This window comes from Carcharodon carcharias, chromosome 4 (genome assembly GCF_017639515.1).
Source record: "Carcharodon carcharias isolate sCarCar2 chromosome 4, sCarCar2.pri, whole genome shotgun sequence".
NCBI lineage: Eukaryota > Metazoa > Chordata > Chondrichthyes > Lamniformes > Lamnidae > Carcharodon > Carcharodon carcharias.
Window position 1 is genome coordinate 204,868,191 of NC_054470.1, and position 142,680 is coordinate 205,010,870.

The following is a 142,680-nucleotide window of genomic DNA, read 5'->3' on the forward strand; positions in this document are numbered from 1 at the left end:
CTCAACTACTGATGAAATGTTCGTGATCAATCTTCATTATCCGATGAAGCAGCTGAGTTTACATTCTGAATGAGTGATTGTCATACAGTGCCAGTGCGGCCTTCCCACGACAAGAAGTTTCTTACTCTGAGGTTTAGTAGAGTCAAAATCCCACCAGCTGTCAAGGACTGTCTAAAACAACGATAACTGGACTGTACAGTGGCTTAACTGTACGCAGAGACCAACAGAACACTAATATTGCTTGGATTGTACAATATTGGCTGAAATGACGGACTTTACCCCCAAAATGATTGCGAGAGAGAGAGGGGGGGCAGGATGTGAATTAAGTCAACAATCCCTCAGACAGCAATATAATGAACCAGGGCCCCGTATTAGAAAGGGACAAGAAATGTACACATTTACAATCAAGCATGAAATACAGGCAGAGCAGGTCACATTGCCCAATCCTCGCTTCTCACTCCGGGCTCCACAGCGACGTTTTGGGGGCTCTGTGGACTCAACCCTCTCGGTCACACGTTACACATGAAACATGCTGAAGTCAGAAGGTTTTGAACAGGAGAGTATTTCAATAGCAACAAATGAAATGTTATTAACCTCCCCGCTACCCCCTGAAATCACCAACCACAATAAAGAACCCATCGATTGCTGGAAAGCTGCAGACAGGAACAGAGATTCACTGTTTATTGAAACAAAAACAAGAACTGCTGGAAAATCTCAGCAGGTCTGACAGTGTCTGTGGAGAGGAAGACAGAGTTAACGTTTCGAATCTGTATGACTCTTCTTCAGAACTTCTTGATACGGACTCGAAACGTTAACTGTCTTTCTCTCCACAGAGGCTGTCAGACCTGCTGAGATTTTCCAGCATTTTTTGTTTTTGTTTCAGATTTCCAGCATCTGCAGTATTTTGCTTTTATTTCACCGTTTGTTGGTTTTTTTAAGGCATCAATCACATGAAATGCTAACATTGGGTTTCCAGAGAAAAACAGATGGTCAACTGGGAAGCCTTGTATAGTTTGCAGAGTTCCTGCCTCTTGGCCAGAAGCTGCAGGTACAGGTCCTGCTCTTAGTGGCTGAAGAAGGTGTGTTCATAATGTAGCCAGTCAGGTGGAGTACCAGCTATGGCAGGTGGTAAGAACCGTGTGCTAGCTACAGCACAACAGCCTGGCCACATTAAAAAAAACTCCAGGCAGCACAGGCTGTGGAAAGCATTCTCCTCACTGTGAGGAATCACTGCTGCTGCTGCGGAGGAAGGGGAGATAGAATCACACTTTATAAACAGGCTTGGTTCTCAACAACTCTGGGCCATCTATCTATAATCAATTTGTAGATATTGTACCATACAAACTCACATGCATGTAGATATAAATCACCAATATACGGAAAAGAAATCATCCCACCCCTATTTCTGATTGGTGTGATGGCAATGGTTGGAGAGTGTTGATTGAATGATTTTTAACAACTATGAGACCTAAAATGTCAGTATCAAATTTCCCCTCCTTCGGCAGTCCCTCTGGATTGAGGATGACTTGCTTCTACTCTGGCGTGATGGGTTGTGAGATGGCTGAGTCCAATGTGTGATCTGCAGGCTCTGCCGCATGTGGGGCAGGTGGTGCTTGAAGCATTGTTTAGATGGGTTGTTTGGGGGATTGCACGCTCCTTCCAATGCCTCAACTTTGTCTTTGCACATTCCCAAGGAGGGGTCTCAATTTGCTCAGCGCCTTCCTGAATGAGCCTTCTCCATTTTGATTGACCACAAGACAGGGCCTCCCATGAGTCGGCGGGTATGTTTGACCTTTTCCGGAATACTTCGAGGACAACCCGCAGTTGTTTTCACTATCCTCCAGGGAGTCTTCTGACCAAGTTCAAAGTCAAACAATAAAAGCACAGATGGATTCTACAATGAGAAGCAAATCCACCATCTCACTGAGACCTGGACTCAAATACCTTCTGAAAACATTATTGAAACACCCTTTTCATGTTGCACTTTAATAATTCTGAGTGTGAAAGGGTTTTATAATTTAGATAGGGGAGCCTGTGATTACTTATCCATTTGAAAAGGGCTCCTTCAACCAAAAAGGTTTTGAGAACCACTGCTATTGGAGGGTGGATTTATACTAAATTGGCAGGGGGATAGGATCCTGAAAAGTAGTTCAGAGGGGGGAAAAGCTGAGATGGAATTAGAAGCTAAAAGGCAGAGGAAACATTGGTTAGATAAGGAAGAAGTGAGTTTAACAAGGCTAAATGGAATATATTTAATGCAAGGAGCCTGAGGAATAAGACATGAGCTGAGGGCACAGATAGGCACGTGGGAGTATGATATCACAGCTATGACCGAGACTTGGGTAAAAGAAGGGCAGGATTGGCAGCTCAACATTCCTGGTTCTAGGGTATTCAGACAGGATAGAGAAGGGGATAGAAGAGGGGGGGGGGTCACAATATTGATCAAGGAATCAATTATAGCAGTGAGGAGGGATGTTATCTTGGAAGGATCATCAGATGAGGCCATAAGGGTAGAAGTAAAAAACAAAAGGGGTAAACACGCTGTTGGGTGTGTGGTATAGGCCCCCAAACAGTCAGGGAGAGACAGAGGATCAATTTTTAGAGAAGTGAATGCAGTAATAGGGGATTTTAACTACCCAAATATTAACTGGGATAGTTTTAATGTGCAAGGTAGGGAGGGAGCAAAATTCTTGAGTTGTATCCAGGAGAACTTTTTTTAGCCAGTACATCGAAAGTCGGACAAGGGAGGGGAAAGTTCTGGGCCTAATATTGGGAAATGAGCCCAGGCAGGTGGAAGGCATTGTTATGACCAATGCAGTTGGTGAAGTGGAGTTATTTAAAAAATCTCAGAGGGAAACTTTAAACAACTGTCATAACCAATAATTTTAAGTGTTATGTTTGAGATGCAACTCTAAATTCAGGAATCAGACCATCAGTCCCTGAGGTTTTACATTAAACTAATTGAAACTTTTTATTAATTTACACAGGTTAAATTATATACGCATGGCTTCAAATTACTACTATCATAACTTTTAACAAATTCCCAAACTAATCTCCATTAAGGCAACAGCAACCCATAGACTTAACCAAACACCAGACAAAGCATTTTCACCTCACAGATTCAAAATGAGATTCTTTTCACTGTGGAGCCAGTTGGAGGCTTACAGCTGCCTTTTGATCTCACATTACCTCTGCCCTGCACACCCGAAAACTACTGAAGTTATACCTACCACCCCCATTGAATGTTAATTCTCATTGTATCAACAACCACTGAACTTCACCTTTTAACAATGAAACCCCTTTCATAGTACAATTTTATAGTAATATAAACATATTGCTCGGTAACTGCTAGATAGGTGTCAATTTTCACCCCACTTCTTGTTTGCTCTATTCAAAAAATGCAAATGCACACTATCTCTCTTACATATCAAAACTAGTACATATCAAAGCACCCAGACTAGCTGGCTTTAATCCAATTAAGACATACCTGCAGACTACACCTCTATTTTAATTTAAAAGAAAAATATTTTCCAAAATATTATATACATTAATAGCTTCATGACAGGCTTATCAGTAGGGGAGCATTTTGGAGATAGTGACCATAACTCAATCAGATTTAGGATAGTTATGGAAAAGGATAAGGTTGGGCTGGAAATAAAAGTTCTAAACTGGGGAAAGGTTAATTTTACAAACATGAGATACGATTTGGCCCATGTGCACTGGGAGCATCTACTTGCAGATAAAACTGTGGGAGGCATTCAAGGACAAAATAGTGAGAGTACAGGGCAAATATGTTCCCGTAAAGACAAGGGGGTGGGGTGGGGGGGTGGCGGGGGGTGGGGGGGGGGGGGGGGGGGGGGGCGGTGGGTAACCAAATCCGGGGAACCCTGGATGTCAAGGGATATAGGGACCATAGAGGTAATCTGTATGTGGACCTGGAAGACGTGGGTACAGTCCTCAATAAATACTTTGCATCGGTCTTCACAATGGAAAAGGACAATGCAAGTATAGACATCAGGGTGGAGGACTGAGAAATATTAGAGGAAATTAACATAGAGAGAGAGGAGGTACTAGCGGGTTTAGCGGCCTTAAAAGTGGATAAATCCGCAGGCTCAGGTGAGATGTATCCCAGGCTGTTGAGGGAGGCAAGGGAAGAGATATCAGGGGCCCTGGTAGTAATTTTCACATCCTCTCTGGCCACAGGTGAGGTGCCAGAGGACTGGAGAACTGCTAACGTTGTCCCATTATTAAAAAAGGAAGGGACAGACCAGGAAATTACAGGCCAGTCAGTCTAACCTCGGTGGCAGGGAAATTACTAGAAAGAATTCAGAGGGACTGAATATAGCCGCAATTGGAGAGACACAGATTAATCAGGGACAGTCAGCATGGATTTGTTAAGGGAAGGTCGTGTTTGACAAATTTGATTTAATTTTTTGAGGAGGTAACCAGTAGTGTTGATGAGGATAATACATTTGATGTGGTCTACATGGACTTTAGTAAGGATTTAGATAAGATCCCTCATGGCAGACTGGTCAAGAAAGTAAGAGCCCATGGGGTCCAAGGCAAAGTGGCACTTTGGATCCAAAATTGGCTGAGAGACAGGAAACAGATGGTAGGATCCTGGAAAGTACTGAAGATCAGAGGGACCTTGATGTGCATATCCTCAGATCCCTGAAGGTAGCGGGACGGGTAGATAAGGTGGTTAAAAAGGCACATGGGATACTTGCCTTTATTAGCCGAGGCATAGAATACAAGAGCAGGGAGGCTATTCTGGAACTGTATAAAATGCTGGTGAGGCCACAGCTGGAGTACTGCATGCAGTTCTGGTCACCACATTATAGGAAGGATGTGATTACATTGGAGAGGGTGCAGAGGAGATTCACCAGGATGCTGTCTGGGCTGGAGGGTCTGAGTTATGTGAAAAGATTGGATAGGCTGGCCCTGGAGAGGGTCCAGAGGAGGTTCACGAGAACGATCCCAGGAATGAAAGGCTTAACATATGAAGAACGTTTGAGGACTCTAGGTCTATACTCGATGGAGTTTAGAAGGATGAGGGGGGATCTGATTGAAACTTACAGAATACTGAAAGGCCTGGATAGAGTGGACGTGGGGAAGATGTTTCCATTAGTAGGAGAGACTAGGACCCGAGGGCACAGCCTCAGAGTAAAGGGAAGACCTTTTAGAACAGAGATGAGGAGAAACTTCTTTAGCCAGAGAGTGGTGAATCTATGGAATTCATTACCACAGAAGGCTGTGGAGGCCAGGTCATTGAGTGTATTTAAGACCGAGATAGATAGGTTCTTGATTGGTAAGGGGGTCAAAGGTTAAGGGGAGAAGGCGGGAGAATGGGGTTGAGAAACTTATCAGCATTGTTTGAATGGCGGAGCAGACTCGATGGGCCGAATGGATAAGACGAGAGTTGAGGAGAGGTTTTTTCATCCAGAGGGTGTTGGGAGTCTGGAACTCACTGCCTGAAAGGGTGGTTGAGTCAGAAACTCCCTTAATATTTAAGAAGTATTTAGATATTCACTTATGTTGCCATAACCTCCAGGGCTATGGGCCAAGCGCTGAAAAATGGGATTAGTGTGGTCAGATCTTTGTTGACATGATGGGCCAAATGGCCTCCTTCTGTGCTGTAAATGCCTATGAGTCAATTGATAGCCTGGCTGAGGGATTCAGAAAATCCTTCCAATCTCATTGTAGCAGATTTTTCTGTGAAACGGCTCCTTTAAGAAATAACTGGAGCCTGGCTTACTCTCTAAAACTGATATTCCCTCTCGAGATTCCACAGAACTGTCCAATCATACGCTCGTCTTCTGCAACTGCCTTAAATGGTTAAGATTTTGTTTTAGCCAAGTCCATGCTCCAAGCTCTAGATGTGTGTTTGGAATAGAGGTTGTCAGAACAGAGCAGTGAGGGTGTCCTGCAAAGCAGGAGGATGGACAGTGGGGTTTCATATCAGGAAGTCTGTGAAACATTTACTGAACTATCTCCCACCTTTCATACCACTGATGGATGTGCTAAAACTATTTCTAAAAGGAGTCTCAACTCTGGCACCCAGCTCACAACACAAGATTGTTCAAGAACAATACATGCCCAGAACCACAAGCTAACCCTTAACATGTCCAGGCAGAGCCATAGAGTCATAGAGTTATCCAGCACAGAAACAGGCCCTTTGGCCCATCATGTCCGTGCTGGCCATCAAACCCCTATCTATTCTAACCCTATTTTTCAGTACTTGGCCCGTAGCCCTGTATGCTACGGCGCTTCAAGTGCTCATCTAAATGCTTCTTAAATGTTGTGAGGGTTTCTGCCTCTACCACCCCCTCGGACAGAGAATTCCAGATTCCAACCACCCTCTGGGTGGAAACATTTATCCTCAAATCCCCTCTAAACCTCCTGCTCCTTACCTTAAATCTCTGCCTCCTGGTTATTGACACCTCCGCTAAGAGGAAAAGTTTCTTCCTATCTACCCTATCCATGCCCCTCATAGTTTACCTCAATCAGGTCCCCCCTCAGCCTTCTCTGCTCTAAGTCAGTGCCTGTTAAAGTAAACTTATAGCTTTCTTTCTCTTTTTGTACTTTCCACCCCACTCCTGAGGGGAGTGAGCACTGACAGTCCACTGACAGTCCACTGACAGTCCACTGACAGTCCACTAACTGACAGTCCACTAACAGTCCACTGACAGTCCACTGACAGTCCACTAACTGACAGTCCACTAACAGTCCACTGACAGTCCACTGACAGTCCACTGACAGTCCACTAACTGACAGTCCACTGACAGTCCGCTGACAGTCCACTAACTGACAGTCCACTGACAGTCACTGACAGTCCACTAACTGACAGTCCACTAACAGTCCACTGACAGTCCACTGACAGTCCACTGACAGTCCACTAACTGACAGTCCACTGACAGTCCACTAACTGACAGTCCACTAACAGTCCACTGACAGTCCACTGACAGTCCACTGACAGTCCACTAACTGACAGTCCACTGACAGTCCACTGACAGTCCATTAACAGTCAACTGACAGTCCACTAACTGACAGTCCACTAACTGACAGTCCACTAACAGTCCGTTAACAGTCCACTGACAGTCCACTAACAGTCTACTGACAGTCCACTGACTGACAGTCCACTAACAGTCCACTGACAGTCCACTAACAGTCCACTAACTGACAGTCCACTAACAGTCCACTAACAGTCCACTGACAGTCCACTAACAGTCCACTAACTGACAGTCCACCAACACTTCTCTCAAGCAGTTCTCACTCGGATGTGCTAATAAATCTTGATGGGCTCAAAAGCAGAAAATGCTGGAAAACCTCAGCAGGTCTGACAGTGTCTGTGGAGAGAGAAAACAGAGTTAACATTTCGAGTCTGTATGACTGTTCAGAACTAAAGAGTTATAAGGACTCGAAACATTAGCTTTTTTTCTCTCTCCACAGACACTGTCAGACCCGCTGAGTTTTCCCAGCACTTTCTGTTTTTGTTTCAGATTTCCAGCATCTGCAGTATTTTGCTTAAACCTTGATGTATCTTGATTTGGTTTGACTGCAGTAGGGAGCACAAGTGGATCAAATTCTGACCTTAATGCACCGACCTGTAAAAAAATATGATCCTGGCAAAGCAGGAGAAGAATCAATGCCCAGAGAGTCACCTTTAAATGTCCCACAGGCATTCTGTTTGCACATCATGATGTACCTCAAGTTACATAACCTGCCATTGCTGCATCTGCCTCAAAATCATTACTTTTTTTATTCATTTATGGGATGTGGGTTTCACTGGCTGGACCAGCATTTATTGCCCATCCCTAGTTGCCCTTGAGAAGGTGGTGATGAGCTGCCTTCTTGAACCGCTGCAGTCCCTGTGGTGTGGGTATAATTTAGCTCATGTCAGTCATTCATCCTCTCAGGTAGATTCCATCAATCTCTTCACCTTTACAAAAACTTTGTGATCTCTGCTCATTAACCGAGGGAGGTTCTCCTGCTCAACAGAGGAAGAACTGGAGAGAAGGAGCATCTCCCAACTTTGATGGGGCACCCAGGAAAACATGACAGACAGTCCATTCCTTGGCAGAAACACAAAACAGCCCATAAGGAAGACATAGCAGGACATCTAGAAAAGCTTAACTCAATCAAACAGGGTCAGCATGGTTTTGTGAAAGGGAAATCATGTTTGACAAATTTGCTAGAGTTCTTTGAGGATATAACAAGCAGAGTTGATAAAGGGGAACCGGTCGATGTAGTGTATTTGGATTTTCAGAAGGCATTCAATAAGGTGCCACATAAAAGGTTATTGCACAAGATAGGAGCTCATGGTATTGGGGGTAATGTATTAGCATGGATAGAGGATTGGTTAACACACAGAAGAGCCGGGATTAATGTGCCTTTTTCAGGTTGGAGAGACGTAACTAGTGGAATTACACAAGGATCAGTCCTGGGGCCTCAATTATTTACTATCTAAATTAATGACTTGGAGGAGGGAGCAGAGTGTAATCGTCAGCAAATTTGGATACAAAAATAGGCGGGAGGGCATGTTGTGATGAGGACATAAGGAATCTGCAAGGGGATGTAGACAGGTTGAGTGAGAGGGCAAAAACCTGGCAGATGGAGTTTAATGTAGGAAAGTGTGAGGTCACGCACTTTGGTAGGAAGAATCAAAAGGCAGACTATTATTTAACTTGAGAGAGATTCCAAAGAAGTGCAGCACAGAGGGATCTGGGTGTTCTTGTGCATGAAACACAAAACATTAGCATGCAGGTGCAGCAAGTAATTAAGAAGGTAAATGGAATTTTGGCCTGTATTGCTAGGGGATTGGAGTTTAAAAATAGGGAAGTCTTGTTACAACTGTACAGGGTGTAGGTGAGGCTGCACCTGGAGTACTGTGTACAGTTTTAGTCCCCGTATTTAAGAAAGGATATACTGACATTGGAGACAGTTCAAAAGACATTCACTAGGCTGATTCCTGGGATGAAAGGGTTCACTTATCAAGAACGGCTAAACAGGATAGACCTTTATTCATTAGAGTTTAGAAGAATGAGGGGTGATTTTATTGAAATGTACAAGATTCTGAGGGTGCTTGACAGGGTAGATGTTGAGAAGGTGTTTCCACTAGTGGAGGAATCTCAAACTAGGGGACATAGTTACAAAGTAAGGGAACACTCATTTAAAACTGAGATGCAAAGGAATTTCTTCTCTCAAAGGTGGTGAATGTCTGGAATTCTCTATCCCAGAGAGTTGTGGAGGCTAGATCACTGAAAGTATTTAAAGAGGGGGTAGATAGATTTTTGAAATATCTGGGAGTTGAGGGTGATGAGGAGCTGGCATGAAAGAGGAGTTGAGGCCTGGGGCAGATCAGCCATGATCTTATTGAATGGTGGGGCAGGCTTGAGGGGCTGAATGGCCTACCCCTAGTCCTATTTCTTATGCTCTTTTGAAACACAAAGCAGTTCATCCAGAAAACACACAGACTGTACAGTCCATGGCGGAAACAAGCTATTTGGCTCAACAAGTCTCTGCCAGAGTTTCTCCCCAAACAACCCTCATCCCACCGACTTCATCCGAATGTATCAATGGGCTGAATTTTCTCAGAATTGCATTAAGTGTGGTAGAGGGCAAGTAAAATGGAGTCCTAACTGCCGATGAAAATGTCAGGTTTTCAAGCCGTATCTTCCCGAGCCTGCCTCATATATTCACTCCCGCGAAACAAGCCGTTTCCATGGTAGACGGGCTCTCATTCGCCTGCCATCACCCCACTGTTGCATCACGCCAGCCGCCATCTTTAAAAGAGGACTGCCAGCAAAGCGCTCATCACCACCAGCTCACCACTGCTGCCTGGGAGACATGGCCTGCAAAGGAAAAAAGACTTCAGCCCCCCGCTTCAATGGCGGAAACCTCGAGTGACTGCTGGATGCTGTGGAGGCCTCCCCAGGGTGTGCTCGCCCCTGTTCTGGCCATAGGATGGATAGCAATGTCACCAACCTGGCTTGGGAGGCAGCAGTGGTCAACGCGAACGCCCTGCAGAGGAGGTTAGCCACCCAGTGCCACAAAAGGATGAATGGTCTCCTCTGTTCCGCCAGGGTAAGTCACTCTATTCATCACTCCCAACTCACACACTCACAAACCCATCACACACCCACAGGGCCCTCACTCACTGCCAGTGCAAGGGACATCACCATTCACTCTCTCACACACCCCATCATTGTCCTCATCCCATCCATGGGACCACTCACCACCTACACAGGCCAAGCATACTTATCATCTGGCCCGGCAGGAATCCCGATACACTCTCCCCACCTCCATCCATGCAGGACAAACTGGCTCACAACAGGAGGGAAAGGTCGTAACAAGTGGAGGGATGCCAGAATTCAAAGTTCTCACAGAATTTGAAAACAGAGCCATCCAGCTGGCCGGCGATGACCAGGACCAGTCCTGTGCTGATGGTGAGGTCGACGCTTTTCTACCAAGTGAGGATGCAGCAGTGCAACATCCATCAAACAACCATGCCGTGAGTGCTGTGTCCTCTTTCACAGGCCACTGCCATGCACCAATTACCTCCCGTTGCTTTCGCAGGCACATCTGGGAAGCAGCTGAGGGAGTCCATGACCCAGGACCTCCAAGCAAGCTCTGAAAAAACCTCTGAAGAGGAATCTGAAGGCACCTTCCCTGAAGTCCCATCACAGCGCCCACTCAAACCCTCCACCTGCGGAGAGACATGCACCTCGGTGGGACCCAGCTTTACAGTAACCTCGGGATCACAGTCTAGTGAGCACATCACACTTTCTGATCCACAGCAAGCAGAAGTGGGGAGTTCCCACGTCCCCGCACTCGGAGAACTGCTGGAGGCCAGAACATTGCTGAGTCCAAGTCAGATGATGAGCCTCTGGACTCAGTCATGTCACAGTTGCTGGAGCTGCAAAGGAACAACTAGGGAACAACAGGAAAGGATGTCTGCTGCACTCCTCAGATTGCAAGGCACGATGGAGGAGTCCGTCCGTCTTCAGGCTGAGGTGATAGCACTGGTATTGCAACATACCAAGGTCAACACTGGCAGGATGGCAGCTGCCATGGAGACCTTGGTCCAGGACATCACTCCTGCACTGCTGCGCAGGCTTAACTCCATTGCTGATGCCATAGTTGGCCTCCAACAATGTGTACGCAAGATGGGTGCTGGGCAGCTCGATCTCATTCCAGCTACCCCTTCCGCTCACGGAGTCAGCCAGGGGATCTCAGGTACCCATAGGGAGGAGGATCAGCAGGTGCACAGTCCGAGGTCATCCACCAGGTGACTCTGGGAGTGACCGGCCCAGCTGAACCCCCTCTGCCTGTGACCTCCAGATCCAGCTTCACAGGTCAAGGAGGGTGCCACTGCCACACAGCAGGATCCCAAAAGCAGGCCAGGGCCCTCCAAATCTCGGCCCTCCAGAGTACGCCTGCCAAAGTAATCACAGACAGGGCGTCACAGTCAGCAGGCTGCCTCCACCTCCACTGTGGATGTCCAGGGAGCAACAAGACACAGCGGCAGGGTTAGGAAAGTTAAGCAGAATTAGTTGCACAACCTGGGCACAAGTATTAATCACTTGTACATAATGTTCACTATTGTCAATAAGCTCCTAAGAATGTCTCCCTGCCTATGACTCCTTGTTCTGATGAGCAGTGTTCTTGTTACTCAGATGTGAAACCTTTCTGCACAAGGTAAAAGACAGGTGCCTCAGTCCAGTGCCTCTTCCCTGTGCTCTGTGCGGCCTTCAGACCACAGTGATGGTCTAGCCTCACACTCCCTGGAAACATTACTGATGCCTGCACCTCGACAGTGCTGGTCATTGCTGCCAAAATGTAGTGGGCAGGTGCTACAGAGTTCCCTCATACTCTCTGTGTGCTCTCAGCACCTTAAAGGTGGGGCTGGGCCCCATCACACCAGCATCTGTGACCAGTGATGCTGTGCACCAGCTTCTGAAGGGCTGAGGTGCTGAAGGTGGACACAGCATCAGATGTGTCTAAAATTTCATGGCTGCGTCTCTGAGATGGCCCTGATCATGGAGCGTAAGGGAGCTACCCTCGGCCAGACAGGAGTCAGACATTCTCAGAGGCTATGTGAAGATCTATGAAGTGTCCTCACTGCATGTCATCATCATCTTCCTGTGATCAGACAACTATTAGGGCCTCCACTGCATCTCCATGACAGGAGCATTCTCGCAGAGGGTGTTGGCGCTGCGATAAGTCAGACTGGAGTCAAACGTTCATAACTGCGATGTGAGGATCTACGAGGACACTTCACTGCATGTCGTCATCGTCCTCCACAATTCTGGCAGCTATGAGGGCCTCCCGAGTGCACCTTCCTTATCTAACCAGTGCTAACCTCATCTAACCTTATCCCCATCGTCATCACCACCGAGGACCCCCTCACCCTCATCCCCGTCAGTGTCCTCCTCCTCATCAGAGGAGACCTCCAGCTCCTCCATCTCCTCCTCAGCCAGCTCCTCTCTCTGTTGCAGCACCAGGTTGTAAAGGGTGCAGCAGACGACGATGATGTGTGATACTCTCTGCGGACTGTTTTGCAGGGCTCCACCAGATCGGTCCAGGCACCAGAACGGCATCTTCAGCATCCTGATGGCCTGCTCCACCAAGTTGCGAGCTGCTGCTTGAGCCTCATTATAGCGTCACTCTGCTGCAGTCTAAGGCCGCCACATGGGTGTCATCAGCCACGGCCTCTGTGGGTAGCCCTTGTCCCCAAGGAGCCAACCCTGCTGCCTCTGTGGACCCTGGAAGACTGCAGGACTCTGCGAGTGACTCAGGATGTAGGCGTCGTGCACACTCCCTGGAAGCCGCGCACATACCTGTAGGATGCGTTTCTGGTAGTCGCATACAAGCTGCATGTTCAGTGAGTGGAAGCCCTTGCGTTTGATGAAGTCCACTGAGTGTAGCGATGGATACCTGAGTGCCACATGAGTGCAGTCTGTCATACCCTGCATCTGTGGGAATCCCGAGCTCAAATCCAATGGCCCTTGCATTGGAGAAGGTGGCATCCGTGACCTCATGGATGCATTTGTGGGTGGCGGATTGTGAAACCTCACAGAGGTCACCTAAACAGAGCCACTGGCATAGAAATTGAGTGCCACGGTCACTTTCACAACCACTGCCAGTGGATGCCCTCCATGTCCCCTTGGGGCCAAGCCCTGCTGTAAGCGGCAGATGTGAGTCACCAGGTCCCTCGACGTGTGCAGTCGTTGTCGACACTGGTTCTCAGTCATCTGCAGGGTTGGCAGGTGGCGTCTATGGACCCTGGGTGTCATTAGGCGCCGACCAGCCACGATGTGCTGTCGCTCCTGAGCAGCATGTGCGGGAGCCCCTGCTGCCCCTTCTTCATGAGGTTGCTGCTCCTGCCTTTGTGCACCAGGTGCCTCAATCACTTTCTCCTCCGTCTCCTATGGTCTCTGTAGGCCATCAGACCTACAGTTAGATCACCAGGATCCATAATCCTGACGTGGTCCTCCTGCAGCATGAAAGAGAAAGAGACGTGGTTGTCATAGCTGTACTTATCACCTTTCCTGGCCCTGTGTGACCACCTCTTAATGCTTCCCGGAGAGTTCTGGTCACCTCTCGGATGGCCAGAACTGAGTGCGCTGCAAGGCTGCCCTGTCATCCTGTGACATGGGGGGACACTGGTCCAAACCAGGATGCTGAGATCACAAAGGGCTGTGAGCACCTCCAGCAGTGACTGCTACATGGCCAGGGTTGGCAAGGAGATTGTACAACGTGTGCAGTCCAACTGCTCCACAGTCCAATCAAATGATGGCGGACTTGAAGTCTGTGCTTGGCGAGGCGGGCAAGATGGGGGTAAGTTATGGAGTGCTTGGTGGCCCTTTGATGCCTCCATGTTGCTTGCATGGGTGGGCAGACCATGAGCCTGACCCTAATCATATCACTTGGCTATACCTGATCTGTCTCAGTTGCAGAGGTTTATACAGGTATCCCAAATGTGTGGCTACTTCCCTCGCTTACCCTGTTTCCTGCCCACCTGTGCGTGGGATGCAGCACCAGTGCAGCACTTGACTGCACCACCCATCAGCTGTCGCCTCCAAGGTTGGTCTGCACTTGCCCCTGGACAGCCCCCACCCCTCAGCAGTCACCAGCAGGGCCAGGCGTCAGTTTCCCCTGCTCCCCGATGCCCCTGAGGCCTGTAAACAACAGGTAAGCCATGGAGAATGCTGCTGCTCGCTCACTGCAGTTCCCCCAAAGTGAAGGCTGCCAAGTGCACGTCGCCTGCGTGCTGTTGTGAAACACGTCAACGTGCTTTCCCGCCGATGTGGACAGATGATACGGCGGGGTTCCAAGAACCTAGTGGGATGGTCTTTTAATTAAATGCTAATGTATTACAATTAGCTCCACGCTGACTGATGGCGAGAAACGTGGCCCGCCATTGGCGGGCTGAGTGGAAGATTGCGACCTGCCTTCATGCCATCGTGAAATGGGTCCTGCCATATTTTCTACGCATGCCACCTATCATGCCTGCCACCAGCGGGCTCGGAAAATTCTGCCCAACAGGTCTTTCTATTCCTTACGCCCTGATCTAATTACTCACTGTAATAATTGTAACTTTATGGAATGTAGTGAGTATAGCTTTAAGGCTTGTTGTGTTGTATAATATCACGTGACAGCATGAACGAATCAGCTCTTAGCATGGGGAGCATTACATTGGGAGTCCTTCTTCTAGTTTTGGAGCTTGATGGAAGCCTGTAACTGCTGCTGCAGCTTGTAAATAAAGCTCGATGTTTCTACTGAAAACCTGTCTGGATACTCAAGTCCATAACAAACTGGTGATGAGGAAAAATTGGATCTGGTGTTGTCCCTCACCCAGTGACTGTGAGTATCTTCTTTAAACAGAAGAAAAGGAAGATATACTCACCAGACATGTCACATTTTGGCAACATTGACCCCTTGGAACCATCCACATATCACTGGTGTCAATTTGTAGAATGCCTTGGGTTCCATTTCCAGGCAAACAAAATAGCAGGGCAGGAAAAGAGGAGAGTAATTCTCCTAAGCATTTACGGGAGTAAAACCTATAGTTTAATCCGAAGTTTGACGGCCCTGAACACCCCCGATTCGATGACCTACGGTGAATTGGTAGACATCATTAAGGGACACTTTCAAGCCAAACCCTCAGTCACCATGCAGAGCTTTAAATATAATTCAATGGTTAGATCCCCAAAAGAGATCATTGCTATATATGTGGCGAAATTAAAACAACTGATTTTTTTTTTTAATCATTCGTTTACGGGACATGGGCTTCGCTGGCTGGGCCAGCATTTATGGCCCATCCCTAATTGCCCTTGAGAAGGTGGTGGTGAGCTGCCTTCTTGAACCGCTGCAGTCCATGTGGTGTATGTACATCCACAGTGCTGTTAGGCAGGGAGTTCCAGGATTTTGACCCAGCAACAGTGAAGGAACAGTGATATATTTCCAAGTCAGGATGGTGAGTGACTTGGAGGGGTACTTCCAGGTGTTGGTGTTCTCATCTGTCTGCTTCCTTTGTCCTTCATGGTAGTGGCCATGGGTTTGGAAGGTGCTGTCAAAGGAGCCTTGGTGAATTCCTGCAGTGCATCTTGTAGATAGTATACACTGCTGCTACTGTGGGTTGGTGGTCGAGGGAGTGAATGTTTGTGGATGTGGTGCCAATCAAGTGGCTGCTTTGTCCTGGATGGTGTCAAGCTTCTTGAGTGTTGTGGGAGCTGCACTCATCCAGGCAAGTGGGGAGTATTCCATCACACTCCTGACTTGTGCCTTGTAGATGGTGGACAGGCTTTGGGGAGTCAGGAGGTGAGTTACTCATTGCACGATTCCTAGCCTCTGACCTGCTTTTGTAGCCACAGTATTTATATGGCTAGTCCAGTTCAGTTTCTGGTCAATAGTATCTCCCAGGATGTTGATAGTGGGGGATTCAGTGATGGTAATGCCATTGAACACTAAGGGGTGATGGTTGGATTCTCTCTTGTTGGAGATGGTCATTGCCTGACATGTGTGTGGTGTGAATGTTACTTGCCACTTGTCAGCCCAATCCTGGATATTGTCCAGGTCTTGCTGCATTTGGCCATGGACTGCTTCAGTATCAGCGAATGGTGCTGAACATTGTGCAATCATCAGTGAACATTCCCACTTCTGACCTTATGAAGGAAGGAAGGTCATTGATGAAGCAGCTGAAGATGGTTGGGCCCAGGACACTACCCTGAGGAACTCCTGTAGTGATGTCCTGGGGCTGAGATGACTGACCTCCAAAAACCATAACCATCTTCCTTTGTGCTGGGTATGACTCCAACCAGCAGAGAGTTTTCCCCCTGATTCCCATTGACTTCAGTTTTGCTAGGGCTCCTTGATACCACACTCAGTCAAATGCTGCCTTGATGTCAAGGGCAGTCACTCTCAACTCATCTTGGGAGTTCAGCTCTTTTGTCCATGTTTGAACCAAGGCTGTAATGAGGTCAGGAGCTGAGTGGCCCTGGCAGAACCCAAACTGGGCGTCAGTGAGCAGGTTATTGCCAAGTAAGTGCCGCTTGATAGCACTGTTGATGACCCCTTCCATTACTTAACTGATGTTCGAGAGTAGACTGATGGGGTGGTAATTGGCCAGGTTGGATTTGTCCTGCTTTTTGTGTACAGGACATACCTGGGCAATTCTCCGCATAGTCGGGTAGATGCCAGTGTTGTAGCTGTACTGGAACAGCTTGGATAGAGGCACAGCAAGTTCTGGAGCAGAAGCCTTCAGTACTATTGCCGGAATATTGTCAGGGCCCATAGCCTTTGCGGTGTCCAGTGCCTTCAGCCGTTTCTTGATATCGCATGGAGTGAATCGAATTGGCTGAAGACTGGCATCTGTGATGCAGGGGACCTCCAGAGGTCTCCTGAAACTTGCCATTTTAAAGAGGTGGAGTGCTATCTTTGCTATGAATGAAAGCATTGATGCATTGTAAAGGAAGATTCAGATAGACTCCCAGGCAGCAAACTAAACTGATCAAAGTGCATAATGCGGAAGAAATAGAAATCACCAATTCTGATGTTTACTCCCTATTTAATGTAGAGATTGGGAAGACAGAGCCAATCACTGTTACTCTGCAGTCCTTGGACTCTACACGCTCTTTCAGAAGTACCTTGCCTTGTCCCTTTTCCAACTCAAACTCTTCCTGCTTCCTTTTCAAAGCTCACCGGCCAATCAAGGTTAATTTCCCTCAACCAATCACGACCTAGAAGGCTTGGAGGTAAATGGAAAATCTTTAATGATGGAAGTGGCCACTGGTACCACTGTAGTGAGAGGGCACACCTTCCAATATTTAAACAATTGTACTCAACAATTGAATTTGGAGCAGACTCCAGCCAAATTGAAAATTTATATTGGCGAAGCTGTCCACTGTAGCCTTTTATGATAGGTACCAAACACCACAGCTCCCAGTGATGATGGTAGAAGTGGAAGGACCCAGCCTTCTGGGGAGTCCAAGGACTGTAACTGGATGAAAAAGGAGTGTGTAGTCATTCAGCCACCTAAAGAAATGAAGATAAAAACAAAAAAACTGCGGATGCTGGAAATCCAAAACAAAAACAAAAACAGAATTACCTGGAAAAACTCAGCAGGTCTGGCAGCATCGGCGGAGAAGAAAAGAGTTGACGTTTTGAGTCCTCATGACCCTTCGACAGAACTTGAGTTCGAGTCCAAGAAAGAGTTGAAATATAAGCTGGTTTAAGGTGTGTGTGAGGTGGGGGGGGGGGGTGGAGAGAGAAGAGAAGTGGAGTGGGGGTGTGGTTGTAGGGACAAACAAGCAGTGATAGAAGCAGATCATCAAAAGATGTCAACAACAATAGAACAAAAGAACACATAGGTGTTAAAGTTGGTGATATTATCTAAACGAATGTGCTAATTAAGGATGGATGGTAGGGCACTCAAGGTATAGCTCTAGTGGGGGTGTTTTTTTTTATTTTTTTTTTAAAAATAATGGAAATAGGTGGGAAAAGGAAAATCTTTATAATTTATTGGAAAAAAAAGGAAGGGGGAAACAGAAAGGGGGTGGGGATGGGGGAGGGAGCTCACGACCTAAAGTTGTTGAATTCTATATTCAGTCCGGAAGGCTGTAAAGTGCCTAGTCGGAAGATGAGGTGTTGTTCCTCCAGTTTGCGTTGGGCTTCACTGGAACAATGCAGCAAGCCAAGGACAGACATGTGGGCAAGAGACCAGGGTGGAGTTAAAATGGCAAGCGACAGGGAGGTTTGGGTCATTCTTGCGGACAGACCGCAGGTGTTCTGCAAAGCGGTCGCCCAGTTTACGTTTGGTCTCTCCAATGTAGAGGAGACCACATTGGGAGCAACGAATGCAGTAGACTAAGTTGGGGGAAATGCAAGTGAAATGCTGCTTCACTTGAAAGGAATGTTTGGGTCCTTGGACGGTGAGGAGAGAGGAAGTGAAGGGGCAGGTGTTGCATCTTTTGCGTGGGCATGGCGTGGTGCCATAGGAGGGGGTTGAGGAGTAGGGGGTGATGGAGGAGTGGACCAGGGTGTCCCGGAGGGAGCGATCCCTAAGGAATGCCGATAAGGGGGGTGAAGGGAAGATGTGTTTGGTGGTGGCATCATGCTGGAGTTGGCGGAAATGGAGGAGGATGATCCTTTGAATGCGGAGGCTGGTGGGGTGATAAGTGAGGACAAGGGGGACCCTATCATGTTTCTGGGAGGGAGGAGAAGGCGTGAGGGCGGATGCGCGGGAGATGGGCCGGACACGGTTGAGGGCCCTGTCAATGACCGTGGGTGGAAAACCTCGGTTAAGGAAGAAGGAGGACATGTCAGAGGAACTGCTTTTGAATGTAGCATCTTCGGAACAGATGCGACGGAGGCGAAGGAACTGAGAGAATGGGATGGAATCCTTACAGGAAGTGGGGCATGAGGAGCTGTAGTCGAGATAGCTGTGGGAGTCGGTGGGTTTGTAATGGATATTGGTGGACAGTCTATCACCAGAGATTGAGACAGAGAGGTCAAGGAAGGGAAGGGAAGTGTCAGAGATGGACCACGTGAAAATGATGGAGGGGTGGAGATTGGAAGCAAAATTAATAAATTTTTCCAAGTCCCGACGAGAGCATGAAGCAGCACCGAAATAATCATCGATTTACTGGAGAAAGAGTTGTGGAAGGGGGCCGGAGTAGGACTGGAACAGGGAATGTTCCACATACCCCATAAAGAGACAGGCATAGCTGGGGCCGATGCGGGTACCCATAGCCACACCTTTTATTTGGAGGAAGTGAGAGGAGTTGAAGGAGAAATTGTTCAGCGTGAGAACAAGTTCAGCCAGACGGAGGAGATTAGTGGTGGATGGGGATTGACTCTGTCTTAAACAATGACATGGAAGAACAGAAGAAACTCAAGGAGACTCTGCTGAATCACAGAATTTAATGTGAATTCTGAGGCAGTGGTATTGTCACTGGGCTTGTAATCCAGAGACCCAGGGGAATGCTCCGGGAACCTGGGTTCAAATCCTGCCCTGGCCAATGGTGAAATTTAAATTCAATAAAAATCTGGAATTTGAAACCATTGTCGATTGTTGTAAAAACCCATCTGGTTCATTAATGTCCTTTAGGGAAGGAAATCTCCAGTCCTTACCTGGTCTGGCCTACATGTGACTCCAGACCCACAGCAATGTGGTTGACTCTTAAATGCCCCCTGAACAAGGTCATATTAGGGATGGGCCTAAGATGCCCACAGCCCATGAATATTTAAAAACAAATGGAGTGAGTGAGCTTTGTGAAGGAAAAGGAAACCTGTTGAAAGACCTTCACACACAATAAGGATCCCTCAGGTCAAATTTGTGCCTCTGGAAAATTACAAAGAGAAGCAGAATGAATTTAATATCTCTCGGAACAAACTGAAGAACCAGTTGGCAGAGAAGATGCAGCAGTGTTCAAGCCTCCAGGAGGAAGCCAAAAGATACAAGACAGAGACAGAAGAGCTGAAGAATCAACTGAGTGAAACAAAAGAGGTTTCAGAAGGAAAAGTCCTGGAACTTTCCAAAATGCAAGTGGGTGATGAAGTCATGGGAGCTCAACCCCTGAACAGAACCAAGTTGTGATTTCGCCTGAGAGAAGACCATGAAGTCAAAATGAAGGACGAGACTAAACTCTGTGGTGGACAGAAGAAGACCAGATGGAAGATGGTTAAGAAAAGACAATAAACGAAGGTCCCATTCTACTGCAGGTTTAACACCTTCAGGGTTACTTCTGAAGCAACTCATTTGAATGAGATTAACCCTGATACTTCCCAATTTGGAGGCAAAGGTGGAGAAAAGTCAAGGGAACTAAAAAGCAACTCCTGATTTGCATGATCACGGGAGAGGATTTAGTGTCAGTGAAGCAGTGTACATGCGAAACTCCAGTGGTGGATTGAGTTGGTTACCTGGTGTAAACGTTCTGTGACTGAGCCTTGCTGGACCACGGGGAAATGGGGGGCTGGATCACCCACTAACACGTTGATCAGTTCAGAAGACGGGAGATCCCCCAACAAAATGATATTCCACCTGTAACCATTGTGGGACCCGTGGTCCCTGTTGAAATTGTTCAACCAAGGATAGACATGCCAGATGTCTCTGACAGATGGATAACACTGAACTTTCTGTGCCTGAAGTGGTGCATGATGTTGCTGCAGTCCCAGGTAACGTGGATCCTGTAAGAGATTCGAAAGTTGTGGAGCCATAACGTTCCACCTGGATTAGGAAACCACCTGAGAGACTGAAATTATAATTCTATATCCTGTGTATGGATTTGTAATGTCATGAAGGTAGATGTTCTCATAAATACAAACAGCACATAAAATTAAAAGGGGGAGGAATGTAGTGACTGTGGCTTTAAGACTTATTTTGCTGTATAATATCACATGACAGTGTGAACAAATCAGCTCTAAGCATGGGGAACCTTAGAGTGGGAGTTCTTCTAGTTCTGGAGTTTGATGGAAGCCTGTAACTGCTGCTACAGCCTATAAATAAAATTCCATGTTTGTAATGAGAAATCTGTCTGGAAAATCAAGTCCATTACACTCAGTTTCCCCTCAAAGGCACCTCTGTTATTCATCACAGTCACTCAAAGGCACCTCTGCTATTCATCTCAGTCATTACAGCTTGCTCCACATTCTCACCACTCCCTTCAGAAAGAAGTTTCTCCTGAATTCCTTATGGGATTTATTAGTGATTCCTAGGTTTACAGACTCCGCCATATCAATGTTGAACCCATTCAGAATTTTACATCAGATCATCTCTAAGTCTACTCTTTTCAAGAGAAAAGATTTCCAGACTTTTAAGTCTTCCCAGTACCTTCTCAGTTCTGCTACCATTGTTGGAAGTCTTTTCCCTCAAATAAAAGGTGTGGCTATGGGTACCCGCATGGGCCCCAGCTATGCCTGTCTCTTTATGGGGCATGTGGAACATTCCTTGTTCCAGTCCTACTTCGGCCCCCTTCCACAACTCTTTCTCCGGTACATCGATGATTTTGCTTCCAATTTCCACCCCTCCATCATTTTCACGTGGTCCATCTCTGACACTTCCCTTCCCTTCCTTGATCTCTCTGTCTCAATTTCTGGTGATAGACTGTCCACCAATATCCATTACAAACCTACCGACTCGCACAGCTACCTCGACTACAGCTCCTCACACCCCGCTTCCTGGAAGGATTCCATCCCATTCTCTCAGTTCCTTCGCCTCCGTCGCATCTGTTCCGATGATGCCACTTTCAAAAACAGTTCCTCTGACATGTCTTCCTTCTTCCTTAACCAAGGTTTTCCACCCATGGTCGTTGACAGGGCCCTCAACTGTGTCCGGCCCATCTCCCGCGCATCCACCCTCACACTTTCCTCTCCTTCCCAGAAACATGATAGGGTCCCCCTTGTCCTCACTTTTCACCCAACCAGCCTCCGCATTCAAAGGATTATCCTCCGCCATTTCCGCCAACTCCAGCATGATGCCACCATCAAACACATCTTCCCTTCACCCCCCCTATCGGCATTCTGTAGGGATCATTCCCTCCGGGACACCCTGGTCCACTCCTCCATCACCCCCTACACCTCAACCCCCTCCCACGGCACCTTCCCATGCAACCGCAGAAGGTGCAACACCTGCCCCTTTACTTCCCCCCTCCTCACTGTCCAAGGGCCCAAACACTCCTTTCAAGTGAAGCAGCATTTCACTTGCACTTCCCTCAATTTAGTCTACTGCATTCACTGCTCCCAATGTGGGGCCTCCTCTACATTGGAGAGACCAAACGCATGCTGGGTAATCGCTTTGCAGAACACCTGTGGACTGTCCGCAAGAATGACCCAAACCTCCCTGTCGCTTGCCATTTTAACACTCCACCCTGCTCTCTTGCCCACATGTCCGTCCTTGGCCTACTGCATTGTTCCAGTGAAGCTCAATGCAAGCTGGAGGAACAGCACCTCATCTTCCGACTAGGCACTTTACAGCCTTCTGGACTGAATATTGAATTCAACAATTTTAGATCATGAACTCTTTCCTCCATCCCCACCCCCTTTCAGATCCCCCCCTCCAACCCCACCCCCTTTTTATTCCCTTTAAAAATATTTATTTCATTTTTAAAATTTGAATTTTTTATCCACATTTTTAGTTTTATTTATTTTAATTTTTATTCATTGTTTTATCTCCACCTTTTATCCTATTTTCGATCTTCTTTCCCACTGCCGTCCCCTCCCCCACCCCACCCCCACTAGGGGGTCCGTCACTGGTTCATGTTGTTCTTTCCACAGTGCTTACCCTTGTCCTGCTATTATTACATTCTGCTTTCTGATCTTAATGCCACCATCAGCACCCCCTTTAGGCAGTACCGCAATCATTAACACCCTTTTGACCATGACATCTCTGGCAATCTCTCCTTTGCCTCCACCTATCACTGGCCTTCTATTCAGCTTCACCTGCTCCACCTCCCTTAAAGCAGTATAAATTTCATTACATTTCCACTTCTCTTTAGCTCTGAAGAGTCATGAGGACGCAAAATGTTGACTTTTTTTTCTCTCCACAGATGCTGTTAGACCTGAGTTTTTCCAGAATTTTCTGATTTTGTTGCAAGTCTTTTCTTGCTCTTGCTCCTTCACCTCTTATAAATGTTTGTAATTTGGGGACTGGGACTGTGAACATGATGCCAGATGTGCTCTAACTCTGCAACTCTCTTCAAAGCTTCAGTTCAAAACAGGAGGAAACCTCCCTGATTGTCTCAACATTGCAGGAACCTTTAGTTGCAGCCTTTCTGGTCTTGACCAAGAGAATGAATGGGTCTAAAAGCTTCAGAGTTTCTATTGTTCCTGTTCTGGAGCAGTTGCAGGCTCTATTCATTTCTGCTTCAAGGAGTAATATCATCACATGATTCAGTAACCCACAGACCCAGGGTGATGCCGTGTGGGCCTGGGTTTGAATCCCGTCAGGCAGTGAGTTCCAGACCCCCACAACCCTCTGGGTGAAAAACATTTTTCTCATCTCCCCTCTAATCCTTTTACCAATCACTGTAAAACACTGCTTCTTAGTCACTGACCTCTCTCTAAAGTAAATCGGCCCTTCCCATCCACTCTATCCACACAATTTTGTACATCTCAGTCAGATCTCCCCTCAGCCTCCTCTGTTCCAAGGAGAACAACCCCAGCCTTTCCAAAACAAAAACAGAATTACCTGGAAAAACTCAGCAGGTCTGGCAGCATCGGCGGAGAAGAAAAGAGTTGACGTTTCGAGTCCTCATGACCCTTCGACAGAACTTGAGTTCGAGTCCAAGAAAGAGTTGAAATATAAGCTGGTTTAAGGTGTGTGTGTGGGGGGGCGGAGAGATAGAGAGAGAGAGAGAGGTGGGGGGGGGTGGGGGTGTGTGGTTGTAGGGACAAACAAGCAGTGATAGAAGCAGATCATCAAAAGATGTCAACGACAATAGTACAATAGAACACATAGGTGTTAAAGTTAAAGTTGGTGATATTATCTAAACGAATGTGCTAATTAAGAATGGATGGTAGGGCACTCAAGGTATAGCTCTAGTGGGGGGTTTTTTCTTATATAATGGAAATAGGTGGGAAAAGGAAAATCTTTATAATTTATTGGAAAAAAAAGGAAGGGGGAAACAGAAAGGGGGTGGGGATGGAGGAGGGAGCTCACGACCTAAAGTTGTTGAATTCAATATTCAGTCCGGAAGGCTGTAAAGTCCCTAGTCAGAAGATGAGGTGTTGTTCCTCCAGTTTGCGTTGGGCTTCACTGGAACAATGCAGCAAGCCAAGGACAGACATGTGGGCAAGACCGCAGGGTGGAGTGTTAAAATGGCAAGCGACAGGGAGGTTTGGGTCATTCTTGCGGACAGACCGCAGGTGTTCTGCAAAGCGGTCGCCCAGTTTACGTTTGGTCTCTCCAATGTAGTGGAGACCACATTGGGAGCAACGAATGCAGTGGACTAAGTTGGGGGAAATGCAAGTGAAATGCTGCTTCACTTGAAAGGAGTGTTTGGGTCCTTGGACGGTGAGGAGAGAGGAAGTGAAGGGGCAGGTGTTGCATCTTTTGCGTGGGCATGGCATGGTGCCATAGGAGGGGTTTGAGGAGTAGGGGTTGATGGAGGAGTGGACCAGGGTGTCCCAGAGGGAGCGATCCCTACGGAATGCCGATAAGGGGGGTGAAGGGAAGATGTGTTTGGTGCTGGCAACATGCTGGAGTTGGCAGAAATGGCGGAGGATGATCCTTTGAATGCGGAGGCTGGTGGGGTGATAAGTGAGGACAAGGGGGACCCTATCATGTTTCTGGGAGGGAGGAGAAGGCGTGAGGGCGGATGCGCGGGAGATGGGCCGGACACGGTTGAGGGCCCTGTCAACAACCGTGGGTGGAAAACCTCAGTTAAGGAAGAAGGAGGACATGTCAGAGGAACTGTTTTTGAAGGTAGCATCATCGGAACAGATGCGACGGAGGCGAAGGAACTGAGAGAATGGGATGGAGACCTTACAGGAAGCGGGGCGTGAGGAGCTGTAGTCGAGATAGCTGTGGGAGTCGGTAGGTTTGTAATGGATATTGGTGGACAGTCTATCACCAGAGATTGAGACAGAGAGGTCAAGGAAGGGAAGGGAAGTGTCAGAGATGGACCACGTGAAAATGATGGAGGGGTGGAGATTGGAAGCAAAATTAATAAATTTTTCCAAGTCCCGACGAGAGCATGAAGCAGCACCGAAGTAATCATCGATGTACCGGAGAAAGAGTTGTGGAAGGGGGCCAGAGTAGGACTGGAACAAGGAATGTTCCACATACCCCATAAAGAGACAGCCATAGCTGGGGCCCATGCGGGTAACCATAGCCACACCTTTTATTTGGAGGAAGTGAGAGGAGTTGAAGGAGAAATTGTTCAGTGTGAGAACAAGTTCAGCCAGACGGAGGAGATTAGTGGTGGATGGGGATTGTTCAGGCCTCTGTTTGAGGAAGAAGCTAAGGGCCCTCAGACCATCCTGGTGGGGGATGGAGGTGTAGAGGGATTGGACATCCATGGTGAAGAGGAAGCGGTTGGGGCCAGGGAACTGGAAATTGTTGATGTGATGTAAGGTGTCAGAGGAATCACGGATGTAGGTGGGAAAGGACTGGACAAGGGGAGAGAGAACGGAGTCAAGATAACGAGAAATGAGTTCTGTGGGGCAGGAGCAAGCTGAGATGATCGGTCTACCGGGGCAGTTCTGTTTGTGGATTTTGGGTAGGAGGTAGAAGCGGGCCGTCCGGGGTTGGGCGACTATCAGGTTGGAAGCTGTGGGAGGGAGATCCCCAGAGGAGATGAGGTCAGTGACAGTCCTGGAAACAATGGCTTGATGTTCAGTGGTGGAGTCATGGTCCAGTGAGAGGTAGGAGGAAGTGTCTGCGAGTTAACGCTCAGCCTCCGCGAGGTAGAGGTCAGTGCGCCCGACAACAACAGCACCACCCTTGTCAGCAGGTTTGATGACAATGTTAGGGTTGGACCTGAGAGAATGGAGTGCAGTAAGTTCAGAGAGAGACAGGTTAGAATGGGTGAGAGGAGCAGAGAAATTGAGACGACTAATGTCGCGCCGACAGTTCTCAATGAAAAGATCGAGAGAAGGTAAGAATTCAGAGGGAGGGGTCCAGGTGGAGGGAGAATATTGGAGATGGGTAAAAGGATACATTGAACTGGGAGAGGACTCCTGCTCAAAGAAGTGAGCCCGGAGACGAAGACGGCGGAAGAAGAGTTCAGTATCATGCCGAGCCCGAAATTCATTGAGGTGAGGGCGTAAGGGTATGAAACTAAGTCATAAAAACAAAAAAACTGCGGATGCTGGAAATCAAAAACAAAAACAGAATTACCTGGAAAAACTCAGCAGGTCTGGCAGCATCGGCGGAGAAGAAAGGAGTTGACGTTTCGAGTCCTCATGACCCTTCGACAGAACTTGAGTTCGAGTCCCAACTCGAACTCAAGTTCTGTCGAAGGGTCATGAGGACTCGAAACGTCAACTCTTTTCTTCTCCGCCGATGCTGCCAGACCTGCTGAGTTTTTCCAGGTAAGTCTGTTTATGAAACTAAGTCCTTTGCTGAGCACTGAACGTTCAGCATCGGAGAGGGGAAGGTCAGGGGGTATAGTGAATACACGGCTGGGGCTGGGATTGGAAGATGGGGTGGGGACGGAGGGACAGGCAGGGGTGGAGGGTCCTAGATGGGTGTTGGTGTCGATGAGTTGTTGGATCTTGCATTCCTTAGCACTTGAGAGAAAGAGAAAAAGTTTCTTGTTGAGGCATCGGATGAGAAGAAGAATAAAATGAAACTGGGGGCACGCGCAGCTTTGAAAAAGGGTACGGCGGTGCTGCTGGAGGGAGAGGTCGAGTGTGTTCATATGGCAGCGCATGGCACTGAGTGTGGATTTCAGAATGTGACGGGAATAGCAGTCCGAGAAACGTTTTATGTCCCGGAGATACCTGTAATCCTGGATGGGTTCGAAACAAGAGGGATGGACTTTCAGTTGAAATCCACGTGGGGTAAGTCGGAGATGGAGACAGTCACTGAGAAAGGAGATATGGCTGCGAAAGCGGGTTTTAGTAAACACCTTGTCAAACGCTAGGAGGGAAATGGAAAGCAAGGAAGGTGAGCAAGACAACAGAGAGATACGGAAATCTTGTCGCAGAGAGGAACAGAACTTCTTCAAGGAGGTAGGCATTTCTTGAAGAGCAGTGGCAGTCAATTAAACACAGAGATAAAAACAAAAAAACTGCGGATGCTGGAAATCCAAAACAAAAACAGAATTACCAGGAAAAACTCAGCAGGTCTGGCAGCATCGGCGGAGAAGAAAAGAGTTGACGTTTCGAGTCCTCATGACCCTTCGACAGAACTTGAGTTCGAGTCCAGGAAAGAGTTGAAATATAAGCTGGTTTAAGGTGTGTGTGTGGGGGGCGGAGAGATAGAGAGACAGAGAGGTGGAGGGGGGGGGGGTGTGGTTGTAGGGACAAACAAGCAGTGATAGAAGCAGATCATCAAAAGATGTCAACGACAATAGTACAATAGAACACATAGGTGTTAAAATTAAAGTTGGTGATATTATCTAAACGAATGTGCTAATTAAGAATGGATGGTAGGGCACTCAATGTACAGCTCTAGTGGGGGTGTTTTTTTTATATAATGGAAATAGGTGGGAAAAGGAAAATCTTTATAATTTATTGGAAAAAAAAAAGGAAGGGGGAAACAGAAAGGGGGTGGGGATGGGGGAGGGAGCTCACGACCTAAAGTTGTTGAATTCAATATTCAGTCCGGAAGGCTGTAAAGTCCCTAGTCAGAAGATGAGGTGTTGTTCCTCCAGTTTGCGTTGGGCTTCACTGGAACAATGCTGCAAGCCAAGGACAGACATGTGGGCAAGACCGCAGGGTGGAGTGTTAAAATGGCAAGCGACAGGGAGGTTTGGGTCATTCTTGCGGACAGACCGCAGGTGTTCTGCAAAGCGGTCGCCCAGTTTACGTTTGGTCTCTCCAATGTAGAGGAGACCACATTGGGAGCAATGAATGCAGTAGACTAAGTTGGGGGAAATGCAAGTGAAATGCTGCTTCACTTGAAAGGAGTGTTTGGGTCCTTGGACGGTGAGGAGAGAGGAAGTGAAGGGGCATGTGTTGCATCTTTTGCGTGGGCATGGGGTGGTGCCATAGGAGGGGTTTGAGGAGTAGGGGGTGATGGAGGAGTGGACCAGGGTGTCCCGGAGGGAGCGATCCCTAAGGAATGCCAATAAGGGGGGTGAAGGGAAGATGTGTTTGGTGGTGGCATCATGCTGGAGTTGGCGGAAATGGAGGAGGATGATCCTTTGAATGCGGAGGCTGGTGGGGTGATAAGTGAGGACAAGGGGGACCCTATCATGTTTCTGGGAGGGAGGAGAAGGCGTGAGGGCGGATGCGCGGGAGATGGGCTGGACACGGTTGAGGGCCCTGTCAATGACCGTGGGTGGAAAACCTCGGTTAAGGAAGAAGGAGGACATGTCAGAGGAACTGTTTTTGAATGTAGCATCATCGGAACAGATGCGACGGAGGCGAAGGAACTGAGAGAATGGGATGGAATCCTTACAGGAAGCGGGGCATGAGGAGCTGTAGTCGAGATAGCTGTGGGAGTCGGTGGGTTTGTAATGGATATTGGTGGACAGTCTATCACCAGAGATTGAGACAGAGAGGTCAAGGAAGGGAAGGGAAGTGTCAGAGATGGACCACGTGAAAATGATGGAGGGGTGGAGATTGGAAGCAAAATTAATACATTTTTCCAAGTCCCGACGAGAGCATGAAGCGGCACCGAAGTAATCATCGATGTACCGGAGAAAGAGTTGTGGAAGGGAGCCAGAGTAGGACTGGAGCAAGGAATGTTCCACATAGCCCATAAAGAGACAGGTATAGCTGGGGCCCATGTGGGTACCCATAGCCACACCTTTTATTGGGAGCCTTTCCAATCTTTCGTCATAGCTGCAATTTTCCAGTCCTGGCAACATCCTTGTAAATCTCCTCTGTATCCTCTCAAATATTGCCAGGGTTAGAAAAGTGTAGCTATGAGGAGAGATTGGATAGGTTGGGGTTATTTTCCTTAGAACAAAGAAGGCTGAGAGGTGACTTGATTGAGGTGTACAAAATTGAGGGGAATAGATAGAGTGGACAGAATAAAATTGTTTCCCTTGGTGGAGAATTCTAGAACCAGGGGACATAGATCAAGATAAGTGGCAGAAGATGTAAGGGGAACATGAAGAACAACTTTTTTACGCAGAGGGTAGTGGGTGTCTGGAATTCGCTGCCCAAGTTGGTGGTAGAGGCAGAAACTCTAAACTCTTTTAAAAAGACCTGGATCTGCACCTAAAGTGCTGTAAGCTGCAGGGCTATGGGCCGGGTGCAGGAAGGTGGGATTAGAAAGGGCACCTGGGTGTCCTCGGGCTGGCATGGACAAGATAGGCTGAATGGCCTCCTCCTGTGCTGTAACTTTTCTCTGGTTCTATGGAATGCAATCACATCCTTTCTGTAATGTGGTGACTAGGACTGCACACAGTACTCTAGTTGTGGCCTAACTAATGTTTTATACATTTCCAGCACAACCTCCCTGCTCTTATATTCTCTACCTTAACTAATAAATGAAAGGAATCCATGCAGAAATCCACTAGAAACAGCCTTCCAGTCACAAATACACCTGTCAACAATTACCCTTTGTTTTCTGCCACTGAACCAATACATTCCCCTGGATCCCATGGGCTTTTAATAAATAAGATGGAGCACCTCTTTCCCCCTGTGCACTGAGTCTCATGTCCAAGCGCCCCTTTCTCTCTCTCCATATTCTCTGTAACCCAAGGTAAACTCCAATTTCTCAGGACGAAAATAAGGTTTTTCACATCTTAAAATCTGATTGAACAATGAGGTGGCTTGGATTTCTAGAACACCTTTCATGATCTCAGGACATCTGAAATGTGCTTTCAAGCCAATGAAATCCTTTTGAGTTGGAGTTGTTGTCATTTTGGAAATGGAGCAGCCAATTTATGCACAGAAGCTGCCGTAAGCAGTAAAGCAATAGCGAGCAGATAATCTGTTTTTACCTGTTGAGTGATAGATAAAAATCAACCAAAACATGGTTAAAGTTCTTTTACGTGTTTTTGAATTTCTTTATTCACATTTTTATGGCGATCGAAGCCTCTTGCAAAAAGCCTACACCTTGTTACTCTTTTCCTGAGCCATCAGCTTTTTGCGCTGAAGATTAACTGGATCCAGGCTTCCAACTTCAGAATCTGTTGTAAGTCCAGGGACCGGCAGTAATCTCGGACTTGTGAATGGCAGGATGGAGTCCTCCCTTCAGATCTGGACAGCTTACATATTGAACTCATTGTCTGCTGGAGCAGGAACAACTTCTGTCTTTCTCTATGCAGAGATAAAGGGAAGTTCCAGTCAGACAAACCTCACTGATAACAGTGAGCAAGGACAACAATGAGGGTGAACCTGCTACCAGCAGCTCCTAACCCAATGACATTGTGGGACATAGTACATTGATTACCAATGAGATGCTCATATAACAGGCTTGTTTGCTCTCATGCCTTTGGTTGTCTCTTGTGCTTCTTATTTTAATTTGTAAAAGTAAATATCCTTTATGATTTCCAGTTTGTGCAACCTCAGAGACAGGAGGCAAAGAGATTCCAATTGCAGCCTCTCCCTTGAAGCTCCATGAGAGCCTGAATGAACAGGTAATGACCGTGTCTGTCTGACCAACTTTTGGTCTGCTTTGTTTTGTATTCCTTCCCCATGAATTGCTGGGTTTGTTTACTTTCTCCACTATTCTCTCTCAAAAGGCAACCATTTTCTAGAGATCACAGCCCCAGCCTTCTAAACACTCACACTCTTTCCATTCAGTGCTTCTCTCTAGAAAACTATTCAACAGCCCACATCCCTCAACTATTCACTGGCCCACATCTTCCTTCAGTTCAATAGACAGATATTTGAATGGAAGTAGCGGCCAACTGATTTGACCATTCACTGTTGGATGTGGCTGGATTATATAAAGCACGATTGGGTCTTGCTCACTAATCCAGCATCATTGTATTGCACCCATCATCTAAAGTTCCTCTCCCCTATCTCCTCCACTCTCACCTCTAAGTAAGAGGGGCTCATTGATTTCTTTATTATCAATTTTGAGATCAGCCAATCATCCCCGAGCCAATCAGCTGAACTTCCTCTAAGCTTTTCTGAGTTGGATCTTTCTCCAGGTTGTCTCCTATCTGCCCTCATGTCCTCTCAAAGCACATCCTGGCCAACAGAGCCTCCTCCTACTCTCTCAACCTTATTCTAACTACAATGTTGACCATCCAACTTCCCTCCCTCCATGTGTTGTCCTCTTTCCTTCAAATCTGCCATTACCACCTCAAAAAAAACTATTGTCACACGTCCAACCTCCCTTTCCTCTCTAAAGTCCTCAAATATGTTATCATCTCCCAAATCTGTGCACATCTTTCCCGGAACTCCATGTTTGAATCCCTCCAATCAGGTTCTTATCTAAAACACAATGACTGTTCCAAAGGTGTAAACCTTGTCCTTCCTGACCTGCTTGCAGCCTTTGACATGGTTCACATCATCCACTCTTGTCCAGCTGAGTGGGACTGCTCTCACCTGAATCCATTCTTACCTAATCATAGCCAGAAAATCACTTGCAATTCCTTCTCTTCCTGCTCCTGTATCCTTACCTCTGGCATCCTCCAAGGGTCAACCCAGGCCCCTCCTATTTCTCATCTACACGCTGCCCCTCAGCAACATCATCTGAAAATGCAGTGTTAGTTTTCACATGTGCTGACACCCAGCTCTACCTCACCACCACCTCTCCCCACTCACAAGAACATAGGATCAGGAGCGGAACATACAATTTGTCGAGGCTGCTCTGCTTTGATTAGAGTCACCAATTCAGGCTGGATATATTCCAGGAGAGGTCAGCAGGAGTGACGGTTCAGGAAGCCAGCAACGAGCCAGTGAAACAAGTTCCTCTGTTGGGGGAAGTCAAGGAGGAGACATTATTCTTCCATGGGATTTGTTGCCCATCCCTAATTGCCCTGAACTGAATGGCTTGCTCGGCCTTTTCAAGGGGCAATTAAGTCAACCACATTGCTGGGGGTCTGGAGTCGGAGATGTAATGGCAGACATTTAAAGGGATATTTCAGAATACACAGAACGGGTGGCAGGTCAGAAGATTGGAAAGAATGTAAAGGACAGCAAAGGGTGACAAAAAGATTAATATGGAAGTAAAAGTTAGAGTATGAGAGAAAGCCAGCTAGAAATATAAAGACAGAGAGTAAGTGTTTCCCTAGATATTTAAATAAGAATTAAAGTGAGCGTTCGTCCTGTAGAAAGTGCGTCTGGGAATTAATAAAGGAAAATAGCGAGATGGCAGACAAATTAAACAGGTATTTTGCATTGGTCTTCAACATAGAGGATACAAGTAACATCCCAGTGTCAGGAAGAGATATTAATGTATATCATGTTATCACAAAATCACAAAGTGCTGAAGAGGCCCTTCAGCCCATCGAGTCTGCACCAACACGCGAGAAACACCTGACCTACCTACCTAATCCCATTTACTAGCGCTTGGCCCATAGCCATGAATGTTATGAGGTGCCAAGTGCTCATCCAGGTACTTTTTAAAGGATGTGAGGCAACCCGCCTCCACCACCCTCCCAGGCAGCGCATTCCAGACCGTCACCACCTTCTGGGTAAAAAAGCTTTTCCTCATGTCCCCCCTTAACCTTCTGCCCCTCACCTTGAACTTATGCCCCCTTGTGACTGACCCTTCAACTAAGGGGAACAGCTGCTCCCTATCCACCTTGTCCATGTCCTTCATAATCTTGTACACCTCAATCAGGTCGCCCCTCAGTCTTCTCTGTTCCAACAAAAACGACCCAAGTCTATCCAACCTCTCTTCAAAACCTAAATGTTTCATCCCAGGCAACATCCTGGTGAATCTCCTCTGCACCCCCTCCAGTGCAATCACATCCTTCCTAAAATGTGGTGACCAGAACTCCACACAGTATTCCAGCTGTGGCCTCACCAAGGTTTTATACAACTCCAACATAACCTCCCTACTTTTGTAATCTATGCCTTGATTGATAAAGGCAAGTGTCCCATATGCCTTTTACACCACCCCACTAACATGCCCCTCTGCCTTCAGAGATCTATGGACCCACACGCCAAGGTCCCTTTGTTCCTCAGAACTTCCTAGTGTCATGCCATTCATTGAATAAATCCTTGTCAAATTACTCCTTCCAAGTGTATCACCTCACACTTTTCAGGATTAAATTCCATCTGCCACTTATCTGCCCATTTGACCATCCCATTTATATCTTCCTGTAGCCCAAGACATTAAACCTCACTGTTAACCACCCAGCCAATCTTTGTGTCGTCTGCAAACTTACTAATCCTACCCCCCACATAGTCATCTATGTTGTACTGGAGTTTTCTTTTTGAATAGAGATTTAGTCTGTGTGAGTGTTTATTGAATTAAAGCCAGCTAGTCTGGGTGCTTTGATATATAGTGGTCTTGAGATGTAAACAGAGGTAGAGGGTACATTTGTATCTTGTTAAATGGAGCATTCAAGAGTGGGAGTGAAATCTTGCACCTAGCTAGGAGACACCAAGCAATCTTTATATTACTAATTAAGCTGGCACTATGAAAGGGGCTCAAAGGGCGTGGTGATACAATGAAAATTTACATTCAAAGGGGAGGCTGGGTATAACCTGAGAGGCTTTTGTGTATGGAAGTCAGAGATGTGTAAGAACTAAGCCTGTAAACCTACAACTGTCTGCAAAGGAACACATTGAAAGGAACCTAAGTTTGAATTCATAAGGTGAAAATGCTTTGCCTGGTGTCTGGTTAAGTCTATTGGTTATTGTTGCCTTAGTGGAGATTAATTTGGGAATTTGTTAAAAAGAGTTATGATTATAGTAAATTGTAGCCCATGTGTGTCTGTTTGATTTACTGTAAATTAATAAATGTTTCATTTAGTTTGATATAAAAATCTCTTGAGAACTGGTGGTCTTATTCCTGAATTTAGAGCTGCAATTCAGAACATACCAATTGAAAATATAGGTTATGACAGTTGTTTAAAGTTTCTCTCTTGGATTTTAAATAACTCAGCTTTTACCAAACTGCTGGATCATAACAACTGGGGGCTTGTGCAGGATAATATTTCTAATTCATGATTGGTTTGGAATTGGTGAATCTTAAGGTTATGAGTACAAGAAGCACTTCAAATTCAGGAGTTGGTGAGGTATTTTAGAAGTGGTGAGACTGCAAGAGGCTTTGGCAATCGCTAAGCCTTGTCTGGGAGTAGAAGATATAACTCTGTTTGGGTTGGAGAACATAACCAACAGTAAGTTAGTGGATAAGTTGGTGGATAAGTTAAAATTGGGGTTACTTGTGGAAGCTAGGAAATCAGATATAGTTAAAAGTATAGCACAGTATCTACAGTTAGAAGTGAAACCTGACACTAGTGAGTCACAGCTGGAGGTTGTGAGACTTCAGTTACAAATGAAAAAGCTTGAATTAGAAGCAAAGAACAGGGAAATGGCTTTTAAAAGGGAATTAGAAATTGTGAAGATGGAGATGAAGGAAAGAGAGAGAGAGAATTCCAACTGAAAACGTTGGTAGTTAGAAAAGAGATGTCAGTATGTGAGGAAGGATTTATCTCTAGAGTAGAGCCCAGTGGGAAGATGTTTAAATTTGTACAAACTCTTCCAAAGTTTGAGGAAAAAGATATTGAAGCATTCTTTATTCATTTGAGAAGTTAGCTAAACAGATGAAATGGCCACAGGAAAACTGGATATTATTATTACAGTCTAAGTTATTGGGTAGAATACATGAGGTATGTGCTTCTCTATCAGAAGAAATGTTGGTGAATTATGATGTGGTGAAAAAGGCTATTTTGAGTGCATATGAGTTGGTTCCTGAAGCATACAGGCAGAGATTTAGGAATATGAGAAAACAGCCTGGGCACACTCATATTGAGTTTGAAAGAGGAAAACAAAGTAATTTTGACCAGTGGATATGGGCGTTAAAAATACAGACAACCTATGCAGCTCTTAGGGAAGTAATTCTTTTGGGAGAATTTAAAGATTCAAACACTTTGGTAGTGAGAACTCATGTGGAGGAACAGAGGGTTGATTCTGTGAGACGAGCAGCAGAGACAGCTGATGATTATGAGTTGGTTCATAGAGCTAAACCTTTTTTCCATCACCCTCTCAAATTGGAAAAGGATAAAAAGTGGGAAGGTGAAGGAAGTCAGGTAATCAGGGAAGAGGAGTAGCTGGATGTTCTCAGGAAGCTTTTTCTCAAAACAAAAAGGAAGGTGCTGAAGGTGGAAGTGATGTTCAAAAATTGGGGTGTTTTCATTGTAATAAAGTGGGGCACATGAGGTCAGTATGTTGGAAATTGCAGGAAGAACCTGTTGGAATTAGTGGGGTACAGAAAAGCTCTGGAAGTATAAGTAGTATGGGTTCTGAGATTCAGGCACAGGAGAAACCAATAGTTTTGTAAAGGTGAAACAGGGAGAATCAGTGATAGGTAAAGAAGTGGGAATGTGTTCACAGTTTACCCAAGAGAACTCTACGGAGCAGGCTGCAGAACTGTATAAACATTTTGTGTGTGAAGGGAAAGACTTTCCATGTGTACAGGGTGGAGCAGGTAAAGATGTTAAAATTTTAAGAGACACAGGGGCTAGTCAATCCTTGATGTTGTGGGATAGTCATATTTGTTGATCAAAGGGAGTATTACAGGAGCACATAGATAATAAGTGGGGTTCATGGAGATGCTAAATCTATTCCATTGTGGAAGGTAAATTTAAAGAGCAAATGGAAGAATGGTGAAGTTATCTTTGGAGTGGTGGAAAAATTGCCCATTGCAGGGGTTCACTTTATTCTGGGTAATGATATAGCTGGATTGCAAATGTAGGTGATGCCTATGGTAGTTCAGCAGCCTGTCGACGTGTTTTCAACTGAAGTGCTACAGAAGGAACATCTTGAATTGTTTCCTGACTGTGTTGTAACAAGAACAAAGGCCCATAGGGAAGAACAAAATAAACAAGATAAGCAGGCAGCTCAAAGGCAAGAAGGTGTTGAAATCCAATTCGCTGGCATTGTATTTGATAACATTCTTCAGGAGGAAAGACTACAGGACAGTTGAAGTGTTTAATTGAAGGGGGTTAGTGGAGTTACGGAGCAATAATTTGCAATTAAAGCAGTTATATCAGAAAATTTATTTAGAAACTGAAACAAAATGTATTCCAGTATGTTATTATCTTCAGAGAGATATTTTAACGAGAAATTGGAGGTTGGATCATATCTCAGCAAATGCAAACTGGACGGAGGTGCTTCAGATTGTTATCCCAGTTGGGTATAGAAATAATTTTCTGAGGATTGCTCATGAAATTCTAAAAGGAGGACAATGAGGAATTAGGAAAACACAGGAAAAGATAGAGGTTTTTTTTGGCCAGGATTGCATAGGGATGTAGGCAAATTTTGTAGAACCTGTCATCCATGTCAAATAACAGGAAAACCACAAGCAGTGATTAAGCTGATACCTTTAATCCTAATACCAGCATTTGAAGAACCTTTTTACCAATGTCATCATTAATTAGTCTGTAAGGCTCAAAGTGGAAATCAGTATTTATTAACAATAATAGATGTGTCTACCAGGTTTCCTGATGTGATACCTTTAAGAAACATTACAGCTAAGAAGATTGTGGAGGAGTTAATTCCATTTTTTTTACAAGATATGGTTTACCTAAAGAAATAAAATCAGATCAGGGGTCAAACTTCATGTTGCAGCTGTTTAAGGAAATAATGAACAGTTTGGGGATAAAACAGTTTAAGTCAACAGCTTATCATCTGGAGTCACAGGGAGCTTTGGAGAGATGGCATCAAACTTTCAAACTATGATGAGAGCATGCTGTCAGAATTATCCACAGGATTGGGATACAGGAGTTCCATGTTTGTTATTTGTTATTACAGACGCTCCTAATTCATCGACTGGGTTTAGCACTTTTGAACTAGTTTATGGTCATGAGGTAAGGGGACCACTGAAATTGATTTATGAGAAATTGGTGGGTCAAAATTCAGGAACTATTCTCCTGGATTACATATCAAATTTCAGGGAAAAGTTGAACAGAACATGTGAGTTGGTTAGGGAACATTTAAAGATCTCACAGCAAGTGACGAGAGTGAAAGCAGATAAGAAGGCTAAAACTCACACTTTTGTTCCTAGAGAGAAAGTGCTAGTTTTGTTACCAGTACTAGGTGATTCATTAAATGCAAGATTTAGTGGGCCTTACAGGGTTGAAAGGAAATTGAATGAAGTAAATTATTTAATAAATACTCCAGATGGAAGAAAGAAGCAGAGGGTGTGTCATGTAAATATGCTTGAAATACTTTGACAGGGAAGAGGAACAAGAAGAGATATTAGTGAAGGTAGATGATGAGAAAGAGATAGAAGTGCCGGACTCTGAAATTGATTTTCCTCTAAACAAATTGGATAATGAGGGGGTGCTTGAAAATTTAAATGAAATATTGAGTTACCTTCCAAGCAAGTGTCAAAGTGGTTTGGAAAAGCTATTGCAGTCACACAAACCTATTTGTGGAAATGAGTGTTCACTAGATTGATTCCAGAGATGTGGGGCTTGTCTTATGAGGAGAGATTGAGCAGTTTAGACCTATACTCGCTAGAGTTTAGAAGGATGAGAGGAGATCTAATTGAGGATATAAGATGCTAAAGGGGATAGACAAAGTAGACGAGGAGCAGATGTTTCCCCTTGTGGGACATTCTAGAACGAGAGGCCATAGTTTTAGGCTAAGGGGTGGTAGATTTAAATCAGAGATGAGGAGGAATTACTTTTCTCAAAGAGTCATGAATCTGTGGAATTCACTACCTCAGAGTGCAGTGGATGCTGGGACGCTGAATAAATTTAAGGAGGAGATAGACAGATTTTTAATTAGTAACGGGTTGAAAGGTTATGGGGAGAGGGCAGGAAATTGTAGTTGGCTCGAAGGGCTGAATTGCCTACTCCTGCTCCTAGTTCTTATGTCCTTATAAGTTGGGAAAGACACATTTAGCTATACATGATGTCTCAGTACAAATTTTATCTTCAATAAGGCAACATCCTTATAGATTAAATCCAGCAAAGTTATCACGAGTACAAAAAGAAATTGATCTCATGCTTCAAAATTATATTGAGTCTAGTTGCAGTAACTAGAGTTTGCCTATTGTACTGGTACCGAAACCAGATGGAACACAAAGACTGTGTGTGCACTATTGAAAAGTGAATGCGGTGACAAAAGTGGATTCATATCCCATACCACGGTTGGAGGATTGCATTGAGAAAGTGGGACAATTGAAATTTATCACAAAGATTGACTTGCCAAAAAGGTATTGACAGGTACCATTGTCGGAGAGAGCAAAGGAGATATCAGCTTTTGTAACGCCAAGTGGACTCTATCAGTTTAAAGTCATGCTGTTTGGTATGAAGAATGCACCTGCAACATTTCAAAGACTGACAAACAAAGTAATTGTGGGTCTAAGCAAATGTGCTGTTTATATTGATGATCCAATTGTTTTCAGTCAGACATGAGAGAAGCATTTTACAGCATCTGGAAGAATTATTTACTTGACTACAAGAAGCTAATTTGGTGATGAACTTGGCTAAATTTGCAAAAGCGCAAGTCACGTTTTTAGGCCATACCATTGGACATGGTAAGGTGGCTCAGAGAGATGTGAAAGTTGAGGCTATCGTGGATTTCCCAGTGTCTACAACAAAATGAGAGGTTTTGAGATTTCTGGGCATGAGTGAGTTTTACCGGAAATTTGTACCAAATTTTAACCAAGCGGTTGCTCCACTGACTGAACTATTACAATAACAGGAAGTTTCAATGGACACTGGGGTGTCAGAAATGATTTGATAGTTTGAAAACTGTATTAACTACAACACCAGTTTTGGCAGTACCTAATTATGCCAAGCAATTCAAGTTGGCTGTTGACGTAAGTGATATAGAATTAGGGCTGTACTGTTACAAGAAGATGACACTGGAATTGAAAAACTGATCGGGTATTTTTCAAGGAAGCTGAATGTACAACAGAGAAGATATTCAACAATCAAAAAAGAGACAAAAGCAAAATACTGCAGATGCTGGAAATCTGAAACAAAAACAGAAAATGCTGGAAAAACTCAGCTGGTCTAACGGCATCTGTGGAGAGAAAAACAGACTTAACGTTTCGAGTCCGTATGACTCTTCTGAAGAGCTAAAGAGATGTAAAAATGTGATGAAATTGATAGTCTTTTAAGGGAGGCGGAGCAGGTGAAGCTGAATAGAAGGCCAGTGATAGGTGGAGGCAAAGGAGAGATTGCCAGAGATGTCATGGTCAAAAGGGTGTTAATGATTGCGGTACTGCCTAAAGGGGGTGCTGATGGTGGCATTAAGATCAGAAAGCAGAATGTAATAATAGCAGGACAAGGGTAAGCACTGTGGAAAGAACAACATGAACCAGTGACAGACCCTCTAGTGGGGGTGGGGTGGGGGAGGGGACGGCAGTGGGAAAGAAGATCGAAAATAGGATAAAAGGTGGGGATAAAACAATGAATACAAATTAAAATAAATAAAAATGAGTGGATAAAAAATAAATATGAAAATGAATATTAGAAAAAAGGGATAAAAAAGGGGGTGGGGATGGAGGAAAGAGTTCATGGCCTGAAATTGTGGAACTCAATGTTAAGTCCAGAAGGCTGTGTTTGGGCCCTTGGACGGTGAGGAGGGGGGAAGTAAAGGGACAGGTGTTGCACCTTCTGCGGTTGCATGGGAAGGTGCTGTGGGAGGGGGTTGAGGTGTAGGGGGTGATGGAGGAGTGGACCAGGATGTGCTGGAGGGAATGACCCATGCAGAATGCTGCTGGTGGGGGGGAGGTGAAGGGAAGATGTGTTTGGTGGTGGCATCATGCTGGAGTTGGAAATGGTGGAGGATGATCCTTTGAATGCGGAGGCTGGTGGGGTGATAAGTGAGGACAAGGGGGACCCTATCATGTTTCTGGGAGGGAGGAGAAGGCGTGAGGGTGGATGCGCGGGAGATGGGTCGGACACGGTTGAGGGCCCTGTCAATGACCATGGGTGGAAAACCTCAGTTAAGGAAGAAGGAGGACATGTCAGAGGAACTGTTTTTGAAAGTGGCATCATCAGAACAGATGCGACGGAGGCGAAGGAACTGAGAGAATGGGATGCAGTCCTTACAGGAAGCGGGGTGTGAGGAGCTGTAGTCGAGGTAGCTGTGGGAGTCAATGGGCTTGTAATGAATATTGGTGGACAGTCTATTAGCAGAAATGGAGACAGAGAGGTCAAGGAAGGGAAGGGAAGTGTCAGAGATAGACCATGTGAAAATGATGGAGGGGTGGAAATTGGAAGCAAAATTGATAATCTTCCTGGTCCTGACGTGAGTGAGAAGACCAAAACAGTCATCAATGTACCGGAGAAAGAGTTGTGGGAGGGGGCCGGAGTAGGACTGGAACAAGGAATGTTCCACATACCCCATAAAGAGACAGGCATAGCTGGGGTCCATGCCCATAGCAACACCTTTTATTTGGAGGAAGTGAGAGGAGTTGAAGGAGAAATTGTTCAGTGTGAGAACAAGTTCAGCCAGACGGAGGAGAGTAGTGGTGGATGGGGATTATTCAGGCCTCTGTTTGAGGAAGAAGCAGAGAGCCATCAGACCATCCTGGTGGGGGATGGAGGTGTAGAGGGATTGGATGTCCATGGTGAAGAGGAGGTGGTTGGGGCCAGGGAATTGGAAATTGTTGATATGACATAGGGCATCAGAGGAATCGCGGATGTAGTTGGGGAGAGACTGGACAAAGGGAGAGAGAAGGGAGTCTAGATAGGAAGAAATGAGTTCCGTGGGGCAGGAAGAGGCTGACATGATCGGTCTGCTGGAACAGTCCTATTTGTGGATTTTGGGTAGGAGGTAGAAGCGGGCCGTCCTGATCAAAAAAGAGACTTTGAGTTTGGTGTTAGCATTGCAGCATTTTGAAATTCATGTTGCAAACAATTCATCAGAAACAATTGTTTATACAGGCCAAAATCCTCTGGGACACATTGAGATAAAAGTGCAAGGCTTTTTAGGTGGAGTTTATTATTACAACCCTTTAATACATGGATTATACATATTGCTGGAAAAGAAAATCTGTTCACGGATGTGTTATCAAGAGTTTGAAGCCTAAAGGGGCATTGGACATTTTTTTAAAAACCTGGACACTGAACTGGAGTGATTTCAGTTGTTACAAGGACTTGTGTATATATATTGTTATGTCTTGCATGCATCTGGTAATGTAATAGGGTAATAAATATAGGAGATAGTGTGAGATGGATTATTAAAAATGAAGCCAGCTTTTAGAATTATGATGGTTCATTTTACGATAGGAAGGGACATGTCAGGAATACATATTAATGTATATAATGTTATCAGAAATTATTTTTTAAAATAGAGATTTAGTCTGTGTGTGTTAACAGGATTAAAGTCAGTTAGTCTGGGTACTTTGATATATAGTGGTCTTGAGATGTAAACAGAGGTAGAGGGCACATTAGCATTTTGTTGAATGGAACATTCAAGAGAGGGAGTGAAATTTTGCGCCTAGCTAGGAGACACCAAGCAATATGTTTATATTACTAATAAAATTGGTGTTATGAAAGGGGCTCAAAGGGCCTGGTGACACAATGAGAATTTATATTCAAAAAGAAAGGCTGGGTATAACAGAGAACAATTGTGTATGTGCAGGTAAGAGGTATGTAAGATCTAAGCAGCTGTAAGCCTACAACTGTCTGCAAAGGAACCAAATTGAAAGCAACCTCATTTTGAATTCGTAAGGTGAAAATACTTTGCCTGGTGTCTGGGTAAGTCTGTTGGTTATTGGAGATTAATTTGGGAATTTGTTAAAGAGTTATGATAGTAACAATTTGTAGCCATGTGTGTGTGTTTAATGTGTCACAAATTAATAAATGTCTCATTTAGTTTAATAAACAAACCTCTCGAGAACTGGTGGTCTTATTCCTGAATTTAGAGCCGCAACTCAAAACATTCCAGTTGAAAATATAGGTTATGACAATTGTTTAAAGTTTCCCTCTGGGATTTTAAGTAACAGCCTTTAAAAACTGCTGCATCATAACACCAGAAATAGCTGTAAATCAGAAGTGGAAGGGAGGGAGGAACTCAGAAAAATTACAATCACCAGAGAAGTGTACTGAGCAAACTGTTGGAGCTGCAGTTTGACAAGTCCCTGGGTCCTGATGGACTTCATCCTAAAATCTTGAAAGCAGCAGCTAGTGAGATAGCTGATGCATTGGTTGTAATTCTCCAAAGTTTGCTAGATTCTGGGAAGTTTCCATTAGATCAGAAAAATCGCAAATCAACTGCTTTATTCAAAAAGGGAGACAGAAAGCAGGAAACTACAGGCCAGTTAGCTTAACATCTGTCAGTGGGAAAATGTTAGAAGCTGTTATTAATGTTATAGCAGGGCAGTCAGACAGAATCAACATGCTTTTGTAAAAGGGAAATCATATTTAACCAATTTATTGGAATTCTTTGAAGAACATGTGCCGTGGATAAAGGGGAACTGGTGGATGTACTATACTTAGATTTCCAGAAGGCATTTGATAAGATGACACATCAAAGGTTACTGTGGAAAATAAAAGCTCATGGTGTAGGGGGTAACATATTGACATGGATAGATGATTGACTATATAACAGAAAACAGAGAGTAGGTGTAAATGGGTCTTTTTCTGGTTGGCAGGATGTAATGAGTGGAGTGTCACAGGGATTAGTGCTGGGACCTCAACCTTTTACAATTTATACAAATGGCTTGGATGAAAGGACCAAAGACTAAATTTGCTGATGACACAAAGATAGGTAGGAAAGTAAGTTGGGAATAGGTCATAAGGAGGCTATAAAGGGAAATAAATAGGTTAAGTGGGCAAAGATCTGGCAAATGGAGTATAATGTGGGCAAATATGAAATTGTCCATTTTGGCAGGAAGAATAAAAAAGCTTATTATCTAAATGGTGAGAGATGCAGAGCTCTGAGACGCAGAGGGATCTGGGTGTCCCAGTGCATGAATCACAAAAGGTCAGTATTCAGGTACAGTAGATAATTACGAAAGCTAATAGAATGTTATAACTTATTGCGAGGGGAATTGAATAGAAAAGTAGGGAGGTTATGCTTCAGTTATACAGGACATTGTTGAGACCACATCTGGAGTATTGTGTACAGTACTGGTCTCCTTATTCTAAGAAAGATGTAAATGCGTTGGAAGCGTTTCAGAGGTTTCCCAGACTAATACCAGGAATGGGCAGGTGGTCTTATGAGGAAAGATTGGACAGACTAGGCTTGTATCCACTGGATTTTAGAGGTGAATGGAGACTTGATCCTGAGGAATCTTGACAGGGTGGATGTGGAGAGAATGTTTCCTCTTGTGGAAGAATCTAGAATTAGGGGTCACTGTTGAAAAATAAGGGGTCGCCCATTTGAAACAGAGTTGAGGAGAAATTTTTTCACTCAGAGGGTTGAGAGTGTTTAGAAATTGCTTCCTGAAAAAGGTGGTGGAAGCAGAGTCTTTGAATATTTTTAAGGTAGAGAGAGATGGACTCTCCATAAATGACATGGGGGGGGGGGGGGGCGGTGGTGGGTGGTTAGCGGTGAAAGGGTATCAGGGGTGGGTTGGAGTTACAATCAGATCAGCTATCTGAATGACTGGAACAGGTCCAAGCCACCCAGAAGCCCTACTCTTGCTCCTAATTTGTATATCTGTATGAGTCGTCACCCAGACTGGGTAAGGGTCCCCTAAAGGACATGTGGACTAGATGGGTACTTACAACAATTGATGGTAGTTACATGGTTACCATTATTGAGACTAGCTTTATATTCCAGATTTATTGTCGCTGGACTATGTAATCGAGAGGCCCAGACTAACGCTCGGGGGACACAGGTTCAAACCCCACCACGCCAACTGGTGGAATTTAAATTCAATTAATGATTCTGGAGTTAAAAGCTCATCTCAGTAATAGTGACCATGAAACTGTTCATTGTTGTAAAAACCCATCTGCTTCACTAATGTCCTTTAGGGAAGGAAAAACATTTTCACCGAGAGATTGGTGGGTGCCTGGTATTCACGGAGAGATTGGTGGGTGTCTGGTATTCACGGAGAGATTGGTGGGTGTCTGGTATTCACGGAGAGATTGGTGGGTGTCTGGTATTCACGGAGAGATTGGTGGGTGTCTGGAATTCACCGAGAGGTTGGTGGGTGCCTGGTATTCACCGAGAGATTGGTGGGTGCCTGGTAATCACTGCTCGAATCGGTGATTGAAGCTGAAACATTTAACTCATTGAAAAGGTACCTGGATCTGCATCTGAAGTGCTGGAACCTGCAAGGCTCCAGACCAGGGGCTTGAAAGTAGGATTAGAATTAGTGGCCGTAACTTTTTGTTGGTTCTGTGGAAGGAAATCTGCTGTCCTTACCTGGTCTGGCCTAAACGTGGCTCCAGTCCCACAGCAATGTGGTTGACTCTGAAATGGCCGAGCAAGTCACTCAGTTCAAGGGCTTTTAGGGATGGGCAACAAATGCTGGCCTTGTCAGTGACACCCACATCCAGTGAAAGAATAAAGAAAAAGCATCAGTTGAATCTCACTAGCTCCCATGATGGGATTTGAGCCCCAAGGAGCCTGAATTAGCAGGTCTAGTGACATTACCACGACACCCTTGAATAATCTTAAAGTCAGAGCTATATCCACCAAACAGGTACTACACCACAATCTGCTTGTTTGAGATGATCACCTTTTACACTGAGCTGGGTGACAAGGCAGTCTGTATCCATATGCAGCAAGTCCTGGACAACATTCAGGCTTCAGATGGCAAGTGGCAAGATGACCATCTTTCCTTGAGCTTCAATGGCATTGATATTGCTGAATCCCTGACTCTCGACATCCTGGGAATTACCATTGACCAGAAACTGAACTGGACTAGTCTTATAAATAGTGTGGCTACAAAAGCAGGTCAGAGGCTAGGAATCACACGACGAGTAACTCACCTCCTGACTCCCCAAAGCCTGTCCACCATCTACAATGCACAGGTCAGGAGTGTGATGGAATACTCCTCACTTACCTGGATGAGTGCAGCCCCCACAATACTCAAGAAGCTTGACATCATCCAGGACAAAACAGCCCGCTTGATTGGCACCCCTTCCACATTCATTCCCTCCACCACTGACGCACAGTAGCAGCAGTGTGTACCATCTGCAAGATGCACTGCAGGAGTTCACCAAGGCTCCTTAGACAGCACCTTCCAAACTCATGACCACTACCATCTAGAAGGACAAGGGCAGCAGATACATGGGAACATCACCACCTGGAAGTTCCCCTCCAAATTACTCACCATCCTGACTTGGAAATATATCACCGTTCCTTCACTGTCGCTGGGTCGAAATCCTGGAACTCCCTCCCTAACTGCACTGTGGGTGTACCTACACCACATGGACTGCAGCGGTTCAAGAAGGCAGCTCACCATCACCTTCTCAAGGGCAACTAGGGATGGACAATAAATGCTGGCCCAGCCAGCAAAGCCCTCATCCCATGAATGAATAAAAAAAGGTAATAGTTTCACGTGCTTGTTAGTCTTCTTTTCTGTAAACTATGTATCTCAAAAACAAATGGAGAGATTGGAATGAAACTTGATCCAGATAGGGTAGGGGCCAAGGACAAAAAGTTTGGTGAGATGCAGATCCTAGAATTTTTTTCTTAAAAAAAGGATCTGGTAACATTGGGAGATAGGGCAAAATGACTTTCTTTTAATGTATTGTTTTATTTAGAATGTTATCTCAGTAGCTCTGATGCAATTTGCCACAATTGTCAAAATGTGAACAGAGTTTTCATAGCAGGTTGTTGAATGTGAATTGGCCTGAAGCCTATGTCAGATGGAAGCTGTTAACAGATTTTTTTTTTCAGCCTTGTTGTTACAGAACCACCACCAGGCAGGGAAAAGCCTTCAGTAAGAGCTGCTTAGTTGTAATAATGTTGAGTTAACACAATGTGGTGGAGGAATGCACTCTTGAGAGTGCCCTCTTCACTTGCCTCTATTTGTTCTACTAGTTCATCTATCATATTCTGAATGCGAGAAGTATCTGGAACAGAGCCTTTTATCTTCAGTTCCCGCTACAAATGCCTTTCCTTTCTACCAACGCCATCCATCTCCCTAGTGACTGTGTGGGGCTGTACCAGACTGTGACACAGTACAGGATGACAGCCTGGTAAAATGGGCAGATACAGAGATTTAATGCAGTCATGTATGAAGTGATACTTTTTGAGGAGAGGTAATATAAGGTACAATTCTAAAGGGGGTGCAGGAACAGAGAGACCTGTGAGTATCAGGTGCAGGGTAGGTGAAGAAAGCACACAGAATCTATGGCTCTATTAAGACAGGAATAGAGCACAAAAGCAAGCAAGTTAAGTCAAACTTTTATAAAAATACTGCTCAGGCCTGAGCGGGAGGAGTGTGTCTGATTGTGGTGGTAGAGAGGGTTTATTGGAATGGGACCAGGGATGAGGGATTACAGTTTATGTGCAGAAGTTGGAGCAGCTGGTGGTGTTCTCATTAGAACACAGAAAGTTAGGAAGAAATCTGAAGAGCAAATCAAGAGAAATGGTTTCCAACAGCTGGATAGGGTCAGTAACAAAAGGACAGGTTTACAGTGATTGGCAGCAGAACAAGAGGTGACATGAGAAAACAATTTTTTAAAACTTTTTGAAGATTGTTGAGGCCTGAAATGTGCTGCCTGAACGGGCGGTGGAAACAGATTCAACAGGAACTTTCAAATGGGACTTGGTAAATAATTGAAGGAAAAAAATTTGCAGAGCTACAGGGAAAAGAGGAGAGAGTGGGATTAATTAATTGGATAGCTCTACTAAAGAGCTGGCACTGGTACAATGGGCCAAATCACCACCCCGTGCTGTATCTTTCTGTGATTTCAGCAGCTGAACAAGTGCTTATCCTATACTCAACTGCAGAAGCACTGGAGGTTGTTTAAAAGTTTATTACTGGTTTTGATTTGGCTTCACATTTGATTGAATTGACACAGCACTCACACACTCACACACGACATCCCATCACTCACCTCAGCGTGACACTCTTAGCTTCTCCCTCAATGTCGACTGGATCTCCTCACAGGAGAGGCCAGGGTTAAAGCCCAAGCCAATCAAGCCCTCTGTCCACCCACCAATACACAAAGTGTAGATTCGAGCCCCATTAAACTGGGAGCTGACACAGCCAGCAAGCCTCAGTGCCACCCTCCGAGTGGAAGGGTCAGGATCCAGGTGGATCACGTGGCACCTTGTTGCCCACACAGTGGCGTGTAGAGCAGGGTTACCCCATGAGAGGTGGGGGCGCTGGTGAGAGGGAGAGGCAGGCTGCAGGGATGGAACTCACCAGGGCCATGTCAGCCTGTGATTGGATGCATACCCTCCGACAGCTGAGAGGGCAGGGATCTGACTAAAGGACAACCTGGCTGTTGGGCTCTAATCCACTGCAACTGTGACAAAAACTTCCAGGTAAAACCCTCTGGTACGTCAACCCCTCCCTCCCATCACCACCCAACCCCAGATAAACCCAGCCCAAAATCCATAAGGATCAAATTGAGTGTAGCTCAAAACCTCAGACATTTCTGCCACTCACACAGGAAAGGCAGTGAACACAACTGCACACAGCCCACTGTCATCCACTCAGTAGTATGGCACAGTCCATAGGGAGGAAACCTCAATCCTCCAAGACAACTGTGCACAAGGCATCTTCCTCATCCACAGTCAGCGTGGCGATCGCACCATCATTGAACTCAAAGGAGGTCCCGCCATCCACCACCATACAGGCATCCCAGCACCTCGACCGGACACACATCCTACAGAGGAGCGAGAGACAGAGAGAAGAGTGAGAGGGAGATTAGGTACCCACACTGGAGCTCAGCTCAATTACAAAGCTGCATGACCCATCAGAACTTCCCATCCCAATGCTACTCATCAGACAGCCTGAGCCCCCCTCAGAGTCTCCCCGTGCTCTCTGTGAAACCCTTTTGAAGCTGACTTCCTGTTTTGAAGTCCAATATGTTCCACCTAGTTCCACTGTCTATGAACACAGGTGGGAGGCCATTCTAAACCACCTGACTGTGTTCCAGAGTGAAAATGGGTCAACGATGAGAACAGGTTGCATAGACCAGGTATGCCCTCTCCAGTATAGGAGATAAAGGTGTGATCTAATTCTGTTGTTTAATGAGCTGATTGTACGAATAGAAAGAAACTGTTTCTCCTCAGAAAGGAATCCAGGATTAGGAGGCAAAACCTTAAAAGTAGAGATAGACTGATCAGGGGCGATGTCAAGAAGTATTTCCTTACGTAAAGTGTTGTGGAAATTTGGAACTTTCCTCAAATGTCTGTGGATAATTGGGGGATGAGCGGCAATCAGACTTCAGGTAAGTCATGGCCATCAAATGCTATCGCGCAAAGGCAGATAAATGGAGTTGGGACCTAGACCAGTGAATGATAAAACAGGGTTCAGGAGCTGAAGAACCTTCTCCTGTTCCTCAAGCTTTACCTTTCAATGAGATCATGATTGCTCTGCACATCAGCTCAATTTACTCATCTTCATTCCATATCCCTCGATAGGGACACTAACTATCAGGTTGAATCTATAACTTACTGAAAGTCATGTCAGTACACACTTCCTGTTCTCCCTCTCTCTTTAAATTAATCCTTTCCCATTATCAGCTCTCCTGTGCACATTTAGAATGGGATTTTCCTATGTAAACTCATCACACTGTAACTGCAGAGGTTGACTACCGGATGGTGCTGTTTGCGCTTTCTTCAAATCACAAAATTCTGTCAAAATTCACAATCACCTGGCGGGGAGATTCCTACTGTGGTTGGGGAGGGTTTAAACTAAATTGGCAGGGTGATGGGAATCAGCATATAGAAATAGAAAAGAGAAACAAGGTGCTTACAGTGAGAGTGTTGGATAGGGATAGAGAAGGATTTGGTTCCATATTAGATAGGACAGGACTAAGAAGGACAATGAGGAACATAAAGACAGCATTAGAATGTATGTATGGAAACGCACAAAGTGTGGTAAATAAAGCTGGTGACCTACAAGGGCAAATAGTCATGTGGGAATATGATGTAGCGACAATAACTGTCCATGCGTGTGAGAGTGTCCGTGCTTGTGAGTGTCCGTGCTTGTGAGTGTCCGTGTGTGTGTCCTTGCATGTGAGAGTGTCCTTGCGTGTGAGAGTGTCCGTGCGTGTGAGAGTGTCCGTGCGTGTGAGAGTGTCCGTGCGTGTGAGAGTGTCCGTGCGTGTGAGAGTGTCCGTGCGTGTGAGAGTGTCCGTGCGTGTGAGAGTGTCCGTGCGTGTGAGAGTGTCCGTGCGTGTGAGAGTGTCCGTGCGTGTGAGAGTGTCCGTGCGTGTGAGAGTGTCCGTGCGTGTGTGAGAATGTCATAAAGTATTCAGGAAAGATAGAGAAGGAAAAGAGGGAGGTGGAACGGCATTGCTGGTTAGAGACAACATTGCAGTGTTAGAAAGAGGGGGTGTCCTGGAGGAGGCAAAGACAGAATCCATTTGGTTAGAGTTGAAAAGTAAAACAGGTCTGACCATGTCATTATGGGTGTTCCATAGGCCTCCAAATAGTGAAAGGGAGGTAGGGGGACAAATCTGCAGGGACATCACAGATATGCAGAACTATAGAGTAGTGATACAGGGGCATGTGAAATTATGCAAATATTGATAGGGTTAATTTTAGAGTAAGGGTAAGGAAGAGGAGGAACTCCTGAAAAGTGTTCAGGATTTCCTCAATTGGTGTGTTCTCAGCTCAACTAGAAAGGAGGCATTGCTGGATCTGGTGCTTGGAAATGAGGTGGGTCTCATGGGGGCTGAAGCGTTGGTGAGGGAACACTTGGCTGAGAGTGATCATTGTAACATAATGTTTAGCTCAGTAATGAAGAGCAAGGAACAATCTAATACAGAACTTCTGGAATATGGCTAATTGCAGCAAGAGGAGAACGCATCTAGCCAGGGTAAAATGCAACCAGAGATAGGGACGGAGTGGGGGAGTAGAACTGACTGGATTGTTCTGCAGAGAACCAGCATGGACTCAATGGATTGAATGGCCTCCTCAAGTACTATAATGAATCACTGACTCTAAGCGTATCCAGTGATATGTTTTGTGTCGTTAATGCTTCATTTAAAATAACTGATCGGATAGTTGGTTGGTTAGGGGCTGTGTGCTGGCTCAGAGACTGGGTAAGTAACCATCAGATAAAATTGGGTGTGGTTGAGAAGATTGGGGGTGGTTGAGGTGAAAAGTATTGATGTATTGAAGGGAAAGCTAGATAGACACAAGAGAGAAAGAAATAGAAGGATATGGTGATAGGGTAAGATGAAGACAGGGCAGGAGGAGGCTTGCGTGTTCATAAACACCAGCACGGAGCAGATGGGTCAAATGGGCTGTTTCTGTGCTGTAAATTCATTGTTATTTCACCAAAAACAGTAATATTTAAAAATGAAAACCACCTCAACATGAAACAAGTCAACAGGCATGGAAAACGTTTAACCTGGTCAAACCAGCCAGTGGGCAAATTCTGTCATTACACTGTGTGCTTACACAGGAAAATTCCATTGTGGACACAGGATTCTGTCATTACACTGTGTTTACACAGGAAAATTCCATTGTGGACACAAGATACTGTCATTACACTGTGTGTTTACACAGGAAAATTCCATTGTGGACACAGGATTCTGTCATTACACTGTGTGTTTACACAGGAAAATTCCATTGTGGACACAGGATTCTGTCATTACACTGTGTTTACACAGGAAGATTCCATTGTGGACACAAGATTCTGTCATTACACTGTGTGTTTACACAGGAAAATTCCATTGTGGACACAGGATTCTGTCATTACACTGTGTGTTTACACAGGAAAATTCCATTGTGGACACAGGAATTTTCACTTGGAAAAAGCCAGCACAAAAAAATGTGACAGAAACATAACAACAAATACACATTGTGCAGAAAGGAAGCGATGTGAGCAGACAGATTATTTTTTGTAAGACATTGACTGGTCAATAGGAGAGTGGTGGGCAGATCTCAATGAAGGACACACACTTGCTGGTGAAGCCTCGGTGCTGAGAGCTGGTGAAGACCCGGTTTACAATGGGCTCTCGGATACTGAAGAAGATCTTGGGCTCCTCAGGGCAGAATATAAGCGACTGGTTGTAGTGATCAGTGACTGCAGAGAGGAAAGGATGGATTAACCTTACAATGTCATCCATATCAGATCAAAGCACATTGCATAAGTCTGCTATATAATGGAGCAGAAGCTGGAGAAAAGCCATTTTGAATTCCTCTGTCCAGGGTATGGTGTTAACTTGCTGAGTTTGTTTTAAATCTAAAATCTATTTTTGGATCATTGCCTTAAAGGGAGTGTAACTGGGTGGGGGGGGGGGGTCAGGTTAATTAGGAATTTTAGGAGTTATTGTAGTAGTAATTGCAGTCTTATGAATGTGATTGACATCTTTTCTTTTGCTAATAAATATTTTAATTTAATTTTTAAAATCTCTGAAGGTCTCAGTGGACTTATTACTTCTGAATCCAGTGCACATATCTCGTAATGAATACAAATTGCCAAGCCTTGTGATAGTGTGAATAAGTTTCCCTTGTGGATTTGGTCCATTTGGCACACATCATCTACCACATCATAACAAATGTCTTCTGGAAATCCAAGTACAGCACATCTACAGGCCCCCCTTTATCTACTGCACATGTTACTCCTTCAAAGAACTCTAAACAATTGGTTAAACATGAGTTCTCTTTCACAAAACCATGCTAACTCTTGATTTTCTCTAAGTGCCCAGCTATAACCTCCTTAACGATAGAATCTAACACCTTCCCCATGATAGATGTCAGGCTAACTGGCATATAGTTTCCTGTTTTCTGCCTCTCTCCCCTCTTGAATAGAGGGGTTATATTTGCTACTTCCAGTCTGATGGAACCTTTCCAGAATCTAAAAAATTTTCAAAAATTAACACCAGCACATCAACTACCTCATTAGCGCCTCTTTTAAGACCCTAGGGTGAAGTCCATCAGGACCCGGTGACTTGTCAGCCCGCAGCGCCATCAATATGCTCAGTAATGCTTTCCTAGTGATTGCAATTTCACCAAGTTCCTCTATCCTTCCCACCTCCTAATTTACAGCTATTACTGGAATGTTTTGTGTATCCCCTATAGTGAAGACAGAAGCAAAGTATTTGTTCATTTCATCTGCCATTTCCTTATTATCTACTATTAACTCCCACTGTCACTCTCTAGAGGACCAACACTCACTTTAGTTACTCTTCTCCTTTTTAAGTATCTGTAGAAACTCTTGCTATCCGTTTTTACATTTCTAGCTAGCTTCCTCTAATACTCTAACGTTTTAGTCATTCTCTGTCTTTCATTATATTCTGACCAATCACCTGTCCTACCACTCAACTTCTTCCCCAAGTCTGATGCTTTCCCTCACTCCTTTAGTTAACCACGGATGGTGGGTGCTCCCTTTAGAATTGTTCTTTATCGAAGGAATATCATTATCTTCTGAGTAGGAATATGCTTATTCTGAGGATTCTGAAATATCCCCTTAAGTGTCTGCCACTGCTTCATTCAGCCCATAGTATCTGCACCGGCTCTCCGAATGAGCGTTATATCTTAGTGCCAATCTCCTGCCTTTTCCTGGTATCCCTGCACATTATTTGAAGAAGAACAATCATCTAATGCCCTCTTGAATGCCTCGATTGAACCTGCCTCCACCACACTTCCAGGCCGTGCATTCCAGACCCGAACCACTCGTTGTGTGAAAAAGTTTTTTCTCACCTCACATTTGCTTCTTTTGCAAATCATTTTATATCTGTGTCTCCTGGTTCTTGATCCTTTTACAAATGGCAACAGTTTCTCCCTATCCAGCCCCTCATGATTTTGAATATCTCTATCAAATCTCCTCTCAGCCTTCTTCTCTCCAAGGAGAACAGTCCCAACCTCTCCAATCTATCTTCATAGCTGAAGTTTCTCATCCCTGGAACCATTCTTGTGAATCTTTTCTGCCCTCTCTCTAATGTGTTCACAGCTTTCTTAAAGTGTGGCTCCCTAACTGTACATAATACTCCAGCTGAGGTCTAACTAGTGTCTTATATAAATTCAGCATAACCTCCCTGCTCTTGTACTCTATGACCCTACTAATAAAGCCCAGGATACTGTATGCTTTATTAACTGTTCTCTCCACCTGTCCTACCACCCTTCAATGATTTATGCACATATACACTCAGGTCCCTCTGCTCCTGCACAATCTTTAGAGTTGTACCCCTTATTTTATATTGTCAGTCCATGTTCTTCCGACCAAAATGCATCACCTCACACTTCTCCGCATTGAACTTCATCTGCCACCTATCTGCCCATTCCACCAACTTATCTATGTCCTTTTGAAGTTCCACACCATCCTCCTCGCAGTTCACAACACTCCCAAGCTTTGTATCATCCGCAAACTTTGAAATTGTTCCCTGCGCACCAAGATCTAGATCATTTATATATATCAGGCTGCATCCCTAGCCAAGCAACAACACTGGCACCTACCCGGCTGTGTGGAAAATTGCCCAAGTTTGTCCTGTACACAAAAAACTGGACAAATCCAACCTGGACAATTACCGCCCCATCAGTCTACTCTCCATCATCACTAAAGAAATGGAAGGGGTCATCAACAGCGCTAACAAGCTGCACTTGCTTAGCAATAACCTGCTCACTGACGCCCAGTTTGGGTTCTGCCAGGGACACTCATCTCTGACCTCGTTACAGCCTTGGTTCAAACATGGACAAAAGAGCTGAACTCCCGAGGTGAGGTGAGAGTGACTGCCCTTGACATCAAGGCAGCATTTGACCTAGTGTGACATCAAGGAGCCCTAGCAAAACTGGAGTCAATCGGAATCAGAGGGAAAACTCTCTGCTGGTTGGAGTCATACTTAGCACAAAGGAAGATGGTTGTGGTTGTTGGAGGTCAGTCATCTCAGCTCCAGGACATCACTGCAGGAGTTCCTCAGGGTAGTGTCCTCGACCCAACCATCTTCAGCTGCTTCATCAATGACCTTCTTTCCATCATAAGGTCAGAAGTGGGGATGTTCGCTGATGATTGCACAATGTTCAGCTCCATTTACGACTCCTCAGATACTGAAGCAGTCCATGTCCAAATGCAGCAAGACCAGGACAATATCCAGGATTGGGCTGACAAGTGGCAAGTAACATTCGCACCACACAAGTGTCAGGCAATGACTATCTCCAACAAGAGAGAATCCAACCATCACCCCTTGATGTTCAATGGCATTACCATCACTGAATCCCCCACTATCAACATCCTGGGGGGTTACCATTGACCAGAAACTGAACTGGACTAGCCATATAAATACTGTGGTTACAAAAGCAGGTCAGAGGCTAGGAATCCTGGGATGAGTAACTCACCTCCTGACTCCCCAAAGCCTGTCCACCATCTACAAGGCACAAGTCAGGAGTGTAATGGAATACTCCCCACTTGCCTGGATGAGTACAGCTCCCACAATACTCAAGAAGCTTAACACCATCCAGGACAAAGCAGCCCGCTTGATTGGCATCACACCCATAAACATTCACTCCCTCCACCACCGACGCACAGTAACAACAGTGTGTACCATCGAGAAGATGCACAGCAGGAATTCACCAAGGCTCCTTACACAGCACCTTCCAATCCCACGACCACTACCATCTAGAAGGACAAGGGCAGCAGATAGATGGGAACACCACCACCTGGAAGTTCCCCTCCAAGTCACTCACCATCCTGACTTGGAAATATATCACCGTTCCTTCACTGTCGCTGGGTCAAAATCCTGGAACTCCCTTCCTAACAGCACTGTGGGTGTACCTACACCACATGGACTGCAGCGGTTCAGGAAGGCAGCTCACCATCACTTTCTCAAGGGCAATTAGGGATGGGCAATAAATGCTGGCCCAGCCAGCGAAGCCCACACCCTGTGAATGAATTAAAAGAACAAGCAAGGGTCCCAATACCGACCCCTGGGGAACTCCACTACAAACCTTCCTCCAGCCTGAAAAATATCCATTGACCATTACTCTCTGCTTCCTATTTTTCAGCTAATTTTATTCCTTGAGCAATAACTTTTCTCACAAGGTCTGTTGTGTGGCACAATTGTGTGTCAAATGCCTTTTGAAAGTCCATGTACACCACATCAACAGCATTACCCTCAACAGCCTTCTCTGTGACCTCTTCAAAAAACACCAGCAAATTAGTTAAACACGATTTCCCCTTTAGAAATCCATGCTGGCTCTTCATGATCAACCCATATTTCCATGTGACTATTAATTCTATCCTGAATAATTTTTTCTAGAAGCCTCCCCACCAACAGAGTTAAACTGACTGGTCTGTAATTGCTGGGCTTATCCTTACAATCTTTTTTGAGCAAGGGTGTAATGTTTGCAATTCTCCAGTCCTCTGGCACCTCCCCTGAGTCTAGGGAAGACTGAAACATTATGGCCAGAGCCCCTGCAATTTCTACTCTCACTTCCTTCAATATCCTTGGATGCATCTCATCCGGTCCCGGTGCCCTGTCAACATTAAGTACCAACAGCTTATCCAATACTTCCTCCTTATCAAATTTAAACCCTTGTAGTGACTGAGTTTCCTCCTCTGTCACTTTGGTCTGGGTAACATCTGATTCCTTGGTAAAGGGAGATGCAAAGTATTCATTGAAGACCTCAGCCATGGCCTCATCTCCTCCTTTTACCACCTTTTTACTATTTATATGCCTATAGAAGACTTTGGGATTCCCCTTTATGTTGACTGCCAGTCTTTTCTCATAATCCCTCTTTGCTTCCTTTACCTGTTTTCTCACTTCTCCTCTCAACCTTCTGGATTCCTCTTGGTTGTCAATTGTATTTTCCACCTGACACCTATCATAAGCACACTTTTTTTCTTCTTTATCTTAATTTCTATCACCTTTTTCATCCAGAGAGCTCTGGATTTCTTTGCCTTACCTCTATTGAACTTTCCCCTAGTGTAGTATCCCAGTTCACTTCAGCTAGCTCAGCGTTCTTCCCCACATAGTTGCCCTTATTTAAGTTTAAGATACTAGTCTTAGATCCACTCTTCTCCCTTTCAAACTGGATGTAAAATTCAATCATATTGGGGTCGCTGCTACCTAGCAGTGCCTTTACTCTGAGGTCACTAATTAATCCTGACACATTACACAATGCCAAATCTAATATAACCTGCTCTCTGGTTGGTTCCAGAACATGCTGCTCTAAGAAACTCTCTTGAAAGCATTCTAAGAACTCCTCATCCAGGCTACTATTGCCAATCTGATTTTTCCAGTTTATATGTAGATTAAAGTCACTCATGATTATTGCTGTCCCTTTATCACAAGCACCCAATATTTATTCTTGTATACCTTGTCCTACACTGTGGTTATTGCTAAGGGACCTGTAGACCACTCCCACCAGTAACTTCTTTACCCTACTATTCCTCATCTCCACCCAAGCCGATTCTACACGCTGATCTCCTGAACCAAGATCATCTCTAACTATTGTACCAATGCCGTCCTCGATCAACAGTGCTTCCCTTCCACCTTTACCAAGCTTCCTATTCTTCTCAAATATCATATACCCATCAATATTCAGGACCCAATCCTACTCATCCTGCAGCCACGTCTCCGTAACTGCTATCAGATCACATTTATTTACTTCAATGTGGGCTATCAATTCATTTACTTTGTTATAATTGCTACATGCTTTCAGATACAGGGTCTTTAGTTTTGCCTTTTTGTTATCTTTGTAACATCTAAACTTGATTCTTGGTGCATTCTTAGGTTTTTTTCTCTCTGTCTCTTCCTGCTGTTCTCCAATCCTCATTTCCCATGTTACTATTTTCCTCTATTACTTTGTCTCTACTCTTTGATATACCACATCTTTCCACATTTGATCCTTTGCTCCCACACTATTTAGTTTAATACCCTCTACTTCCCTAGTTATGTGGTTTGCTAGCACACTGGTCCCAGTACAGTTCAGGTGTGACTGTCCAACAGCACAGCACCTACCTTCCCCAGTACTGGTGCTAGTGGCCCCATTAACTCCAACTCACTTCTCGCACACTAGTCCTTGAATGATGTATTCATCGCTCTAACTTTATGCACCCTATGCCAATTTGCACATGGTTCAGGTAATAAAAGCAGGTTCTGTCTTTTAATTTAGTGCTGAGCCGCTCATACTCTCTATGCAAACCCCTTTCCTAATTCTACCTATGTCACTGGTGCCTACACAGGTCAGTCATGAGGAAGCGTCGTGCAGTCAGTCAGCACGGCCAGTACTGAGGGAGCGGCGCACTGTGGGAGGTCCGGTACTGAGGGAGCGGCGCACTGTGGGAGGTCCGGTACTGAGGGAGCGGCGCACTGTGGGAGGTCCGGTACTGAGGGAGTGGCGCACTGTGGGGGGGTCTGATAATGAGGGAGCGGCATATTGTTGGGGGTTCGGTACTGAGGGAGCGGCGCACTGTGGGAGGTCCGGTACTGAGGGAGCGGCGCACTGTGGGAGGTCCGGTACTGAGGGAGCGGCGCACTGTGGGGGGTCCGATACTGAGGCAGCAGCGCACTGTGGGAGGTCCGGTACTGAGGGAGGTCCGGTACTGAGGGAGCGGCGCATTGTGGGAGGTCCGGTACTGAGGCAGCAGCGCACTGTGGGGGGTCCGGTACTGAGGGAGCGGCGCACTGTGGGGGGTCCGGTACTGAGGGAGCGGCGCACTGTGGGAGGTCCGGTACTGAGGCAGCAGCGCACTGTGGGAGGTCCGGTACTGAGGCAGCAGCGCACTGTGGGGGGTCCGGTACTGAGGGAGCAGCGCACTGTGGGAGGTCCGGTACTGAGGGAGCGGCGCACTGTGGGGGGTCCGATACTGAGGCAGCAGCGCACTGTGGGAGGTCCGGTACTGAGGGAGGTCCGGTACTGAGGGAGCGGCGCACTGTGGGGGGTCCGGTACTGAGGGAGGTCCGGTACTGAGGGAGCGGCGCACTGTGGGGGGTCCGGTACTGAGGGAGCAGCGCACTGTGGGAGGTCCGGTACTGAGGGAGCAGCGCACTGTGGGAGGTCCGGTACTGAGGGAGCGGCGCACTGTGGGGGGTCCGGTACTGAGGGAGGTCCGGTACTGAGGGAGCAGCGCATTGTGGGGGGTCCGGTACTGAGGGAGCAGCGCACTGTGGGGGGTCCGGTACTGAGGGAGCGGCGCACTGTGGGAGGTCCGGTACTGAGGGAGCGGCGCACTGTGGGGGGTCCGGTACTGAGGGAGCAGCGCACTGTGGGAGGTCCGGTACTGAGGGAGGTCCGGTACTGAGGGAGCGGCGCACTGTGGGGGGTCCGGTACTGAGGGAGCAGCGCACTGTGGGGGGTCCGGTACTGAGGGAGCGGCGCACTGTGGGGGGTCCGGTACTGAGGGAGCAGCGCACTGTGGGGGGTCCGGTACTGAGGGAGTGACGCACTGTGGGGGGTCCGGTACTGAGGGAGGTCCGGTACTGAGGGAGTGACGCACTGTGGGGGGTCCGGTACTGAGGGAGGTCCGGTACTGAGGGAGGTCCGGTACTGAGGGAGCGGCGCACTGTGGGAGGTCCGGTACTGAGGGAGCAGCGCACTGTGGGAGGTCCGGTACTAAGGGAGCGGCGCACTGTGGGGGGTCCGGTACTGAGGGAGTGACGCACTGTGGGGGGTCCGGTACTGAGGGAGCGGCGCACTGTGGGGGGTCCGGTACTGAGGCAGCAGCGCACTGTGGGGGGTCCGATACTGAGGGAGGTCCGGTACTGAGGGAGCGGCGCATTGTGGGGGGTCCGGTACTGAGGGAGCAGCGCACTGTGGGGGGTCCGGTACTGAGGGAGCGGCGCACTGTGGGGGGTCCGGTACTGAGGGAGGTCCGGTACTGAGGGAGGTCCGGTACTGAGGGAGGTCCGGTACTGAGGGAGCGGCGCACTGTGGGGGGTCCGGTACTGAGGGAGGTCCAGTACTGTGGGAGGTCCGGTACTGAGGGAGCAGCGCACTGTGGGAGGTCCGGTACTGAGGGAGCAGCGCACTGTGGGAGGTCCGGTACTGAGGGAGCAGCGCACTGTGGGGGGTCCGGTACTGAGGGAGGTCCGGTACTGAGGGAGGTCCGGTACTGAGGGAGTGACGCACTGTGGGAGGTCCGGTACTGAGGGAGGTCCGGTACTGAGGGAGCGGCGCACTGTGGGGGGTCCGGTACTGAGGGAGCGGCGCACTGTGGGGGGTCCGGTACTGAGGGAGTGGCGCACTGTGGGGGGTCCGGTACTGAGGGAGGTCCGGTACTGAGGGAGGTCCGGTACTGTGGGAGGTCCGGTACTGAGGGAGCAGCGCACTGTGGGGGGTCCGGTACTGAGGGAGGTCCGGTACTGAGGGAGGTCCGGTACTGAGGGAGCGGCGCACTGTGGGGGGTCCGGTACTGAGGGAGGTCCGGTACTGAGGGAGCGGCGCACTGTGGGGGGTCCGGTACTGAGGGAGTGACGCACTGTGGGAGGTCCGGTACTGAGGGAGGTCCGGTACTGAGGGAGTGACGCACTGTGGGAGGTCCGGTACTGAGGGAGCGGCGCACTGTGGGGGGTCCGGTACTGAGGGAGCGGCGCACTGTGGGGGGTCCGGTACTGAGGGAGGTCCGGTACTGAGGGAGGTCCGGTACTGAGGGAGCAGCGCACTGTGGGGGGTCCGGTACTGAGGGAGCGGCGCACTGTGGGGGGTCCGGTACTGAGGGAGCGGCGCACTGTGGGGGGTCCGGTACTGAGGGAGCGGCGCACTGTGGGGGGTCCGGTACTGAGGGAGCGGCGCACTGTGGGGGGTCCGGTACTGAGGGAGCGGCGCACTGTGGGAGGTCCGGTACTGAGGGAGCGGCGCACTGTGGGGGGTCCGGTACTGAGGGAGCGGCGCACTGTGGGGGGTCCGGTACTGAGGGAGCGGCGCACTGTGGGGGGTCCGGTACTGAGGGAGGTCCGGTACTGAGGGAGGTCCGGTACTGAGGGAGGTCCGGTACTGAGGGAGCAGCGCACTGTGGGGGGTCCGGTACTGAGGGAGCAGCGCACTGTGGGGGGTCCGGTACTGAGGGAGCGGCGCACTGTGGGGGGTCCGATACTGAGGGAGCAGCGCACTGTGGGAGGTCCGATACTGAGGGAGGTCCAGTACTGAGGGAGGTCCGATACTGAGGGAGCGGCGCACTGTGGGGGGTCCGGTACTGAGGGAGGTCCGGTACTGAGGGAGTGACGCACTGTGGGGGGTCCGGTACTGAGGGAGGTCCGGTACTGAGGGAGCAGCGCACTGTGGGAGGTCCGATACTGAGGGAGGTCCGGTACTGAGGGAGCGGCGCACTGTGGGGGGTCCGGTACTGAGGGAGGTCCGGTACTGAGGGAGCGGCGCACTGTGGGGGGTCCGGTACTGAGGGAGCGGCGCACTGTGGGGGGTCCGGTACTGAGGGAGCGGCGCACTGTGGGGGGTCCGGTACTGAGGGAGCGGCGCACTGTGGGGGGTCCGGTACTGAGGGAGGTCCAGTACTGTGGGGGGTCCGGTACTGAGGGAGCAGCGCACTGTGGGGGGTCCGGTACTGAGGGAGCAGCGCACTGTGGGGGGTCCGGTACTGAGGGAGCAGCGCACTGTGGGGGGTCCGGTACTGAGGGAGCAGCGCACTGTGGGAGGTCCGGTACTGAGGGAGCGGCGCACTGTGGGGGGGTCCGGTACTGAGGGAGGTCCGGTACTGAGGGAGGTCCGGTACTGAGGGAGCAGCGCACTGTGGGAGGTCCGGTACTGAGGGAGCAGCGCACTGTGGGGGGGTCCGGTACTGAGGGAGGTCCGGTACTGAGGGAGCAGCGCACTGTGGGGGGTCCGGTACTGAGGGAGCAGCGCACTGTGGGAGGTCCGATACTGAGGGAGCAGCGCACTGTGGGAGGTCCGGTACTGAGGGAGCAGCGCACTGTGGGGGGTCCGATACTGAGGGAGCGGCGCACTGTGAGAGGTCCGATACTGAGGGAGGTCCGGTACTGAGGGAGGTCCGGTACTGAGGGAGGTCCGGTACTGAGGGAGCAGCGCACTGTGGGGGGTCCGGTACTGAGGGAGCGGCGCACTGTGGGAGGTCCGGTACTGAGGGAGGTCCGGTACTGTGGGAGGTCCGGTACTGAGGGAGCAGCGCACTGTGGGAGGTCCGGTACTGAGGGAGCGGCGCACTGTGGGGGGGTCCGGTACTGAGGGAGGTCCGGTACTGAGGGAGCAGCGCACTGTGGGAGGTCCGATACTGAGGGAGCAGCGCACTGTGGGAGGTCCGATACTGAGGGAGCGGCGCATTGTGAGAGGGCCTTGACCTCCCTTCCATCCTAAGGTCAGAAGTGGGGATGTTCGCTGATGATTGCACAATGTTCAGCACCACTGGCGACTCCTCAGATACTGAAGCAGTCCATGTCCAAATGCAGCAAGACCTGGACAATATTCAGGCTTGGGGTGACAAGTGGCAAGTAACATTTGTGCCACACAAGTGTCAGGTAATGACCATCTCCAACAAGAGGGAATCTAACCTTTGCCCTTTGATGTTCAATGGCATTACCATCACTGAATCCCCAACTATCAACATCCTGGGGGGTTACCATTGACCAGAAACTGAACTGGACTAGCCATATAAATACTGTGGCTACAAGAGCAGGTCAGAGGCTGGGAATCCTGCGGAGAGTAACTCACTTTCTGATTCCCCAAAGCCTGTCCACCATCTACAAGGCACAAGTCAGGAGTGTGATGGAATACTCTCCACTTGCCTGGATAAATGCAGCTCCCACAAAACTCAAGAAGCTTGACACCATCCAGGACAAAGCAGCCCTTGATTGGCACCACATACACAAACATTCACTCCCTCCACCACCAACACACAGTAGCAGCAGTGTGTACCATCTACAAGATGCACTGCAGGAATTCACCAAGGCTCCTTACACAGCACCTTCCAAACCCATGACCACTACCATCTAGAAGGACAAGGGCAGCAGATAGATGGGAACACCACCACCTGGAAGTTACCCTCCAAGTCACTCACCATCCTGACTTGGAAATATATCACCGTTTCTTCACTGTCACTGGGTCAAAATCCTGGAACTCCCTTCCTAACAGCACTGTGGGTGTACCTACACCACATGGACTGTAGCAGTTCAAGAAGGCAGCTCACCACCACCTTCTCAAGGGCAATTAGGGGTGGGCAATAAATGCTGGCCCAGCCAGCGAAGCCCACATCCTGTGAATGAATTTTTAAAAAGCGCTGAGGGAGTGGTGCAAGGTCGGAGGGTCAGTACTGAGGAAGCACCGGCCTGATGGAGGGGAATATTGTGTAAGCGTTGCACAGTGGGAGGTGCTGCTTTTCAGATAAGGTGTTGAATCAAGACCCTACCTGTTCTCTCAGGTGGTGGTATAAGATTTTGTAACACTATTTTGAGGATGACAGTTAACCCACTTCCAGCAACATTTATCCCTCAACCAACATCACTCAAACCAGAAACTATTCACTGCCTCAGTGCTGCTTGTAGGGGTTTGCAGTGTGCTGCTTTCTACATTACAACAGGAAGTACACCTTCATTGGCTGTAAAAATTTTACACCTCCTGAGGGTGGGAAAGACACTATATAAATGCAAACTTTCTTTTTCCTGCTGTAGAAGATCAAGAGTAGACAGTTTGTTTGTGGGATACCTGTCAAGCTGCAATTCACCTCTCACTCACCTTGTTCCACAAGCTCTCGATTGATGGTCAGATCCACATTACCCTTCTGTTTAGCTAAAACACAGAAACATATGGTTAGTCCATGAAGGGAGGATTCCAGGTACAACCCCAGCAGAACAAAACCCTTCCACTCAGAAACCCAAACTCGAGTGCAGCCAGGCCCAAACCCAGACCTCAGAACCACACCATCCTCCTCCAACTCCTCTCCAATGTCATCCAGCTGGGTGGCTCTGCTCTCGCCTGCTTCATTTCTAATCTATCTATTCATAGCCAGAGAATCACTTGCAATGGCTTCTCTTCCTGCTCCCTTATTGTTATTTCTGGTGACCTCCCAAGGATCTATCCTTGGTTCCCTCTTCCTCATCTACACACTGCCCTTCAATGTCATTATCTGTATGTAGAGCATTAGTTTTCACGTGTACGATGACGACATCCAGCTCTACATCACCACCACCCGTCTCGGCTCCTCGTGTTGCTAAATTATCAGACTGCTGATCTGACATCCAGTACTGGATGAGCAGAAATTTCTTCAAATTTTAGTCCAGGTTCAAACTCTGCTCCCTAGTTACTGACTGCATCCCTCTTCCGGGTAACAGTCTGAGATTAAACCAGTCGGTTCATAACCTTGGTGACCAATCAGCCCTGAGGTGAGAATCTGACCTCACATCAGTGTCATCACTAAGGCTGCTTATTTCCACCTCTGGAACCTTGTCCTATTTATGTTCTGGCTCAGCTCATCTGCCTCTGAAAGCCTCATGTATATAGAAACATAGAAAAATAGGAGCAGCAATAGTCCTTCAACTTATCGAGCCTGCTTTACCATTCCGTATGATCATGGCTGATCCTCCGCTGCCATGCCATACTCCTGCTCTCTCCCCATACCCCTTGATGCCTTGAGTCCAGAAATTTATTTCCATCTTAAATATATTCAGTGACTTGGCCTCCACAGCTCTCTGTGGTAGAGAATTTCACTCTTCGAGTGAAGAGGTTTCTTCTCATCTCAGTCCTAAATGGCCTGCCTCGTATCCTCAGACTGTGACCCCTTGTTCTAGACCCCCCAGCCAGAGGAAATATCATTCCTCTATCAAGGCCTAGTCAGTCCAATCTTTCCTCATACAACAATCCTGCCATCCCAGGAATCAGTCTGGTGAACCTTCGCTGCACTCTCTCTATGGCAAGTATATCCTTTCTTATGTAAGGAGACCAAAACTGCACAACTTGGTGGTCTCACCAAGGCCCTGTACAGCTGCAGTAAGACATCCTTGCTCCTGTACTCAAGTCCTCTCACAATGAAGGGAAGTTTCACCCCTCCTCTAATATACAATCAGTTCTGCTGAAGGGTCATGAGGACTCGAAACGTCAACTCTTTTCTTCTCCGCCGATGCTGCCAGACCTGCTGAGTTTTTCCAGGTAATTCTGTTTTTGTTTTGGAAATATTACATTTGGTTTCCTCATCCAAATAATTGTTATATATTGTGAATAGCTGGGGCCCAAGCACTGATCTCAAGGGTATCCCACTAGTCATCACATGCGACTCCAAAAAAGGCCAATTTATTCCTACTCTGTTTCCTGTCTGTTAACCAATTCTCAATCCATGCCAGTATATCACCCCCAATCCCATGTGCTTTAATTTTACACACTTAACCTCTTATGTGGGACTTTATCAAAAGCTTTCTGAAAATCCAAATACACCACATCCACTGGTTCTCCCTTATCAATTCTGCTAGTTACATCCTCAAAAAACTCCAGTAGGTTTGTCAAACATGATTTCCCTTTCATAAACCCATGTTGACATTGTCTAATCCCATTGGTATTTTCGAAGTGTCCTGTTTCACATCCGTAATAATAGACTCTATCATTTTCCCTACTACTGATGTTAGGCTAACCGGTCTGTAATTCACAGTTTTTTCTCTCCTTTTTTAAATATTGGGGTTACACTTGCCATCCTCCAATTTGCCGGGACTGTTCCAGAATCTACAGAATTTTGGAAAATTACAACCAACGCATCCACTATTTCCAGGGCCACTTCCTTTAGTTCCCTGGGGATTTATTGGCTTTCAGTCCCATGAATTTCTCCAAAACTATTGTTTTAGTAATACTAATTTCCTTCAATTCCTCCTTCTTGCTAGACCCTTGGTTCCCCAGTATTTCTGGGAAGTTATTTGAGTCTTCCTCCGTGAAGACAGAACTAAAGTAGTTGTTTAGTTACTCTGGTATTTCCTTGTTCTCTATTATAAATTCAGCCGTTTCAGACAGTAAGGGACCTACATTTGTCTTCACTGGTCTTTTTCCTTTTAGATACTTATAGAAGCTTCTACACTTCGTTGTTATGCTCCTTGCAAGTTTACTCTCATACTCTATTTTTTCCCTCTTAATCAATCTCTTGGTCCTCCTTTGTTGAATTCTAAACTGCTCCCAATCCTGTGGCAATAGTGAGCTTGCACATGAACGGGGAGAGACCTCATCCTGAGTGAGGCACAGCCAGAGTGAGTGTGGGTATTGGCAATTTGGTGCACAGTGGGAATTTGACGCAGAGGGAAAAAGGTGTTCCTTGCATTTTTTTCTTTGCTATCCAACTTCTAAAATCCTCGGAGCGTGGTCTTGCCCTGCTGCAGCAGCAGAGGCTACAAGGGAAAGAAATGACTGCTAAGTAGTGCGTAAGGTCGGGTAAGTACTTACAACTATTATCGCTTATAGTTTAAGGTCTTTTTTGTGCTTTATAGTTTGTATCTTCTGTAGTAACGAGGATCAGGAAAGAAGGGCCCTAGAGTAATTGATTTAAAAGGTTAAATTTAAAAGGAAAAGTCATGGCAGGAGAGCTCAAAGCCGTGGTGTGCTCCTCGTGCTCCATGTGGGAAGCCGGGGACATTTCCGGTGCCCGGGACCAGCATGTGTGCAGGAAGTGTGTCCAGCTGCAGCTCCTGGAAGCTCAGGTTTCAGAGCTGGAACGGTGGCTGGGGACACTGTGGAGCATCCTCGAGTCTGAGAACATCGTGGATAGCATGTTTAGATAGGTCAGACCACAGCTGAAGGGACTTGAGGAAGGAAGGGAATGGGTGACCACCAGGCAGTCCAAGAGAAACAGGCAGGTAGTTCAGGAGTCCCCTGGGGTCCCGCTCGCAAATCGGTATTCCATTTTGGAGGCTGATGAGGGTGCTGGTACCTCCAGGGAGTGCGGACAGAGCCAAACTTCTGGCACCACAAGCAGCCTGTCTGTACAGGAGGGGAGGAAGAGAGGAAGAGCAATAGTAATAGGGGATTCTATAGTCAGGGGAACAGATAGGTGCTACTGTGGTCATCAATGTGACTCCAGGATGGTATGTTGTCTCCCTGGTACCAGGGTCCAGGATGCCACTGAACGGCTGCAGGGCATCCTGAAGAGGGAGGGTGATAAGGCAGAGGTCATGGTACATGTTGGTACCAATGACATAAGGAGAAAGAGGGCTGAGGTCTTGCATCAAGAATTCAGGGAGTTAGGCAGTAGACTGAAAAGCAGGACCTCTCTGGTTGTAATCTCTGGATTACTCCTAGCGCCACATGCTAGCGAGCTCAGAAATAGGAGAATAGCGCAGGTGAATACGTGGCTTAAGAGTTGGTGCAGGAAGGAGGGTTTTAGATTCCTGGATCACTGGGACTGTTTCTGGGGGTGGGACCTGTACAAGCGGGACGATCTACATCTGAACCAGAGTGGGACTAACAACCTTGCGGGTGGGTTTGCTAGTGCTGTTGGAAGGAGTTTAAACTAATTCGGCAGGGGGAGGGGACACAGAATGTTAGCAGAATAGGGACACATCATAATACAGTAAAACAGTCAAGTCAGAGGGAGTACAGCTGCATTAAGCTTCAAGGGAATAAGGCAAGGCTGGATGGCCTCTACTTTAATGCCAGGAGTATTACAGGGAAAACGGATGAGTTAAGGGTGAGGATTGACATGTGGAATTGTGATATAGTAGCCATCACTGAGACGTGGTTGAGGGAGGGGCAGGATTGGCAGCTCAACATTCCGGAATATAGAACCTTCAGGAAAGACAGGGGAGGGGGTAAAAGAGGAGGAGGCGTTGCATTATTAGTTAAGGAGTCAGTTACTGCGGTAAGGGAAAATGATATCTTGGATGGGGCATCGAATGAAGCTTTGTGGGTAGAGCTTAGGAATAAAAAAGGGGAAGCCACATTGTTAGATGCTTGTTATAAACCCCCAGATAGTCAATGGGAAATTGAGGAGCAAATATGTGCAAATTTGCGGAGGTGTGTAAAAACAATAACAATAGGGTGATTTCAACTTTCCCAAAATTAATTGGGATAGACATAGTGTTCAGGGCTTGGATGGAGTGGGTTTCTTGAAATGTGTACAGGAGAACTTTTTAGGTCAATATGTAGAGGGTCCAACAAGTGATGGCACAGAAACAAAAATACCTGGAAAAACTCAGCAGGTCTGACAGCATCTGCAGAGAGGAATACAGTTAACGTTTCGAGTCTGTATGACTCTTCAACAGAACCGTTCTGTTGAAGAGTCATACGGACTCGAAACGTTAAGTGTATTCCTCTCTGCAGATGCTGTCAGACCTGCTGAGTTTTTCCAGGTATTTTTGTTTCTTTTTTGGATTTCCAGCATCCGCAGTTTTTTGCTTTTATCCAAGTGACGGCACAGTGCTGGACCTAATTCTGGGGACTGAAGCTGGACAGGTGGGGGGGGGGGGAAGAGGGAGAGGAGGGTTCAAAAAGGAAATGGGGAGGGTACAGGCTCAACATGTTCCCTCTTGGGTGATAGGAAGAAGTAACAAGCCCAGAGAACCATGGATGACCAGAAATATTCAGGTTATGATGAGAAGGAAAAAAGAGGCTTTTAGCAGGTACAAGGGAAGGAATCAGTGGAGGCATTAGTGGAGTACAGACAGTGCAGGGTGGAGCTTAAGAAAGCAATTAGGAGACCAAAGAGGGGATATGAGAAAGGTCTGACTGGTAAAAGTAGGGAAAATCCCAAGATATTCTATAAGTATATCAATGGGAAGAGGATAACTAGGGACAGAGTAGGGCCCATAAAGGACCAAGGGAGAGCCAGAGGACATCGGTAGAGTGTTGAATGACTCCTTCACATCCATCTTCACCCAAGAGAATGAGGATGAAGGTATGGAACTCAGGGAGAGAGACTGTGAGGTTCCTGAGTAATTTGATATAGGGAGTGACAAGGTATTGGAAAAGTGGGCAAATCTCCAGGTCTGGATGATTTGTGTCCCAGACTGCGGAGGGAGGCAAGGGAGGAGATCACAGGGGCTCTGACCCAAATTTTTAATTCCTCTTTGACCACAGGGGAGGTGCCAGAGGACTGGAGAACAGCTAATGTGGTTCTGCTATTTAAGAAGGGTTGTAGAGATAAGCCAGGGAACTACAGGCCAGTGAGTCTCACGTCAGTGGTAGGGAAACTATTGAAGAAAATTCTGAAGGAGAGAATCTATCTCCACTTGGAGAGGCAAGGTTTGATCACGGATAGTCAGCATGGCTTTGTCAGAGGGAGGTCATGCCTAACAAATGTGATTGAATTTTTTGAGGAGCTGACCAGGTGTGTAGGTGAGGGTAGTGCAGTTGATGTAGTTTATCTGGATTTCAGCAAAGACTTTGACAAGGTCCCACATGGGAGACTTATAAAGAAGGCAAATGCACATGGGATACAGGGTAATTTGATAAGGTGGATTCAGAATGGGCTTAGTTGTAGGAGACAGAGGATGATGACAGAAGAATGCTTTAGTGACTGACAGCCAGTGTCCAGTGGCGTACCACAGGGATCTGTGCTGGGTCCCCTACTATTTGTCATTTATATAGACGACATAGATGACTATGTGGGGGGAGGATTAGTAAGTTTGCGGATGACACAAAGATTGGCCAGGTGGTTAACAGTGAGGTTGAGTGTCCTGGGCTACAGGAAGATATAGACGGGATGGTCAAATGGGCAGATAAGTGGCAGATGGAATTTAACCCTGAAAAGTGTGAGGTGATACACTCTGGAAGGAGTAATTTGACAAGGAAGTATTCAATGAACGGCATGACACTAGGAAGTTCTGAGGAACAAAGGGTCCTTGGCGTGTGTGTCCATAGATCTCTGAAGGCAGAGGGGCATGTTAGTGCGGTGGTGAAAAAGGCATATGGGACTCTTGCCTTTATCAATCGAGGCATAGATTACAAAAGTAGGGAGGTCATGTTGGGAGTTGTATAGAACCTTGGTGAGGCCACAGCTGGAGTACTGTGTGCAGTTCTGGTCGCCACATTATAGGAAGGATGTGATTACACTGGAGAGGGTGCAGAGGAGATTCACCAGGATGTTGCCTGGGATGAAACATTTAAGTTATGAAGAGAGGTTGGATAGACTTGGGTTGTTTTTGTTGGAGCAGAGAAGACTGAGGGGCGACCTGATCGAGGTGTACAAGATTATGAGAGACATGGATAGGGTGGATAGGGAGCAACTGTTTCCCTTAGTTGAAGGGTCAGTCACGAGGGGACATAAGTTCAAGGTGAGGGGCAGGAGGTTTAGGGGGGATGTGAGGAAAATCTTTTTTACCCAGAGGGTGGTGACGGTCTGGAATGCGCTGCCTGGGAGGGTGGTGGAGGCGGGTTGCCTCACATCCTTTAAAAAGTACCTGGATGAGCACTTGGCATCTCATAACATTCAAGGCTATGGGCCAAGTGCTGGTAAATGGGATTAGGTAGGTAGGTCAGGTGTTTCTAACGTGTTGGTGCAGACTCGATGGGCCGAAGGGCCTCTTCTGCACTGTGATTCTGTGAATAGCAGTGAAGACTTGTGCTCCAGAACTTGCTGCGCCCCTAGCCAAACTGTTCCAGTACAGCTACAACATTGGCATCTACCCGGCTATGTGGAAAATTGTCCAGGTATGTCCTGTGCACAAAAAGTGGGACAAATCGAACAAGGCAAATTACCACCCCATCAGTCAACTCTCGATCTTCAGTAAAATAATGGAAAGGATCATCAACAGTGCTATCAGGCACTTGCTTAGCAATAACCTGTTCACTGATGCTCAGTTTGGGGTCTGCCAGGGCCACTCAGCTCCTGATCTCATTACAGCCTTGGTTCAAACATGGATAAAAGAGCTGAGCTCCAGAGGTGAGGTGAGACTGACTGCCCTTAACATCAAGGCAACATTTGACTGAGTGTGGTATCAAGGAGCCCTAGGAAAACTGGAGTCAATGGGAATCAGGGGGAAAACTCTCTGCTGGTTGGAGTCATACCCAGCACAAAGGAAGATGGTTGTGGTTTTTGGAGATCAGTCATCTCAGCTCCAGGACATCACTGCAGGAGTTCCTCAGGGTAGTGTCCTCGGCCCAACCACCTTCAGCTACTTCATCAATGACCTTCCTTCCTTCATAAGGTCAGAAGTGGGGATGCTCGCTGATGATTGCACAATGTTCAGCTCCATTTGCGACTCCTCAGATACTGAAGCAGTCCATGTCCAAATGCATCAAGACCTGGACAATATCCAGGCTTGGGCTGACAAATGGCAAATAACATTTATGCCACACAAGTGTCAGGCAATCACCATCTCCAACAAGAGAGAATCCAACCATCGCCCCTTGACATTCAATGGCATTACCATTGCCGAATGCCCCACTCTCAGCATCCTGGGGGCTACCATTCACCAGAAACTGAACTGGACTAGCCATATAAATACTGTGACTACAAGAACAGGTCAGAGGCTAGGAATTCTATGGTGAGTAATTCACCACCTGACTCAAAGCCTGGATGAGTGCAGCTCCCACAACACTCAAGAAGCTTGATATTGTTCAGGACAAAGCAGCCGCTTGATTGGCATCACATCCACAAACATTCACTCCCTCCACCACCGATGCACAGTAGCAGCAGTGTGTACCATCTACAAGATGCACTGCAGGAATTCACCAAGCCTTGTTTGACAGCACCTTCCAAACCCACGAGCACTACCATCTAGAAGGACAAGGGCAGCAGATAGATGGGAACACCACCACCTGGAAGTTCCCCTCCAAGTTTCACTCACAATCCTGATTTGGAAATATATCGCAGTTCCTTCACTGTCGCTGGGTCAAAATCCTGGAACTCCCTCCCCTAACAGCACTGTGGGTGTACCTACACCACATGGACTGCAGCGGTTCAAGAAGGCAGCTCACCACCACCTTCTCAAGGGCAACTAGGGATGGGCAATAAATGCTGACCCAGCCAGCGAAGCCCACATCCCATAAATTAATTAAAAAAGCTACTGTTTGGCGGCCTATAGACAACGCCCACTAATGTTTTCCATCCCTTGTTGCTTCTGAGCTCCATCAGACTGACTCGACATCTAGATTTTCTGTGCCAATATCCTCTCTCACTATCGTATTTTATCCTAAACTAACAACACCACACCACCTCCTTTTCCTTTTTGCCTTATCGTCCTAAATATCAAATACTCTTGAATATTCAGTTCCCAGCCTTGGGTCACTCAGCAGCCATGACTCCATAATCGCAATGATATCTTATCCGTTTATATCTATTTGCGCTGTTAATTTGTCTAACTTATCGGGAACGCTTCATGCATTCAGATACAGTAACTTTAGACTTGTCTTTTTAACATTTTTTTGTACTATGGTCCTATTTGCTGCTTGCCCTCATTTCCTCTGCCTTCCACTTCTGCTTTCTACTTATCTCTTTTTCATTCCTAACTTTGTTTTCTTCTCTTGTGTCTCCCTGCTCAGGTTCCCACCCCCCTGCCAGTCTAGTTTAAACCACCCCCCACAACAATACTAGCGAATACCCCGCTATTGGTCCCGGTCCTGCTGGGGTGCAACCTGTCCAGCTTGTACAGGTACTATCTTTCCCAGAGTCGGTCCCAATGCCTCAGGAATCTAAATCCCTCCCTCCTACACCATCTCTCCAACCACACATTCATCTGGTCTATTCTACTACTCCTGATCTCGCAAGCACATGGCGCTGGGAGTAATCCTGAGATTACTACCTTTGAGGTCCTGCTTTTTAATTTATTTCCTAGCTCCCTCTATTCTGTTTTCAGGGCCTCATCCCGCTTTTTACTTATCTCATTGGAACAGATATGGGCCTCTGGCTGTTCAGCCTCCAGAGTGTGACAACCTTGACCCTGGCACCAGAGACACACCATCTTGGTGTCACGTCTGCAGAAAGGTCTATCTGTTCCTCTTACGATAGAATCCCCTATTACTATTGCTCTTCCACTCCTTCCCCTGCCTTGTGCAGCTATGCCGCTGGTGGTTCATGGTCACGGACTTGGTTGTTCTCCCGCAAAACGGAAAATCTGTTGGAGAGGGAGATGGACACAGGGGATTCCTGCATCTACTGTGGTGGGATTTGAACCCACGTCCCCAGAGCATTACCCTGGGTCTCTGGATTACTAGTCCAGCGATAATACCACTACACCACCGCCTCCCCATGTATACTGGTGACCTTCCTTTACTACATACACTTCAGTTTAGATTAAGTAGTGTTTAAAGGCCAATTTTTACTTTAAAGATTGGACAGTAGAAATACTCACCAGGTCCTACTTACCAAGGCCATGGCTCCCCTTGCACTAGCTCCTGATCCTGCTGGGGTCTCAGGCCTTGTTCCCCTCGCTCTTTAAGGCTACTGCTCCTCTCTCATTATCAAATGCTAAAAGCAAAGGAGCACCTCTTTCCTTTCCTCCTCTCGCTCCCAGCACTCTATTCCAACTCACACTAAGTTGTCTGGCTTTATGTGCCCTGTTAATAGAGCTGCTGACCCAGCTACAGAGGAACCAGTTCCAGCTGCTGCTTCAATTATCTAAGTCCAACTGCTCACCCCGTGGTGACCTTGGTAAAACCCTGCTTAAGGCTGGGAACTTCAGAATTTAAACTGTAGATTTCAGTTAAATGCTAACTTCAAACAAAATTAGATTTTTACAAAAAGATTTTTAAAAATTAACACTGTGGATGCAGGAAATCTGAAATTAAATCAAAATGGCTGGAAAAACTCAGCAGGTCTGGCAGCATCTGTGGAGAGGGAAACAAGGTTAACAGTTCAAGTCTGTGTGACCCTTCTTCAGAGCTGAAGGGAAGTAGAAATGTGATAGATTTTATACTGTTTAAGAGGGGGTGGAGCAAGACAGAAGGTCAGGGATAGGTGGGAGCTAAGGAGAGATTGACATGGACACAAGACAAAGGGAGTGTTAATGGCAGTGGTAAGAGTTAAAGAAGGTGCTGATAGTGGCTAAAGGTAAGAAAGCAGAATGTGATAATAGCAGAACAAGGGTCAGCGCTTTGGGAAAGTGTAATGTAGCAACTGGTGGCAGATGGCCCTGTGTGGAAGGGTGGGTTAGGAAAAAGGATTTAAAAAAAGAATAAATACATTTTTAAAAATGGATTAAACAAAGAGGTAAAGATGGAAGAGAGAGTTCATAGTCTGAAGCTGTTGGAACTCAGTGTTAAGTCTGGAAGGCTGTAAAGTGCTTTCAGAGCACTGACTCTTGTTCTGCTATTAATACATTCTGCTATCTTACTTTTTTGCCACTATCAGCACATTCTTTAGTCTTTAACACTACCATTAATGCTTCCTTTGTCCTGTGTCCATGTCACCTTTGTCAAATTTCTCCTTAGCTCCCACCTATCCCTGTCCTTCTATCCAGCTTCACCTGCTCCACCCCATTTAAACACTATCAATTTCGTCACATCTCTACTCCTCTTTAGCTCTAAAGAAGTCTTACAGACTCAATATGTTAACTCTATTTCTCTCTCCAGGTGCTGCCAGACCTGTTGAGTTTTTCCACCATTTTCAGTTTTATTTTTTAAAATTAAGACTCCTTACTCAGCATCTTCCAGTGCCCAGTCTGCTGCCTTTCACCTGTCAGCTGTGTTCACTGACCTACGCTGGCTCCTGCCAAGTGATGCCTCGGTTTTAATTCTCATCCTTGGTTAAAAGTCCCTCCTTGAAACAGCCCCTCTCCTTACCAAGGTCTGAAATGCACTGAGTGTGTGGTGGATCAGGTTCAGTCATGGCCATGAAAAGGGAATTGGGTAAACGTCTGAAGAGAAAAAATGTTCAGGGTTACGGGGAATAGGACTAGCTGAGTTGTTTCTGCAGAGTCAGCAGCGGCATCATGGGTCAAATGATCTCCTTCTGAGCTATAACCTTTCTGATTCTCTCTATAATCTCCTCCAGCCCTCCTGTATGTGGAGAGAGTTTCTCAGACCAACTCACCATTCACAGTGCCACTCACCAATAGACAGAAGGTCTTCCACTTCCTGACAGGCCAATCTGTTAATATTGTAGGACCTGAGAGCAAAGAAATAAGAGTCATATACTGCAGCACCCACAATCTATAATCACACCCCTTCTCTCCACACGACCCACAGGTACCACCACGCCCAGGTATACACTCACCCCTTCTTTCCACACGACCCACAGGTACCAGCACACCCAGGTATACACTCACCCCTTTTCTCCACATAACCCACAGGTACCACCACGCCCAGGTATACACTCACCCCTTCTCTCCACATGACCCACAGGTACCACCACGCCCAGGTATACACTCACTCCTTCTCTCCACACGACCCACAGGTACCAGCACACCCAGGTATACACTCACCCCTTCTCTCCACACGACCCACAGGTACCACCACGCCCAGGTATACACTCACCCCTTCTCTCCACACGACCCACAGGTACCAGCACACCCAGGTATACACTCACCCCTTTTCTCCACATGACCCACAGGTACCAGCACACCCAGGTATACACTCACCCCTTTTCTCCACATAACCCACAGGTACCACCACGCCCAGGTATACACTCACCCCTTCTCTCCACATGACCCACAGGTACCACCACGCCCAGGTATACACTCACTCCTTCTCTCCACACGACCCACAGGTACCAGCACACCCAGGTATACACTCACCCCTTCTCTCCACATGACCCACAGGTACCACCACGCCCAGGTGTACACTCACCCCTTCTCTCCACACGACCCACAGGTACCAGCACACCCAGGTATACACTCACCCCTTTTCTCCACATGACCCACAGGTACCAGCACACCCAGGTATACACTCACCCCTTTTCTCCACATAACCCACAGGTACCACCACGCCCAGGTATACACTCACCCCTTCTCTCCACATGACCCACAGGTACCACCACGCCCAGGTATACACTCACTCCTTCTCTCCACACGACCCACAGGTACCAGCACACCCAGGTATACACTCACCCCTTCTCTCCACATGACCCACAGGTACCACCACGCCCAGGTGTACACTCACCCCTTCTCTCCACATGACCCACAGGTACCAGCACGCCCAGGTATACACTCACCCCTTTTCTCCACGTAACCCACAGGTACCACCACGCCCAGGTATACACTCACCCCTTTTCTCCACGTAACCCACAGGTACCAGCACACCCAGGTATACACTCACCCCTTTTCTCCACATAACCCACAGGTACCAGCACGCTCAGGTATACACTCACCCCTTCTCTCCACATAACCCACAGGTACCAGCACACCCAGGTATACACTCACCCCTTTTCTCCACATGACCCACAGGTACCAGCACACCCAGGTATACACTCACCCCTTCTCTCCACATAACCCACAGGTACCAGCACACCCAGGTATACACTCACCCCTTTTCTCCACATGACCCACAGGTACCAGCATGCCCAGGTATGCACTCACCCCTTCTCTCCACATAACCCACAGGTACCAGCATGCCCAGGTATACACTCACTCCTTTTCTCCACATAACCCACAGGTACCACCATGCCCAGGTATACACTCACTCCTTTCTCTCCACATAACCCACAGGTACCAGCATGGCCAGGTATACACTCACTCCTTTTCTCCACATAACCCACAGGTACCACCATGCCCCGGTATACACTCACCCCTTCTCTCCACATAACCCACAGGTACCACCATGCCCAGGTATACACTCACTCCTTTCTCTCCACATAACCCACAGGTACCAGCATGCCCAGGTATACACTCACCCTTTCTCTCCACATGACCCACAGGTACCAGCACGCCCAGGTATACACTCACTCCAGCCTGCCAACACTAAACAACTGTGAGAGCGGTCACATTGTGTGAATGTAAAAATTTGCAAACTTAGTCACTGTGGAATCACTAATATGTGGTATTGGGTAAGTATATTTTAAACCGAAACTTAAATTAACTTTCTGAATTTAAATGAGGACTTTAAAAACTGTAAATTAAATTGCACTAACTTGGCTGGGAGGTGGGAGAGAGAGATAGCACTAGAGTAATAAATAGTCAGGTGGCGTCAGGGTAAGAGGGAATGCTGTAAGGTTTATAGGAAGGTTACAGTGGATGTATGTAAAGGCATGGAGGGTGTTCAGTAAAGTGAGGGAGCTGCAGGTACAGATAGCGAACTAAGTATGTGATTCTGGCTACCAGAGGCTCAAAAAAAGCGGGCAGGCCTGGGAACTAATTATTCCCGGATACAAGATGTTCAAAGAAGATAGGGAAGGAAAGAAAGGAGAACATAAGAAACAGGAGTAGATGGTTCAGCTCGTCGAGTCTGCTCCACCATTCAACACGATCGGGCCTGATCTTGGGCTTTGGCTCCATTTATTCCCCACCCCCCAAATCCCTTAATTCCCCTAGAAAGCAAAAATCTGTCTATCCCAGCCTTAAATATATTCACCAATGGAGCATCCATAACCCTCTGGGGTAGAGAATTCCAAAGGTTCACAACCCTTTGAGTGAAGAATTTTCTTTTCATCTCAGTCCTAAATAACCTGAACATAAACATGTACAAATTTCATGCTTTCCTATTCTTTTGAACAAAGTGAATAATTTCACACTTCCCCACATTATACTTCATTAGCCACCTTGTTGTCTGCTCACTCAACCTGTTTATGTCTCTTTGTAGCCTCTTTGTGTCCTCCTCACAACTTACATTCCTAATCTAGCTTTCTATCATCAGCAAGCTTAGATACAATACTCTCTGTCTCTTTGTCCAAGTCATTATATTAGATTATAAGTAGTCAAGGCCCCAACACTGACCCTTGTGGCACTCCACCAGTCACAGCCTGCTTGAAAATGCCCCATTTATCCCTACTCTCTGTCTCCTATCTGTTAATCAATCCTCTATCCATGCTAATAGATTACTCGCCAACTCCATGAGCCCTTAACCGCATGTTTTAACCTTTTGTGTGGCACCTTACTGAATGCCTTTTGGAAATCCAAGCATACTACATCTATAAAAGTAGGGAGATCATGTTGGAGTTGTATAGAACCTTGGTGAGGCCACAGCTGGAGTACTGTGTGCAGTTCTGGTCGCCACATTATAGGGAGGATGTGATTGCACTGGAGGGGGTGCAGAGGAGATTTACCAGGATGTTGCCTGGGATGAAACATTTAAGTTATGAAGAGAAGTTGGATAGACTTGGGTTGTTTTCGTTGGAGCAGAGAAGACTGAGGGGCGACCTGATCAAGGTGTACAAGATTATGAGGGGCATGGACAGGGTGGATAGGGAGCAGCTGGTCCCCTTAGTTGAAGGGTCAGTCACAAGGGGACATAAGTTCAAGGTGAGGGGCAGGAGGTTTAGGGGGATGTGAGGAAAATCTTTTTTACCCAGAGGGTGGTGAAAGTCTGGAATGCGCTGCCTGGGAGGGTGGTGGAGGTGGGTTGCCTCTGGGCCAAGTGCTGGTAAATGGGATTAGATAGGTAGGTCAGGTGTTTCTCACATGTCGGTGCAGACTCGATGGGCCAAAGGGCCTCTTCTGCACTGTGAGATTCTGTGATACTGGTTCCCTTTTATCTGCCCTATTAGTTACATTGCTTCATTCTTTTACAGGGGTTGCTAGCAAGACCAGCATTTGTTGCACGTCCCTAACTGCTCTTGAACTGAGTGGCTTGCTTGGCCATTTCAGAGGGCAGATAAGAGTCAACCACATTGCTGTGGGTCTGGAGTCACATATAGGCCAGAATGGATAAGGATGGCAAATTTCCTTCCCCAAAGGACATTAGTGAACCAGATGGATTTTTACAACAATCAATGGTACTTGTCATGGTTACCGTTACTGAGGCTAACTTTCAATTGTGGATTTATTAATTGAATTTAAATTCCACCAGCTGCCTTGGTGGGGTCTGAATCTATGTCCCCAGAGCATTAGCCTGGGGCTTCTCGATTATTAATCCAGTGAAATTATCACTCTGCCACCATCTCCTACATCATCAAAAAAAAACATCAGACACTATTTCCCTTTTGTAAAACCACTGACTTGTTATAATCATACTATGCTTTTTGAAGTGCATTGTTAAGACTTCCTTAATAATAGATTCCACACTTTTCTGATGACTGATGTCAGGCTAACAGGCCTGCAGTTCCCAGTTTCTCCCTCCCTCCTTTTTTAAATAGCTTACTTAAATAGCTCAGTAAGTGTCAGTGTTACATTTGCTAACTTCCAATCCACTGGAAATGTTCTAAAATCTAGAGAGCTTTGGAAATCATACCCAGCACACCCACTATCTCTGCAACGATCTCTTTTAGAATAGAAGCTAAATACTGCAGGTGCTGGAAATCTGAATGGAAAACAGAAAATGCTGGAAAAACTCAGCAGGTCTGGCAGCATCTGTGATGAGAGAAACAGAGTTAACGTTTCGAGTCCGTATGACTCTTCTCCAGAGAGGGGGTACGCTCATTAAAAGCTCCCTGAAGGCACAGAGCTTCCTTAGGGAGCTGAAGATGTAAAAATTAAAAATAAAGATTAGAAAAATAAGGCAAACATGTCCCCGTGGGACTCTGTGACATGAGCAGAGACATGTTAAAAAGGAGTTTAAACATTTATTTTACTATTTTTAAGATTTGCTGTTGGAAACCTCATCCTGTCTGTGGATGAGGTTTCACAAAAAATATAAAGGCTGCCTGGCCTATTCACCCACGGGCAGTGGAAAGTTCAAATTAATTAATGGATTAATGGGCTTAATAACCCTCTTAATTGTGAGTGGGCGTGCTGCCAACTCTCACGAGCATCTGCTGACCAAAATATCCCACAATGATATTGGGACGTGCCCGCTGTCAAGCTGAAAACATTGCCCCAACGCTGTCTCTCTCTCCACAGCTGCTGCATCCAAACCAGCAACCACTACCATCTAGAAGGGCAAGGGCAGCAGATAGATGGGAACACCACCATCTGGAAGTTCCCCTCCAAGTCACACACCATCCTGATTTGGAAATATATCACTGTTCCTTCACTGTCACTGGGTCAAAATCCTGGAACTCCCTCCCTAACAGCACTGTGGGTGTACCTACACCACATGGACTGCAGCGGTTCAAGAAGGCAGCTCACCACCACCTTCTCAAGGGCAACTAGTGATGGGCAATAAATGCTGGCCCAGCCAGCGAAGCTCACATCACATAAAAATTTTTTTTAAAAAACTCTCCCGTCGTGTTGTGTGGCATTACCACCGTGCTAAATGGGATAGATTTCAAACTGATCTAGCAACTCAAGACTGGGCATCCATGAGGTGCTGTGGACCATCAGCAGCAGCAGAATTGTACTCAAACACAATCTGTAACCTCATGGCCTGACATATCCCCCACTCTAACATTACCATCAAGCCAGGGGATCAACCCTGGTTCAATGAAGAGTGCAGGAGGGCATGACAGGAGCAGCACCAGGCTTACCTAAAAATGAGGTGCCAACCTGGTGAAGCTATAACACAGGACTATTTGCATGCCAAACAGCATAAGCAGCAAGTAATAGACAAAGCTAAGCAATCCCACAACCAACGGATCAGATCTAAGCTCTGCAGTCCTGCCACATCCAGTTGTGAATGGTGGTGGACAATTAAACAACTCACTGGAGGAGGAGGCTCCACAAATATCCCCATCCTCAATGATGGAGGAGCCCAGCACATCAGTGCAAAAGATAAGGCTGAAGCATTTGCTACAATCTTCAGCCAGAAGTGTCAAGTGGATGATCCATCTCAGCCTCATCCGGAGGTCCCCAGCATCACAGATGCCAGTCTTCAGCCAATCCGAAGATTTGTGCTCCAGAACTTGCCGCACCCCTAGCCAAGCTGTTCCAGTACAACTACAACACTGGCATCTACCCGGCTATGTGGAAAATTACCCAGGTATGTCCTGTACACAAAAAGCAGGACAAATCCAACAAGGCCAATTACCGCCCCATCAGTCTACTTTCCATCAGCAGTAAAGTAATGGAAGGGGTCATCAACAGTGCTATCAAGCAGCATTTGCTTAGCAATAACCTGCTCACTGACACCCAGTTTGAGTTCTGCCAGGGCCACTCAGCTCCTGACCTCATTACAGCCTTGGTTCAAACATGGACAAAAGAACTGAACTCCCGAGGTGAGGTGAGAGTGACTCCCTTGGCATCAAGGCAGCATTTGACTGAGTGTGACATCAAGAAGCCCTAGCAACACTGGAGGCAATAGGAATCAGGGGGAAAGCTCTCTGCTGGTTGGAGTCATACCTAGCACAAAGGAAGATGGTTGTGGATGTTGGAGGTCAGTCATCTCAGCTCCAGGACATCACTGCAGGAGTTCCTCAGGGTAGTGTCCTCGGCCCAACCATCTTCAGCTGCTTCATCAATGACCTTCCTTCCATCATAAGGTCAGAAATGGGAATGTTCGCTGATGGTTGCACAATGTTCAGCACCATTCGCGACTCCTCAGATACTGAAGCAGTCCATGTCCAAATGCAGCTACAGCTGGACAATATACTGGGCTGACAAGTGGCAAGTAACATCCACAACACACAAGTGCCAGGCAATGACCATCTCCAACAAGAGAGAATCTAACCATCTTCCCTTGACATTCAATGGCATTACCATCACTGAATCCCCCACTATCAACGTCCTGAGGGTTACCATTGACCAGAGACTGAACTGGACTAGCCATATAAATACTGTGGCTACAAGAGCAGGTCAGAGGCTGGGGTTCTCCAGAGAGTAACTCACTCCTGACTCCCCAAAGCCCATCCACCATCTACAAGGCACAAGTCAGGAGTGTGATGGAATACTCTCCGCTCACCTGGATGAGTGCAACTCCCACAACACTCAAGATGCTTGACACCATCCAGGACAAAGCAACCCGCTTGATTGGCATCACATCCACCACCGACACACATGTACTTAGATTTCCAGAAGGTGTTTGATAAAGTGCCACATCAAAGGTTATTGCAAAAAATAAAAGCTCATGGTGTAGGGGGCGTCATTTGGCATGGATAGAAGATTGGCTGGCTTACGGGAAACAGAGAGTATCCATAAATGGGTCTTTTTCTGGTTGGCAGGATGTAATGGGTGGTGTGCCACAGGGATCAGTGCTGGGCCTCAACTTTTTACAATTGTTATAAATAACTTGGATGAACGAACCGGAGATATGGTTGCTAAATTTACTGATGACACAAGGATAGGTAGGAAAGTAAGTTGTGTCTCGGAAATATATCGCCACTCCTTCACTGTCACCGGGTCAAAATCCTGGAACTCCCTCCCTAACAGCACTGTGGGTGTACCTACACCACATGGACAGCAGCGGTTCAAGAAGGCAGCTCACCACCACCTTCTCAAGAACAATTAGGGATGGGCAATAAATGCTGGCCCAGCCAGTGACACCCACATCCCGTGAACAAATACAAAAAAGGACATAAGGAGGTTACAAAGGGAAATTGACAGGGTAAGTGAGTGGGCAAAGACCTGGGAAATGGAGTATAATTTGGGAAAGTATGAAATTGTCCATTTTGGCAGGAAGAATAAAAGAGAAGCATATTACCTAAATGGTGAGAGATTGCAGAGCTCTGAGATACAGAGGGATCTGGGTGCCCTGGTGCATGAATCACAAAAGGTTAGCATGCTGGTACAGTAGGTAATGAGGAAAGCTAATAGAATGTTATCATTTATGTGAGAGGAATTGATCACAAAAGTAGGGAGGTTATGCTTCAGTTGTACAGGGCACTGGTGAGACCACATCTGGAGTAGTGTGTACAGCACTGGTCTCCTTATTTAAGGAAGGATGTACATGCATTAGAAGCAGTTCAGAGAAGGTTTACCAGACTAACACCTGGAATGGACGGGTTGTCTTATGAGGAAAGGTTGGACAGGTTAGGCTTGTATCCACTGGAGTTTAGAAGAGTAAGAGGCGACTTGACTGAAACATGTAAGGTCCTGAGAGGTGTTGACAGGATGGATGTGGAGAGGATGTTTCCTCTTGTGGGAGAATCTAGAACTAGGGGTCACTGTTTTAAAAATAAGGGGTCACCCATTTAGAACAGAGATGAGGAGAAAGTTTTTCTCTCAGAGGGCTGAGTGTCTTTGGAATTCTTTTCCTCAAAAGACGGTAGAAGCAGTCTTTGAATATTTTTAAGGCAGAGCTAGATAGAATCTTGAGTAACAAGGGGGTGAAACAATATCGGGATTGGCCATCAGCGATGATCTTATTGAAAGGCGGAACAGGCTTGAAGGGCCGAGTGGCCTACTCCTGCTCTTAGTTCGTATGTTTGTATGTAGTGTGTACCATCTATAAAGATGCACTGCAACAATACACCAAGTCTCCTTTAATAGCGCCGAGCAGCAGGTGCATGGGAACACCAGAGCTTGCAAGTTCCCCTCCAAGCCATCATCCTGTCTGGAAATATATCACTGTTCCTTCACTGTTGTTGGGCCAAAATCCTGGAACTGCCTCCCTAACAGCTCTGTGGGTGTACCTACACCACATGGACTGCAGCAGTTCAAGGAGGCAGCTCACCACCACCTTCTCAAGGGCAATTAGTAATGGACAATAAAAAATATTGGCCTAGCCAGCGACACCCACATCCCATGAAAGAATTAAAAAAAACAATCTCTGGATACGGGATTGAAACCCTGCGAGGTGGGTTGTCTGTCCGAATTGGAGTGACTTTTGGGGAGAATTTCAAGGCTAGATCTTCAACGGTGAAGTCTAGAGTCCATTGTGAGAGAGACAGAGTTGCAACGAGGTTGATTGACGCAGTGTTTACTGATGTCTAGGTGGGTTGTTGAGAAATCCGTGGACTCTGTCTTGTTTGCATATGCCATTTATTGTGCAATGTGGTGTGTTCAACCACAGTCTGCTTGTTAATTCACATGTAGCTCATATTTACCCTGAATGCTACAGTATAAGATAGATATTGTAAACTGTTTTATCTTTCTGACCGCGTATTGTAAAGTTTATTTCAGTTTGTTCAAAACCCATGGAATCTTGTGACTTTATTTTGGTAGCAGGTGTCTTGAATCTGCTTTAAAGAAAACGTTATTGGTTTCTAACCTGATCTTAACAAAACCTTGGGGGGCCTGGCACAGGGTCATAACACAAACTGGGGGCTTTATGGGACAATGGCATAAATTGGGGGCTCTGATGAGGTTTCGAATTCACAGACAAACATGGGTGCTGGGACTAGTTGAGGTTAAAGTTGATAAGGTGTCCATGGTGAATTCGACTAGAGAGATGATGGATGCATTGGTGGTTATCTTTCAAAATTCCAGAGATTCTGGAAAGGTTGCTGCAGGCTGGAAAGTCACAATGTAACCCCACTATTTAAGAAGGGAAGGAGAGAGAAAACAGAGAGCTACAGTTCGGTTAATTTGATGTCTGTGTTAGGGAAAATGTTAGAATCTATTATAAAGGATATGATAACTAGACACTTGGAAAATAATGAGGAGTTTGGGCAGAGTCAACAAGCATTTATGAAAGGGGAATCGTGTTTGACGAACTTGTTGAGAATTTTGCAAGGATGTTACCTGTAGCCTAGATAAAGGAGAACCAGTGGATGTGGCGTATTTAGATTTTCAGGAGGCTTTTGATAACAGGAGGTTAGTAAACAAAGTTAGAGAATATGGGATTGGGGGTAATAACTGCTATGGATTGAGAATTGGTTAAAAGATAAAAACAGAATAGGGATAAACGGGCCATTCTCAGGATGGCAGATCAGTGCTAGGTCCACAGCTATTCACAATCTACATAAATTCACTTAGGCAGTGGTGAATCTTTGGAATTCTCTACCCCAGGGGCTGTGGAAGCTCAATCATTGAGCATGTTCAAGACAGAGATCGATAGATTTCTGGAGACTAATGACATCAAGGAAAGTGGCACCAAGGTAGCTGATCGGCCATGATTTGATTGAGTGGTGGAGCAGACTCGATGGGCCAAATGGCCGCCTCCTGCTCCTTTGTTCCTAAGATTGAAAAGCAGAATAGCTTTGTCAGAGGCTACTATATTTCTGGAGGGGAACAATTTATCCCTGAGTGATTTGCAACAGATAACCAAGGCTAGCATAAGAGTTAAAGTTAGAGTTAAAAGTAGGGGTTAAGAATGCAGATTTAACTGAGATAATACGACATTTGGAATTGGAAGAAAAGCCTGCCACAGGTATAACACAACTTGAATTAGCTAGAATTTAGCTGCAAATGAAGTAGCTCAAGATAGAAAAAGGAAAAGAAATTAAAAACTTGTACTTGAAAAAGAGAGTTGGGGGAGGTGGTGGTACTGTCGCTGGACTAGTAATCCAGAGACCCAGGGTACTGCTCTGGGGATCCGGGTTCGAATCCCACCACAGCAGATGGTGAAATGTGAATCCAATAGCAATCCGGAATTAAAGATCTGACGATGACCCTGAAACCTTTGCCGATTGTTGCGAAAAACCTATCTGGTTCCTTCAATTTAGGGAATGTGGCTCAGGTATTGAGGGGAATTGTCTCTTGAATACTGCTAAAGTGACTCAGGGTGCTAGAGGTTTGGTCTTGAAGGGACATTGTTCTCTTACTCCTCCAACAAAACAAGGAAACAAATTTTGAGACAGGCTGAGAGATCAGTCATTGATGGTCCTGATGATACAATCTGTGTTCCAGATGTTTTGATGAATGAAAATGTAATAGAGGGTTTTCATGGGATTTATGAACCTGTTCCCTTTTTTTATTCGTTTACGTGATGTGGGCTTCACTGGCTGAGCCAGCATTTATTGCCCATCCCTAATTGCCCTTGAGAAGGTGGTGGTGAGCTGCCTTCTTGAACTGCTGCAGTCCATGTGGTGTAGGTACACCCACAGTGCTGTTCCAGGATTTTGACCCAGCGACAGTGAAGGAACGGCGATATATTTCCAAGTCAGGATGGTGAGTGACTTGGAGGGGAACTTCCAGGTGGTGGTGTTCCCATCTATCTGCTGCCCTTGTCCTTCTAGATGGTAGAGGTTGTGTTGGAAGGTGCTGTCCAAGAAGTCTTGGCGAATTCCTGCAGTGCATCCTGTAGATGGACACACTGCTGCTACTGTGGGTCGGTGGTGGAGGGAGTGAATGTTTGTGGATGTGGAGCCAATCAAGAGGGCTGCTTTGTCCTGGATGGTGTCAAGCTTCTTGAGTGTTGTGGGAGTTGCACTCATCCAGGCAAGTGGGGAGTATTCCATCACACTCCTGACTTGTGCCTTGTAGATGGTGGACAGGCTTTGGGGAATCAGAAGGTGAGTTACTCACCTCAGGATTCCTAGCCTCTGACCTGCTCTCATAGCCACAGTATTTATATGGCTGGTCCAGTTCAGTTTCTGGACATTGGTAACCCTCACGATGTTGATAGTAGGGGACTCAGAGATGGTGATGCCATTGAACATCAAGGGGCAATGGTTAGATTCTCTCTTGTTGGAGATGGTCATGGTCTGGCACTTGTGTGGCATAAATGTTACTTGCCACTTGTCAGTCCAAGCCTGGATATTGTCCAGATCTTGCTGCATTTGGACACGGACTGCTTCAGTATCTGAGGAGTCGTGAATGGTGCTGAACATTGTGCAATCATCAGTGAACATCTCCACTTCTGACCTTATGAAGGAAGGAAGGTCATTGATGAAGCAGCTGAAGATGGTTGGGCCGAGGACACTACCCTGAGGAACTCCTGCAGTGATGTCCTGGAGCTGAGATGACTGACCTCCAACAACCACAACCATCTTCCTTTGTGCTAGGTATGACTCCAACCAGCAGAGAATTTCCCCCCTGATTCCCATTGACTCCAGTTTTGTGAGGGACCCTTAATGCCACACTCTGTCAAATGCTGCCTTGATGTCAAGGGCAGTCACTCTCACCTCACTTCTGGAGTTCAGCTGTTCTGTCCAAGTTTGAACCAAGGCTGTAATGAGGTCAGGAGCTGAGTGGCCCTGGCAGAACCCTAACTGAGTGTCAGTAAGCAGGTTATTACTAAGCAAGTGCCACTTGATAGCACTGTTGATGACCCCTTCCATCACTTTACTGATGATGGAGAGTAGACTGATGGGGTGGTAATTGGCCGGGTTGGATTTGTCCTGTTTTTTGTGTACAGGACACACCTGGGCAAATTCTCACACAGCCGGGTAGATGCCAGTGTTGTAGCTGCACTGGAACAGCTTGGCTAGGGGCACAGCAAGTTCTGGAGGACAAGTCTTCAGTACTATTGCCGGAATATTGTCAGGGCCCATAGACTTTGCAGTATCCAGTGCCTTCAGCTGTTTCTTGATATCACGTGGAGTGAATTGAATTGGCTGAAGACTGGCATCTGAATGCAGGGGACCTCCGGAGGAGGCCGAGATGGATCATCCACTTGGAACTTCTGGCTGAAGATTATAGCTAATGCTTCAGCCTTATCGTTTGCACTGATGTGCTGAGCTCCCCCATCATTGAGGATGGGGATATTTGTGGAGCCTCTTCCTTCAGTGAGTTGTTTAATTGTCCACCACCATCCATGACTGGATGTAGCAGGACTGCAGAGCTTAGATCTAATTGTTTGGTTGTGGGATCGCTTAGCTCTGTCTATCACTTGCTGCTTATGCTGTTTGGCACACAAGTATTCCTGTGTTATAGCTTCACCAGGTTGACACCTCATTTTTAGGTATGCCTGGTGCTGCTCCTGTCATGCCCTCCTGCACTCTTCATTGAACCAGGGTTGATCCCCTGGCTTGATGGTAATGGGGGATATGCTGGGCTGCGAGGTTATAGTTGTGGTTGAATATAATTCTGCTGCTTCTGATGGCCCACAGCACCTCATGAATGCCTAGTCTTGAGTTGCTCGATCTGTTTGGAATCTATCCCATTTAGTGCGATGGTAGTGCCACACAACACTACCACTGTGCTAAAGGTGTTAGATTTTGAACAGATCTAATAAGGTCAGTTTATGAAGTGATTTAGTAAACAAAATTGTTACTATAGCCATTGTTCCCAGTTTGCATATTGAAGAGATAGATTTGATATTGGGTAATGATTTGGACAAGATAGACATGGTAACTGTTGTGCTGCTGCAGTTGGCTGATCAAACTCCTAAAAATTACTGTGGTCAAATACGAGAAGCTTATCGCCAAAAACGAGCAATTGAAGGAAGGGCTGATTGGTGTAGAGAACCAAATTTCAAACACAAAAGATGAGTTTGCTCATGAAAACGAGAACTGGTGAGAATACCAGAGTGTTAGTCACAGGGAAACTTGTAGAGGCAAATTCAACAAAGATAGATCTTCAATTAGAACTTGGCGAACTCCCAGTATCAGAAATCTCGAGTAAAGCAAGAAAACCGCTTTGGATAGGAAAAGGAATTGCTGATGAATCAGAACAGTTGGCTGAATGCAGAATTAAAAACCAAGACTGGTGAACAGTTGGTTGTGAAAAGAACAATGAAGTTCATGAACTCTGATGCAATCAGGAGAACAAAATGGATGAGATGTGCAGAATGGAGCTGGAACTGTCCAGACTTTAAAAGCAGATAAGGAAAATTTGAAGAAACAGATTGAGGGCCTAATGAATGAATTGGAAGAGTCTAAGGAGCAATTAGTAACCATGGAGGAAAGATTCCCAAATGAGCAGAAAGCCCATGAGAAGTGCTTAAATTTGTATAAAGGTTCCAAAGATGATTCTGAAACAAAGGCAACTGAACTGACCAGAGCAGTTGCTGAGCTGAATGAAAAGATTAATAAACTTGGAAAAGAATTGGAAGATAAGAGAGTAAAGAAATATTTGGATAAAATTGTGAAAGAAGTGGAGTTGAAGCTTCCATATTTGGAATGCCAGTGAGAAGAACATGAACGTGTGCAGAAGGATGTAGCATCTCTCGGATAAACTAGAAAATTACTTCAGTAATGGGAGAAAACCTCTCTTGTACAGATTTATTCTTCTGATGTGGATCAAAACCATGAAATGACAAAATCTGTTATGAAGAAAGTGAGTGAAAAAGATAATTTTGAAGTTGGAGTCAATCACACTTACATGATTTCCATGGCAAACATGAAGGGCCCATTGAGGGCATGTCTCCATTAACAGAGGAGAGGAGTAAAAAAAAAAAACCCAGCTTCATCTGTATTACAGTTGAGAAACTATGGGAAAGTCATTTGTATCATATTGCGTGACTAATCTGCACCCATATGTGAAAAGGAGAAGGCTGCTAGGGTATTGGTTTGTGGTTACACCAGAATGGTTAAAAGCCCCAGTACCAAATAGAAACGGCCAGGATGTTTCTAAAGAAAACTTCACTATCTTTGGTTGACCATGAAAAGATTAAGGGAAAAAAATGCAACTGTTGATGTCCTTTTCAGAGTTTAAAGGATGGAGGAAAAAAGCAGGTTCTGAGTTATAATAATTTTATGATGCTTGAATCCTGCTTATCTTACATGTTACATGCACTGCCTTTTGTTTGGGTTAAGCCTTGCTACCTTTATAACACAATGTGCAAAATTGTGGATCAAAATTGAAAGTTTGTCTGTAGAGTATGTAGAGCTGAGGGCACAGAGCCAGTAGCCTGTGCAAAAAAAAGGGCGTGACCTGGAGTGGAGTGCCATTGCGGACAAGTGGAGAGGGGACAGGGTTAGGCCCCAAAGTCAGTTCCAGGTACAGGGCAGGGAGAGGCCCCAGTTAAGAAGCAAGAGGAGCAGAGAAAGAGGTTTCCAGCAGAAAAAGGGCTGCGGTTGGCAAACATTAAGCGAAGAGGGCTCAGGAGAAGCCTTGGCCATCAAAGAGGGCTCGGGAGAAGCCCTGAAGATCCGAAATGGTAACAGAAGGTTGGTGATTCCGTGCTTTGGGGCAAAGGTAGCCCTTTGGAGCAGTAGTGTTCTGTCCAGCGTGGCTGAAGAGCCAAATTTGTACTTGTGAGTTGATGTTTGAGTACATACTCGGGAATCCAGGGAAACAGAATCTCGAGAAACATAGAAACTAGGAGCAGGAGTAGGCCATTCGGCCCTTCGAGCCTGTTCCACCATTCATCATGATCATGGCTGATCATCCAACTCAATAGCCAGCTCCCGCTTTCTCCCCATATCCTTTGATCCCTTTCGTCCCAAGAGCTATATCTAACTCCTTCTTGAAAACATACAATGTTTCGATCTCAACTACTTTCTGTGGTAGCGAATTCCACAGGCTCACCACTCTCTGGGTGAAGAAGTTTCTCCTCATCTCAGTCCTAAATGGTCTACCCCATATCCTCAGACTGTGACCCCTGGTTCTGGACTCCCCCACCATCGGGAACATCCTTCCTGCATCTACCCTGTCTAGTCCTGTTAGAATTTTATAGGTTTCTATGAGATCCCCCCTTATTATTCCTAACTCCAGCAAATATAATCCTAATCAACTCAATCTCTCCTAATATGTCAGTCCCACCATCCCAGAAATCAGTCTGGTAAATCCAGTTCTGTCGAAGGGTCATGAGGACTCGAAACGTCAACTCTTTTCTTCTCCGCCGATGCTGCCAGACCTGCTGAGTTTTTCCAGGTAATTCTGTTTTTGTTTTGGTAAACCTTTGTTGCACTCCCTCTATAGCAAGTACATCCTTCCTTAGATAAGGAGAACAAAACTGCACACAATATTCCAGGTGTGGTCTCACCAAGACCCTGTATAATTGCAGCAAGACATCCCTTTTCCTGTACTCGAATCCTCTGGCTATGAAGGCCAACATACCATTTGCCTTCTTTACCGCCTGCTGCACCTGCATGCTTACCTTCAGCGACTGGTGTACGAGGACACCCAGGTCTCATTGCACATTCCCCTCTCGCAATTTATAGCCATTCAGATAATAATCTGCCTTCCTGCTTTTGCTACCAAAGTGGATAACCTCACATTTATCCACATTATATTGCATCTGTCATGCATTTGCTCACTCACTCAGCTTGTCCAAATCACACTGAAGCATCTCTGCATCCTCCTCACAGCTCACCCTCCCACCCAGCTTTGTGTCATCTGCAAATTCGGAGATATTACATTTAGTTCCCTCATCTAAATCATTAATATATATTGTGAATAACTGGGGTTCCAGCACCTACCCCACTAGTCACTGCCTGCCATTTGGAACAAGGCTCGTTTATTCCTACTCTTTGTTTCCTGTCTGCCAACCAGTTTTCTGTCCATCTCAATACACTACCCCCAATCCCATGCGCTTTAATTTTACACGCTAATCTCTTATGTGAGAATTTGTCAAAAGCCTTCTGAAAGTCCAAATAAACCACATCTACTGGCTCCCCCTCATCAACTCTACTAGTTACATCCTCGAAAAATTCCAGTAGATTTGTCGAGCATGATTTCCCTTTCATAAATCCATGCTGACTCTGTCCGATTCTGCCACTGTTTTCCAAGTGCTTAGCTATTAAATCTTTTATAATGGACTCTAGAATTTTCCCCACTACCCACGTCAGGCTGACTGGTCTATAATTCCCTGTTTTCTCTCTACCTCTCTTTTTAAATAGTGGGGTTACATTAGCTACCCTCCAATCGATAGGAACTGTTCCAGAGTCTATAGAATCTCGGAAGATGACCACCAATGTATCCACTATTTCTAGGGCCACCTCCCTTAAGTACTCTGGGATGTAGATTATCAGGCCCTGGGGATTTATCAGCCTTCAATCCCATAAATTTCCCCAACACCATTTCCCTACTAATACTGATTTCTTTCAGTTCCTCCCTCTCACTAAACCCTGTGTCCACAACATTTCTGGTATGTTATTAGTGTCTTCCTTTGTGAAGACAGAACCAAAGTATGTATTTAGTTGGTCAGCCATTTCTTTGTTCCCCATTATAAATTCCCCTGTTTCTGACTGTAAGGGACCTACATTTGTCTTCACCAATCTTTTTCTCTTCACATACCTGTAGAAACTTTTACAGTCAGTTTTTATGTTCCCCACAAGCTTACTCTCGTACTCTATTTTCCCCTTCTCAATCAATCCCTTGGTCCTCCTTTGCTGAATTCTAAACTGCTCCCAATCCTCAGGTCTGTTGTTTTTTCTGGCCAATTTGTATGTCTCTTCCTTGGATCTAATACTATCTCTAATTTCCCTTGTAAGCCATGGTTTGGCCACCTTTCCTGTTTTACTTTTGCGCCAGACAGGAATAAACAATTGTTGCAATTCACTCATGCGCTCTTTGAATGTTTGCCATTGCCTGTCCACCATCATCCCTTTAAGTAACATTTCCCAATCCATCACAGCCAACTCGCTCCTCATACCATCGTTGTTCCTTTATTAAGAGTCAAGACCCTCGTCTCAGAATCAACTACATCACTCTCCATCTTGATGAAGAATTCTATCATGTTATAGTCACTCATCCCCAAGGGGCCTCGCACAACTAGATTGCCAATTATTCCTTTCTCATTACACAATACCCAGTCTAGGGTGGCCTGTTCTCTAGTTGGTTCCTCAACGTATTGGTCCAGAAAAACATCCCGTATACACTCCAGGAATTCCTCCTCTACGGTACTGTTACTAATTTGATTTGTCTAATCTATATGCAGATTAAAGTCACCCATAATTACAGATGTTCCTTTATTACATGCATCTCTAATTTCCTGTTTAATGCCATTCCCAACTGCACCACCACAATTTGGGGGTCTATATACAACCCCAACTAATGTTTTTTACCCCTTAGTGTTTCTCAGCTCTACCCATTCAGATTCCACATTGTCGGAGCTAATATCTTTCCTCACTAATGCATTAATTTCCTCTTTAACCAACAACGCAAATCCACCACCTTTTCCTTTTTGTCTGTCCTTCCTAAATATTCAATACCCCTGGATGTTCAGTTCCCATCCCTGGTCACCCTGCAGCCATGTCTCAGTAATCCTGACCATATCATACCTGTTTACATCAATTTGCGCAGTTAATTCATCCACTTTATTCCGAATGCTCCCTGTGTTAAGGCACAAAGCCATAAGGCTTGTCTTTTTAACATTACTTGTCCTGTTCCCAATATTTTTCACAGGGGCCCTGTTTGATTCTTGCCCTTGATTTCTCTACCACTTTTCTTATTCCCCTTTCTGTCTTTTGTTCGTGTCCTTGATTCCCCTTCCTCTGACTCCTTGCACAGGTTCCCATCCCCCTGCCATTTTAGTTTAAACCCTCCCCAACCACTCTAACAAATATTCCCCCTCAGTCCCTGTCCTGACCGGGTGTAACCCGTCCAGTTTGTACCAGTCCCACTTCCCCCAGAACCAGTCCCAAGGTCCCAGGAATCTGAAACCCTCCCCCTCACACCATCTCTTCAGCCATGTATTCATCCAATATATCCTGATACTTCTACTCTGACTAGCACGTGGCACTGGTAGTAATCCTGAGATCACTACCTTTGAGGTCCTACTTTTCAACTTACTTCCTAACTCCCTATATACTGCTTTTAGGACCTCATCGCTTTTTTTACTTATGTCATTTGTACCAATGTGTACCACGACCACTGGCTGTTCACCCTCCCTCTTCAGAATGTCCTGTAGCCGCTCTGAGACATCCTTGACCCTAGCACCAGGGAGGCAACATACCATCCTGGAGTCTCGTTTGCAGCCACAGAAACGCCTATCTATTCCCCTTACAATTGAATCCCCTATAACTATTGCATTCCCACACTTTTTACTCCTTCCCTGTGTAGCAGAGCCAACTGTGGTACAATGAATTTGGGTGTTGCTGCTTTCCCCTGAGAGGCCATTCCCTCCAACAGTATCCAAAGCGGTATATCTGTTTTGCAGGGGAATAGCCGTAGGAGATTCCTGCACTGCGTGTCTAGTCCTCTTGCTCTGCCTGGTGGTCACCCATTCCCTTCCTGCCTGTGGACTCTTAGCCTGCGGTGTGACCATCTCTCTAAACGTGCTATCCACGTTGCTCTCAGACTCGCGGATGCTCCACAGTGTCCCCAGCTGCTGCTCCAGCTCTGAAATCTGAGCTTCCAGGAGCTGCAGCTGGAGACACTTCCTGCACGCATGCTGGCCCCGGGCACTGGAAATGTTCCTGGCTTCCCATATAGAGCAGGAGGAGCACAGCAAGAAACTGAAGCTCTGCAAGGTGGGCCGTCATTGATGCTGTCTGAATTCCAGCGACTTTTGGGGAGAATTCCAAGGTTAGATTTTCAAAGGTGAAGATTGGAATCCCTCATGCAGAGTTCTGACGACGTTGGCTGGCTCAGTGTTTACTGATGTCTGAGTGTCTGGCTCAGTGTTTACTGATGTCTGGGTGTCTGGCTCAGTGTTTACTGATGTCTGGGTGTCTGGCTCAGTGTTTACTGATGTCTGGGTGTCTGGCTCAATGTTTACTGATGTCTGGGTGTCTGGCTCAGTGTTTACTGATGTCTGGGTGTCTGGCTCAGTGTTTACTGATGTCTGGGTGTCTGGCTCAGTGTTTACTAATGTCTGGGTGTCTGGCTCAGTGTTTACTGATGTCTGGGTGTCTGGCTCAGTGTTTACTAATGTCTGGGTGTCTGGCTCAGTGTTTACTGATGTCTGGGTGTCTGGCTCAGTGTTTACTAATGTCTGGGTGTCTGGCTCAGTGTTTACTGATGTCTGGGTGTCTGGCTCAGTGTTTACTGATGTCCGAGTTAGTGTTTACTAATGTCTGGGTGTCTGGCTCAGTGTTTACTGATGTCTGGCTCAGTGTTTACTGATGTCTGGGTGTCTGGCTCAGTGTTTACTGATGTCTGGCTCAGTGTTTACTGATGTCTGGCTCAGTGTTTACTGATGTCTGGGTGGCTGGCTCAGTGTTTACTAATGTCTGGGTGGCTGGCTCAGTGTTTACTAATGTCTGGCTCAGTGTTTACTGATGTCTGGCTCAGTGTTTACTGATGTCTGGCTCAGTGTTTACTGATGTCTGGCTCAGTGTTTACTGATGTCTGGGTGTCTGGCTCAGTGTTTACTGATGTCTGGGTGGCTGGCTCAGTGTTTACTAATGTCTGGGTGTCTGGCTCAGTGTTTACTGATGTCTGGGTGTCTGGCTCAGTGTTACTGATGTCTGGGTGTCTGGCTCAGTGTTTACTAATGTCTGGGTGGCTGGCTCAGTGTTTACTAATGTCTGGGTGGCTGGCTCAGTGTTTACTGATGTCTGGGTGTCTGGCTCAGTGTTTACTGATGTCTGGGTGTCTGGCTCAGTGTTTACTGATGTCTGGGTGTCTGGCTCAGTGTTTACTAATGTCTGGGTGTCTGGCTCAGTGTTTACTAATGTCTGGGTGGCTGGCTCAGTGTTTACTGATGTCTGGGTGTCTGGCTCAGTGTTTACTGATGTCTGGGTGTCTGGCTCAGTGTTTACTGATGTCTGGCTCAGTGTTTACTGATGTCTGGCTCAGTGTTTACTAATGTCTGGGTGTCTGGCTCAGTGTTTACTGATGTCTGGGTGTCTGGCTCAGTGTTTACTAATGTCTGGGTGGCTGGCTCAGTGTTTACTGATGTCTGGGTGTCTGGCTCAGTGTTTACTGATGGCTGGGTGTCTGGCTCAGTGTTTACTAATGTCTGGGTGTCTGGTTCAGTGTTTACTGATGTCTGGGTGTCTGGGTCAGTGTTTATTGATGTCTGGCTCAGTGTTTACTGATGTCTGGGTGTCTGGCTCAGTGTTTACTGATGTCTGGGTGTCTGGCTCAGTGTTTACTGATGTCTGGGTGTCTGGCTCAGTGTTTACTGATGTCTGGGTGTCTGGCTCAGTGTTTACTAATGTCTGGGTGTCTGGTTCAGTGTTTACTGATGTCTGGGTGTCTGGCTCAGTGTTTACTGATGTCTGGGTGTCTGGCTCAATGTTTACTGATGTCTGACTCAGTGTTTACTGATGTCTGGGTGGTCGGCTCAGTGTTTACTGATGTCTGGGTGGGTTGTTGAGAAAAGGTCTGAACCCTCTCTATCCCTCCCTTAAATGCCTATCGCTGATTTACCTTCAAGTAGCTGTTTCCAGGCCTCTCAGCCAAATAAAATTGGCCTGTCCCCAGTTTGAAACTTTTACTTTTGGTCTATCTTTTCTATAATTACTCTAAATCTAACCAAATTATGATTACTACTCCTAAAATGCTCTCCCACTGATACCCCTTCCATCTGGCCAGACTCACCCTCAACTGCCCCTTGTCTTGTTGGACTTGTTACATACTAGCTAAAAAAAACTCTCGTTAAAAAAAGAGAAAGAATTCTGCTCCCTCTTAACATTTTGCATTGAATGTATCCCATTGAATGTTGGGGTGGTTGAAATCCCTCACTATTACTGCCCCATTGTTTTTGTATTTCTCAGATTTATCCACACATTTACTTTTCTATCCCGCTCTGACTGTTTGGGGATCTATCGTACACTCCCAGTAATGATGCTCCTTTTCAGTTCAATGCACTATGGCCTCATTCGATGATCTTTCTTTGATCATCCTTCCTTTCAGGTGTGATTGCTTCTTTAACCAATATTTCAATCCCTCTACTCCCTTTAACCTCTGGTTCTGTCTGTAAACCCTGTAACCAGGAATGTTTAGCTGCCATTCCTATCCTTCTTTAAACCACAGAATTATAGAATTGTTACAGTGCAGGAGGAGGCCATTGGCTCATCGTGTCTGCACCAGCTCTCCGAATGAGCAACTCACCTTGTGTCAGTCCTCCACCTTCTCCCCGTAACCCTGCACAATCTTCCTTTTCAAATAACAGCGCAATTCCTTTTTGAAAGCTTGGATGGAATCTACCTCCTTACATACTCAGGCACTGCATTCCAGACCTTTATCATGTCGCTTTTGCTATTTTTTTGCTAAGTTTGCCAACCATGTTTCTGTAGTAGCTGTAATATAGCACTTACAATGTTCAACTGTTCCCCCTGTTCACCTGCCTATTCACCAGGCTTCTTGGATTGACATGTTCACCATTAAGCATTGGGGAAACTCCTTTGTTGTCTGTTTTCTAGCCCTTGTTTTCTCTGCTTTCCAAACTAACATCATTACTGGGAGTGTATGATAGATCCCCAATATTAGGGAAAACAGGATAGGTGAAATAGTCTGCACTGAATGCTACTTGAGGAACAATGTGTCAACAGGAAGCATGGTGAATGAGAGAGTTAAGAGGGGAACTATCAATAAAGAGAAATAAATGTAATTAGCAATAAAAATGGCAGGGTGGGTGATGTGTCGTGGCTGCAGAATGTGGGCGTTCCTGTATGTCACTGCAATCCATGGCATCTGGAGCAAGTGTCTGCAGCTTGAGGAGCTTTGGTTCAGAGTCATTGAGCTGCAATGCATGGGTAGGGGGGAAGTTACTTGAACCCTGAAAAGGCAGTCACACCCCTTAGGTTAGCATCATCTGATATGGTCAGTGGTCAGGAGGAGGGTGTGACTAGCAGATAGGCAGCAAAAGGGATCAAGAAGGTGGGAACAGAGGAGGCTCAGCCCTTGCAATTAAGCAACAAGTTTGAGGTTCTTGCAGCTTGTATGATGCAGAATGAGGGCTGCAGGGTGGATGAGCAGGCTGACTAAAGCGTGTTGGGGGAGGTGGGGTGGTGGGTGATGTTGGTGGATGTAGTGGTAGAAGGGGACAGTATAGTCAGGGGGATAGATACTGATGTCTGCAGCCAAGAGCAAGGGTCCAGAAGGCTTTGATGCCCGCCTGGTGCCAGGGTTCACCAGCACTGGGGAAAGTGGGGGCTCTACCATTGTGACTGACTTCACCTGAACCGTGCCGGACTGGGTGTCCTAGCAAGTCAGATAACTAGGGAAGCAGAGAAGGCTTTAAACTAAATAGAGGGGGAAGGGATGATTTAGGGGAAGATTGAGTAAATTAACGGGAAATGACAAGGTAATAGATCAAGGTAGCGAGAAAGGTAACAATAATCAGAGAAAGGCAGAAAGGGACAATGATTGTAAACTTAAAAGTGCGCCAGCCAATAGGGCCAGAATTTACAGTAAATAAAAACTGAATTAAGGGCTCTGTATCTGAATGCCCACAGCATTCACAATAAAACAGATGAATTATCAGCTCAAATAGAAATTCATTTTTATAACCTCATAGTCGTTATAGAGATAAAAGCAAAATACTGCGGATGCTGGAAATCTAGAACAAAAACAAAAATACCTGGAAAAACTCAGCAGGTCTGACAGCATCTGCGGAGAGGAATACAGTTAATGTTTTGAGTCCGAATGACTCTTCATCATTATAGAGATGTAGCTACAAGGAAACCAAGACTGGGACCTGAATATCCAAAGGTACGTGACATTCAGGAAGGACAGGAAGCTGGGAAAAGGTGGTGGGGTAGCTCTGTTAATTGAAGAGGGCATTAGTACTATACTGATTGATGACCTTAGTTCTAAAGATCAAGATATGGAATCAGTTTGGGTAGAAGAAAGAATAGCAAAAGGCAGAAAACATTGGTGGGAGTTGTTCAAAGGCTACCAAACAGCGGTGATAATGTAAATCACAATATAAATCAGGAAATTAGACATGCATGTAACAAGGGTAATACAATAATCATGAAAGATTCAATCCACATATAGACTGGGTAAACCTAACTAATGTGCTAATTTTGTGGAGCATGAATTCTTGGAATGTATGCAAGATGGTTTATAAGATCAGCATGTTGAGGAACCAACTAGGGAATGGGCCGTTATAGATCTGGTGTTGTGCAATTAAAAAGGGCTAGATAATAATCTTGTTGTAAAGGAACCTTTAGGAAAGAGTGACCATAATGTGATGCAATTTTACATTAAGTTTGAAAGTGATGTAGTTCATTCAGAAACTAGGATCTTAAATCTAAACAAAGGAAACTTTGAAGGTACGAGGGGCAAATTGGCTATGGTAGATTGGGAAACTACGTTAAAAGGTGTGACAGTTGACAGGCAACGTCTAACATTTACAGAACTAATACATAGTGTACAAAAATACATTTCTTTAATGCACAAAAGCCCAGCAAGGAACGTGTTCCAACCATGGCTAACAAAGAAATCAAGGATTGTATTAGATGAAAGGAAGAGGCGTATAAAGTTGCCAAAAAAAAAACAAAATTGTAAGGCTGAGAATTGGGAGCATTTTACACAATTCTACACAGGAGGACCAAGAGAAAGACTAAGAAAGGGAAAATAGAATATGAGACTAAACTGGCGAGAAACGTCTAAAAACAGACTGCAAGAACTTCTAAGTATATAAAAAGGAAAAGATTAACAAAAAACTAATGTGGGTCCATTACAGGAGGAGTCAGGAGAATTTATAATGGGGAATAAGGAAATGGCAGAGAAACTAAACAAATATTTTGTGTCTCACTGTCTACAGAGGAAAATACTAAAACCCTCTCAGGAATAATGGAGAATCAAGGCACTAGTCTGAACAAAGAACTGCAAAATATTATTAGTTAAAAAAGTACTAGAGAAATTAATGGGGCTTAAAGTTGATAAATCCCCTGGATCTGATGATCTACATCCCAGAGTGCTGAAAGAGGAGGCTGGGGAGATAGAAGATGTATTGATGGTCATCTTTCAAAACTCTACAAACTCTGGAATGGTCCCTGCATATTGGAAGGTGGTAAATGTAATGCCACTATTTAAGAAATGAGGGAAAGAGAAAATGGAAAAGTACAGAGCTGTTAGCCTGACATTAGTTGTCGGGAAAATGCTACAGTCTATTACAAAGGACATGATAACTGCACACTTAGAAAATAATGGTAGGATTGGGCAGAGCCAACGTGGATTTATGAAAGGGAAATCATGTTTGACGAACCTGTTGGAGTTTTTCAAGGATGTAACCAGCAGAATAGATAAGGGAGAACCAGTGGATGTGGTGTATTTGTATTTTCAGAAAACTTGAGAATGTCCCACACAAGAGGTTAGTGAACAAAATTAGAGCACATGGGATTGGGGGGAATGTACTGGCATGGATTGAGAACTGGTTAATGGACAGAAGACAGAGAGCAGGAATAAATGGGTCATTCTCAGGTGTACAGGCTGTGACTAGTGGGGTACCTCAGGGATCAGTGCTAGGGCCCCAGCTATTCACAATATATATCAATGATTTGGATGTGGGGATTAAAGGTAGTTTTTCCAAGTTTGTAGATGAAACAAAACTAGGTGGGAATGTGAACTGAGAGGGTGCAAAGATGGTACAAGGGAATTTGGAGAAGCTAAGTGAGATAGCAAAAATTCGGCAGATTGAATACAATATGGAGAAATGTGAGGTTATCCACTTTGGCAGGAAAAACAGAAATACAGAGTATTTCTTAATGGAGACAGACTAGGAAGTGTTGATGTTCAAAGGGACCCAGGTGTCTTTGTTCATCAGTCACTGTTGGCCTTTATTACAAGAGGATTTGAGTGCAGGAGTAAAGATGTCTTGCTGCAATTGTACAGAGCCTTGGAGACACCGCTCTGGAGTATTGTGCGCAGTTTTGGTCCCCTTACCTAAGGAAAGACGTGCTCGCCATAGAGGGAGTGCAACAAAGGTTCACTAAACTAATTCCTGGGATGGAGGGATTGTCCTTTGTGGAGAGATTAAATAGACTGGGCCTTTATTCTCTGGAGTTTAGAAGAATGAGATGTGATCTCATTCAAACATACAAAATTCTTACAGGGCTCTGACAGGGTAGATGCAGGAAGGATATTTCCTCTGGCTGGGATGTCTAGAACCAGGGGGGACAGTCTCAGAATAAGGGGCAGATCATTTAGAACTGAGATGAGGAGGAATTTCTTCACTCAGAGGGTGGTGAATCTCATTTGAAACCATCAGTGATCACTCTGCAGGTCTCCCTTACCAAGCCTTGGAGCCAGTCCCAGTACACATGTTGAGGCCAGAATTCTTGTGCTTCTCCCAGGGTCCATCGTCAATAGAGATCTCATAATATGAGGCCCTATGAAGCGAGAATTTAAGACTTTGTTTGTGGGAATGATACCGGAGCCTGCACAAAACAGAACATATCCTAGGTCATGTGTGAGCACCCAAACCCTACTGGTCTAACACACCAGACCACATTCCCAAAACATGGAAAGGAGGTCTGGGAAGGGGAAGTGATAGACAGTAGCCCCAAAGTTGGGCCACATCACACATGCTGGAGAGCTGACAGACTGAAGGCAGTATGTCATTGGACAGCACCTCGTACCACAAGACAAGATGCTTGCAGGACACATCAAACACACTGGGATCCAGTCACCCTCGGCAGGACAATCCATGCCCCACCATCGGCAGGGGCGATACCTCCACCCACCCCCCAATACTGGCTGGGCAACCCCAACCCTCTGACAGGGTGGCGCTCCATCAGCACTGACCCTCCAACAGGGCGGTGCTTCCTCAGTAATGGCCCTCAGACAGTGCAGCACTCCCTCAACACTGATCCTCTGACAGTGCAGCACTCCCTCAGTAATGGCCCTCTGACAGTGCAGCACTCCCTCAGTACTGATCCTCTGACTGTGCAGCACTCCCTCTGTACTGACCCTCTGACAGCGCAGCACACCCTCAGTACTGACCCTCTGACAGTGCAGCACTCCCTCAGTAATGGCCCTCTGACTGTGCAGCACTCCCTCAGTACTGACCCTCTGACAGTGCAGCACTCCCTGAGTACTGATCCTCCAACAGTACAACGCTCCCTCAGTCCTGACCCTCTGACAGTGCAGCACTCCCTCAGTACTGACCCTACGACAGTGCAGCACTCCCTCAGTACTGACCATCTGACAGTGCAGCACTCCCTCAGTACTGACCCTCCAACAGTGCAGCACTCCCTCAGTACTGACCCTCTGACAGTGCAGCATTCCCTCAGTACTGACCCACTGACAGTGCAGCACTCCCTCAGTACTGACCCTCTGACAGTGCAGCACTCCCTCAGTACTGACTCTCCGACAGTGCAGCATTCCCTCAGTACTGACCCTCTGACAGTGCAGCACTCCCTCAGTACTGACCCTCTGACAGTGCAGCACTCCCTCAGTACTGACTCTCCGACAGTGCAGCACTCCCACAGTACTGACCTTCCGACAGTGCAGCACTCCCTCAGCACTGATCCTCTGACAGTGCAGCACTCCCTCAGTACTGACCCTCTGACAGTGCAGCACTCCCTCAGTACTGACCCTACGACAGTGCAGCGCTCCCTCAGGACTGACCCACTGACAGTGCAGCACTCCCTCAGTACTGACCCTCTGACAGTGCAGCACTCCCTCAGTACTGACCCTCCAACAGTGCAGCACTCCCTCAGTACTGACCCTCTGACAGTGCAGCACTCCCTCAGTACTGACCCTCCAACAGTGCAGCATTCCCTCAGCACTGACCCTCTGACAGCGCAGCACACCCTCACTACTGACCCTCTGACAGTGCAGTGCTACCTCAGTACTGATCCTCTGACAGTGCAGCACTCCCTCAGTAATGGCCCTCTGACAGTGCAGCACTCCCTCAGTATTGACCCACTGACAGTGCAGCACTCCCTGAGCACTGATCCTCCGACAGTACAATGCTCCCTCAGTACTGACCCTCTGACAGTGCAGCACTCCCTCAGTACTGACCCTACGACAGTGCAGCGCTCCCTCAGGACTGACCCACTGACAGTGCAGCACTCCCTCAGTACTGACCCTCTGACAGTGCAGCACTCCCTCAGTACTGACCCTCCAACAGTGCAGCACTCCCTTAGTACTGACCCTCTGACAGTGCAGCACTCTCTCAGTACTGACCCTCTGACAGTGCAGCACTCCCTCAGTACTGACCCTCTGACAGTGCAGCACTCCCTCAGTACTGACTCTCCTACAGTGCAGCACTCCCGCAGTACTTACCTTCCGACAGTGCAGCACTCCCTCAGCACTGATCCTCTGACAGTGCAGCACTCCCTCAGTACTGACCCTACAACAGTGCAGCGCTCCCTCAGGACTGACCCACTGACAGTGCAGCACTCCCTCAGTACTGACCCTCTGACAGTGCAGCACTCCCTCAGTACTGACCCTCCAACAGTGCAGCACTCCCTTAGTACTGACCCTCTGACAGTGCAGCACTCCCTCAGTACTGACTCTCCTACAGTGCAGCACTCCCACAGTACTTACCTTCCGACAGTGCAGCACTCCCTCAGCACTGATCCTCCGACAGTGCAGCACTCCCTCAGTACTGACCCTCTGACAGTGCAGCACTCCCTCAGTAGTGACCCTACGACAGTGCAGCGCTCCCTCAGGACTGACCCACTGACAGTGCAGCACTCCCTCAGTACTGACCCTCTGACAGTGCAGCACTCCCTCAGTACTGACCCTCCAACAGTGCAGCATTCCCTCAGTACTGTCCCTCTGACAGTGCAGCACTCCCTCAGTACTGACCCTCTGACAGAGCAGCACTCCCTCAGTACTGACCCTCCGACAGTGCAGCATTCCCTCAGTACTGACCCTCTGACAGTGCAGCACTCCCTCAGTACTGACCCTCTGACAGTGCAGCACTCCCTCAGTACTGACTCTCCGACAGTGCAGCACTCCCACAGTACTGACCTTCCGACAGTGCAGCACTCCCTCAGCACTGATCCTCTGACAGTGCAGCACTCCCTCAGTACTGACCCTCTGACAGTGCAGCACTCCCTCAGTACTGACCCTACGACAGTGCAGCGCTCCCTCAGTACTGACCCACTGACAGTGCAGCGCTCCCTCAGGACTGACCCACTCACAGTGCAGCACTCCCTCAGTACTGACCCTCTGACAGTGCAGCACTCCCTCAGTACTGACCCTCCAACAGTGCAGCACTCCCTCAGTACTGACCCTCTGACAGTGCAGCACTCCCTCAGTACTGACCCTCCAACAGTGCAGCATTCCCTCAGCACTGACCCTCTGACAGCGCAGCACACCCTCACTACTGACCCTCTGACAGTGCAGTGCTACCTCAGTACTGACCCTCTGACAGTGCAGCACTCCCTCAGTAATGGCCCTCTGACAGTGCAGCACTCCCTCAGTATTGACCCACTGACAGTGCAGCACTCCCTGAGTACTGATCCTCCGACAGTACAACGCTCCCTCAGTACTGACCCTCTGACAGTGCAGCACTCCCTCAGTACTGACCCTACGACAGTGCAGCGCTCCCTCAGGACTGACCCACTGACAGTGCAGCACTCCCTCAGTACTGACCCTCTGACAGTGCAGCACTCCCTCAGTACTGACCCTCCAACAGTGCAGCACTCCCTTAGTACTGACCCTCTGACAGTGCAGCACTCTCTCAGTACTGACCCTCTGACAGTGCAGCACTCCCTCAGTACTGACCCTCTGACAGTGCAGCACTCCCTCAGTACTGACTCTCCTACAGTGCAGCACTCCCACAGTACTTACCTTCCGACAGTGCAGCACTCCCTCAGCACTGATCCTCTGACAGTGCAGCACTCCCTCAGTACTGACCCTACAACAGTGCAGCGCTCCCTCAGGACTGACCCACTGACAGTGCAGCACTCCCTCAGTACTGACCCTCTGACAGTGCAGCACTCCCTCAGTACTGACCCTCCAACAGTGCAGCACTCCCTTAGTACTGACCCTCTGACAGTGCAGCACTCCCTCAGTACTGACTCTCCTACAGTGCAGCACTCCCACAGTACTTACCTTCCGACAGTGCAGCACTCCCTCAGCACTGATCCTCCGACAGTGCAGCACTCCCTCAGTACTGACCCTCTGACAGTGCAGCACTCCCTCAGTAGTGACCCTACGACAGTGCAGCGCTCCCTCAGGACTGACCCACTGACAGTGCAGCACTCCCTCAGTACTGACCCTCTGACAGTGCAGCACTCCCTCAGTACTGACCCTCCAACAGTGCAGCATTCCCTCAGTACTGACCCTCTGACAGTGCAGCACTCCCTCAGTACTGACCCTCTGACAGTGCAGCACTCCCTCAGTACTGACCCTCTGACAGAGCAGCACTCCCTCAGTACTGACTCTCTGACAGTGCAGCACTCCCACAGTACTGACCCTCTGACAGTGCAGCACTCCCTCAGAACTGACCCTCTGACGGTGCAGCACTCCCTCAGTACTGACTCTCTGACAGAGCAGCACTCCCTCAGTACTGACTCTCTGACTGTGCAGCACTCCCTCAGTACTGACTCTCCGACAGTGCAGCACTCCCACAGTACTGACCTTCCGACAGTGCAGCACTCCCTCAGCACTGATCCTCTGACAGTGCAGCACTCCCTCAGTACTGACCCTCCGACAGCGCACCACTCCCTCAGTACTGACCCTCCGACAGTGCGGCACTCCCTCGGTACTGACCGTCCGACAGCGCACCACTCCCTCAGTACTGACCCTCTGACAGCGCACCACTCCCTCAGTACTGACCCTCCGACAGTGCAGCACTGATGCTCCCACCCTGCACCACTCCCCACGTAAGGCTCTTCACCTCAAATTTTCACTCTGGCCTGATACGAAGTCTGGGGCAATAAAATGTGGTCACACCGGAAAAATGCTTGGGATGCAGCAACCTAGGAGGGTGAGGGCAACAGCAGGAATTCACCAAGGCTCCTTTGACAGCACCTTCCAAACCCACGACCACTACCATCTAGAAGGACAAGGTCAGCAGATAGATGGGAACACCACCACCTGGAAGTTCCCCTCCAAGTCACTCATTATCCTGACTTGGAAATATATCGCCGTTCCTTCACTGTCACTGGGTCAGAATCCTGGAACTCCCTCCCTAACAGCACTGTGGCTGTACCTACACCACATGGACTGCAGCGGTTCAAGAAGGCAGCTCACCACCGCCTTCTCAAGGGCAATTAGGGATGGGTAATAAATGCTGGCCTGGTCATCAACTCAACTTTCTGCAGTGGGACTTAGTTGTTGTATCTAGTAGCAGATTTATTGAACTCCATTTCACAATTTGCCATGGTGGAGTTTAATTGCCATGATGACCGATGAATGTGCTGACCCCTCCCCCAGCCCGATGACCCCAGGATGACAAGGCTCCAGCGGTCACTGCTCAGAGAGTCGGGAAAGTGCCCTAACAGCCAGCTGCAGGAGCGGTACTGGGCCCAGAGCGATTGGGGATTGCTGGGTGGTGGGGACTGGGGGGGCGCCAGACAACAGCTCCTTACAGGAAGGAGTACACATTACTCACCGAGAGGACAGGGACTCCCCCACAAACACCTCGTTCAACGCTCGGACAGGCAGCAACTGCGGCTCACAGTTCACAGGACTGCAAGAGGCTGCAGGGAGAGACACAAGCAGTGAGCTCACCACAAACAAGAAAGCACGCGCAAGGGGAGCACCTACACATGGGGGTGGAGGAAGGGAGCAGGGGACAAGGAGGTGGGAGCAGGTGTAGGGGGTGTTGGGGTGGGGGGGGGATGGAGAGGGGTAGCCAAAACGGGACTGGGCTGTGCCCTGTGCTTTCCCCTCTAACCGGGCTGTGCCACGCTCCGCCCCTCTAACCAGGCTGCGCTGCGTCTCTCCAACCAGGCTGCGCTGCGCCTCTCCAACCAGGCTGTGCTGTGCCCCCTCTAACCGGGCTGTGCCCCCTCTAACCGGGCTGCGCCCCCTCTAACCGGGCTGCGCCCCCTCTAACCGGGCTGCGCCCCCTCTAACCGGGCTGTGCCCCCTCTAACCGGGCTGTGCCCCCTCTAACCGGGCTGTGCCCCCTCTAACCGGGCTGTGCCACGCTGTGCCCCCTCTAACCGGGCTGTGCCACGCTGTGCCCCCTCTAACCGGGCTGTGCCACGCTGTGCCCCCTCTAACCGGGCTGTGCCCCCTCTAACCGGGCTGTGCCACGCTGTGCCCCCTCTAACCGGGCTGTGCCACGCTGTGCCCCCTCTAACCGGGCTGTGCCCCCTCTAACCGGGCTGTGCCACGCTGTGCCCCCTCTAACCGGGCTGTGCCACGCTGTGCCCCCTCTAACCGGGCTGTGCCACGCTGTGCCCCCTCTAACCGGGCTGCGCCCCCTCTAACCGGGCTGTGCCCCCTCTAACCGGGCTGTGCCACGCTGTGCCCCCTCTAACCGGGCTGTGCCACGCTGTGCCCCCTCTAACCGGGCTGCGCCCCCTCTAACCGGGCTGTGCTGCACCCCCTCTAACCAGGTTGTGCCGCGCTGCGCCCCCTCTAACCGGGCTGTGCCCCCTCTAACCGGGCTGTGCTGCGCTGCGCCCCCTCTAACCGCGCTGCGCCCCCTCTAACCGCGCTGCGCCCCCTCTAACCGCGCTGCGCCCCCCCTAACCGCGCTGCGCCCCCTCTAACTGGGCTGTGCCCCCTCTAACTGGGCTGTGCCCCCTCTAACTGGGCTGTGCCCCCTCTAACCGGGCTGTGCCCCCTCTAACTGGGCTGTGCTGCGCTGCGCCCCCTCTAACCGCGCTGCGCCCCCTCTAACCGGGCTGCGCCCCCTCTAACCGCGCTGCGCCCCCTCTAACCGCGCTGCGCCCCCTCTAACCGCGCTGCGCCCCCTCTAACCGGGCTGCGCCCCCTCTAACCGCGCTGCGCCCCCTCTAACCGGGCTGTGCCGTGCTGCGGTGTGCGATGATGTGCTGCTGCAGGCTCAGCTGCTGCTCGTGGAGATCCACAGGATGTGTCTTTATTCCTGCTCCTTCCAGGCTGATCCTGATCCGCTGGCGCCACAGCCACCTGTAGGAGGAATGGATCAGCCATGGGCCAGGGATAGACTGGGAAATGAGGAACACCCCTTAACCAGCAGCTTCAACGCAATAAAACATCCAAAAGGGCTTTCCAGGAAAGTTAGGTAATAACTCTGTGAAATTTTGCCCTAAGATATTAGATGGTGAACCGCTTGGCCAAGTGGTAGATGTTAAGGAGCACCTGAAAGGAGGGAAGGCAGGTAGAGAGGTTTAGGGAAAGAGTTCCAGATCTTAGGGTCCAGGCAGTTCAGGGTTTGGCCATTAATGGTGGTGTGATTAAAATCAGGGATACACAAGAGGCCTGAATTAAATGTGCATAAATATTTGAGATAAAAACAAAAAAACTGCGGATGCTGGAAATCCAAAACAAAAACAAAAACAGAATTACCTGGAAAAACTCAGCAGGTCTGGCAGCATCGGCGGAGAAGAAAAGAGTTGACGTTTCGAGTCCTCATGACCCTCCGACAGAACTTGCGTTCGAGTCCAAGAAAGAGTTGAAATATAAGCTGGTTTAAGGTGTGTGGGCAGTGGGGGGGGCGGGGGAGAGAGAGAGAGAGAGAAGTGGAGGGGGGGTGTGGTTGTAGGGACAAACAAGCAGTGATATTTAAGAGTGTGGAACTGAAGGAGATGGCAACTTAAAAAATAGGTGTAGACCATTCAGCCCATCAGTCTCTGCTGCACCATTCAATAGGACCATGGCTGATCTTGGGCTTCAAATCCACTTTCCCACCCGGTCCCCATCTCCCTTGATTCCCTGAGACACCAAAAATCTGCCTTTCTCAGCTTTCAATGTATTCAACGATGGAGTATCCACAACCCTCTGGGGTAGAGAATTCCAAAGGGTCACAACCCTTCACGTGAAGAAATTCTCCTCATCCCAGTCCTAAATGACCGGTTCCTTATCCTGAAAATCTGCCCCCTTGTGGGTGAGGATGGGAGTGCGGATTCAGCACATTTCATCTGGGGAGTGCAGCCAGAGCCAAGTCCACGGCACCACGGGTGGTTCAGCTGCACAGGGAGAGACAAAGAAGGCTGGAAGAGCCATAGTGATTGGTGATTCAATAGTTAGGGGAACAGCTAGGTGTTTCTGTGGCTGCAGGCGTGAATCCAGGGTGGTGTGCTGCCTCCCTGGTGCCAGTATCAAGGATGTCAGGGTTCACATTATGCAGAAAGAGGGATGTGGTCATGCAGTCAGGAGTTGGGAGCTAGATAGGAAATAAGCAAGTAGGACCTCAAAAGTAGTAATCTCCAGATTACTTCCAGTGCCATGCGTGAGTATAGAAATAGGAGGTTACAGCAGATGAATGTGTAGCTCGAAAGATGGTGCAGGAGAGAGGGGGTTAAGAGTAAAATAATTTGGGACAAAGTTAATTGTCACTAGGGCAAATGTGGGTTAATTAAGGAAAGCCAGCATAGATTTGTTAAGGGCAAATTTTGATAACTAGCTTGCTGAAGTTTTTTGAAGAGGTAACAGAAAGGGTTGATGAGGGTAATGCTGTTGATGTGGTGTACATGGACTTCCTAAAGGTGTTTGAAATTGACTGAGTGACAGGAAACAGAGAGCAGTGGTGAACAGTCACTTTTCAGGCTGGAGGAAGGTTTGTAGTGGAGCTCCCCAGGGGTTGGTGTTGGGACCTTTGACTTTCCTGATATATAGTAATGATCTAGGCCTTGGTGTACAGGGAACAATTCCAAAATTTGTAGACAACACAAAACTTGGAAGCATTGTAAACTGTTAGGAAGCTAGTGTAGAACTTCTAAAGGGCAGAGGATTTGATGGGGTGGGCAGACAGGTGGTAGATGAAGTTCAATGCAGAGAAATGTGAGGTGATTCATTTTTATAGGAAGAACATGGAGAGACAATATAAAATAAAGGTTCAGCTCTACAGGGGGTGCAGGAGCAGAGGGACCTGGGTGTATTAGTGCATAAATCATTGAAGGTGGCAGGACAGGTGGAGAGAGCGGGTAATAAAGGGACAGTATCCTGGGCTTTATTAATAGGGGCACAGAGGACAAGAGCAAGGAGGTTATGTTAAACTTGTATAAAATACTACCTCAGCTGGAGAATTGTGTCCATTTCTGGGTGCCACACTTTAGGACGGATGTGAAGGTATTAGAGAGAGTGCAGAAAAGATTTACGAGAATGGTTCCAGGGATGAGGAACTTCAGCTACGAAGATAGATTGGAGATGTTGGGACTGTTTTTCTTGAAGAGAAGGTTGAGAGGAGATTTGATAGAGGTTTTCAAAACCATAAGGGGGCTGGACAGAGTAGATAGAGAGAAATTATTCCCATTGGTGGAAGGATCGAGAGCCAGAGGCACAGATTTATATTAACTGGCAAAGAAGCAATAGTGACATGAGGAGAAACTTTTTCACATAGCGAGAGATTAGGATCTGGAATGTACGGCCTGAGATTGTGGGGGAGGCAGGTTCCACGGAGGCTTTGAAGAGTGAATTGCGTTATTATCAGAAAAGGAAGAATGTGCAGGGTTACAGAAACAAGGCAGGGGAGAGGCACTAGGTAAATGGCTCCTACAGAGGGCAGTGGGACTGGAGTCACATGTAAGCCAGACCACATATGGACAGCAGATTGCCTCTGCCCCCAACACTGAGCTCAATGGGGGGGAGGAGGTCATGGTGCAAGACATTGGAGGGTGAGTTGTGCAGGTAAAACCCATCACAATGAAAGAACCAGCAGCTTCCGAGAGGAAAGGGAGGGACCAACAGGGAAGTGGGGACGGGAAGGTATGGCTGCCTCACCTGAATTCGCCCCGGTGGAGCTTCTGCAGAGCTTCTGCGAAACACTGAGTGTATCTCACTGGGAGGCACAAGTGACCCTGAGATCTGCAAACAGAGGCAGAGTGAAAACAGCTGTGGGCAGAGGACCCCAACACATCAGCAGTTAATCCCTCAGCACAGAACTACCAGAAAGGCCATTCGGCCCCACCAGTCCGTGTTGGTGTTTACCCTCCACACCAGCCAATCATTCCATTCACATTCACCCACCCTGTTCCCAAAACCCTTCTTCACCTTTTCCCCCAATCACCTCTCCAACTGAATCTTGAAGATTGACACAGTTTCTGCCAAAGTCATTAACCCAGGAAGTGAATTCCACAGCTTCACAACTCTCTGAAGCTGTTTCCCCTGCTCTCTATTCCAAATCTCTTCCACTTAATCTTCTATCGAGATCCCCCAGCCACTGGAAACATTCAGCTTCTATGTATGCTGTCCCATCCTTTCATCATTTTAAACATTTCGATGATTTTATCCTGGGGTCGGGGAGGGGAAGGGGGCGGGGGGGGGGAGAAGGGGTGGTATGAAACTCGATGAGCCGAATGGCCTCCTTCTGTGCCTCAGTGACTCAATACACTTCTGGTTCTTTTTCCAATTTGGGGCAGATGGTGGCCGAGTGATACGGTTACTGGACCAGGAATCCCAAGGCCCAGGCTAATTACCTGGGGGCAATGGGTTCAAATCCCGTCACGGCAGCTGGTGGAATTTGAGTACAGTTAATAAATCTGGAATTGTAAAGCTAGTCTCAGTAATGGTGACCATGATTGTTGTAAACACCCATCTGGTTCACTAACGTCCTATAGGGAAGGAAATCTGCTGTCCTTACCTGGTCTGGCCTACATGTGACTCCAGACCCACAGCAATGTGGTTGATTGACTCTTGACTGCCCTCTGCAATGGCCGAGTAAGTCACTCAGTTCCAGGGCAATTAGGGATGGGCAACAAATGCTGGCCTTACCTGTGACACCCACACCCATGAATGAATTGAAAAAAGTTAATCTGTGTACTCTGGTTATCAAACCTCCTGTAAACAGCTTCTCCTTATTTATTCTACCAAAACCATTCATGACTGTGAAAAGCTCCACTGAATATCCATTTAACCTTCAGTGCCTGAAGGTAAACAAGCCCAGCTTCTCCAGCCTCTCCAAGTAACTCAAATCCCTCAGCCCTGGCACTATTCTACTCTCTCCTGCAGCCAGCCCAAAGCCTCAATATCTTCAACATTCACTACACTGCTCACAACATTTTGGAGTTAGTCACCTTCCAACTTTGAAATTATACCCACACCCAAAGTCCAGATCAATAATCGAATCATAAAGCACAGCAGCTCCCAATCTGTCTTCAGCTGGAGACTTTGTCCAGTCCTGGGCAGCTAGCATTCAGACCGATTCTAAAGCCTTGGAGGAAGCGTGGACGCCATCACCAACATTTACCCGCAGAATGTGCTACCACCCCTCAAACACACCTGATTCAGCCCCCAACACAACCCCGCTACAACACCCCAACCCCGTTACGCTCCTCCTACAGGGACCGCTCGTACCTCTCTGGGTCAGTGTTCACTCCGATGACAGGCTTGATCCGCCCAAACACTTTACTGGCCGAGAGCAGCATTGTGCCATCACCTGGACAGAATCAGATCGACCGCAGTCAGTTCATTGAGAAACATGGCCCTTTGCCCCTCATGGCCTCTTCTGTCCTAAACTTCTCTTCCCCTCACACATTGACATTGGCCTGTTTCTCGCAACTGAGCATCCGGCTCACTCCCAGGCCCCTGTTAAAAGAGCCCTTTTCATTGGGGTGCAGTTGATAACTCGCTCTGCTCCAGGAAATCGACATATTAACTCACCTGCAATGGTACAGCAAGATTACTATCTCTACCTCAACGCTGCCCCAGGAGCTTTCCTCGCTTTCTAACCCCGTGCTGTACCTGTGCTGGGAGTGTTTGATGGGGACAGTGTAGAGGGAGCTTTACTCTGTATCTAACCCCGTGCTGTACCTGTCCTGGGAGTGTTTGATGGGGACAGTGTAGAGGGAGCTTTACTCTGTATCTAACCCCGTGCTGTACCTGTCCTGGGAGTGTTTGATGGGGACAGTGTAGAGGGAGATTTACTCTGTATCTAACCCCATGCTGTACCTGTCCTGGGAGTGTTTGATGGGGACAGTGTAGAGGGAGATTTACTCTGTATCTAACCCCGTGCTGTACCTGTCCTGGGAGTGTTTGATGGGGCCAGTGTAGAGGGTGCTTTACTCTGTATCTAACCCCGTGCTGTACCTGTCCTGGGAGTGTTTGATGGGGCCAGTGTAGAGGGTGCTTTACTCTGTATCTAACCCCGTGCTGTACCTGTCCTGGGAGTGTTTGATGGGGCCAGTGTAGAGGGAGATTTACTCTGTATCTAACCCCGTGCTGTACCTGTCCTGGGAGTGTTTGATGGGGTCAGCGTAGAGGGAGCTTTACTCTGTATCTAACCCCATGCTGTACCTGTCCTGGGAGGGTTTGATGGGGACAGTGTAGAGGGAGTTTTACTCTGTATCTAACCCCGTGCTGTACCTGTCCTGGGAGTGCTTGATGGGGACAGTGTAGAGGGAGCTTTACTCTGTATCTAACCCCGTGCTGTACCTGTCCTGGGAGTGTTTGCTGGGGACAGTGTAGGGGCAGCTTTACTCTGTATCTAACCCCGTGCTGTACCTGTCCTGGGAGTGTTTGATGGGGATGGTGTAGAGGGTGATTTACTCGTATCTAACCCCGTGCTGTACCTGTCCTGGGAGTGTTTGATGGGGACAGTGTAGAGAGAGCTTTACTCTGTATCTAACCCCGTGCTGTACCTGTCCTGGGAGTGTTTGATGGGGACGGTGTAGAGGGAGCATTACTCTGTATCTAACCCCGTGCTGTACCTGTCCTGGGAGTGTTTGATGGGGACAGTGTAGAGGGAGCTTTACTCTGTATCTAACCCCGTGCTGTACCTGTCCTGGGAGTGTTTGATGGGGACGGTGTAGAGGGTGATTTACTCGTATCTAACCCCATGCTGTAACTGTTCTGGGAGTGTTTGATGGGACAGTAGAGAAGGCTTTGCTCTATATCTACCCATTGCTGTACCTGTCCTGAGAGTGAGGGGAAGATAACCATTAGAACCAACAGTCCGAGTGTGGGACAATTTCTTCTGAGCTCCCAAGAAATATGTCTTCTTGTTAAAAATCCTCTCAAATAGTTAAAAGTACAGGAGGCCTGCCTACACCAGGGAAGTGAGAACACATGCAATGTGCATTGAAACACTCACACTGAGCGATCCACACTAAACCTCATTGGGGGCCAGTTCCTATCACATACTGGAAATATTATATAGCTGCCATTACCTCCAGCGGATATGATGGCATCTGCCCATTGCACTGTCTCCTCGGTGTAGTCCCTGCGCTTCACCAGCCGAACCTCAATTCCTTCCTTACTGAAAAGAGAGAACAGTGAGGATTAGTCCCTCATATTCTAGATTCATACTGCCACTGTCCCTGTAATCTTCATTTCATTTTCAATAGTCTGTTTAGCATTTGTTATGGCACTGCTCAAATAACCAGAGGGAAACATCAAACAGCGGCTACAATGATTTTTATATGGTATGAGGTGCGGTACTGAAATCAGAAAATGATTTCCCCAACTAGTTGGGATGATTTTATAAGGTAAACATTTATTAAAAGAATAAAGGGAAAAAACAAAACACAATTACATTTAAACACAATAATGGTTTCACACAGTAAACAGAAAGTAATTAGGGATAGTATTAGGTCCTAAGAGGGGACATATAAAATTGTCAAAAAAGCAGCAAGCCTGAGGATTGGGAGCAGTTTAAAATTCAGCAAAAGTGGACAAATCGATTGATCAAGAAGGGGAAAATGGAGTGTGAGAGCAAACTTGCAGGGAACATAAAAACTGACTGTAAAAGCTTTTATAAATATGTGAAGACAAATGTAGGTCCCTTACAGTCAGAAACAGGGGAGATTATAATGGGGAAGAATTGAACGCATATTTTGGTTGTCTTCACAAAAGAGGACACATGATTTCCCAGAAATGTTAGGGAACCAAGGGTCTAGAGGGAGGAGTTGAAGAAAATCAGTGTTAATAAAAAAATGAGAAATTAATGAGGTTAAAGGCTGAAAAATCCCCAGGGCCTGTTAATCCATACCCCAGAGTACTAAAGGAAGTGGCCCTGGAAATATTGGATGCATTGGTGGTCATCTTCCAAAATTCTATAGACTCCGGAGCAGTTCCTACAGATTGGAGGGTGACAAATGTAACCCCACTATTATAAAAAGGAGGGAGAGAAAAAACAGAGAATTACAGACTAGTTAGTCTAACATAAGCAGTGGGGAAAATGCTAGAGTCTATTATAAATGACGTGGTAACAGAAAACTTGGAAAGCATTAACAGGATTAGACAAAGTCAGCATGGGTTTATGAAAGGGAAATCATGCTTAACTAAACTACTGGAGTTTGAGGATGTGACCAGTAGAATGGATAAGGGAGAACCAGTGGATGTGGTGTATATGGATTTCAAGAGGGCTTTTGATAAGGTCCCACATAAGAGGCTAGTGGGAAAAATTAAAGCACATGGGATTGGGGTTAATATACTGGCATGGATTGAGAATTGGTTGACAGACCAGAAACAGAAAGTGGGAATAAACGGGTCTTTTTCCGGGTGACAGGCGGTGACGAGTGGTGTACCGCAGGAATCAGTGCTTGGGCCCCAGCTATTCACAATATATATAAATGACTTGGATGAGGGAACCAAATGCAATATTTCCAAGTTTGCTGATGACACAAAATTGGGTGGGGTTGTGAGTTGTGAGGAGGATGCAAGGAGGCTTCAGGGTGATTGAGACAAGCTGTGTGTGTGGGAAGACACATGGCAGATGCTGTATAATGGATAAATGCGAAGTTATATGCTTTGGTGTGAAAAACAGAAAGGCAGAGTATTATTTAAATGGTGATATATTGGGAAATATGGATGTACATGAAGATAGGTTGGATAGACTTGGGTTGTTTTTGTTGGAGCAGAGAAGACTGAGGGGCAACCTGATGGAGGTGAATGGAGCTGAACTTTGTGCAATCATCAGTGAACATCCCCACTTCTGACCTTATGATGGAAGGAGGGTCATTGATGAAGCAGCTGAAGATGGTTGGGTCGAGGACACTACCCTGAGGAACTCCTGCAGTGATGTCCTGCAGCTGAGATGATTGACCTCCAACAATCATCTTCCTTTGTGCTAGGTATGACTCTAACCAGCGGAGCATTTTTCCCCTTGATCACCATTGACTCCAGTTTTGCTAGGGTTCCTTGGTGCCACACTCGGTCAAATGCTGCCTTGATGTCAAGGGCAGTCACTCTCACCTCACCTCGGGAGCTCAGCTCTTTTCTCCATGTTTGAACCAAGGCTGTAATGAGGTCAGGAGCTGAGTCGCCCTGGCGGAACCCAAACTGAGTGTCAGTGAGCAGGTTATTGTTAAGCAAGTACCGCTTGATAGCACTTCCATGATGACCACTTCCATCACTTTACTGATGATCGAGAGTAGACTGATGGAGCGGTAATTGGCCATGTTGGATTTGTCCTGCTTTTTGTGTACAGGACATACCTGGGCAATTTTCCACATAGCCGGGTAGATGCCAGTGTTGTAGCTGTACTGGAACAGCTTGGCTAGGGGCGTGGCAAGTTCTGGAGCACAAGTCTTCGGTACTATTGCTGGAATATTGTCAGGGCCCATAGCCTTTGCAGTATCCAGTGACTTCAGGCATTTCTTGATATCACATGGAGTGAATCGAATTGGCTGAAGGCTGGCATCTGTGATGCTGGGGACCTCCAGGGGAGGCTGAGATGGATCATCCACTCAGCATTTCTGGCTGAAGATTGTAGCAAATGCTTCAGCCTTATCTTTTGCACTGATGTGCTGGGCTCCTCCATCATTGAGAATGTGGAGCCTCTTCCTCCAGTGAGTTGTTTGATTGTCCACCGGCATTCACGACTGGATGTAGGAAGACTGCAAAGCTTAGATCTGATCTGTTGGTTGTGGGATCGCTTAGCTCTGTCTATCACTTGTTGCTTATGCTGTTTGGCAAGTAATCCTGTGTTATAGCTTCACCAGGTTGACACCTCATTTTTAGGTATACCTGGTGCTGCTCCTGGCATGCCCTCCTGCACTCTTCATTGAGCCAGGGTTGACCCCCTGAATTGATGGTAATAGTAGAGTGGGGGATATGCCAGGCCACGAGGTTACAGATAGTGGCTGAGTATTGCTGAAAAGAGACACATGCTGCCGTAGCTTTTTGTCTTGCACTCATCATAACAATTCGCAAGAATACCAAATTGTAAAGCAAACAACAATTTATACTGCATGAAAAGAGAGTGCTGATTGGTTGGCAAACGGAATCTGATTCATAGAGGATTGCCATGGAGAATGCATCAGTTAAGTGATAATTGACAGTTAACTGCCAAACTTTGTTTAAATTCAAATCAGGCGGGTTGACTTTGATTGGTCACAGAATTGCTCTGGGGAATGAACCAGGGAAATGGCTGCCGCCTATGTTATTTAGTTGAAAAAGGCACAACGTATGTACATGTTGTTTCTGTCTCCAAAGGACAAGCGTCTATGTAGTACTATATCAAGCTTCTAGCATATATAATTGAGCCACACAGTGAGCCTGACTGATAATGTTAAATTGGTTGTCAGTGTCATTCTTAGCCCTTTTCCTGCATATTAACGTTTTGTGTGGCACCTTATTCAACTGCTTTTGGAAACCCAAGAATATGACATCTACTGGTTCATCTTTCTCCACCCTATTAGTTACATGGTGAAAGAACTCCAATAAATGTGTCATTCATGTGATGAATATATCTAGTTCATGGCTCACGTTTAGGGTAATGTTTAGTTCTGTGAAGATTAAAGTAGAAAATAGGGTAAATGCAACTGAAGCAACTTAGAGTCTATTACACCCAAAAGGTTGGAGCCATGTTGACCTAAGTGGTTAACAGCTTGAAAGGCAAGATCTTAAAACAGCAGGTGGGCTTACATCGCTGGAGAAATTGTAAGGAACAGATAATTAGCTAAGAGGTCAGTTTGAGGATAGACTGGAGCAAACTACATCATCATGGAGATGGAGTTTAAGAAAGTTCTCTGGTTTCAACTTATCTGTGTGTTTGCTGAGAGAGCATGTGTTCTGCAACAGGGGAAGAGGTGATACTAAAAAGGTGCTGCTGTTAGCAGGCTCCAAGCAGTTAGGGCTCAGCAAAGTTCTGGGCAGCTGAGAAGGTGGTGGAAGGTCACAGATTCCATGCCAAGCAGTTGGGGCTCAGAGAAGCCTGGGAGTCATTAATAGTTTGGTGCAGCCAGGAGACTGGAGCTCAAAGAAAACCCAAGGGCAGGGCCAGCTTAGTGAAGTGAGCAGTCTGGGAAAGAGCTGGAAATGTGCCAGTAATTAGAGGCAGGAGTGCAGCTTTGGGAATCCCGTGGAATGCAGTCTCAAGAGTAGAGATTGAACTATTGGGAAGTAAGGAATATTTGAGGCAGTCTGAGTAGCAGCAGCTTTCGAAGGCATTCAGAGGCAAGATCTTCAACAGTAAAGAGCTGAAATACCTCCTGCAGCAGAAAAAGTTTAATAAAAGTTTTATTCTTTTGTTAAAAGTTCATCAGCTGACTCCTGTGACTCTGTTCAGTAGCTGCCCTCCGCATTGTTATACAAAAAATAGTTAGGATCTATCAAGCCGGTTTCCACTCTGGGATCTGACTTGTCCAGTAGTAACATCAGCTGGGATCATAACACTATCCCTTCTGTCAAACTGCACCACCTCATGCTTGTCTAGAATAAATTCCACTTGTCACTAGTAATCTAATACTATCCTCAACTTCCTAGTAAGACACGGGTTTAATTTTTCTCAGCAAGTTTTGGTTTATTTAATGGAATGTATTTTTCTCTCCTGCTGGTTATTTACCACCATACCTTTAGCCGATTTACCCAATCAATCTTTATCCATTTAGGGCTCAGGTATGTCACTTTCAAATATCATAAATTCCTGCATTATAAACACTTTGTCAAGTGGCTTTAAAGTTAGTCAAACACCATTTTCCTTCAGTAGATTCACACTGTCAACTCATAACAGTGAACTTTTCCAAAGGCCGGCTAATATTCTCCTGGATTATTGTTGCTAAAGGATCCCCTAACATTGATGTTTGGCTGACTTATCTGCAAGGGTCAGGTTTATTCCCCTCCTTTTTGTTGAAGGAGGTGTAATTTTTGCAGCCCACCAATACTCGAGCACCATTCCATATCCTGGGTTTGGAAGGTTGTGGCCAGGGTTTATCTAATTTTGATGGGAGAAGGAATTTTCCCCTTACCGTAGCGTGTCCACCACGTGCTGCACGTTGGTGATGTGAATGTGGTGCCGGTCCAGTAATCCACTATAACTGGATCCCTTTGTGGCAAGCTGCAAACACACAATATGGCTGCATTAGGCTGGGCACTCAGGTGGCAAATGCAGTTCAACAAAGACAAATGTCAAACAGGACAAAAAAGTGTATGTGGAAAATGGGGGTTGGGGGGGGGGGGTGCGGTGTAGAGAGACAGGGTAAAGGGGGTACCAAGGTGAACAGTGGCATCAAACTATTCATTCCCACTTCCTACTTCAGAGGAAGACTATGGGCAGGCGTCAGGGAGGGGGAAAGAGGGGGTGAGGGGGGAGGGGAAAGGAGGGAGGGGAAAGGTAATGGGGGTGGCGGTGTCGGTGGAGGAGTGGAGATCAGTGCGGGGGGGTCAGTGTGTGGGGGGGGTCAGTGGGGTCAGTGTGTGGGGTTGTGGGGGGGGTCAGTGTGTGGGGGTGTGGGGGGGGTCAGTGTGTGTGGGGGGTCGGTGGGGTCAGTGTGTGGGGGGGGGTCGGTGGGGTCAGTGTGTGGGGGGGCGGTGGGGTCAGTGCGTGGGGGGGTCAGTGTGTGTGGGGGGGGTCATTGGGGTTGGTGAGGGTCAGTGTGGGGGGGGTCATAAGGGGTCAGTGTGTGTGGGGGGGTCATTGGGGTCAGTGTGTAGAGGGGTGATTGGGGTCAGTGTGGGGGGGTGATTGGGGTCAGTGTGTGGGGGGGGTGATTGGGGTCTGTGTGGGGGGGGTGATTGGGGTCAGTGTGGGGGGATGATTGGGGTCAGTGTGCGGGCGGTGATTGGGGTCAGTGTGGGGGGGGGGTGATTGGGGTCAGTGTGGGGGGGGGTGATTGGGGTCAGTGTGGGGGGGGTGATTGGGGTCAGTGTGTGGGGGTGGTGATTGGAGTCACTGTGGGGGGGGGGATTGGGGTCAGTGAGGGGGGGGTCATTGGGGTCAGTGTGTGGCGGGGGTCTGTGTGGGGGGAGGTCAGTGTGTGTGGGGGGGTCATTGGGGTCAGCGTGTGGGGGGGGTCAATGTGTGTGGGGGGGTCAGTGTGTGTGGGGGGATCATTGGGGTCAGTGTGTGGGGGGGGTGTCTGTGTGGGGGGAGGTCAGTGTGTGTGGGGGGGGTCATTGGGGTCAGCGTGTGGGGGGGGTCAGTGTGTGTGGGGGGGTCAGTGTGTGTGGGGGGGTCATTGGGGTCAGCGTGTGGGGGGGGTCAGTGTGTGTGGGGGGGGTCAGTGTGTGTGGGGGGGTCAGTGTGTGTGGGGGGGTCATTGGGGTCAGCGTGTGGGGGGGGTCAGTGTGTGTGGGGGGATCATTGGGGTCAGTGTGTGAGGGGGGGTCAGTATGTGTGGGGGGGTGTCAGTGTGTGGGGGGGGTCAGTGTGTGGGTTGGGTCAGTGTGTGGGGGAGGTCAGTGTGTGGGGGTGGTCAGTGTGTGTGGGGGGGTTAGTGTGTGGGGGGGGTCAGTGTGTGGGGGGGGTCAGTGTGTGTGGGGGGGGGTCAGTGTGTGTGGGGCGGTCAGTGTGTGTGGGGGGGGTCAGTGTGTGTGGGGGGGGTCAGTGTGTGGGGGGGGTCATTGGGGTCAGTGTGTGTGGGGGGGGGTCAGTGTGTGTGGGGTGGGTGTGTGTGGGGGGGTCAGTGTGTGGGGGGGGTCAGTGTGTGTGGGGGGGTCATTGGGGTCAGTGTGTGTGGGGGGGTCAGTGTGTGTGGGGGGGTCATTGGGGTCAGTGTGTGGGGGGGTCAGTGTGTGTGGGGGGGTCATTGGGGTCAGTGTGTGTGGGGGGTCAGTGGGGTCAGTGTGTGGGGGGGTCAGTGTGTGGGGGGGTCATTGGGGTCAGTGTGTGGGGGGGGTCATTGGGGTCAGTGTGTGTGGGGGGTCAGTGGAGTCAGTGTGTGGGGGGGTCAGTGTGTGGGGGGGGGTCATTGGGGTCAGTTTGTGTGGGGGGGGGTCAGTGAGTGTAGGGAGGGTCATTGGGGTCAGTGTGTGTGGGGGGGGTCAGTGTGTGTCGGGGGGTCAGTGTGTGTGGGGGTTCAGTGTGTGTGGGGGGGTCAGTGTGTGTGGGGGGGTCAGTGTGTGTCGGGGGGTCAGTGTGTGTCGGGGGGTCAGTGTGTGTCGGGGGGTCAGTGTGTGTGGGGGGGTCAGTGTGTGTGGGGGGTCATTGGGGTCAGTGTGTGTGGGGGGGGTCAGTATGTGTGGGGGGGTCATCGGGGTCAGTGCTTGTGGGGGGGTCAGTGTGTGTGGGGGGGGGTCAGTGGGTGTGGGGGGTCAGTGTGTGTGGGGGGGTCAGTGTGTGTGGGGGGGGTCAGTGTGTGTGGGGGGGGGTCAGTGTGTGTGGGGGGGGTCAGTGTGTGTGGGGGGTCAGTGTGTTTTCGGGGGAGGGTCAGTGTGTGTGGGGGGGTTAGTGTGTGTGGGGGGTCATTGGGGTCAGTGTGAGTGGGGGGGTCAGTGTGTGTGGGGGGGTCATTGGGGTCAGTGTGTGTGGGGGGGTCATTGGGGTCAGTGTGTGTGGGGGTGTCAGTGTGTGTGGGGGGGTCAGTGTGTGTGGGGGGGTCAGTGTGTGTGTGGGGGGTCAGTGCGTGGGGGGGGGTCAGTGTGTGGGGGTGGGTCAGTGTGTGTGGGGGGGGTCAGTGTGTGTGGGGGGGTGATTGGGGGCAGTGTGTGTGGGGGGGTCAGTGTGTGGGGGGGTGTCAGTGTGTGGGGGGGGTCAGTGTGTGTGGGGGGGTCAGTGTGTTGGGGGGGGGGTCAGTGTGTGTGGGGGGGTCAGTGTGTGTGCGGGGGTCAGTGTGTGTGGGGGGGGTCAGTGTGTGTGTGTGTGGGGGGGTCAGTGTGTGTGGGGGGGGTCAGTGGGTGGGGGAGAGGTCAGTGTGTGTGGGGGTGTCAGTGTGTGTGGGGGGGGTCAGTGTGTGTGGGGGGGTCATTGGGGTCAGTGTGTGGGGGGGTCAGTGTGTGGGGGGCGTCATTGGGGTCAGTGTGTGGGGGGGTCAGTGTGTGTGGGGGGGGGTCAGTGTGTGTGGGGGGGGTCAGTGTGTGGGGGGCGTCATTGGGGTCAGTGTGTGGGGGGGTCAGTGTGTGTGGGGGGGTCAGTGTGTGTGGGGGGGGTCAGTGTGTGTGTGGGGGGTGTCAGTGTGTGTGTGTGGGTGGTCAGTGTGTGTGTGGGGGGTGTCAGTGTGTGTGTGTGGGGTCAGTGTGTGTGTGGGGGGTGTCAGTGTGTGTGGGGGGGGTCAGTGTGTGTGGGGGGGTCAGTGTGTGTGGGGGGGTCAGTGTGTGTGTGGGGGGGTCAGTGTGTGTGGGGGGTCAGTGTGTGTGGGGGGTGTCAGTGGGTGTGGGGGGGGTCAGTGTGTGTGGGGGGGTCAGTGTGTGTGGGGGGGTCAGTGTGTGTGGGGGGGTCAGTGTGTGTGGGGGGCTCAGTGTGTGTGGGGGGGTCAGTGTGTGTGTGTGAGGCGTCATTGGGGTCAGTGTGTGGGGGGGGTCAGTGTGTGTGGGGGGGGTCAGTGTGTGGGGGGTGTCATTGGGGTCAGTGTGTGGGGGGGTGAGTGTGTGTGGGGGGGTCAATGTGTGTGGGGGGGGGCAGTGTGTGTGGGGGGGGTCAGTGTGTGTGTGGGGGGTCAGTGTGTGTGTGGGGGGTCATTGGGGTCAGTGTGTGTGGGGGGGTCACTGTGTGGGGGGGTCAGTGTGTGTGTGTGAGGGGTCATTGACGTCAGTGTGTGTGGGGGGGGGGTCAGTGTGTCGGGGGGGTCATTGGGGTCAGTGTGTGTGGGGGGGGGGGGTCAGTGTGTGTGGGGGGGTCAGTGTGTGTGGGGGGGTCATTGGGGTCAGTGTGTGTGGGGGGGGTCAGTGTGTGTGGGGGGGGTCAGTGTGTGTGGGGGGGGTCAGTGTGTGTGGGGGGGTCATTGGGGTCAGTGTGTGTGGGGGGGGTCTGTGTGTGGGGGGTCAGTGTGTGTGGGGGGGGTCAGTGTGTGTGAGGGGGGGTCAGTGTGTGTGGGGGGGTCAGTGTGTGTGGGGGGCTCATTGGGGTCAGTGTGTGTGGGGGGGTCAGTGTGTGTGGGGGGGGTCATCGGGGTCAGTGTGTGTGGGGGGGTCAGTGTGTGTGGGGGGGTCATTGGTGTCAGTGTGTGGTGGGGGACAGTGTGTGGGGGGGTCACTGGGGTCAGTGTGTGTGGGGGGGGTCAGTGTGTGTGGGGGGGTCAGTGTGTGTGGGGGGGTCATTGGGGTCAGTGTGTGTGGGAGGGACAGTGTGTGTCGGGGGGGGGTCAGTGTGTGTGGGGGGGTCAGTGTGTGTGGGGGGCTCATTGGGGTCAGTGTGTGTGTGGGGGGGGGGTCAGTGTGTGCGTGGGGGGGTCAGTGTGTGTGAGGGGGGGTCAGTGTGTGTGGGGGGGTTCAGTGTGTGTGGGGGGGTCAGTGTGTGTGGGAGGGTCATCGGGGTCAGTGTGTGTGGGGGGGGTCAGTGTGTGTGGGGGGGGTCTGTGTGTGGGGGGTCAGTGTGTGTGGGGGGGTTAGTGTGTGTGTGGGGCGTTAGTGTGTGTGTGGGGGTCATTGGGGTCAGTGTGTGTGCGGGGGTGTCAGTTTGTGTGGGGGGGTCATTGGGGGTCAGTGTGTGTGGGGGTTCCGTGTGTGTGGGGGGGTGATTGGGGTCAGTGTGTGTGGGGGGGTCAGTGTGTGTGGGGGGGTCATTGGGGTCAGTGTGTGTGTGGGGGAGTCAGTGTGTGTGGGGGGGTTCAGTGTGTGTGGGGGGGGGTCAGTGTGTGTGGGGGGGGTCATTGGGGTCAGTGTGTGTGGGGGGGGTCAGTGTGTGTGGGGGGATCATTGGGGTCAGTGTGTGGGGGGGGGGTCTGTGTGGGGGGAGGTCAGTGTGTGTGGGGGGGTCAATGGGGTCAGCGTGTGGGGGGGGTCAGTGTGTGTGGGGGGGTCAGTGTGTGTGGGGGGATCATTGGGGTCAGTGTGTGTGGGGGGGTCAGTGTGTGGGGGGGTCAGTGTGTGTGGGGGGGTCAGTGTGTGGGGGGGGTCAGTGTGTGGGGGGGGTCAGTGTGTGTGGGGGGGGTCAGTGTGTGGGGGGGGGTCAGTGTGTGTGGGGGGGTCAGTGTGTATGGGGGGGGTCATTGGGGTCAGTGTGTGTGGGGGGGTCAGTGTGTGTCGGGGGGGTCAGTGTGTGTGTGGGGGGGGTCAGTGTGTGGGGGGGGTCAGTGTGTGTGGGGGGTCAGTGTGTGTGGGGGGGTTAGTGTGTGTGGGGGGGGTTAGTGTGTGTGGGGGGGTCATTGGGGTCAGTGTGTGCGGGGGGGTCAGTTTGTGTGGGGGGGTCATTGGGGGTCAGTGTGTGTGGGGGTTGTGTGTGTGGGGCAGGGTCAGTGTGTGTGGGAGGGTCATTGGGGTCAGTGTGTGTGGGGGGGTCAGTGTGTGTGGGGGGGTGATTGGGGTCAGTGTGTGTGGGGGGGTCAGTGTGTGTGGGGGGGTCATTGGGGTCAGTGTGTGTGTGGGGGAGTCAGTGTGTGTGGGAGGGTCATTGGGGTCAGTGTGTGTGGGTTTGGCGTCAGTGTATGTGGGGGGGTCATTGGGGTCAGTGTATGTGGGGGGGTCATTGGGGTCAGTGTGTGTGGGTTTGGCGTCAGTGTATGTGGGGGGGTCATTGTGTATGGGGAGGTCAGTGTGTGTGGGGGGGTCATTGGGGTCAGTGTGTGTGGGGGGATCAGTGTGTGTGGGGGGGTCAGTGCGTGTGGGGGGGTCATTGGGGTCAGTGTGTGTGGGGGGGTCAGTGTGTGGGGGGGGTCAGTGTGTGTGGGGGGGTCAGTGTGTGTGGCGGGGTCAGTGTGTGTGGGGGGGGGTCAGTGTGTGGGGGGGGGTCAGTGTGTGTGGGGGGGTCAGTGTGTGTGGGGGGGTTATTGGGGTCAGTGTGTGGTTGGGGGTCAGTGGGTGGGGGAGGGGTCAGTATGTGTGGTGGGGGTCATTGGGGTCAGTGTTTGTGGGGGGGATCAGTGTGTGTGGGGGGGTCAGTGTGTGTGGGGGGGGTCAGTGTGTGTGGGGGGGTCATTGGGGTCAGTGTGTGTGGGGGGGGTCAGGGTGTGTGGGGGGGTCAGTGTGTGGGGGGGGGTGATTGGGGGCAGTGTGTGTGGGGGGGTCAGTGTGTGGGGGGGGTCAGTGTGTGTGTGGGGGGGTCAGTGTGTGTGGGGGGGGGTCAGTGTGTGTGGGGGGGTCAGTGTGTGTGGGGGGGTCAGTGTGTGGGGGGGTGTCAGTGTGTGGGGGGGGTCAGTGTGTGTGGGGGGGGGTCAGTGTGTGGGGGGGTGTCAGTGTGTGGGGGGGGGTCAGTGTGTGTGTGGGGGGGTCAGTGTGTGTGGGGGGGTCAGTGTGTGTGGGGGGGTCAGTGTGTGGGGGGGTGTCAGTGTGTGGGGGGGGTCAGTGTGTGTGGGGGGGGTCAGTGTGTTTGGGGGGTCAGTGTGTGTGGGGGGGTCAGTGTGTGGGGGGGTGTCAGTGTGTGTGGGGGGGTCAGTGTGTGGGGGGGTGTCAGTGTGTGTGAGGGGGGTCAGTGTGTGTGGGGGGGTCAGTGTGTGTGGGGGGGGTCAGTGTGTGTGGGGGGGGGTCAGTGTGTGTGGGGGGGTCAGTGGGTGGGGGAGGGGTCAGTGTGTGTGGGGGGGGGTCATTGGGGTCAGTGTGTTGGGGGGTCAGTGTGTGGGGGGGCTCATTGGGGTCAGTGTGTGGGGGGGTCAGTGTGTGTGGGGGGGGGGTCAGTGTGTGTGGGGGGGTCATTGGGGTCAGTGTGTGTGGGGGGGGTCAGTGTGTCGGGGGGTCATTGGGGTCAGTGTGTGGGGGGGGGGTCAGTGTGTGTGGGGGGGTCAGTGTGTGTGGGGCGGGTCAGTGTGTGAGGGGGGGTCAGTGTGTGTGGGGGGGTCAGTGTGTGTGTGGGGGGGTCATTGGGGTCAGTGTGGGGGGGTGATTGGGGTCAGTGTGGGGGGGTGATTGGGGTCAGTGTGGGGGGGGTGATTGTGGTCAGCGTGGGGGGGTTGATTGGGGTCAGTGTGGGGGGAGTGATTGGGGTCAGTGTGGGGGGGGGGTGATTGGGGTCAGTGTGGGAGGGGTGATTGTGGTCAGCGTGGGGGGGTTGATTGGGGTCAGTGTGGGGGGAGTGATTGGGGTCAGTGTGGGGGGGGGTGATTGGGGTCAGCGTGGGGGGGTGATTGGGGTCAGTGTGGGGGGGTGATTGGGGTCAGTGTGGGGGGGGGTGATTGGGGTCAGCGTGGGGGGGTGATTGGGGTCAGTGTGGGGGGGTGATTGGGGTCAGTGTGGGGGGAGTGATTGGGGTCAGTGTGGGGGGGGTGATTGTGGTCAGTGTGGGGGGGTGATTGGGGTCAGTGTGGGGGGGTGATTGGGGTCAGTGTGGGGGGGGTGATTGTGGTCAGCGTGGGGGGGTTGATTGGGGTCAGTGTGGGGGGAGTGATTGGGGTCAGTGTGTGGGGGTGGTGATTGGGGTCAGTGTGGGGGGGGGTGATTGGGGTCAGTGTGGGAGGGGTGATTGGGGTCAGTGTGTGGGGGTGGTGATTGGGGTCAGTGTGGGTGTGGTGATTGGGGTCAGTGAGGGGGGGGTCATTGGGGTGTGTGGGGGGTTCGGTGGGGTCAGTATGTGGGGGGGGGGTTGGTGGGGTCAGTGTGCGGGGGGGTCAGTGTGTGGGGGGGGCATTGGGGTCAGTGTGTGGGGGGGGTCACTGGGGTCGGTGAGGGTCAGTGTGTGGGGGGGTCAGTGTGTGGAGGGGTCATTGGGGTCAGTGTGTGTGGGGGGGTCATTGGGGTCAGTGTGTGGGGGGGTCATTGGGGTCAGTGTGTGGGGGGGGTTGGTGGGGTCAGTATGTGGGGGGGTCATTGGGATCAGTGTGTGGGGGGGTCAGTGTGTGTGGGGGGGGTCAGTGTGTGTGGGGGGGGGTCAGTGTGTGGGGGGGGTCATTGGGGTCAGCGTGTGGGGGGGGTCAGTGTGTGTTGGGGGGGTCAGTGTGTGTGGGGGGATCATTGGGGTCAGTGTGTGGGGGGGGGTCTGTGTGGGGGGAGGTCAGTGAGTGTGGGGGGGTCAATGGGGTCAGCGTGTGGGGGGGGTCAGTGTGTGTGGGGGGGTCAGTGTGTGTGTGGGGGGGTCAGTGTGTGGGGGGGGTCAGTGTGTGTGTGGGGGGTGTCAGTGGGTGTGGGGGGGGTCAGTGTGTGTGGGGGGGCAGTGTGTGTGGGGGGCTCAGTGTGTGTGGGGGGGTCAGTGTGTGTGTGTGAGGCGTCATTGGGGTCAGTGTGTGGGGGGGGTCAGTGTGTGTGGGGGGGGTCAGTGTGTGTGGGGGGGGTCAGTGTGTGGGGGGTGTCATTGGGGTCAGTGTGTGGGGGGGTGAGTGTGTGTGGGGGGGTCAGTGTGTGTGGGGGGGGGCAGTGTGTGTGGGGGGGGTCAGTGTGTGTGTGGGGGGTCATTGGGGTCAGTGTGTGTGGGGGGGTCACTGTGTGGGGGGGTCAGTGTGTGTGTGTGAGGGGTCATTGACGTCAGTGTGTGTGGGGGGGGTCAGTGTGTCGGGGGGGTCATTGGGGTCAGTGTGTGGTGGGGGACAGTGTGTGGGGGGGTCACTGGGGTCAGTGTGTGTGGGGGGGGTCAGTGTGTGGGGGGGTCACTGGGGTCAGTGTGTGTGGGGGGGGTCAGTGTGTGTGGGGGGGTCAGTGTGTGTGGGGGGGTCATTGGGGTCAGTGTGTGTGGGAGGGACAGTGTGTGTCGGGGGGGGTCAGTGTGTGTGGGGGGGTCAGTGTGTGTGGGGGGCTCATTGGGGTCAGTGTGTGTGGGGGGGTCAGTGTGTGTGGGGGGGGTCATCGGGGTCAGTGTGTGTGGGGGGGTCAGTGTGTGTGGGGGGGTCATTGGTGTCAGTGTGTGGTGGGGGACAGTGTGTGGGGGGGTCACTGGGGTCAGTGTGTGTGGGGGGGGTCAGTGTGTGTGGGGGGGTCAGTGTGTGTGGGGGGGTCATTGGGGTCAGTGTGTGTGGGAGGGACAGTGTGTGTCGGGGGGGGTCAGTGTGTGTGGGGGGGTCAGTGTGTGTGGGGGGCTCATTGGGGTCAGTGTGTGTGTGGGGGGGGGGTCAGTGTGTGCGTGGGGGGGGGGTCAGTGTGTGCGTGGGGGGGTCAGTGTGTGTGGGGGGGTCAGTGTGTGTGGGGGGCTCATTGGGGTCAGTGTGTGTGGGGGGGTCAGTGTGTGTGGGGGGGGTCATCGGGGTCAGTGTGTGTGGGGGGGTCAGTGTGTGTGGGGGGGGTCTGTGTGTGGGGGGTCAGTGTGTGTGGGGGGGTTAGTGTGTGTGTGGGGCGTTAGTGTGTGTGTGGGGGTCATTGGGGTCAGTGTGTGTGCGGGGGTGTCAGTTTGTGTGGGGGGGTCATTGGGGGTCAGTGTGTGTGGGGGTTCCGTGTGTGTGGGGGGGTGATTGGGGTCAGTGTGTGTGGGGGGGGTCAGTGTGTGTGGGGGGGTCATTGGGGTCAGTGTGTGTGTGGGGGAGTCAGTGTGTGTGGGAGGGTCATTGGGGTCAGTGTATGTGGGGGGGTCATTGGGGTCAGTGTGTGTGGGTTTGGCGTCAGTGTGTGTGGGGGGGGTCATTGTGTATGGGGGGGTCAGTGTGTGTGGGGGGGTCATTGGGGTCAGTGTGTGTGGGGGGATCAGTGTGTGTGGGGGGGTCAGTGCGTGTGGGGGGGTCATTGGGGTCAGTGTGTGTGGGGGGGTCAGTGTATGTGGGGGGGGTCAGTGTGTGTGGGGGGGTCAGTGTGTGCGTGGGGGGTCAGTGTGTGGGGGGGGGTCAGTGTGTGTGGGGGGGGGTCAGTGTGTGTGGCGGGGTCAGTGTGTGTGGGGGGGGGTGATTGGGGTCAGTGTGTGTGGGGGTGGTCAGTGTGTTTGGGGGGGTCAGTGTGTGGGGGGGGTGTCAGTGTGTGGGGGGGGTCAGTGTGTGTGGGGGGGGGTCAGTGTGTGGGGGGGTGAGTGTGTGTGGGGGGGGTCAGTGTGTGTGGGGGGGGGGTCAGTGTGTGGGGGGGGTGATGTGTGTGGGGGGGGTCAGTGTGTGTGGGGGGGTCAGTGTGTGTGGGGGGGGTCAGTGTGTGTGGGGGGGGTCAGTGTGTGTGGGGGGGGTCAGTGTGTGTGGGGGGGTTATTGGGGTCAGTGTGTGGTGGGGGGTCAGTGGGTGGGGGAGGGGTCAGTGTGTGTGGGGGGGGGGTCATTGGGGTCAGTGTTTATGGGGGGATCAGTGTGTGTGGGGGGGGTCAGTGCGTGTGGGGGGGGTCATTGGGGTCAGTGTGTGTGGGGGGGATCAGTGTGTGTGGGGGGGTCAGTGTGTGTGGGGGGGTGATTGGGGGCAGTGTGTGTGGGGGGGGTCAGTGTGTGGGGGGGTGTCAGTGTGTGGGGGGGGGTCAGTGTGTGTGGGGGGGGTCAGTGTGTCGGGGGGTCATTGGGGTCAGTGTGTGGGGGGGGTCAGTGTGTGGGGGGATGAGTGTGTGTGGGGGGGTCAGTGTGTGTGGGGGGGTCAGTGTGTGTGGGGGGGTCAGTGTGTGGGGGGGGGGTCAGTGTGTGCGTGGGGGGGTCAGTGTGTGTGGGGGGGTCAGTGTGTGTGGGGGGCTCATTGGGGTCAGTGTGTGTGGGGGGGTCAGTGTGTGTGGGGGGGGTCATCGGGGTCAGTGTGTGTGGGGGGGTCAGTGTGTGTGGGGGGGTCATTGGTGTCAGTGTGTGGTGGGGGACAGTGTGTGGGGGGGTCACTGGGGTCAGTGTGTGTGGGGGGGGTCAGTGTGTGTGGGGGGGTCAGTGTGTGTGGGGGGGTCATTGGGGTCAGTGTGTGTGGGAGGGACAGTGTGTGTCGGGGGGGGTCAGTGTGTGTGGGGGGGTCAGTGTGTGTGGGGGGCTCATTGGGGTCAGTGTGTGTGTGGGGGGGGGGTCAGTGTGTGCGTGGGGGGGTCAGTGTGTGTGGGGGGGTCAGTGTGTGTGGGGGGCTCATTGGGGTCAGTGTGTGTGGGGGGGTCAGTGTGTGTGGGGGGGGGTCATCGGGGTCAGTGTGTGTGGGGGGGTCAGTGTGTGTGGGGGGGGTCTGTGTGTGGGGGGTCAGTGTGTGTGGGGGGTTAGTGTGTGTGTGGGGCGTTAGTGTGTGTGTGGGGGTCATTGGGGTCAGTGTGTGTGCGGGGGTGTCAGTTTGTGTGGGGGGGTCATTGGGGGTCAGTGTGTGTGGGGGTTCCGTGTGTGTGGGGGGGTGATTGGGGTCAGTGTGTGTGGGGGGGTCAGTGTGTGTGGGGGGGTCATTGGGGTCAGTGTGTGTGTGGGGGAGTCAGTGTGTGTGGGAGGGTCATTGGGGTCAGTGTATGTGGGGGGGTCATTGGGGTCAGTGTGTGTGGGTTTGGCGTCAGTGTGTGTGGGGGGGGTCATTGTGTATGGGGGGGTCAGTGTGTGTGGGGGGGTCATTGGGGTCAGTGTGTGTGGGGGGATCAGTGTGTGTGGGGGGGTCAGTGCGTGTGGGGGGGTCATTGGGGTCAGTGTGTGTGGGGGGGTCAGTGTATGTGGGGGGGGTCAGTGTGTGTGGGGGGGTCAGTGTGTGCGTGGGGGGTCAGTGTGTGGGGGGGGTCAGTGTGTGTGGGGGGGGGTCAGTGTGTGTGGCGGGGTCAGTGTGTGTGGGGGGGGGTGATTGGGGTCAGTGTGTGTGGGGGTGGTCAGTGTGTTTGGGGGGGTCAGTGTGTGGGGGGGTGTCAGTGTGTGGGGGGGGTCAGTGTGTGTGGGGGGGGGTCAGTGTGTGGGGGGGGTGAGTGTGTGTGGGGGGGGGTCAGTGTGTGTGGGGGGGGGGTCAGTGTGTGGGGGGGGTGAGTGTGTGTGGGGGGGGTGAGTGTGTGTGGGGGGGTCAGTGTGTGTGGGGGGGGTCAGTGTGTGTGGGGGGGGTCAGTGTGTGTGGGGGGGGGGTCAGTGTGTGGGGGGGGTGAGTGTGTGTGGGGGGGGTGAGTGTGTGTGGGGGGGTGAGTGTGTGTGGGGGGGTCAGTGTGTGTGGGGGGGTCAGCGTGTGTGGGGGGGGTCAGTGTGTGTGGGGGGGTTATTGGGGTCAGTGTGTGGTGGGGGGTCAGTGGGTGGGGGAGGGGTCAGTGTGTGTGGGGGGGGGGGTCATTGGGGTCAGTGTTTATGGGGGGATCAGTGTGTGTGGGGGGGGTCAGTGCGTGTGGGGGGGTCATTGGGGTCAGTGTGTGTGGGGGGGATCAGTGTGTGTGGGGGGGTCAGTGTGTGTGGGGGGGTGATTGGGGGCAGTGTGTGTGGGGGGGGTCAGTGTGTGGGGGGGGTCAGTGTGTGGGGGGGGTCAGTGTGTGGTGGGGGTCATTGGGGTCAGTGTGTGGGGGGGGTCAGTGTGTGTGGGGGGGTCAGTGTGTGGTGGGGGTCATTGGGGTCAGTGTGTGGGGGGGTCAGTGTGTGTGGGGGGGGTCAGTGTGTCGGGGGGTCATTGGGGTCAGTGTGTGGGGGGATGAGTGTGTGTGGGGGGGTCAGTGTGTGTGGGGGGGTCAGTGTGTGTGGGGGGGTCAGTGTGTGTGGGGGGGTCAGTGTGTGTGGGGGGGGTGAGTGTGTGTGGGGGGGATGAGTGTGTGTGGGGGGGTCAGTGTGTGTGGGGGGGTCAGTGTGTGTGGGGGGGGTCAGTGTGTGTGGGGGGGGGGGTCAGTGTGTGTGGGGGGGTCAGTGTGTGTGGGGGGGGTCAGTGTGTGTGGGGGGGTTATTGGGGTCAGTGTGTGTGTGGGGGGGGTCAGTGTGTGTGGGGGGGGTCATTGGGGTCAGTGTTTGTGGGGGGATCAGTGTGTGTGGGGGGGGATCAGTGTGTGTGGGGGGGGTCAGTGTGTGGGGGGTGTCAGTGTGTGTGGGGGGGTCAGTGTGTGTGTGGGGGGGTCAGTGTGTGTGGTGGGGGGTCAGTGGGTGGGGGAGGGGTCAGTGTGTGTGGGGGGGGTCATTGGGGTCAGTGTGTTGGGGGGTCAGTGTGTGGGGGGGCTCATTGGGGTCAGTGTGTGTGGGGGGGGGCAGTGTGTGTGGGGGGGGTCAGTGTGTGTGGGGGGGGTCATTGGGGTCAGTGTGTGTGGGGGGGTCACTGTGTGGGGGGGTCAGTGTGTGTGTGTGAGGGGTCATTGACGTCAGTGTGTGTGGGGGGGGGTCAGTGTGTCGGTGGGGTCATTGGGGTCAGTGTGTGGTGGGGGTCAGTGTGTGGGGGGGGTCATTGGGGTCAGTGTGTGTGGGGGGGTCAGTGTGTGTGGGGGGGGTCAGTGTGTGTGGAGGGGTCAGTGAGTGTGGGGGGGTCATTGGGGTCAGTGTGTGTGGGAGGGACAGTGTGTGTCGGGGGGGTCAGTGTGTTTGGGGGGGTCAGTGTGTGTGGGGGGGTCAGTGTGTGTGGGGGGGGTCATCGGGGTCAGTGTGTGTGGGGGGGTCAGTGTGTGTGGGGGGGGTCTGTGTGTGGGGGGTCAGTGTGTGTGGGGGGGTTAGTGTGTCTGTGGGGGGTTAGTGTGTGTGGGGGGGTCATTGGGGTCAGTGTGTGCGGGGGGGTCAGTGTGTGTGGGGGGGGTCAGTGTGTGTGGGGGGGTTATTGGGGTCAGTGTGTGGTTGGGGGTCAGTGGGTGGGGGAGGGGTCAGTGTGTGTGGGGGGGGTCATTGGGGTCAGTGTTTGTGGGGGGGATCAGTGTGTGTGGGGGGGTCAGTGTGTGTGGGGGGGGTCATTAGGGTCAGTGTGTGTGGGGGGGATCAGTGTGTGTGGGGGGGTGAGTGTGTGTGGGGGGGTGAGTGTGTGTGGGGGGGTGATTGGGGGCAGTGTGTGTGGGGGGGGTCAGTGTGTGGAGGGGTGTCAGTGTGTGGGGGGGGTCAGTGTGTGTGGGGGGGGGGTCAGTGTGTGTGGGGGGGTCAGTGTGTGTGGGGGGGTCAGTGTGTGTGGGGGGGTTATTGGGGTCAGTGTGTGGTGGGGGGGTCAGTGGGTGGGGGAGGGGTCAGTGTGTGTGGGGGGGGGTCATTGGGGTCAGTGTGTTGGGGGGTCAGTGTGTGGGGGGGCTCATAGGGGTCAGTGTGTGGGGGGGTCAGTGTGTGTGGGGGGGGTCAGTGTGTGTGGGGGGGTCAGTGTGTGTGGGGGGGTCATTGGGGTCAGTGTGTGTGGGGGGGGTCAGTGTGTCGGGGGGTCATTGGGGTCAGTGTGTGGGGCGAGGTCAGTGTGTGTGGGGGGGGTCAGTGTGTGTGGGGCGGGTCAGTGTGTGAGGGGGGGTCAGTGTGTGTGGGGGGTCAGTGTGTGTGTGGGGGGGTCATTGGGGTCAGAGTGTGTGGGTGGGGTCAGTGTGTGTGGGGTGGTCAGTGTGTGTGTGTGTGGGGGTGATTGGGGTCAGTGTGGGGGGGTGATTGGGGTCAGTGTGGGGGGGGTGATTGGGGTCAGTGTGGGGGGGTGATTGGGGTCAGTGTGGGGGGGGTGATTGGGGTCAGTGTGGGGGGGGGTGATTGGGGTCAGTGTGGGGGGGGTGATTGGGGTCAGTGTGTGGGGGTGGTGATTGGGGTCAGTGTGGGGGGGGTGATTGGGGTCAGTGTGGGGGGGGTGATTGGGGTCAGTGTGGGAGGGGTGATTGGGGTCAGTGTGTGGGGGTGGTGATTGGGGTCAGTGTGGGTGTGGTGATTGGGGTCAGTGAGGGGGGGGTCATCGGGGTGTGTGGGGGGTTCGGTGGGTCAGTATGTGGGGGGGGGGGTTGGTGGGGTCAGTGTGCGGGGGGGTCAGTGTGTGGGGGGGGCATTGGGGTCAGTGTGTGGGGGGGGTCACTGGGGTCGGTGAGGGTCAGTGTGTGGGGGGGTCAGTGTGTGGAGGGGTCATTGGGGTCAGTGTGTGTGGGGGGGTCATTGGGGTCAGTGTGTGGGGGGGTCATTGGGGTCAGTGTGTGGGGGGGGTTGGTGGGGTCAGTATGTGGGGGGTCATTGGGATCAGTGTGTGGGGGGGTCAGTGTGTGTGGGGGGGGTCAGTGTGTGTGGGGGGGGGTCAGTGTGTGGGGGGGTCATTGGGGTCAGCGTGTGGGGGGGGTCAGTGTGTGTTGGGGGGGTCAGTGTGTGTGGGGGATCATTGGGGTCAGTGTGTGGGGGGGGGTCTGTGTGGGGGGAGGTCAGTGTGTGTGGGGGGGTCAATGGGATCAGCGTGTGGGGGGGGTCAGTGTGTGTGGGGGGGTCAGTGTGTGTGGGGGGGGCATTGGGGTCAGTGTGTGGGGGGGGTCACTGGGGTCGGTGAGGGTCAGTGTGTGGGGGGGTCAGTGTGTGGAGGGGTCATTGGGGTCAGTGTGTGTGGGGGGGTCATTGGGGTCAGTGTGTGGGGGGGGTTGGTGGGGTCAGTATGTGGGGGGGTCATTGGGATCAGTGTGTGGGGGGGTCAGTGTGTGTGGGGGGGGGTCAGTGTGTGGGGGGGTCATTGGGGTCAGCGTGTGGGGGGGGTCAGTGTGTGTTGGGGGGGTCAGTGTGTGTGGGGGGATCATTGGGGTCAGTGTGTGGGGGGGGGTCTGTGTGGGGGGAGGTCAGTGTGTGTGGGGGGGTCAATGGGGTCAGCGTGTGGGGGGGGTCAGTGTGTGTGGGGGGGTCAGTGTGTGTGGGGGGATCATTGGGGTCAGTGTGTGTGGGGGGGTCAGTGTGTGGGGGGGGTCAGTGTGTGGGGGGGGTCAGTGTGTGTGGGGGGGTCAGTGTGTGGGGGCGGGTCAGTGTGTGTGGGGGGGTCAGTGTGTATGGGGGGGGTCATTGGGGTCAGTGTGTGTGGGGGGGTCAGTGTGTGTCGGGGGGGTCAGTGTGTGTGTGGGGGGGTCAGTGTGTGGGGGGGTCAGTGTGTGTGGGGGGGGTCAGTGTGTGTGGGGGGGGTCAGTGTGTGTGGTGGGGGGTCAGTGGGTGGGGGAGGGGTCAGTGTGTGTGGGGGGGGTCATTGGGGTCAGTGTGTTGGGGGGTCAGTGTGTGGGGGGGCTCATTGGGGTCAGTGTGTGTGGGGGGGGGCAGTGTGTGTGGGGGGGGTCAGTGTGTGTGGGGGGGGTCATTGGGGTCAGTGTGTGTGGTGGGGTCACTGTGTGGGGGGGTCAGTGTGTATGTGTGAGGGGTCATTGACGTCAGTGTGTGTGGGGGGGGGTCAGTGTGTCGGTGGGGTCATTGGGGTCAGTGTGTGGTGGGGGTCAGTGTGTGGGGGGGGTCATTGGGGTCAGTGTGTGTGGGGGGGTCAGTGTGTGTGGGGGGGGTCAGTGTGTGTGGAGGGGTCAGTGAGTGTGGGGGGGTCATTGGGGTCAGTGTGTGTGGGAGGGACAGTGTGTGTCGGGGGGGTCAGTGTGTTTGGGGGGGTCAGTGTGTGTGGGGGGCTCATTGGGGTCAGTGTGTGTGGGGGGGTCAGTGTGTGTGGGGGGGGTCATCGGGGTCAGTGTGTGTGGGGGGGTCAGTGTGTGTGGGGGGGTCAGTGTGTGTGGGGGGGGTCTGTGTGTGGGGGGTCAGTGTGTGTGGGGGGGTCAGTGTGTGTGGGGGGGTTATTGGGGTCAGTGTGTGGTTGGGGGTCAGTGGGTGGGGGAGGGGTCAGTGTGTGTGGGGGGGGTCATTGGGGTCAGTGTTTGTGGGGGGGATCAGTGTGTGTGGGGGGGTCAGTGTGTGTGGGGGGGGTCATTAGGGTCAGTGTGTGTGGGGGGGATCAGTGTGTGGGGGGGTGTCAGTGTGTGGGGGGGGTCAGTGTGTGGGGGGGTGTCAGTGTGTGGGGGGGGTCAGTGTGTGTGGGGGGGGGTCAGTGTGTGTGGGGGGGTCAGTGTGTGTGGGGGGGTCAGTGTGTGTGGGGGGGTCAGTGTGTGTGGGGGGATTATTGGGGTCAGTGTGTGGTGGGGGGTCAGTGGGTGGGGGAGGGGTCAGTGTGTGTGGGGGGGGGTCATTGGGGTCAGTGTGTTGGGGGGTCAGTGTGTGGGGGGGCTCATTGGGGTCAGTGTGTGGGGGGGTCAGTGTGTGTGGGGGGGGTCAGTGTGTGTGGGGGGGTCAGTGTGTGTGGGGGGGTCATTGGGGTCAGTGTGTGTGGGGGGGGTCAGTGTGTCGGGGGGTCATTGGGGTCAGTGTGTGGGGGGGGTCAGTGTGTGTGGGGGGGGTCAGTGTGTGTGGGGCGGGTCAGTGTGTGAGGGGGGGTCAGTGTGTGTGGGGGGGGTCAGTGTGTGTGTGGGGGGGTCATTGGGGTCAGAGTGTGTGGGTGGGGTCAGTGTGTGTGGGGTGGTCAGTGTGTGTGTGTGTGGGGGTGATTGGGGTCAGTGTGGGGGGGTGATTGGGGTCAGTGTGGGGGGGTGATTGGGGTCAGTGTGGGGGGGGTGATTGTGGTCAGCGTGGGGGGGTTGATTGGGGTCAGTGTGGGGGGAGTGATTGGGGTCAGTGTGGGGGGAGTGATTGGGGTCAGTGTGGGGGGGGGTGATTGGGGTCAGTGTGGGAGGGGTGATTGGGGTCAGTGTGTGGGGGTGGTGATTGGGGTCAGTGTGGGTGTGGTGATTGGGGTCAGTGAGGGGGGGGTCATTGGGGTGTGTGGGGGGGTCGGTGGGGTCAGTATGTGGGGGGGGGGTTGGTGGGGTCAGTGTGCGGGGGGGTCAGTGTGTGGGGGGGGCATTGGGGCCAGTGTGTGGGGGGGGTCACTGGGGTCGGTGAGGGTCAGTGTGTGGGGGGGTCAGTGTGTGGAGGGGTCATTGGGGTCAGTGTGTGTGGGGGGGTCATTGGGGTCAGTGTGTGGGTGGGTCATTGGGGTCAGTGTGTGGGGGGGGGTTGGTGGGGTCAGTATGTGGGGGGGTCATTGGGATCAGTGTGTGGGGGGGTCAGTGTGTGTGGGGGGGGTCAGTGTGTGTGGGGGGGGGGTCAGTGTGTGGGGGGGTCATTGGGGTCAGCGTGTGGGGGGGGTCAGTGTGTGTTGGGGGGGTCAGTGTGTGTGGGGGGATCATTGGGGTCAGTGTGTGGGGGGGGGTCTGTGTGGGGGGAGGTCAGTGTGTGTGGGGGGGTCAATGGGGTCAGCGTGTGGGGGGGGTCAGTGTGTGTGGGGGCTCAGTGTGTGTGGGGGGGGCATTGGGGTCAGTGTGTGGGGGGGGGTCACTGGGGTCGGTGAGGGTCAGTGTGTGGGGGGGTCAGTGTGTGGGGGGGTCAGTGTGTGGAGGGGTCATTGGGGTCAGTGTGTGTGGGGGGTTGGTGGGGTCAGTATGTGGGGGGGTCATTGGGATCAGTGTGTGGGGGGGTCAGTGTGTGTGGGGGGGGTCAGTGTGTGGGGGGGTCATTGGGTCAGCGTTGTGGGGGGGGTCAGTGTGTGTTGGGGGGGTCAGTGTGTGTGGGGGGATCATTGGGGTCAGTGTGTGGGGGGGGGGGTCTGTGTGGGGGGAGGTCAGTGTGTGTGGGGGGTCAATGGGGTCAGCGTGTGGGGGGGGTCAGTGTGTGTGGGGGGGTCAGTGTGTGTGGGGGGATCTTTGGGGTCAGTGTGTGTGGGGGGGTCAGTGTGTGGGGGGGTCAGTGTGTGTGGGGGGGTCAGTGTGTGGGGGGGGTCAGTGTGTGGGGGGGGTCAGTGTGTGTGGGGGGGTCAGTGTGTGGGGGCGGTCAGTGTGTGTGGGGGGGTCAGTGTGTATGGGGGGGGTCATTGGGGTCAGTGTGTGTGGGGGGGTCAGTGTGTGTCGGGGGGGTCAGTGTGTGTGTGGGGGGGTCAGTGTGTGGGGGGGGTCAGTGTGTGTGGGGGGTCAGTGTGTGTGGGGGGGTTAGTGTGTCTGTGGGGGGTTAGTGTGTGTGGGGGGGTCATTGGGGTCAGAGTGTGTGAGGGGGTCAGTTTGTGTGGGGGGGTCATTGGGGGTCAGTGTGTGTGGGGTTTGTGTGTGTGGGGCAGGGTCAGTGTGTGTGGGAGGGTCATTGGGGTCAGTGTGTGTGGGGGGGTCAGTGTGTGTGGGGGGGTGATTGGGGTCAGTGTGTGTGGGGGGGTCAGTGTGTGTGGGGGGGTCATTGGGGTCAGTGTGTGTGTGGGGGAGTCAGTGTGTGTGGGAGGGTCATTGGGGTCAGTGTATGTGGGGGGGTCATTGGGGTCAGTGTGTGTGGGGGGGTGATTGGGGTCAGTGTGTGTGGGGGGGTCAGTGTGTGTGGGGGGGTGATTGGGGTCAGTGTGTGTGGGGGGGTCAGTGTGTGTGGGGGGGTCATTGGGGTCAGTGTGTGTGGGTTTGGCGTCAGTGTATGTGGGGGGGTCATTGGGGTCAGTGTGTGGGGGGGGGTCATTGGGGTCAGTGTGTGTGGGTTTGGCGTCAGTGTATGTGGGGGGGTCATTGTGTATGGGGAGGTCAGTGTGTGTGGGGGGGTCATTGGGGTCAGTGTGTGTGGGGGCATCAGTGTGTGTGGGGGGGTCAGTGCGTGTGGGGGGGTCATTGGGGTCAGTGTGTGTGGGGGGGTCAGTGTATGTGGGGGGGGGTCAGTGTGTGTGGGGGGGTCAGTGTGTGTGGCGGGGTCAGTGTGTGTGGGGGGGGGTCAGTGTGTGGGGGGGGGGTCAGTGTGTGTGGGGGGGTCAGTGTGTGTGGGGGGGGTCAGTGTGTGTGGGGGGGGTCTGTGTGTGGGGGGTCAGTGTGTGTGGGGGGGTCAGTGTGTGTGGGGGGGTTATTGGGGTCAGTGTGTGGTTGGGGGTCAGTGGGTGGGGGAGGGGTCAGTGTGTGTGGGGGGGGGTCATTGGGGTCAGTGTTTGTGGGGGGATCAGTGTGTGTGGGGGGGTCAGTGTGTGTGGGGGGGTCAATGGGGTCAGTGTGTGTGGGGGGATCAGTGTGTGTGGGGGGGTCAGTGCGTGTGGGGGGAGTCTTTGGGGTCAGTGTGTGTGGGGGGGATCAGTGTGTGTGGGGGGGGTCAGTGCGTGTGGGGGGAGTCATTGGGGTCAGTGTGTGTGGGGGGGATCAGTGTGTGTGGGGGGGTCAGTGTGTGTGGGGGGGTGATTGGAGGCAGTGTGTGTGGGGGGGTCAGTGTGTGGGGGGGTGTCAGTGTGTGTGGGGGGGGGGGTCAGTGTGTTTGGGGGGGTCAGTGTGTGTGTGTGGGGTGGGTCAGTGTGTGTGTGGTGGGGTCAGTGTGTGTGTGGGGGGAGTGTCAGTGTGTGTGTGGGGCGAGGTCAGTGTGTGTGTGGGGAGAGGTCAGTGTGTGTGGTGTGGTCAGTGTGTGTGGGGGGGTCAGTGTGTGTGGGGGGGGGTCAGTGTGTGTGGGGGGGTCATTGGGGTCAGTGTGTGTGGGGGGGGTCAGTGTGTCGGGGGGTCATTGGGGTCAGTGTGTGGGGGGGGGTCAGTGTGTGTGGGGGGGGTCAGTGTGTGTGGGGCGGGTCAGTGTGTGAGGGGGGGTCAGTGTGTGTGGGGGGGTCAGTGTGTGTGTGGGGGGGTCATTGGGGTCAGAGTGTGTGGGTGGGGTCAGTGTGTGTGGGGTGGTCAGTGTGTGTGTGTGTGGGGGTGATTGGGGTCAGTGTGGGGGGGTGATTGGGGTCAGTGTGGGGGGGTGATTGGGGTCAGTGTGGGGGGGTGATTGGGGTCAGTGTGGGGGGGTGATTGGGGTCAGTGTGGGGGGGGGTGATTGTGGTCAGCGTGGGGGGGGTTGATTGGGGTCAGTGTGGGGGGAGTGATTGGGGTCAGTGTGGGGGGGGGGTGATTGGGGTCAGTGTGGGAGGGGTGATTGTGGTCAGCATGGGGGGGTTGATTGGGGTCAGTGTGGGGGGAGTGATTGGGGTCAGTGTGGGGGGGGGTGATTGGGGTCAGCGTGGGGGGGTGATTGGGGTCAGTGTGGGGGGGTGATTGGGGTCAGTGTGGGGGGGTGATTGGGGTCAGTGTGGGGGGGTGATTGGGGTCAGTGTGGGGGGGTGATTGGGGTCAGTGTGGGGGGGTGATTGGGGTCAGTGTGGGGGGGGGTGATTGGGGTCAGCGTGGGGGGGTGATTGGGGTCAGTGTGGGGGGGTGATTGGGGTCAGTGTGGGGGGGTGATTGGGGTCAGTGTGGGGGGTTGATTGTGGTCAGCGTGGGGGGGTTGATTGGGGTCAGTGTGGGGGGAGTGATTGTGGTCAGCGTGGGGGGGTGATTGGGGTCAGTGTGGGGGGGGTGATTGGGGTCAGTGTGTGGGGGTGGTGATTGGGGTCAGTGTGGGGGGGGGTGATTGGGGTCAGTGTGGGAGGGGTGATTGGGGTCAGTGTGTGGGGGTGGTGATTGGGGTCAGTGTGGGGGTGGTGATTGGGGTCAGTGAGGGGGGGGTCATTGGGGTGTGTGGGGGGGTCGGTGGGGTCAGTATGTGGGGGGGGGGGTTGGTGGGGTCAGTGTGCGGGGGGGTCAGTGTGTGGGGGGGGCATTGGGGTCAGTGTGTGGGGGGGGTCACTGGGGTCGGTGAGGGTCAGTGTGTGGGGGGGTCAGTGTGTGGAGGGGTCATTGGGGTCAGTGTGTGTGGGGGGGTCATTGGGGTCAGTATGTGGGGGGGTCATTGGGATCAGTGTGTGGGGGGGTCAGTGTGTGTGGGGGGGGTCAGTGGGTGTGGGGGGGGGTCAGTGTGTGGGGGGGTCATTGGGGTCAGCGTGTGGGGGGGGTCAGTGTGTGTTGGGGGGGTCAGTGTGTGTGGGGGGATCATTGGGGTCAGTGTGTGGGGGGGGGGTCTGTGTGGGGGGAGGTCAGTGAGTGTGGGGGGGTCAATGGGGTCAGCGTGTGGGGGGGGGTCAGTGTGTGTGGGGGGGTCAGTGTGTGTGTGGGGGGGTCAGTGTGTGGGGGGGGGTTATTGGGGTCAGTGTGTGTGGGGGGGGTCAGTGGGTGGGGGAGGGGTCAGTGTGTGTGGGGGGGTCATTGGGGTCAGTGTGTGGGGGGGGTCAGTGTGTGGGGGGGTGGTCAGTGTGTGTGGGCGGGTCATTGGTGTCAGTGTGTGGTGGGGGGTCAGTGGGTGGGGGAGGGGTCAGTGTGTGTGGGGGGGTCATTGGGGTCAGTGTGTGGGGTGGGTCAGTGTGTGGGGGGGTCAGTGTGTGTGTGTGAGGGGTCATTGACGTCAGTGTGTGTGGGGGGGGTCAGTGTGTCGGGGGGGTCATTGGGGTCAGTGTGTGGTGGGGGTCAGTGTGTGGGGGGGGGTCATTGGGGTCAGTGTGTGGGGGGGGTAATTGGGGTCAGTGTGTGTGGGGGGGGTCAGTGTGTGTGGGGTGGTCAGTGTGTGTGGGGGGGTCACTGAGGTCAGTGTGTGTGGGGGGGGCAGTGTGTGTCGGGGGGGTCAGTGTGTGTGGGGGGGTCAGTGTGTGTGTGGGGGGCTCATTGGGGTCAGTGTGTGTGGGGGGGGTCAGTGTGTGTGGGAGGGTCATCGGGGGTCAGTGTGTGTGGGGGGGTCAGTGTGTGTGGGGGGGGTCAGTGTGTGTGGGGGGTCAGTGTGTGTGGGGGGGTTAGTGTGTGTGTGGGGGGTTAGTGTGTGTGGGGGGGTCATTGGGGTCAGTGTGTGTGGGGGGGTCAGTGTGTGTGGGGGGGGTCAGTGTGTGTGGGGGTTCCGTGTGTGTGGGGGTTCCGTGTGTGTGGGGGGGGGTCAGTGTGTGTGGGAGGGTCATTGGGGTCAGAGTGTGTGGGCGGGTCAGTGTGTGTGGGGGGGTGATTGGGGTCAGTGTGTGTGGGGGGGGTCAGTGTGTGTGGGGGGTCATTGGGGTCAGTGTGTGTGTGGGGGGGTCAGTGTGTGTGGGAGGGTCATTGGGGTCATTGTGTGTGGGGGGGGTCAGTGTGTGTGGGGGGTCATTGGGGTCAGTGTGTGTGTGGGGGGGTCAGTGTGTGTGGGAGGGTCATTGGGGTCAGTGTGTGTGGGGGGGGTCATTGGGGTCAGTGTGTGTGGGTTTGGCGTCAGGGTGTGTGGGGGGGTCATTGTGTATGGGGGGTCAGTGTGTGTGGGGGGGTCATTGGGGTCAGTGTGTGTGGGGGGATCAGTGTGTGTGGGGGGGTCAGTGCGTGTGGGGGGGTCATTGGGGTCAGTGTGTGTGGGGGGGGGTCAGTGTGTGTGGGGGGGTCAGTGTGTGTGTGGGGGGGTCAGTGTGTGGGGGGGGTCAGTGTGTGTGTGGGGGGTCATTGGGGTCAGTGTGTGTGGGGGGGTCACTGTGTGGGGGGGTCAGTGTGTGTGTGTGAGGGGTCATTGACGTCAGTGTGTGTGGGGGGGGTCAGTGTGTCGGGGGGGTCATTGGGGTCAGTGTGTGGTGGGGGTCAGTGTGTGGGGGGGGGTCATTGGGGTCAGTGTGTGGGGGGGGGTAATTGGGGTCAGTGTGTGTGGGGGGGGTCAGTGTGTGTGGGGTGGTCAGTGTGTGTGGGGGGGTCACTGAGGTCAGTGTGTGTGGGGGGGGCAGTGTGTGTCGGGGGGGGTCAGTGTGTGTGGGGGGGTCAGTGTGTGTGTGGGGGGCTCATTGGGGTCAGTGTGTGTGGGGGGGGTCAGTGTGTGTGGGAGGGTCATCGGGGTCAGTGTGTGTGGGGGGGTCAGTGTGTGTGGGGGGGGTCAGTGTGTGTGGGGGGTCAGTGTGTGTGGGGGGGTTAGTGTGTGTGTGGGGGGTTAGTGTGTGTGGGGGGGTCATTGGGGTCAGTGTGTGTGGGGGGGTCAGTGTGTGTGGGGGGGGTCAGTGTGTGTGGGGGTTCCGTGTGTGTGGGGGGGGGTCAGTGTGTGTGGGAGGGTCATTGGGGTCAGAGTGTGTGGGCGGGTCAGTGTGTGTGGGGGGGTGATTGGGGTCAGTGTGTGTGGGGGGGGTCAGTGTGTGTGGGGGGTCATTGGGGGTCAGTGTGTGTGTGGGGGGGTCAGTGTGTGTGGGGGGGTGATTGGGGTCATTGTGTGTGGGGGGGGTCAGTGTGTGTGGGGGGTCATTGGGGTCAGTGTGTGTGTGGGGGGGTCAGTGTGTGTGGGAGGGTCATTGGGGTCAGTGTGTGTGGGGGGGGTCATTGGGGTCAGTGTGTGTGGGTTTGGCGTCAGGGTGTGTGGGGGGGTCATTGTGTATGGGGGGTCAGTGTGTGTGGGGGGGGTCATTGGGGTCAGTGTGTGTGGGGGGATCAGTGTGTGTGGGGGGGTCAGTGCGTGTGGGGGGGTCATTGGGGTCAGTGTGTGTGGGGGGGGGTCAGTGTGTGTGGGGGGGTCAGTGTGTGTGTGGGGGGTCAGTGTGTGGGGGGGGTCAGTGTGTGTGGGGGGGTCAGTGTGTGTGGGGGAGGGTCAGTGTGTGTGGGGGAGGGTCAGTGTGTGTGGCGGGGTCAGTGTGTGTGGGGGGGGGTGATTTGGGTCAGTGTGTGGGGGGGGGTCAGTGTGTGGGGGGGGTCAGTGTGTGTGGGGGGGGTCAGTGTGTGGGGGGGGGTGTGTGTGTGTGGGGGGGGTCATTGGGGTCAGAGTGTGTGGGAGGGGTCAGTGTGTGTGGGGTGGTCAGTGTGTGTGTGTGTGGGGGGGTCATTGGGGTCAGTGTGGGGGGGGTGATTGGGGTCAGTGTGGGGGGGGGTGATTGGGGTCAGTGTGGGGGGGTGATTGGGGTCAGTGCGGGGGGGGTGATTCGGGTCAGTGTGTGGGGGGGGTGATTGGGGTCAGTGTGGGGGGGGTGATTGGGGTCAGCGTGGGGGGGGTGATTGGGGTCAGTGTGTGTGGGGGGGTCAGTGTGTGTGGGGGGTCAGTGTGTGTGTGTGAGGGGTCATTGGGGTCAGTGTGTGTGGGGGGGGTCAGTGTGTCCGGGGGGTCATTGGGGTCAGTGTGTGGGGGGGGGTCAGTGTGTGTGGGGGGGGGGGTCAGTGTGTGTGGGGCGGGTCAGTGTGTGTGGGGGGGTCATTGGGGTCAGTGTGTGTGGGGGGGGGGTCAGTGTGTGTGTCGGGGGGTCATTGGGGTCAGTGTGTGGGGGGGGTCAGTGTGTGTGGGGGGGGTCAGTGTGTGTGGGGCGGGTCAGTGTGTGAGGGGGGGTCAGTGTGTGTGGGGGGGTCAGTGTGTGTGTGGGGGGGTCATTGGGGTCAGTGTGTGTGGGGGGGTCAT

The 142,680-nt window shown here is 50.1% G+C and overlaps 1 protein-coding gene across 5 annotated transcripts; it reads right to left on the minus strand.

The window, feature by feature from the left end:
• Positions 1-47,083: 47,083 nt before the first annotated feature.
• nadk2 (NAD kinase 2, mitochondrial) lies at positions 47,084-117,847 on the minus strand. Of its 5 annotated transcripts, none has more exons than XM_041185444.1 (11): positions 117,755-117,841; positions 112,733-112,821; positions 110,922-111,003; positions 109,350-109,433; positions 106,447-106,577; positions 105,085-105,172; positions 99,803-99,898; positions 74,106-74,161; positions 62,887-62,940; positions 51,211-51,334; positions 47,084-47,957 (listed from the first exon to the last, which is right to left on the minus strand). In XM_041185444.1, the coding sequence occupies exons 3-11, from the start codon at positions 110,990-110,992 to the stop codon at positions 47,819-47,821; spliced, it is 843 nt and encodes a 280-aa protein (XP_041041378.1). In that variant the 5' UTR covers positions 110,993-111,003; positions 112,733-112,821; positions 117,755-117,841; the 3' UTR covers positions 47,084-47,818. The 5 variants fall into 5 exon arrangements, with proteins under 5 accessions (XP_041041378.1, XP_041041377.1, XP_041041374.1 ...); XM_041185443.1 differs by having other exon boundaries at positions 99,803-99,946; XM_041185440.1 differs by lacking the exon at positions 110,922-111,003 and having other exon boundaries at positions 99,803-99,946; positions 117,755-117,847.
• Positions 117,848-142,680: the final 24,833 nt, after the last annotated feature.

Bases quoted from the DNA above. Each gene is read 5' to 3' on its own strand.
- nadk2 (XM_041185443.1), bottom strand. From the start codon at position 110,992: ATGCTGCTCTCGGCCAGTAAAGTGTTTGGGCGGATCAAGCCTGTCATC. The intron at 74,162-99,802 runs GTAAGGGAGACC...CTTTGCTCTCAG, and splicing joins GGGACTGGCTCCAAGGCTTG to GTCCTACAATATTAACAGAT. The intron at 62,941-74,105 runs GTGAGTGGCACT...TCTGTGTTTTAG, and splicing joins GGAAGACCTTCTGTCTATTG to CTAAACAGAAGGGTAATGTG.